At 36.3% G+C, this 144,179-nt stretch overlaps 1 protein-coding gene across 1 annotated transcript; it reads right to left on the bottom strand.

Annotated features, from left to right (window-relative positions):
- Positions 1–126,462: 126,462 nt before the first annotated feature.
- On the bottom strand, positions 126,463–128,913 carry IZUMO3 (IZUMO family member 3). The gene is given in 9 exon segments (XM_065879715.1): positions 126,463–126,509; positions 126,512–126,594; positions 126,945–127,035; positions 127,460–127,540; positions 127,997–128,014; positions 128,231–128,320; positions 128,469–128,543; positions 128,681–128,831; positions 128,833–128,913. Coding segments are annotated over 9 exon segments (717 nt in total).
- Positions 128,914–144,179: the final 15,266 nt, after the last annotated feature.

Here is a 144,179-nt window from a genome sequence, read left to right as displayed (position 1 = left end):
TCTTTATTTCCTGAAAAGAAAGGAAACAACAGGTGGCTGGCCTGCTATCTGTTGGGTGGGTTAAATTGACAATACTAGTGAGTTTCGGGCTTATGCCCACCACTCCCTTTTTTCCTTTGTCATGGAGTGCTTTCTAATCTCTGTACTCAGCCTCAGCTCTTGTCCTCAGATAGCAACCTTCTTTTCTAATTCACCAGTCCTAGGAAATGTGAGGAGGACTCTAAGGGGGCATTGGCTGCTCCAATCCTTGTTCTGGCTCTCTATACCAGGAAGACATTGTTGATATCCTTGATGTTATCCTATAGCCTGTAGTCGGAGATCTAGCCTTCCTGCCCTGTGTTATTACAGGGTGGGCAATGAGTGGGGAATAAGGATTTCAAGGTGATAGGTAGAGTGAGATTGCCATTTTTGTTTTTTAATTTTCATTTTTTTGGTCTTTTAAAAAAATTAATTTTTATTGGAGTATAGTTGATCTACAATGTGTTAGTTTCAGGTGTACAGTAAAGTGAAGAAGTTATACATATATATACATATACATATATATATATCCACTCTTTTTTAGATTATTTTCTCATATAGGTCATTACAGAGTATTGAGTAGAGTTCCCTGTGCTATACAATAGGTCCTTATTTTATATATAGTAGTGTCTTTGAAATTATGAAGCAGTATGAAATAATAAAAAACCCTGGGATTGAAGGAAAGAGGAATCTGTGTCGGTTTGCCCATATTTTTCATTCATCAAACATTCTTCATGCACCTATTTTTTATTTAATGAATATTATCAGGGACCTATGATGGGCCAAAAATTGTTAAATGAACTATAAATTCAGTAGTAAACAAAATAGAAAAAAATATTGCTCTAACAGTCTGGGAATGGAGGAGACAAACCTATGTTTGATTTGTTAGAAGATAAATGCTGTAAATGAAAACAACACTGTTCCTGGTTAGAGAATGTCAGAGGCTAGGAGGGCAAGATTTGAGCAGAGACCTGAATGAAGGGAGAATGCGAGTGGAATGCGTTCACTTAGTCTCTACCACTTATAAGCCATGTGATTGTGGGCAGGGTTTGTTGTGGAGATTGAGTGGGGCAGTGACCCATTACATGTCATTGAGTAGGGACTCAAGAATGGGAACTCCTACTACTAATAATGCACATTATTAATAAACCTCAATTAATAATTAAAATTCTGATTTAATGTATCTGACTTTACTGTTACTAGAATTGCCTTTAATTTGTTGAAAATTCCTGTGGGATTGGCAGCAAAGTCATATAGCAAATTTTAATCACTTTGTTTTTACATCTGAGAGTCATTAGTCATGGTCTTGACCACAATACAGTGAAGTTAAAAGATTCCATTGGCAGGAAGCAGTGGATTTTAAGGACCATTCAAGGAAGAGTATGAATTAGTGAGGGGATAGCTAACAAACATTTGCTAAATTCTTTCTGGTTCTTTAGAAGGAAATAGGAACATCCTTCCTTCTTCATCTCTCTCTCTCTCTTCATACACACAGGCGCATAAACGTTAAGCCAGCAGAAGATTTAGAATAATTTGCTCATGTAAACGTTATAACTAAACTCTCCCATCCAGGATTTTCATCTGCATAAATATATGAGCAATGCTGAATGACACCCTTTCCATCTTCCAGCACCTCTCTGGCCCTCATCCACATGGGAACTGAACATCTCATTGCTTTATAGTCACATTTGATCAAACATGATATTAATTATCCAGCTTAAACTCTTACCTTGAACATCAGAACTGGTCTGAATAAATTGCCTGCTTTGTAAGACTGTCAGCATTTAAGAGTTGAATATTTTCCATCAAAGAAGAAGCTAAAAGGTTTGGACCGTCTTGTCTAAAGGCACTTTCCAGAGAAGTGTCCAAAATGTTTTGAATGGCTGTAACACTGCAATAAATGTATAATTGTTCAATTTCACTACCTTAAAGGAAACAGAACTCATTTAGATAAGTGATCTCCAACTTTTAGTACCCCATTTTTTGTTCCAAAGATCATTTTATTTAGATTGTTACGTATAAAATATGAAAACCACATTTTTTTTCTTGTTGAAATTTGATGGAGGGGATGGTAATGGTGAGAAGCCCAGATGCCGTTTAACCTGACAGCCCCCCAAGGGTCCATGGAACACTGGAAACTGCTGATTTAGAAGTCTTAGTTGTCCAACTCTTATTTGCAGGTAAATAAGAAAAGATGGATGTGTACTGCCCTGACTCTTTCTCCATAACATGGACTTAAAACTTGCTATTTCCTATTATGTATTTTGATTTGGGGAGAAAAAAGACAATATTACTCGGCCATTATAATGAAATATTTCACTAACACGTCCAGGTTCCTTAGGCATTCAGAAATCTCTTATTGAGGAGTGGGTGGGAATTAAGAAACAATCATCCCATCTCTGCACTAGATGCTGACCCAAGCATAACAGTTTTGCAATGTTTAAGTATTTTAACTTTGCATAATCAGTTGCGTCTATCGTGTTATTTCTACCTTTATTCATTTATTCAACAAATAATTTTTAAAACCTATTTATACTCAAGGACTAGAGTGAGGGCTTGAAGACAAAAAAAAAAGAAAAGGCAGGGTCTAGGTTTTTGGCACTCACAGAAACTGTACAACTTATTTTACACTGAGATATTTACAGTTATAAAGGACAAGTACCTTTTGGCAGTGAACATCATTCTCATTTTCAAGTTTGCTAGAATTATCAGAAAAAAATGCTGTGTTACAATATGACTGATTTTAATAATCCTCATTGCTTTAATGATGTATATTTTTAAACATGTGGTAGTTCCTACTTAGAGATTTTCAGGGACTGATTGTTGGTAAGAAAATAATTTGTTCCCCCCCAAAACAAATACTCTATATTATTTATTGGTGTCCTTCATCTGTCTCACTTAATACTGGCTAGTGGTCTTAAATACAAAAAGAAAATTAGGTTAAATTCGGAGAAGCCTATGTGAGAGATGTTTTATGGGTACTTCTCAAGGAAATGCTGGACATTTTATTCACTAGTCACACTAAGTGAAATTCAGCCTACCCAGTTACATATTGGAAAACTTTTGATGATTAGGATGAGCTGTTTGTGGAAAGTAATCATGTCCTTTACTTTGCCAGTGACACCAGTACCATGGTAAATAATTGGTATTCAGTAGTTTATGCACTGGCTAATGTGTTGAAACCTGAAACTATTGGCCATGAAGATCCTACTAAGAGGGTATTATTCTAAGAAGCATAGCCTGAGGGTCATTAAGTTGTACAGCTTTCTCTGTTGCTTTAAAAACCAGATATTATGCAACTACATTTTGTACAATTTTATTTCCTGAACTTTTGCCAAAAAACTGATTTTTAAAAAATCAAACACTATCAGTTCCAGTAAATGACAGTTCACTGCTACTTTTTCAGCCCCACTTGCACCCAGGTTTTCAGGAGGGCACACAATTACCTTTAGACTTGCTTCTAAGTTTTGTTAGGCATGTTGTGATTTGTTAGCTGCGATGACTCAGATGAAACCCCCTTTTAAAGAGATGACTCAGTGGTATTGAAATAAATTCTGTTATGTAAACTGGAAAAAACCTTTCTAGGCAATAATATCCTTTCTTTGAACTGTTTTATGACATCCGTTGACAGTATTGCTATCTGTGACCCATTCTTATATCTGTTCTGGTGCTGTTGGTGCTTTAAGTGATGGTTGCAAATGCAGTAATGTTTCATTAGCTCAGACTTGCTGATTTGTGATTTGGGATAATTTCCAAAGGGAACTGGCTGAAGTTTAGTTACTCTTGTCACCCAGGAAATAGCTGACTAAGAAAAGTAAGTCTTAATAAGATTTCTGGAGTGATTTTGATTGAGAAAGAAAATATGTTATACAGGCTGTTTAAACATTTGTTAGACTGAACATCATTATTATCATATCATATCTGTCTCTTTTCAGTTATTGGCTGTGTGATCTTAATTTCCTTGTCTGTAAAACAGTGAGGATAATAGTATCTACTTTGTGGTGTTCCACCTCCTTCATCCATTAAGTGGTGGTACTGATGGGTCCTACATCATGGACTTGTGAATGATAATGGGTTAATACACAAAGTGATTAAGCAATACCTGGCATATGCAATTCTTCCAATGTTTTAGCTGTTTTTGAAAATTATTATTGGCAGGATGCCCACAACTGTTTGTTAGTAATACTGCATTAAACATTATTTCTGGGCCACATTTAACCATCAGATGAGAAAATTAGTCTAAATCTCTATTAATTATGATTATTTGAATCAATTTTATACATTTAACAGTAACATATGCTAAAACAGACATTTCATTAAGGTAGACTTTCCTGGAATAATGAAGCTTCTCACTGTTGTTCTAGTTCTTTTTTAACATCTTTATTGGAGTATAATTGCTTTACAATGGTGTGTTAGTTTCTACTTTATAACAAAGTGAATCAGCTATACATATACATATATCCCCATATCTTCTCCCTCTTGCGTCTCCCTCCCACCCTCCCTATCCTACCCCTCTAGGTGGTCACAAAGCACCGAGCTGATCTCCCTGTGCTATGCGGCTGCTTCCCACTAGCTATCTGTTTTACATTTGGTAGTGTATATATGTCCATGCCACTCTCTTACTTCGTCCCAGCTTACCCTTCCCCCTCCCCGTGTCCTCAAGTCCATTCTCTACATCTGCATCTTTATTCCTGTCCTGCCCCTAGGTTCTTCAGAACCATTTCTTTCTTTTCTTTTTTTTTTTTTAGATTCCATATATTTGTGTTAGGATACAGTATTTGTTTTTCTCTTTCTGACTTACTTTACTATGTATGACAGACTCTAGGTCCAACCACCTCACTACAAATAACTCAATTTTGTTTCTTTTTATGGCTGAGTAATATTCCGTTGTATATATGTGCCACATCTTCTTTATCCATTCATCTGTCGATGGATACTTAGGTTGCTTCCTTGTCCTGACTATTGAAAATAGGGGTGCAATGAACATTGTGGTACATGACTCTTTTTGAATTATGTTTTTTTCAGGGTATATGCTCAGTAGTGGGATTGCTGGGTCGTATGGTAGTTCCATTTGTTGTTCTAATTCTTATGCTAAGAATCTGAATTGCACTCACAATGTGTACAAAGCAGTATTACAATATACGGAAGCACCTGTTTTTGCTGAGAATCACATCAAAATGAAAATTGCCATAACTCTGTTTTATTCCTGATTTTCTATTTCTTAACTCCTTTCCCCTCAGTGTCCTTACCCTTAACTTTAGTAATAACTATCTTGAGTACTCTATGGAGGTGGTGTGAGATGAATTGTTATGCTTGATTTAGACAAATGTTCTTTTAACTGAAGCAGCATACATTCCTCCTTCTTCTGGTATGAGCACCTGTTTTCTTCATTTGGTCCTAACATCTTTATTGTGAGATACAGTTGTGATGCCAATTGTAAAAAGATGTGCCCCACACATTTTTAAAAGCAAATTTCAAGAAATGGATCCCTGGGATTATAAACTTGAACACAAGTGCAAAGACTAAATCTGATGGGGATCTTTCATCACCAGGCAAGCATCTGAAGAGATACTGTTATTAGGTTCTATTACCCAGTCACTGGCACTACTTTTGTTTCTTCCCTTTATTTACCTAGTCCTTTGGCTCTTCCTTTGTTGCTTTGTTTCTGCCAGCTATGCCATATTCTTCCAATAAACTCATTTGTTTAAGTTAGCCAAGGCTGGGTTTTGTTTTTTGCAGTTAAAAATCCCTAAATGATGTAGTGTCCCAAAATAAACTGTGAGAAAGGTGTGGTTCCAGGAATTTGTTGAATTAGCCTTGTAAAAGTCACTGAGCTGGTCACAGCTGAGTTTCTTCTGAAAATGGAAATGTTTGGCCTTCTTGGTTTTGGAATTTAATTTTACCTCTAATACCACAAAAACATTTCTGGGATAAAATAGAATATTAAAGATGGAAACCCTCTGAGCAAGCTACAGGTATTTACATATAGGGGACACCCTACCAGGTCCATGTCAATGATTAAAATACTCTCTTGTGCTATCTTGTTAGATCAAGACAACACAGAGGAAATATGTTTGAGGAAATGGCTTGAAACAAATGAAAGCATGGCCAAATTAGATTGAATGGAGAAGATGGGTAACTTTCCCTCTTGAGGGGGAAAATGCATCAGGAAATATTACTGGAAGAACAAATAAAACTTCACTGCTTCTGAGATTTTTTCCTCTTTCTCTAACCTCCAACTTAAGCAGTAAAAGAGTAATGAGGACTCCTACTCATGAGCTGTCAATTCAGAGCAAGTACAAAGATAGGAAACCACCCCTGAGCTGTACGTAACATTGGCCCCCAAATCTTATTATTCCATCAAATTGTTTTTTGTTTTCATATCTTTTAAAGTGCTAACCTATTTTATTTCATTTTTATTTTTAAACCATTTTTGAGGTATGATTAACAGATAAAAAGCTTTACATATTTAACGTATAAATGATGAGTTTGGGGATAAGTGTAAACCTGGGAAACTATCAACATCAAACCAAAGTTTCCTCCTGCCTCTTTTATTACTCTGTGTGTGTGTGTGTGAATAATATAAAATCACTTAATATAAGATCTACATTCTTAGCAAATTTTAAGTGTATGATACAGTATTGTTAGCTCTAGAGATGATGCTGTATTGTAGAACTTCCAGAAAGTCTTTATTTTACATAACTGAAACTTTGTATCCTTTAAGAATCAGCTCTTCATTTTCCTCTCCCCCCAACCCCTAGCAACTACCATTCTAATTTCTACTTCTGTGAGTGACTGCTTAGAGTCCACATATAAGTGAAATCACGCGTATTTGTCTTTCTGTGTATGGCTTATTTGAAGTTAGCATAATGACCATACCTGTTGCCACAAATGCAAGATTTTCTTCTTTTTAAAGGTTGACTAATATTCCATTGTAGGTATATACCACATATTTTTATCTACTTATCCAATGATGGACATTTAGGTTGTTGCCATATCTTGGCTATGGATAATGCTGAATACTGTAAATCATACTTCAGTGAACATGGGAATGCAGATATCCCCTTGAGGTACTGATTACAATTCCTTTGGGTGAGTATCCAGAAGTGGGATTGCTAGTTAATAATGTTTTATTTTTAATTTTTTTGGGAACCTCCGTACAATTTTCTGTAATGGCTATACCAATTTATATTCCTACCAACATGTATTGATATACCAGGGTTCTCTTTTCTCCTCCTCCTCACCAAGATTTGTTCTTTTTTTTCTTTTTAAATGATAGACGTCCTCATGTTAGTGAGAGAGGATATCTCATTGTGGGTTTTTTGGGGTTTTTTTTTGCGGTACGCAGGCCTCTCACTGTTGTGGCCTCTCCCGTTGCGGAGCACAGACTCCAGACGCGCAGGCTCAGTGGCCATGGCTCACAGGCCCAGCCGCTCCGTGGCATGTGGGATCTTCCCGGACCGGGGCACGAACCCGTGTCCCCTGCATCGGCAGGCGGACTCTCAACCACTGTGCCACCAGGCAAGGCCCTCATTGTGGTTTTGATTTGCATTTCTGTGATGATTAGTGATGTTGAGTACTTTTTCATGGCACTTGTTGGAAAAATGTCTGTTCAAGTCCCTTTGCCCATTTTTTAATCAGGTTATTTTTAATTTTTATTTTATTTTCACTATTGAGTTGTATGAGTTCCTTATGTATTTTGGATATTAACCTCTTATCAGCTATATGGTTTGCCATATGCATGTATCAATTGGCGTATAAATATATTTTCTACCATTGTGTAGCGTGCCTTTCTATTTTGTTCATGAATTTCTTTGCTGCATAAAAGATACTTAGTTTGATGTAATCCCACTTGTTTGTTTTTCCTTTTGTTGCCTAGGCTTTTGGTGTCATATCTAAAAAATTGTTGCCCAGATCAGTGTCAAGGAATTTTCCCATATCTTTTCTTCTAGGAGCTTTATAACTTCAGGTCCAAAATTTAAGCCTTTATTTTGAGTTGATTCTGTGTGTGGTGTAAGATAAGGGTCCAGTTTTATTCTTTCACATGTGGATATCCAGTTTTCCCAAGACCATTTATTTAAGAAAATATGCTTGTCTGAAGGAGGTTGCCAAAATCAGTGTTGCTACATGGTGGTAAGGGCTGGAACCTTTTATTCCAACATCTTGCTGATATCACTCCTCAAGTTGCTGATAAAAGCCTATTGTCAGTCTTGGATTTGATAGTTATTGATATCTATTATGAGAGAAGAAATTGTTCCTTTTTAGGGACTGATTTATTACTTAAAGTTTTTAAATGAGACTCATTTATAGATTACTACTCTCTTCTACCACTGTTTCAGAAATAATTGTTCCAAACATGGAGGTAGGGTGGGAAGGCATAAACATGTACCATATGTCCTTTTCCTAAGATTCACTTAAAAAGGTATTTTAAAGGATGTTAAAAGGAAAGTTTTAAAAGGATCTTAAGATTGGAGATTGTGTGTGTGTGTGTGTGTGTGTATACACACACACACACACACATATATATATATATTTTTTTACCATGGCTGTTATTGATGTACATCTAAAAATCAGTCATGTCTTAGGAAATGTCCAGCAAATATGGGACAGAAATATATACATATAAAGGTATAGCTATAAAATATATATAAATATATGTACCAGTATGCACAGAGCAAACTACTGAGTTAACACATGCTTTTAGAAATGGGAAATTAGAACTTTTATGAAGTAGAACATAACTTCTAAAAATATTCAGAGCTAATGGAAGTTCTATGTCAATGAATCCTATTGAGTTTATTTGAGGCAGTATCTTAAAAGTGAAGTCATAGTTTGTGGAACTCATGATATCTTGAATGATATCAAGGGCTCAGTAGGTGTTTAGTCATCTAAGTTGATGATGATCCAGCCACATCGGTACTCAGTCACATTACCTATAGTTTGGAAATGATGATACCATTATTTTTCATTTTCATTTTGCTGAGATATGCTAAATTGTTTCTAAAGCAGTATTCATCTTATACTGTAATTAATCTGAAACAGATGCATCTTATACCTTATTTATGTTTTGTAAGTAAAATAAGAAGAGGACTTAATTTTAAGTCTGTCTTTTCTATAGGTAAGTCCCATAGTGAAAGCATGGAGGGCAAAATTTTAATAAGGAATCAGTATTTAAAATAAGTGTATTCATGCTTATTTTAAATACTATTTATTGACTAAATTATATATTTTGAGAAATTTTTTTCCCCATGGTTCTAATATCATCCAGTTTGAAGAAGTGGCAGATCAATGATGAATGATTTGAGGATATGAAAGATTTAGTCAGTGTTCTGATGATCCAAGACCAGCATCAATAAAGGGCATCAGGAAGCCTCCCAAGGGTTTACTGAGGGGAGGAAAAGTGCTTTCCTCTTCTTCTGCACAGAAAAGTTTGCACAGTTTTTGGAGAGCATAGTTTTGGAATTCTTCACAGTTTATCAAGTCTTATATTCTGCCCTGCTCTATATACTATTTTATCCTGTCCTACCCAACCTGACTCTCCGTAACTATGAGTGGAGTTAGGGAAGAGAAGTTATTTCTGAATCTGCATCCCTTGAAGCTACCAGCCTAGGTATTTCCACAACTGGTTCACTAAGAAGCACAGGAAATGATGGGCATGTGTGCAAGAATAATTGTTCCACTTCTAGAAGAATGCTGAAATGTTCCCACAACTGGCTTCATTTTGAGGCAGGCAGAGCAGAAGGGCTATGTGCTTTTCTGTGCAAAAGAAGAGGAAAGCTCTTTTCCTCCCCTCAATAAACCCTTGGGAGGCTTCCTGATGCCCTTTATTGATGCTGGTCTTGGATCATCAGGTCAGAGAGAACAGTGACTAAATCTTTCATATCTTCAAATCATTCATCATTGATCTGTCACTTCCTCAAACTGGACGATATTAGAACCACGGAAAAATCAAAATAAAAGTACATAAAAAATCCCAATCAGAATTATTTTCTGTGCTTGACATCTTATTTAACACAAAGATGGACATCTAAAGAAAAGAGCTCATATCTTTCTTTTAGAAGCAAAATAACTACATGAACATAAAACTGATCAACTTAGCATTGTCCAAGAAATGATCTAGGGGCAATAATAAAAAATCCAGCTTAACTTTATAAACTCAAAATCTAGTCACAGAACCATTTTACGAAGGTGTCAAGATCTTCCAGATCAAAAATAATCCAGAATTCATTAAGTAGTATTCAGTCGAATCTTTTCAATAAGGCAAGGAAGGAAACAAATATATTTTAGGAAGATTTGGTAGTTAAAATTGAAACAGAAAAGATATTCTGATTAACTTTCAGTTAACCAAATTGCCTTAATCTATCTGCATTTAGTTTTTAGATTGAAATTTGAGAATTTACTTAAGTGTTAGTGTAAAGGGCAAATCTGAAGTAGGAAAAAAGTAGAAATTTCAGTTAGACAACTTAAAATCTCAGCTCTGTTTCCTAGTTATTGAGTGATCCTGGGTTTCATATCTCAGAGTTTCCATTTTCTTATCTGTGAAACAAGGGGTTTAGACTAGTAGTCACTTCCAAGTTTAAAAATTATATGATTTTAGAGTACCTCTGACATTCTTTTGCTTTCTGTGTTACAAAACCTCTCTGCTTTATAGACTGGATCCTTTTTAAGAACAGACATGAGGGAGTCTTCAGTATTTAGTGTAGAGAGCAATGCTAACGTACCAAAAATGTAGAGTAGTTCTTTTTGTCATTAATTTAAAGTAGCAAGACTATAGATAAGATTTTTGATTTTATACACTCTGGACATATTAAGCTTTTTACTTTCTTTTACCCAAAATTCAGAACTTTGTAAATAAAATGTTATTAAAACCACTGAAAATATTCATGGTCCATTTAGCCAACAGAAGAAATCAGTTTAGTATGTACAAGAATAGCTTTTCTCTTGCTCGTGCAATTAAGCCTTCTTACTTTCATATGTTATTTGTAAGCGTAATCAATCACAATCAATCTAAATATCCAAAAGACAAAATATTTTACACAGGGAAATTGCAATACTATTAATATAGAAACTCAACATGAGACAAAATACTACCTTTAGTCAGGTTTGTATAAAAGATAGTGAAGTCAGCTTAGAAAAGTCGAGTGGGAGAAATGAGAGTGAGAAGAGAAAATGCCAAGTGTGAACAATCTATCCAAGAGAAGAGAGTGACGTTGTTGGTTACCACTTATCTCCCTCTGTCCTTGTTGGCAGAGCTTGAGTTTAGAATGCACTTAGGGTATGGACATGTGACCTACCCTTGAATAATGAAACTTGAGGAAAAGTCTTTTGGAGGGCTTCTGGGAAATGTTTATCTCCCAAAAAGGGAGAAGGAGAAGTAGAAGAGAGAAATTTCCCGTAAGCTGTATTTTATCTACATGAGATCTCTGAAATTGTGGCAACTGTCTTTCAACATGAGTAGGGAAGTCAAAGGATGAAGGCAGTAATCCAGTGGGATGGCAGAGTAGGAAAATAGAAGTCCTGGGTGCCTTTGGATTTGTGTTGAGGGAGATAATTTTACTTATTGTTTAAAGTATTCTGGTTGACTCCTTTGGTGCTTGTGGCAGAAAGGGTTGTATCTCTTCTATCCCTAGCTACCCTCTCACCTTTGGCATTGTTTTATTTTTGTCCTAGAGACCCCTCCAAGATGCTTGCAATTGCTTATGTAAGGTTGTTTTGGGTTGAGGGACCTGGGTGGTGGGTATGGGCGGGTACCTTTTAGTTCCAAGTTTTATTTTCTGTTACAGATTGGAGCAGTAGTTCTGTCTACTCAGAATATGCATTAATGCAGATCACTTAATTGAATATGCTGTAAAAGAAACAGGAAACTGAAGAAGTACAATGACTGTAATCATAGCACTAGAGTTATTATCTCTAATGTTTTGTAGAGGAGAAAAGGAGAGTGGGATGACACTCACTGTGGTGGTTAGTAACCAGTGCTTTAAAGAAAGTGACTAAAAATGATTTACTGAGGACTCACCATTAATTCATAATATAGTATCATGAATGAGTAATTTATATTGTTGCTTTCACATGGCACTGTTTTGCCCTTGTCGATGCTAATTTTGTTTGTTGTCACGTTAGTCACTTGTTCAGTTATTTTTGGCTCTCTTGTATTTTCTAATAATCCTTAATAGAGTTTAGTGAGCTAAATACTTTTGTTGGATAATATATGCATGAATGCATCTAAGGGTTGGACAGAGGATTTTTATTTCTGCTAATTAGTGTGAAACTATACTTCAGTTTTTCCCAGATCAGTTAATATTTATTTTTGCATTTCAGTTGATTCTTTCCCCAGAATCCATCATCTCCATTTTGCAGATAGTATAATGGAAATATCAGATAATTTTAGCTTTTGCCTCAGGTACTCTATTCATTAATCCATCCATTCATTCACTCAAAAATGTATTTTGAGTGTCTAATTTGTGCCAGTCATAATGTTTATTACAAAGATGGAGAAGCTAAATTCATTTCATGCCCTCATAGAGCTTATATTTATAAAGTCACATCAGGATTTCAGCATGGCTTGGCATGTCTAACTGATGACAAATGTACATTTTTTGGAGAAATAATTACTTAGTGCCTAAGCCCATGATCACTCCTTTTAAGTTGGTTGTAGAATAGGCATTACTAAAAACCCAATTTTAATTGGTAGAAAGTAAGACCTCTACTAAGGAAGAGGAAGCATGCAAATAATCCACTTGAAGTTAAAAACAACAACAACAAATTTTTCTGACTAGAAAGGGCATAGGTATAGATTTCAAGGTATGAGAAGAGAGGGAGTGTTATGTGTTAGGCTAAGCAAACAGAGACTCCTCAGTGTCTTTTCATTTGACCTTCCAGCAGTACATGGCACAACTGAACACTCTGTCCTTGATAAACTTTCCTTGGCTTCCTCTCTACCACATTCTCGAATTTTCTTCCCTCTCTGGCTACTCCTTCTTAATTATTTTGAGGGTCCTCTTCCTTGGTTTGTTTTGTTTCTATCATACATCATTTACAAACTAAAACTGGGCAGTATTGTTAACTTCCATGACTTCCATTACTATCTATAGGTTAATGTTTCCCAAACCTATATCTGCAGCTTGTTCTCCCTCCTGAACTTCAGTCTAGATCCACACATCCCACTACTGATAACATACCTGATTTGGATGTCTGCCTGGTCACTGAAAAGTCAAAATATCCAAAATATTTTCTCTAACCTCTTCTTCCTCTTAAGTTTTTATCTAAAACCATCACCTTGCCCTGTTTTTACACTCAAATCCAAAACATCACCAAGTCCCTTCTGTGCTACCTCTTTAACCTCTTGCTCAGTTTCAACCACTTTATTACATTTTCCTATTCATTATCCAAGCCATACCCTTCATCATGTCACTTGAATTATTTGATTGGCTTCCTAACTGATCGGATTCCCTAGTGCTAGTCTTGATTCTCTCTAAACTTGATTCTTTCTCAACTGGAAGGCTGAGTGAACTTACTGAAAGACAAACCTGATTTAGAGTCTTCATGGTTAAAATCTTCTTGGTGCTTCTTATTAAGATATAATCCACATTCTTAACATGACTGCACAATTTAAAGTCTGGCCCTTCTAGTTTGCACATCTCTCCGTAAGGTACTTTGCTATGAACTATTTGGCAGTTGCCCGAATGTATCATATTACCTTACCTTCAAAACTGTGTATGCACTTTTCTGAGAGAATTTGTTGTTTATTTTCCAACTGGATAGCTCCTATATGTATTTCAGGCCTTACTTTGGCTGCTAAATTCCAGAAATTCTCTGCTGACTGCCACCCTCATGAAGCTGGCTTTGTGTGTCCTTGTAATGATCCTATTTTCTGCTTCTATCAGGTTATGATGTAATTTCCATGGTGGTCTTTATCCGTTACTGGAAAGTGTTATCCAAGAGAGCAAGGACTTGGCCTGCAATATTTTATCCCCAGCAAAATACCTGGCACATGGTTAATACTTATTCATTATTTGTTTAATGAAGGAATGAAAATGAAATCAAATATTAAATACAGAGTGATTAATATAATCATGCTAGCATTGAGATATCTCTTCCTCTTTTTGTAATGCTCAATATTCAGTATAGAGAGATGCTTATAGAGAGATGCTCAAAAATATTTGTTGAATTATTGAATTTTTTAAAAATCTAGAACTCATGGATGATGTTGCTGATTTTTTCCCCTTAATCAGTTAACCAGTCCCTCTCTCTCCCTCCACCTGCCTCACTTGTTTAATGCTTAATAAGTCCATGTTTTTCCAAGTGAAGTTAGTGGAAGGTACAGAATAATCTCTCTCTCTATTTTTTTCCCCAGTGAATTTCTATAGTCAGTGTTTTCACCTGAGGGCGATTTCTTAGTGTATCAGAAATAATGTTAACCTGTATGGCCATTCTGTTCCTTTAATTCTAGATGAAGTGGGGCTCTCAGATCTCCCACAGGAGAAGAGAAGACAAATAGAAGAGGCGCAGAAGGTGGACCAGAAGCAGTAGGGAGAGAGTTGAGTGAGAGAATTTAGATGATGATGTGCAAAGATATCCTTTCTTTCCCTGTGATTCCTGATCCTCTCTAACCCCAAAACCAGTCCCTCTTCTAGTAGTGACTCTTGGCTCTTGGCAAAATTTAGATGTTCCCTATGGCCTAGGCCAGTGGTTTGCAAAGTGGTTCACAGAGTGACTATAACAAGAGCCAGGTATCTGTAATTTTTTAAAGTTTCCTAAACAGCTCTGATTTGCAGCCACATTTGGGAACCATTGACTGTACAGTCTTCCCTGCATACTGCAGACTGAGTTCTTAGGCAGTGACAGAGATACTCCTGAGATTTTGCACTCAGATCATTTAGCCTACACAATTTATGAATTATTGTAAGTTTATGCCTCTATAAATTTATCGAAGAGAGAATTATATCTTTATCAATCCATATAGAAAATTCAATTAAATAAAACAAACATTATGTGGGAAGTCCTTTAGATTTGCAGTCTTTCTAGTTGCATAGTAGTGTGTATATCTTCTACCTGTCTCCGTTTTCTGTTACACAGTAAGTGGATTGATATTAGGGGTAATATCTCATTCCTTTTTATCCTCATATCTAGCGGAATGCATGGCACATAGTAGGTTTCCAACTAAAGTGATTTTTAAATGAATGGATTGATAGTTTTTCTCCTTATGATCTTTTCCTTCTTTTATACAAGGACTTTAACATGTGTTAGGCTATTTGGACCTTCAGGGAATTGGCAAGTATATAGGAAGGGCTTTTCTGAATTAATTGCTCACTCTTCCGAACTTCCACAATGTTCCCTTAACTGAAGTTATTTAAGAATATGGTCCTATCCTCCACTCTGTTTTAAATTTTCAAGGGCAGAAATACATCTTTGTACCCCCCAAAGCACAATGCCTCCTTAATAGGAGAGACTCTGTTGAATTGATTCATAATTATTAAAAAATAAGGCAAAAGTGTTTTTGGTGTCAGTCCATACAGTATAATTGTAATCGTTGGTCTCCTATAGACCTGCCATTAGAACAGTTCTTTGTACTCATTATATGCCCTTCCCCCATATTCATGATTATACAGCATTAGTCCTTGGATGGATCACTGAATGCTATAATCATAAATTGGCAATGCATTTTGCACTCAGTTCTTCATTATGCTTTGATATTGGAAAGAGAGTTTCTTTTAAGTCTGAATGAATTATAGCTGGTGTTTCTCTTTTGCCAAGTCCCACCAACACTCAATTACCCAGGAACTGATTCTATAGTTTTCAGGTTATACAGGCCATTACCTCTTCCCTTCTTACTTCTTGATGTCTATCTTTGCACCATTTCACTGCTCATTAGAATGTCTGGAAGAAAAAAAAAAGTACCTTGAGAAGGCAACGAAGGTGAAACTCAGGTTGGTCATTTTGTACTTGTTAGTAGTCCTGATAGAAAGTTTCATGGGAAATGTGATAAGTAAAAACTAATGGGGTAGAGTCTGGGCTATGCTCTCTATATGTGGGTTTTACTACTTGTTTCTTCTATCATATATCTTGCAACATTTAGAGTTTTCTCAGAGATAAAGTTGTTCAAGGAAACAAAATCTGTCTTCTATTTTTCTCTCATAAAAATAATTTAAAAACATAGATGTGCTTTCTTTAGTATCAGGCACAGCTGAGTTCATGCTCTTTGCTAAGTTACAAAGTACTGTATTTGTGGTAGGAACTACCTGGTTGGTGAGGAGGGGAAGGGCATGGTGAGATAAACAGAGCTGCCATTCTTGAAATTTTTATCCGAATATCTGTCTTTTGCTTCAAGAAATTTTATTCCACCTTTGGCTGTCCCTATTGTAACTTAGTCTTTATGTCCCGTTGAAATTACTGTACATAAAATATGTTCTGAAATTTGATTTTGTATACACATAAACAGTATGCTTAAATCGTATTTTAAAAAATCTATGTACCTTTGTTTTTGTGTTCTGATTCGGGGGAAGGACTTCCTGTATCTCTTTCTCATATTCTGATGTAAATGATCGGCGAGGTGGTAAATTTCTACATATAGTGAAAATGGGAATTGAACACTGATGGAAGGTATAATTTATGATTCATGGGATGATTTAAGAAGAAATAGTGTGGAAAGTAGTACCTACATTTTTTCTACATAAGATGTGGGAAACAAAAACATGGGGCAAATATTTTTCTTGGTGTTTAGATGCTGAATCACGAAATTGGCTGCTTATGCTATGAAGAAGATTTTCTTTGAATTGTCTTTGCTGTTTAAGTTCATTTTTTCATAATTATACATTATGGTATAAAATTCTTATCGAAAAAGGGAAGTGATCAGAGAATGTCCTAGAAGGCCATCCAACTCATTACTCTAGCAGGGCCAGTGGAATTTTACAAGGCCCATACTTCTTGTTAAAAGTCCATGTACATTTTTGTTGTCGCAGATATGCAGGATTGAAAACACAAAATTCTCAAATTATTTTTCAACAACATTTTGGTAATGTACTGCTTAAGTAAAAAGTGGTTTTGCTCTTCTTATCTTTTCCTTTCAAATATTTCAAAACAAGGTCCTCCCAAGACCAAGTTTCTTTTTTATTTTCCTGTTTCTAATTCTGTATTATAATTTGCTATTTGCAGTGCTTATCCTCTTTAAAGACGTGTATTGCATTGCTATTCCTGTTTAAAAAAAATGTATGCTTGTGTTCCAGTTAGTTTGGGATAATCTGGGTGTGGTCAAACTAGTTATAAGGTAATGAACATGAGGGCTAGAAATTATACAAATGGGTAAGTCATAAAACCAAGTGTCAAACTATTTAAGCCAGGAAACAAAACTCTTGACTTTCTTTTCCTGAGTACCAGGTACTTAGGTGGTACTTGGAGATCTCTTTTAACTCTCCTCCCCTTCCATCATTGGGTCAATGATTTTGCACATCTTAAGCTCCTCCATATCATCCAGTTCTACTCCCATTTGCCTTACCTTGTTTCTGTCCAACAAAATTTCCTTCACTACATAATTCACATGAGATTCCCCCACTTAATACCCACAGAGCAATTCAAGCTCTGTTTGATATATTCTCTTGACTACTTCAACCCCAGCTTCTTCAGACCTCCATTTTCTCCTTAAATGATTAGGGCAGTATTCCCAAAGCTGTCCTATAGAGCAGTTGTTCTATGATGCACTCTGATAACGAAAAGGTTCAAGGCTCAGTAAGTTTGTAAATTGCTACATACTTTATATGTCTGACATTTATAACAAATATTAGCATGTTATAAGTTCTGAGATACCCCACAACAATCCCATTAACGTTGTAAACCTTTGTATAATGTTTTTCGAACCATTTTCTCTCTTTTTTCAAAGCATCTGATGATGTCTTTTGTAGACTTTGGAATCAACTAGTTTTCACTTTTGTGAAGAAATTTGGTCAATCATCAAATTGAAGACTTCACATATATATTTTCAAAGATAACGTTTTCCCCTTCTATTAACATAAAAAACGATATCCTTACTACATAGTTAAAAACATAGCAGCTTCAGTTTTCTCCCACTGTTCCTGTTTGGAGAGATAGAAGAACTAGAGCACACGTAGGTTGGTACTTCTTGTTAAGGAGTGTGGTAATTATTTTGAGAGGAATAAAAAAAACAATATAATTTATCAGCAAGGGCATGATTCAATCATTTAAACAAAATTCCAAACAAATTTATTAGATGGAGTGAGGAGAATGGACTAGGGTGCAAGTGAAGGAATATGATAGTGATTAACAACAAGGCTATTTTAATAATCCAGGAGAAATATTTAGGTAGCATGGACTAGGTGATAAGTTGATGTAAATTGAAATAAGTGGACATTTACTAGAGATAAAAGGAACAGGGCAAGGCACGTAAAGGGGTGATTGAATAAGAGTAAGAGAGATAAAGGTAGGAGAACTACTATATTTCTGGCTTGAAAAATTAGTTATTATAATTAGAGAAGGACCAGAGTTGGAGGAGGTAAGGGATGCAGAAAACCATGGATTAAGTTTTGTCCAGGTTGAATCAGAGTTACCTTGGAGAATTTAGGAGTGGAGTTGTCAAACAGGCAATCGAGTATACTGACCAAAAGAGTGATCTTTGGTAGAGAAAACAGTGAAAACAAGTTGAATTCATGAGACTGTAGATAGGCAAATGAAATCAGGGCCAAGTGTGAGGTTATTTAATATTTAGAAGTAAACAAATCTGTTAGTTTTTTCATTTTGTATTTTCATTTCAACAACATAAATTATTGAGCTACACTAACAAACATTTCTCGCTATTAGTGAATAACCTGTGAAGATTTGTATTCAGCTAAGTAGTAATTATCTCCTAAAATATACCAAAATTTTTCTAACTCGGTGATTTTAATGTTCTATTTTAATATTTGTTATCAGTACACTCAGCAGAGATGATTGTCATTTCCTGGAAATAAGTTTTCATAAACCCAGACACCTTTGTTCTGTTCTAAATGTATAATGCCCTCTAGCCTACTCAAGGACATAGCTATAGATCTACTCCTCTCGGTTGCCTACATCATCAGTTTTTTCCCTCTCTACTGGATCAGCGTATGTGTAATTTTGCCCTGGGTCAGTTTGGCTAAGCTGTAGCTGAGTTTCCCAGAAAACTCAGCTCCAGGTTAGAGTTGGCCAAAAGAGAAATTTACTGGGGATTTGGAAGGTTCCCCAAACCTTTTTTCTCTGAAGCAGACCTTTTTCTCTGAAGGTCATTGGGAACAGATGCGGTGTACTACAGGTGCATAGGTACCAATAGGTTCTAGGTTTTCTTTGATCTCTCTTGTGGTGTGAAACAGACGAAGAGGTTCTAGCAGATTCCAGCTTTCTTCCCTCTCTTCTTGGCGTGTTTTCCTGGCTGTCATCCCTACAGACCAATAGTAACGTCAGGCCCAAAATTATTGCATAAGCTGCAAATTTCATGGTGTCCTCCATTAGCTTTATAATGGTCCCACTCTGATACCTGATCCTGCTTGGTTTTCCAGATGTCCTCTCAAGCTTCAAATATCTAACCACCTCAGTGTTTGAGGACATCTGGTTAGTAATTTAATTTCATTTATCTGACCTTCCAACTCTGCCTTGTGGTTTTTATAGTTACTTCCTGAGCTTCTTCCACAAACGTGTAAAGTTGTATCAGGTTTCTCCAGAGAAACAGAACCAATATAATAGGATATATATTATACATATATATAATATATATATAATGTATATTAAAATATTATCTATCCTATTAGTTACATTATATGTAAATATGATATTTATATATAATATATAATATGTACATGCGAGTATAATTATACATAGATAAATACGTATCCTATTAGTTTTGCTTCTCTGCCACACATACACGTATATATACACACACACACATATTATATATATAAATTACTGGAATTGGCTCACATGATTATGGAGGATGAGAAGTCCCATGATCTGCCTTCTGCAAGCTGGAGAACCAGGAAAGTCAGTGGTGTAGTTCAGCCTGAGTTCCAAGGCCTGGCAGCCAGGAGCACTGATGTCTGAGAGCAGGAGAATATGGATGTCTCAGCTGAAGCAAAGAGAGCAAATTCATTCTTCCTCCACCTTATTGTTCTACTCAGGCGTTCAGCAGATTGGATGATGCCCACCTGCATTGGTGAGGGCAATCTTCTTTACTTAGTCTATCAATCCAAATGCCAATCTCTTGTGGAAGTACTCTCATAGACACACCCAGAAATGTTTTACCAGCTCTCTAGGTATCCCTTAGCTCAGTCAAATTGACACATAAATGGTCGGTGGTCTTATTCTTAAAATCACTTATTCTATAATACTCTTAATGGTTTTGCTTCCCTGTTTGAATCTTGACCGATGCAACATATGATTATTTTGCTCTAGTATTAAGGTGGAAAAAACCTCATTCTATCAGTTACCACCACATATCAGTGCTTTCCTTTGGATCACAATTCCTTGAAAGACTTGTCTGTAATTGCTTTCTCCAAAATCTTGTTTCTTAACCCACTCCAAACTTTCATCTGTATCTCCACAGAATAACTGAGTAAAGGTACAAAATGGTATCCACATTTATATATCAAATGGTCAATTTGCAGCCCTAGTATTGCTTGAACTATCAGCAGCATTTGGTAAAGTTGATTACACCCTCCTCCTTGGGACCCTTTCTTCACTTTTTTGCTAAGATATCACACTTTATTTTTTTCTCTTACCTTACTGGTTGCTACCTATGTCTCCTTTGCTGGGTTCTTCTCTTCTCTATACCCTCTTAATATTTGGTATCTTAAGGCTCAATCTTTGGTCCTCTTCTCTGTGGACAGTCATTCCTTTAGTGATCTAATCTTGTCTCATTACTATCTACTTATTGATATGCCCAAATTTGTATATCCAACCAAGAATATCTTAAAATCCAGACTATTATATCTAAGTGCATATTTAACATATTCACTGAGATATTTAATAATATTTTCAAAATCAACATATCCTAAGCTCCTGTTTGTAACTTATTTGTAACCTTTCCCCAAATTCAGCTTTATCTACAGCCTTCCCCATTTCATGTGATGGCATCACCATCCTTCCTGTCATTCTGTCCAAAAACTTGTAGTCCTCCTCATTGATCTCTTTCTCTTACATTCCAAATTACTAGCAAATTGTGTTGACTAAACCATCAAAATATGTGTGGAATCTGAACACAAACTACATAGGTACTGTCTCTCTGAACCATTATCCATTCACACAAGATCACCAGTACTCCTTCACCTTCTTCAAATATTTACTCAAGTCCAATTTTTTCTCAATAAAACATATTTTGACAAACATATCTAATATTGTAACCTACCCCTGCCTCCACCCTGACACTCTAAACCTCCCCCGACAACTACTCTACTTTTTCTTTTTATGTAGCATTTATCACTGCTAATACAAAATATAATTTACCTAGTTATTATACTTATTAAGTTCCATTTAAGCAAACTTCATCTTTTTTGGTCATTGGTGTATGATGCCAAGTGCCTAGGATGGTGCCTGGCTTCTGGTAGGCATTCAACAAAAGTGTGCCATGAGATTTTGTTAAAGCCATTCTCAATTACAGCAGCCTATGGATACTAGCCCAAATATTATTTTCCTGGTATGTAAGAGATAGAATACAATCTTTTATCTAGGATCTTTTGCTTTATGAGTCATCATAAAGCAATCTTCTGTGTAATTTCTGAATGCTTTGATACTGCTTGTTTGCCACTATTATTTATCTTCACCCCAGAAAAATATAGGAGAGTTGAAAATCCCCTTTGAATATGAGAGAGAGCAATTTAGAATGTACAGAGTGTTGAGTTACAGTTTTTCAATGTCACTCATCTTTCATGCTAATGTCTGTTGCAGGTAACCATCATAATTTTTTCTTTAGTTTTTATTCCTTACATTTTTAAGCTAAAGTACTTTACCATTCCACTCTTCATTGTCAAATTGTGTCTCTCTGGCATTGTAAATACTTTCGATATATAATACACTTTCTTGCCATTCTCTTGCTTGACATTCCAGTAATGGGATGAACCCTCTAGGTTCTGGTTAGCCCATTAGGTTATGACCTCCTCTCAGTGTAAGCACTCTTAATTTTCTTAACCGTATGCCATATACCACATATTTGTGCTTTACCACTTCAGTCAACACATAACATGTCTCCCAATGTAGAGAAAATTGTGATCTGTGCTATATTAGATCTAGAAAATATATAGCTATATATTTGAGTTAAATATCTGTGACCTATTTTACCTAAAGCAAAACTAGCTAGGCCATTTTAATGTTTCTAGATTTTTGTATGGTAAGAGAAGGGCAATGTAAAAGAGGGAATTGTAGTCATTCAAACTGAAATGACAAACTGGGAATATTTAGAATGTTTCATAAACATGATTTACATGGCAAGTACTGCCTAAATGATAATTATAAAAATGGGGGTAGAAACTATTACAACAGACCAATCTTGGAGGGTAAGTGTAAAAAAAAAAAAAACTAATTGTACTAGATACAGGCCATAATAATTATATATTGGGCTTTTCTTATAGTTTCACGTTTTTAGTGGACCACTTTTTTTCTTTTTTGTCTTAACAGTGGCTGGGTTTTTCCACACATTGTATAATTCAGCCATGCCAAGTTACTCTTGGTTCATCCAGTATACCAGGCAGTTTCATGCCAGACATTGTTCTTACTCCCTGAAATATCCTCTCTGACTCTGACCACAGTTGCCCCCACTGTGATATTTTTAAGCACTTATTACTCTTTTTAAACTTAGCTCAAGTGTTGCCTCTCTTTCCTAAATCTTACCTGGATAAATTGACTGCTTTTTCTTTTGAAAATCCAGCGCAATGAATTATACCATAACAGCCACACAAGAGCATGCAACTTATTTATATACACGTTCTTTCCTCCTACTAGACTAAGTCTTTTTAAAAAAATGATACTTTCTTAGCCATCCTAATATGTCTAGAATATCACATACTGAGGATATGTGGTAGTTATGTAATTACTTTTTCAGGCTACTGTAATAATGGCTAAATGGGGAAACTGTGAAATAATAAGATAAGGAATTAATTGAACAATTCTGGGTGGCATAGAGCAGACTAGATGTGATCAATATAATTATCTCTGACTTTCATTAAATTATATAAATAAGCAAAAAACAGTAGCAGCAAATTAAACTAAATCAAATGATCTATTTAAAAAGAAGATAGGGGAACCATGTTGTTTCATCACTATGTTCTGAGGTCTGGAAAAACCCAAGGTGCAGAGGAACTATACCTGATAAACTAGGCAAACTTTTAATTCAATGGAAACTAACTTTGGTTAGAACCAAGATTTCTAGTCCATTATCATTATCATCGTCAGCTCATTTCTTGCTGTATCCATTCAGAGACTAACTTTCCAGAACAAAAAGTATAGAAAAGGGCATAGGTGAAAGCTTGTTGGGCATTTGGATGCTTAATCACATGTGGAAAAGCTTCAGAAACAGAGATGGGACAGAAGAGGCCTGGGATTACGTGTGCCCCGAAAGGTCTTCGTGCTTTCTACTGCTGAGAAATGAAGCAACTGCACATTACTCTTTAACTTAGTCAGAGAAACTGCCATTTTGAGCAAGAAAAGATCTTATTTTAGTCCTGTGGACCCAGAGGTGATGAATGTTTGTTAGGTTTCACAAACTGCAATAAATTCAGTGTAGAACACCCTGATGTCCCGATGAGAAATGAGATGGGGAAGCTGTTGGAATGTCTCCCACATGGAGAATAAAGTGGACAAATGACACTTCGTGCACGCTGTTGCTATCAGACCTTAGACTGATACAGATTTTGCCCATTCAGAAGGGTGGGGTCAGAGCCCAGGAAAGGAATAGGAAAAAAAAAAATGCAGTAACAAGGGAAAGAGAACATTTCCCTGAAGACATAGAGGAAAAAAAAAAGCAAATATCTGAAAATGACTTTTTATGAGAAGCAGATGGAGACTTTAGGAGACATCTGCCTGGTGACATCTAAAATATGGAGTAGACAGGAATCATGGATGAGAAGTGACTTGAGCATCAGTATATAAATCTTCACTCTCTTTTCCAGATCACAATCAAATGAACAGAAGAATATAAAAACAGAAGGAAAATTTAGCATTTTTGATGGAAAATATGGGAGGATGCCATCCATATGCCAGAAAAATCAAGGATAGAACATTAAATGAAGGCAGTGGGGAATTCCTTACAAACGTCTTCCAGAGAAAGTAGTATGGGTTTATAAGAACTAAACAAAGATGATCAAGAAAGAAACAAATACTTCCTTAGTCTGTTATATCAAGGCTATAATTGAAGACATATTTGGAGAGAAACATGTAAGAAATTATTTACTGATATAGATCAATTGAATTCAGAATCAGGTTGCTTAGGAAAATCAAGAGTAGCCATGTCTGTTTTAAACAGAATGATTGCAGGGTATTTTCATATTTGGAAGGAGTAGTAGTGGGAGACAGCAGTCCCAGAAAGATGGATGGTAACACCATGTGGAATATGGAAAATAGACCCCAGAAAAATAATTTTAAAAGTTAGTTTCTCTCACAGGAGATTCAATAGTGACAATATGACTATTATGGCTCTAAATTAGGCAGGCAGTTAGATTGCAAAAGAGATAATATAAACTTTCATGAAACCAGTTTTCAGCCTGAGATCTAAAAGAGTTTTAAATAGTTTCCAAGAAAACTCTAAGATGATAAAAGTAAAAGTAGTTTGTAACTACTGGTCTAGAATGTGCCTTCTTTTCAATTATGTGTAAATATAAAACAAACCCTGAAAAGAATCTTCCATATAAAAGAAGATAAATGTAACACCGAAGGTAGGGAAAGACAGTAATTTTAAGAAAAGAAATACTGGAGTGAAATATTTTTAAAAATTCATGTAAAACCCTTATAAAAGTCAAAGGAATATGGGCTCTGAAGAACTCAGACCCAGTAGTTCATTCTGCTATTGTGGGAAAAACACAGTAGCAGAATGAACTACTGAAATAGAAACAATAAAGAACAGAAATTCTGATGAGTTTCATGTGGAAAAGCTTAAGAAGCTTTGATAAGATGCTTATGGAAAGGAAGAATGGAATGAAATAAACAGAGGAGAGATTGGAAAAGGACAGTCAATAAAGACCCAAAATATGAATTATTATTTTGAAGAGCAGGCCAAAACAAAATTAACAGAAATAATATAGAAAGATGTACTAAAAGAAAACTTTTCAGAGATTAAAACAAACAAAGCATAAAACCCCTGGCCCTGAATTTGAAAGCAGTCATCATAGGGCAAGCAATATTAATTTTTAAAAAGATACTTAAATTTTGACCTATTTTGCTGAAAAGGGTAGTTTCCTGGCAATAAAAAAATCATATTCATCCAGGCAGGAAAAAAAAAAAAAATCAAGGAAGGAAAATCAGAGTTGCAGATTTGGTCTAATAACAATTTTGAGCTGTGAGTGGTAACAATAATATGTAAATAACTAAAGGAATAGGACTATCAACAGCAACAAAAATATATAATTAAATTGTTATTTACATGTTAAAACATAAGGACATTTATAAACCATCTAAGCCACTTTCTTTAAATGTTTATAGGTACATCATTACCTACTGAAAAACTAAATGAAGATAAAGAATTAGGTTGAATTGTTGCAATTATGGTTTATCTAACCTGTTGCCCATATTACAAATAATTATAATGGAAGAGGAAGATATTATAAAAATAAAATAATACTAATAGTAAATGGTTTAAAAATTCAGTTTATATTCTCTGTTTCTTCCAAAAAAGGAAGGCATAAAAGTAGAGAGTAGGGTGGGCAGAATTTAAATATGTGCCCTTCATCTTTTGGTTATATTCTGGTAAATCTGAAGTGGGTGCTTTATTGTTGATGGTGACAATTGGAAATGTACACAGTCAAGTATTTTAAAATATTGTTGGTAGATACTTTTAGAATTAAGGATAAGATGTATACATTTTATATTAGTAGAGTGAAATGTGGGGCACCCTCCGTAATCCTGTGTAGCAGATACTGTATGCCCCGTATTCCCCTGCCTTACTGCTGGGTTCACCATGTCTGCAGTGGGTAGTCCCCACACATGCTGACAGCTTTCCACCCCAATTACCCCTGTGGTGTCTCTTCAGTGGAACAATTCTGAGGTCCTTCTGTATGTTCCTCAGAGGATTTTCAGTGGCACTGAGCCTCATTTGCTCACACAGGTACTGCCTGAATTCATGTAACTCTTATTGCCTTAAAAAAAAAATTGTCCCCAGTCTCACTTTCTTACTTGTACTTCCTTTGATCACCTCTCAAATAAGCTCAACTCAGGGATACCTAGGAGGAATCTAAACTAAAACACGGGAAATAAAAGATATAAATCAAGAATGCACTAAAAGAAAAGAAAAGAAAATATGATGAAAGAAAAATACATGTACCTACCTTGACAAAGAATATGAATATGTTAAATTCTCCAACTGAAAATAAAACTTTCAGATTGGATCGAATTGTATACTGTCTGTGAGATACAGAACTAAAACCAATTGACCAAGTTACCTTAAGGATAAAAGAATGGGAAAATTATTGGTCAAATACAAGGCAAAATAAAAAATATGATAATATCAACAATAAGGTGTTCAGGTAAAACATAAAATGGATCATCTTATATAAAGGTTATCTTTTAAATGTAAAAGTTTTATATCAAACACTAATTCATCACTTTTAACAGTTTACTACTATCATGAGAAAAACAACTATTAATTATATTAATCAACACTGTGAAGGAGAGAATAATTAGTATAAGAGCAGGACAAAAAAATTAAAAAGGCAAACAATAGAAATTTAACCTAAGGGTGAGTTTTTGGGAAGAAAAGAAACTCTCCCTAATCATTTCAAGAATATAGATAAAACACATATATGTAATATTAGGGAAGAGGAAAAGAAAAGGAATTTTACTAGAGATACAGGGGTGATTTAAAAAAATATATAAGGTCATTAGCACACAATTCAAAAATCTTGCTATAATAGGCTATAATTTTATAGGAAATACAAGTAACCAAACTTCTCTCAAAAAGAAGGTGTGAAGCCTTAGCAGAATAATAAGGTCAATAAAAAATTAAGAAATTATCAGGAAAATATCTCCAAACAAGTTCTGGGTCAGATATTTTTTTTTTTTTGCTGATATTTTTTTTTTGCTGATATTTTTTATTTAACTGCCTGGATGAGTACCATATTCTTTTAAATCTAGATATTTTAAAAACATGAAGTTGTTTCAAATTTAACAGTAACTGGCAATGCCTCACTCTATCTGAACTGTTTGACAGGAAAGTAAAAAATCATGTAAAGCTTTAAAGTTAATTGAAAGAAATTACCATGATCATAATCCCAAAATTTGACAAGAGAAATTAAAAGTAAAAATTACCGACTCATCTGACACATTTTGTAACACGTTGATCAACAGCATTTTGACCTTTGAATGTTTTAAGAATATAATAATAGTCTTATATCCATCAATCTATTAAGCTTTAATAACATTAAAAGGCAAAAGGAGAAATATTTATCATTACTTAAGAGTCCAAAGGACATTTAGTAAAATTCAATATTTATCTCACTAAACATAAAATCTCTTAAAAAACTAGGGATACAAGGATATTTTCTCAATATGACACATCATCTCTTTGTCAGACCTTCAGCCAAGAGATATTTAATAATGAAACACTAAGAAAAGCCCACTAAATCAAGTTAATGACAAAGATTCCTGCTATTACAATTATTGTATAATATTGTTTAACTTAATAAAATAGGAAAAGCATGAGTAAATATTGGGAAAATGAAGGTAAAATTACCATTATTAGAAGATAATTTGATTATTATCTGGAAACTGAAAAAAATTGAACAGTTAGTACAAAAAAGGTTTTTAGAGTTTCCTGAGAATAAAATGAATATATAAGAATTCATAACTTTTCCACATAGCGTACTGGGATCCGACAAATAAGAATTTGAACTTCAGTTCTAGGATAATTTGTGAACAGTAACTTCATTCTTTAAACTTGTATTTTTTCCCTGCTAAAAATTATAGCAATGATGCTTAGCAAGGATTGTGAGATGAATAAATTAGTGTCTGTTATGCACGTAGCAAAATGTAAATGCTCAATTAATAGTACCTATATTTTATTTTAGATTGAGTAATATAATTTTAGGTATATATCCGATAAAGGATATGTGGGAGTAGGACAAAAGCATGATTTATCTCATCTAAATCACTGTAGATCACTAAAACAAAAAAGTACAGAATTTAATCATAGCAGAAAAAAAGCAGATAGACTAAAAATCAACAATAAAAATACAACCAAGATACTAACAAATGTGTTTAATTGTCCCAAGATAAGTCTGTGTACTTATGGCACTTACCTTCTAGTCCCCCTTCAAAAGACAGTATTACCTGAATTGTGAAACATTACAGTATTTGCCATTAACGTCAGAAACAAGTTAAACATTCTTACCCATATACCCTTTGTTAAATGTTACTCTGGAAATTCTAGCAATCCATATGGAAATACGACATAAACTTAGGATGGTACCACATGTTGCTTAATGTGTATGGTATAATTGCTTACTATAAAATAAAAGAAAATAAACAGGGACTATTAGAACAAAAGTAACTAGAAGGAATAAATTTATAAACACTCTAAAAATACAATAATAATAAACTCCTATTCATAATATAAAGATAGATTTATTTGTTACTTATGTGAGGAAAATTACAAACTAAAATCATAAATGAAGGACTGCAAACAAGACTTGAGTACGTAGAAAAAACGTCATCTTTTGAATAGAAAGACTGAGTTGAACAATGTGAGCACTTCCTAAATTAATTAAGAGGTTAACATATTCAAATAAAAATCCAAACGTAATTTATTTTGGAACCTGATAAAGGTTCCTATTGTTTATTTAGAAGTACAGAAAGTTGAAAACAGCTAAAAAGTTTGGGGAGAAGTAGCATAATAGATAAATTTTGCTAATAATTTAAAGTATAATAATTAAAGACAGGATAGTACAATTCTAAGAAAAAACTCAGACTGTTTAATATATGAATATAAATGCCATCAAAGTAATGAGAATATCTGAAAATATGTAGTTAGGTCATCACCTTAGAATATAAACAAGAGTATATTTCAGATAAAGAGAGAAAAACATGAAAAAAGAATACAAGGGCCCCAGATGGTGGTACTCTTTGGTACCAGGAAGGGTGGTACTATGAACCAGTGGTATGTGGTTGCCTGCAAACTTGTCTTCACCTTCCCAGAGCTCTTGGTAGCCAGTGGGGCCAAGGCCCAGAAGACCTAGAAGGGAGGGCATTAGGAAGAATTCACTTGGGTTTCACGTGCATTGGCTGTCCATCAGCGCAAAGTCAGGCATGTTGTATTGATAGTACCGAGTGGTAGACATCTCAATCTTTTAGGCAGGTGGGAAATGTGGAGTTCTTGTGTGTTGGAGCTTATTGCTTCTTCTCAACAGGGTGAGCCATGGACAGAGTGGGAATTCATTTTCCAGCATTGTGTACATAAAGATTTGGCTTAGAATAAAATGTAGTCAAACTAATGATAAAGATTGCATTAAATCCCAAATAAAAACATAAGCTAAAACAAAAATAGAAAACACTTCCCAGAACTGAAGGGCATCCATGCATTTCTAGGACTTTAAGGGCCAGCCAAATGCCTAGCACAGTGAAGATCCAAACAAGTTTCATCGTGAATTCTTAGAAAACCAGAAATAAAGAGAAGGTCCCAAAAGATTCTAGAGAAAAATCTATCTAGCAATCAGACAAACAAAATAGAGTTTCATATAAAGGATTAAAGTCACGGTGGCATTGGGCTTCTCAATGGTAAAATTGGAAACTGGAAGACGATGAACGAATGTCTTTAAAAACTGAAAATTTTAATGTGAATTCCCTGGAACTGGCCCAAGAAATAGGGGTCTAACAAAGGAGAAAGGAAGGGAATTTGTAATATCCTGAGGGCGACTCCCAGGATAATGGCTGGAAAGAAAGCAGTTCTGACTGGATGTGGGAAGACTCCAGGGTGGATGCTTCAAGAAGGGAAAAATACTCTCAAGGTATGTGACTAAATGTAAATAAATCTCAGTGTTCTGTTTGAGAGTTTGGGGATAAATTGGAGACAAGTACATAGAAGACTAAGGAAACAGAAAACAAGACAGGTATTTCCAAGAGAAATAGGAACTTTATAAGAAGATGAATATGCACCTAGTGTACCTTGTAGCTCACCAATAAATTTTATTCCTGTATTTATATTAGTGTGGATATCAAATACTGATTTAAAAAAAAACACATGAAAAAGCCATATAACTCTCCTGGGAAGGTGGGGATGGGAAGTGTGTATGTTAGGGGAGGTATAAGAGAGTTGGGAATATCTTTTTCAATCCGTCTCCCAGAGTAATGGAAAGAAAAACAAAAATTTAGAAATGGGAGCTTATTAAACTCAAAAGCTTTTGCACAGCAAAGGAAACCATAAATAAAATGAAAAGACAATCCATAGATTGGGAGAAAATATTTGCAAATGATGTGTCCGACAAGGGATTAGTCTCCAAAATTTACAAACAGCTCATGCGGCTTAATATCTTCAAAACAAACAACCCAGTGAAGAAATGGACAGGAGACCTAACTAGACATTTCTCCAAAGAAGACATACAGATGGCCAAGAGGCACATGAGAAGATGCTCAACATCACTAATTATTAGAGAAGTGCAAATCAAAACTACCATGAGATATCATCTCACACCAGTCAAAATAGCTATCATCAAAAAATACACAAACAATAAAATGCTGGAGAGGCTGTGGAGAGAAGGGAGTCCTTCTACACTCTTGGTGGGAATGTAAATTGGTATAGCCACTATGGAGAACAGTATGGAGCTTCCTTAAAAAACTAAAAATAGAGCTACCATATGACCCTGCAATCCCACTCCTGGGCATATATCTGGAGAAAATCATGGTCCGAAAGGATATATGTATCCCAATGTTCATTGCAGCACTGTTTACAATAGGCAAGACATGGAAGCAGCCTAAATGTCCATCGACAGAGGAATGGATAAAGAAGATGTGGTACATATATATACAATGGAATATTACTCAGCCATTAAAAAGAATGAAATAATGCCATTTGCAGCCACGTGGATGGACCTAGAGATTGTCATACTGAGTAAAGTATGAGTGAAGTAAGTCAGAGAAAGACAAATATCATATGATATCGCTTATGTTCAGAATCTAAAAAGGATTGATAAAAATGAACTTATTTACAAAATAGAAACGGACTCACAGACTTAGAGAATGAACTTATGGTTACCAGGCGGGAAGGGTGGGGGGAAGGGATAGTTAGGGAGTTTGGGATTGACATGTACACACTGCTATATTTAAAGTGGATAACCAACAGGGACCTACTGTGTAGCACAGGGAACTATGCTCGATGTTATGTGGCAGCCTGGATGGGAGCGGGGGTTTGGGGGAGAATGGATACATGTATATGTATGGTTTAGTCGCTTTGCTGTGCGCCTGAAACTGTTACAACTTTGTTAATTGGCTATACTCCAATGTAAAATAAAAAGTTAAAAAATAAAACAGCAAAAACAAAAAAAAATCCTAATGTGTGAGTTAGTACACAGTATTTAAAAAATATTCTCAAAAAGGGAATGGCTCCTTTCTCTTCTCTTCTTTTTTCCCTTCTTTTATCTCTCTCTCCTCTCTGCCTCTGTTTTTCTTACTCTCTCCCTAGGAAGCAACAGATGAAAGACCTCATCCTTTGAGATTGGGTGATACAGAGATAGGGTATAAAATGCAAAGCAATAGTGATAGATACAGGGTAATTTATGGAATGCAGCCTTTTGGAGAATAGTAGTGATAATCTTGTTTATTCAGGGAGAAGCAACAGCAACTCAGAAATGTCTGAGGCAAGAATAAGTTTTTCCAAATTTAAGGAGCAGCCGGAAGGCTAGAGGTACGCTAAGGACCCCGTTGCTGTAGGAGAATTAGCTGGGAGAGGTAGAATCAGACTTGATCACATAGGGCTTTATAGAACATAGTAATGTTTGGCTCCTGTATGTGTGGAGAAAAGACTGTGAGAGACAAAACAGAATCTGGAAAGCACACTGGCCCAAGAAGGAGATCCTGAAGGCTTGGGTAGGGCTGGCAACCATGGAGGTGGTCAAAATGTAGATCTATTGGCATGACATTAACAGTTTCTCAGCCAGCTGAGAGGAATCCAGTGTTCTTAGCTCTTGTGGGTATCCTAAGAATGGTTCTTTATCTAGAAATGCCATCCGCTACGTGCCTGAAGGTTCTGGAAGAATGGTCCTGGAGCTCTGAGGTTGGAGAGAAGATTAGAGAAGGAACCCTGGGGAGGCTGTGTCAGAGAATACAGTCTGAGCATCCTTGCACTCAGCCCCTTTCAAAGAAAAGCGTATTGAACTAAGGGATAACATCATCAACAACAAATTAGTATATTAGAATTACCTGAAACAACTTCTCAACATTTCAGTACATGGGTCAATATCGTGGATAATCACCAATTAGGAACACTGCTTCTAGAATGCCAATTCCTTCAAGGAATGTCTCGCATTCGTGCTATGCATTATGATGGGATGTTTTGTAGAAGTGCTATGTAAACAAGTTGTACCACTACTGAACAGGGAACTTCTTAACAAACATGTACTGCTTTAAGTGCATGCTAATGCCACTTTTTGTTTTCATTATACCAATGCAATATTTAATGCACCAGTATAGGCTGTTGAAACTGAAACAGTTTTCCTGTAGTGTCCCAGAAGTCTAATTACAAGCCAGCTAATTCTGTTTATCTATGTTCTGTTAGCTTCTTTATTAGAATAAAGAAGCTCTGTAATAGAGTGACTTTTGACTGTATGTTTCGGTGTTAATAAGATGTGGTTTAACTGCTTCTACAAGCTTGTCTCCTAACTCTAGTTGAAAGACAGGACAAACCAGTTTTGCTAAATCTCATATAACCTTTCAGTACTACCTGCCACCCAAGGGTAGTGAGCAATTATTATTGTTTTCCCTTTTTTTCTTTTTTTTTTAAACAACAAGTATTTGGTGAGCACCTACCATGTTCTAAGCAGTAAACAGAGTAGAACAAATTCCCTTCTCCTATGCTATGCTCTTATTCAAATGGAGAAATAGAGACTACAAAAAGCATTAAATAAGATATATAGTACATCAAATGGTGATAAGTATTATGGAGGAAAATAAAACAGGAAGAATAATTAGCTGGCTTGTAATTCAATGGAATATATGACAGGGAGGTGAAATATATTTAGAAGACTTGCTGACTACTTGATGATGTCTAAGTTCCCATCATTAATGATTTAATACTTATATGGTCTTTACTTGGGTCTTGAAATAAGTTTCCCTTCCAAGAACTTAGTAGAAAGCACACTGAGAAGTCTAGACTTCAGTTTTACTTCTGTTGCTCTTCACTTTTATGCTTTTCCCTCTCTCTGGACCAGGTTATTTACTTCCCTGGCTTTTAATCGTATCTGAGAGGTAATGACTCCCAGTGTACTTCTCCAGACCTGATTTGTATTCTAGCTTCCAGAGTATGTTGGATTTTCCCCCTTGAATGTCCCACAGGCATCTCAAAATCAGCATATCATAATATGAACTCACCACCCTACCATTTACTTCTCCACACACATGATCATTTTCCTGAACTCCCAATCTTATTTAAGGGCATCATAATTAAACTTACTTACATAATCCCAAAGTGCGATCATCCTTTGTACAACTTTCCCTTATCTTTCACATCCACATATTGTTCCCAAGGGTAACTCAATGTATTGCTTCATTTTGCTTTCAAAGCACTTGTTTTAAATCAGCGCAGCTAACACACACACACACACACACACACACATACATACATACATACATACATACATACATACATACATATCAGACACCATGTTAGGTTTTGGGAACATGGAGTGGAATGAAGGTAATTCTTGCTGAGCCTAAAACATAACCAGACTTCTTTGGCTGGACCAGAAAGGGACTAATGGTGTTAATTTGTATGGTGGCTTCTGTTACAGGGGCCTCAGGGAGGTAATCTAAAAAGGTTGAGGACCTAAGGGCAGTGGAAAAGATATGATGAAGGTTGGTCTCTGTACTCGTGAGGCAGTTTTGTAGTTTTTAATCCAGTATGGAAAGAATGGTTAGAGGGGATAGGTTTTCATGGAGAGCTCTGTAAGACATCAGGCTATGGAATAAGAGTAGAGTGATAGCATTGATTAAAGCCTCTGGTAATCAACTGTGGCACAGGTGGAGGAATGGGATTCCCTGCTTCATGGCTGTGCACAGTACTGCTCTGGCATCCCAAGGTTGGTAACCTTCTCTACAGAGTGTAAGTAAGAAGAAAGAGGATTGCACTAGGGCCGCTTTGAGCACAGAACAGTGACAAATAGAGCAGAAGAGATAGAACAGGAATCGATTTCTTACCATACTGATCAAAATTTGGAGTCCTGTATTCTAATGCAAACTTTAGTTTTAACGAATTTAGGATTGTCAATGGGAAAAGCAAGCATTCTCTTTGAAATCAGGCAGTTCTAGGTCCATATCGCCTATCTTCTAGTTACTGCTGTACAATTGAGGAAGCCGCACATCTTTTCTGAGTATTAGTTACTTGAAGTGTTTAATGGCAATAAGTTATTAAGGTTATTGTGAAGATACATTAGACAAGTGTATGAAGCAGACCTACAACAGTTCCCAGATTACTGTATATTCCCATCATATGGCCTTAATAATAATCACAAGAGCAAAAAACTGAGGTGCTTCTTTGACACCCAGTCCTGTAGGGGGAGTGAGGGATACCATTTTTGACATCATTCATGGAAACTATTTGGAAAAGGCATTTAAAAGAAAATATATTTATTTGCCTATTATCCTTTTCAGAGAAATTAAGATAACAAGAAAGGAAAGGAAGCAAGAGAAAAATGTTCACCATCCATAACACTGCCATTGCTCTTGGGTAGCTAGTGCATGAATATCAAATCCAGCGGGCTCTCGAGCCTACAAGGTAAATTCCATGTTCTGTCCACAGTGTGCCAGAGTTACTAACAGTCCTGTTTGTGTTCTCCGTGAAGCTGGCAGAGAATTCCAGAGTACATCATTGATAGCTAGTAAGAGTGAATCCACAGTGTCACCTACTTTTAATCCCAAGAAACAGTAGCATGTGTTTGTGTTTATTTTCCAGTGAAGTAAAAGTTAATGTGAAGAAGAGTCAGAATATCATGTTTACACATGAATTTACATGTTGAATATTTTTCAGCAGAAGGGGGAATTTGTGACAGGAAATAGTTCTTTGGCTTTAATTTCTGCTGAAATTGAAAAGTAATCCAAAGGACCAAAGTAAAGTAAAAAAGTGTGAATTCTGGAAGAAGTTTCCTGAGATTTTCCATTTTGTTTCTTAACAGATAGTCACAGTGATAGTATGGAGTTTTCATGGTTGGAGGACTTGGTTGCACAGAACTAAAGGCTCCATAGTTCTCTTGGCAGATGATGATCTGGCAATGGGTGAACTTGAAAATGAGAAGTACAGCCATAGTGTTTATGATATTTAATACCTGAGGAAATTTTGCTGGTGCTCCACACTCAAATTTCTTTATAGCTGCCTCCTTTGTAAATAATGCAGAGGTTTTAGTCCCCAGGAACAATAATACCATAAATGAGAATAATGGAGTAATGATGGTTCATATTTATTAAAGTTCCTAATATGTGCCAGTTCTTTACATGCATCATCTCATGTAATCTTTAAGCTGATACTGTTATTTAGGTACTGTTATTATCCACACTATAAGGAATATGAGACTTATTGTATGTTTAAAAAGTTGACCAGGATGGAATACAGATTTGCGGCAATGAGAGTGGAGAATTGAGCACATTTTCTGCACATTTACAAATGTTTAACCCTTGCCTTGAGAACGATTTAACATAATGGTTAAGAATATAGATGCTGGCATTTTCCATTTTGTTTGTTAACATATAGTCACAATGATGCTATGGAGTTCTCATGGTTGCAGGACTTGGGTGCACAGAACTAAAGGCTCCATAGTACATGGCAAACAAGATTTTAAAAATCACACCTGTCTTCTGTCACTTATATTCACAATTAGGTCCATGAATTCATGCTGGAACCTACCTACCTGGCATTAAATCTTACATCTTTCATGTCATTTGGCCAAGCTTTTTACCTATCTGTGCTTCATTTTCTTTCTTTTAAATGAGGATGATTTTAATAGTTCCTATTGCATAAATTAGTTGCAATGATTAGATGAATTAATTACATATAAAAGATTTAGGACTATGCTTGGCACATAGTAAATTCTTAAAAAGTGTTTGCTTTTGTATCTAGGCATTTATCATGAAATTTAAAAAAATTATAGGAAAAAAATTAAGGTGCTAATGACTGGGCAAATCAGATTAGGCATTGAAAATGGAACCCTCTTCACAAGTTAAATCCACAGACGAAGTTTAGAATGAGCTTGGTCTTAAGGGAACTTGCCTCAACCATCTGGTTAAAAACTCAAAGTCCATTGCTTCCAGAAAGATGCATGCTGGCCCATCTGAATTGACATCTGTGTGCACACTGAAGTCCCGGAGGGTAATTAACAGAGAAAACTCCAGCAGCAATACTGACATAAGCCTGGGGAACTAAGCCATAAAATTCTCTATATAAACAAGTAGCCTATATAACCACAGAATTATAAATTTTGGTTTTGCCCCAGGGGCACCTGAGATAGCCAGATGCTCAAATAAAAATAAATTTATTTCTGAAGTACATGGCAAATACGATTTAAAGAATTACACTTCTATCATTAGGCCCATGAATTCATGCTACATTGTTTCATGACAGCTTTGAATAACATCTCATGACCAAAGCATGAAATGTACTTCTCTGGTTTACCACAGAGTTTAAAAAAGTAAACTTTTATAAATTTATTTATTTTGTTTATTTTATTTTTGGCTGCATTGGGTCTTTGTTGCGGCAAGTGAGGGCTACTCTTTGTTGCGGTGCGCGGGCTTCTCACTGCGGTGGCTTCTCTTGTTGTGGAGCACGGGCTCCAGGTGCGTGGGCTCAGTAGTTATGGCTCACGGGCTTAGTTGTTCCACGGCATGTGGGATCTTCCTGGGCCAAGGCTCGAACCCGTGTCCCCTGCATTGGCAGGTGGGTTCTTAACCACTGCACCACCAGGGAAGCCCTAAAAAAGTAAACATTTAAAACTGAAGTATAACGTACATAAAAAGGTTGAAGCATCATTGTATAGCTCAAAGAATTTTTACGAGTAAATGTATTTATGTAACTAAAACCCTGATGAAGAAATAGAATATTGCTAGCTTCAGGAGGCACCCTTTTGGCCTTCCTAGTCACTAATCTCCGAACATAACCACCTTTGAGTCCTAACACTAGGCATTAATTTTGTCGATTTTTGAAATGGAATCATAAAACTTTTACTCTTTTTAGTTGTCTTTCACTCAACATTGTGAGATCCATCCACAACAGAGGCATACCTCGTTTTATTGTGCTTTGCTTTTAATGCATTTTTTACAAATTGAAGGTTTGTGGCAACCCTGTGTAGAACAAGTCTATTGGTCCCATTTTTCCAATAGCATTTTGTGTCCCTGCGTCATATTTTGGTGATTCTCACTATATTTCAAACTTTTTCTTTATTATATTTCTAATGGAGATCTATGATCAGTGATCTTTGATGTTATTGCTGTGATTTACTGAAGGCTCAGATAATGATTAGCATTCTTAGCAATAAAGTATTTTTAAATTAAGGTATCTACATTGTTTTTTAGACATAATGCTATTACACATTTAATATATTACAGTATAGTGTAAATATAACTTATATGCACCGGGAAAAAATTTGTGTGTCTCACTTTTTATGATATTTGCTTATTGTGGTGGTCTGGAACCAAACCTGCAATGTCTCTGAGGTATGCCTGTAGTTTATTTACTCTCGTTGATGCTTCGATTAGTGTTATATAAATAAACCACACTTTATTTATCCATTCTATTGTTGATGGACATACAGATTGTTTTTAGTTTGGAGTATTGTGAATAATGTTCTGAAAATTTCATACATGTGTTTGGTGAACATCTTGAGTCAATTCTGTGGGCAGTATACCTGGGAGTAGAATTGTCAGATCTACGTACACGAGGACATTCAGCTTCAATACAGAATACCAAATGATCTTTCAGAGCCCTTATAGCAATTCTCAGTTCATTGAGTAAGTGTATCAGAATCAGGCTAATAATTTTCTCATGAAATTAAAAAAAATTATTGTGAGGAAATGTATACAATTCAAAGAGTGTGATAAATATATATGTTTGTATTACCACTGTTCCAATCAAGATGTAACACTCTTCTATCACCTTAGAGAGTTTTAGTGTGCCCCCTTCTAGTTATACTCCACCACAGACAACCATTGTTCTGATTCCTGTCACCATAGGTTGGTTTTGACTATTCTTGAATCTTCATATAAACGGAATGCTACTCTTGTGTCTGCCTTCTTTTGTTGAATATAATGTTTTTGACATTCATCTGTGTTGTTGCTTTTATAAGTATAGCATTCTTTTTTTTTTCCATCGTAATATTGCAATTTCCTTTCCCATTCCACTATTGATAGATTTTTGTGTTGTTTCAAGTTTGGGACTACTATGAATCAAGTTGCTATGAAAATTCTTATACAAGTCTTTTTGAGGACATATCTTTTGGTTTCTCTTGGGTGAATATTTGGGGAAGTAGTTTCTTGGTCATAAGGTAGGTATATGTTTAACCTTATAAGAAAGTTCCAAAGTAGTTGAACCATTTTCAAACCTCATTAGCAATATCAAAAAGTTCTAGTTGCTACATGTCTTTGCCAATATTTGGTTATAATCAAAAAGGCAAGCAAGACTATTCTCATGGGTATAAAATACTATCATATTGAAGTTTTAATTGGGTTTCCCACTGGTGTAAATGACACTGAATGCCTTTTAATGAGTTTATTGCCCAGTCGTTTGGTAACATGTCTGTTCAAGCCTTAGTCAAGGTTCTTTTTTTTTTTAAATTGGATTGTGCATTTTGATTTGTATGAATTTATATATCTTGGATTCAAATCTTTTGTCAGATATATTTGTTACAGATATTTTCATCCAATCTGTGGCTTGCCTTTACATTTTATTAATGGTATCTTTTGATTACCAGAAAGTTTTAGTTTTAAGAGGTTCCAATTTGACAGTTTTATTTTTTATGCTTGTTGAGGTTTTTTTTGGATATCTGAAGAAATCCCTGCCTATCACAAAGTTGCAGTAATAATCTTCTGTGTTTTCTTTTAGAAAATTTATAGTTTTATCTTGTGTGTTTAGATCCATCTTGAGTTAATATTTATATATGATCTGAGGTAGGAGTCAAGGTTCATTTTTCTTCTTTGTATTTATCATGTTATTCTAGTACCATTAAAAAAGACTTTTTCCCCCCTTTCAATAGCCTGAGAGCATTTGTTGAAAATTAGTTCAATATTTTTGCCAGTTTTTTCCATGAACTCTCTATTTTATTAATCTCTATGTGTATTTTTATGTCAATAACACATTATCTTGATTACTGTAACTTTATAGAAAATTTTTACAGTTGGTTTTTGTGTATTGACCTTGTATCTTGTGGCAGTGCATAAACTGATATGATCAGTTTATGCACTGACACGATCGTAAGGTTTTTGTACTTTATTCTGTTGCTGTGGTGAATTATTCTGACTGAGTTTTTTGAATGTTAAACCAACCTTGCATTCTTGGGTAAATGCCACTTGGTGAAGTTGTGTTACACTTTGCTCAATTCAGTTTAATGTTTAGTAAGTATCATTAGGTCTATGTGCATGATGGGTATTGGTCTGTAATTTTCTTTTCCTGTAATATATTTGTCAGGTTTTTGTGTCAGATTTTCTCTGGTTTTATAAAATTATTCTGGGAATATTTTCTTCTCTTTAATTTCTGGATTTGTATAGAGTTTGTATTATTTCTTTTTTGAGTGTTTGACTTCATTAGTGAAACAATGTGTGTCTGGTGTTTTGGGATTTTTTTTGTAAAAGATTTTCAATGATGAATCTAATTCTTTAATGATCTATGTTTTTGAGTTATTGCATAAATTTATTGATAACATTGCCTGATTATCCTTTTAAATATCTGTAGGTTTTGTAATGTTATCTCCTCTAACATTCCTGATGTGGTCATTTGTGTCTCTTCTTGCCTGCTTTCCTATGAGTTATTTGATCTTGCTAATCTTTGCAAAGAACCAATGTGTGGCTTTCTTAATTTTCTGTCATTTTTTTGGTCAGTTTTATGGTCTTTCCACTTACTTTGGATTGTTTTATTTTTTGTGATTTCCATTTGCACATTGGATTTTACTTCTCCAATATAAGGAATGCAAAGAGGACACAGTAGAGAAAGAGAGAGGCTTCTTTGCCTACCTTATGAGTCTAATGGGATTTTTTTTGAAAAGGCCATACTGGTATATGTGCAAACTCAGTCATCCACTCTATACAATGTCTGATGTAAAGCCATTAATCATCAACACAGTTGTATCCCTACTTGTAGGGGAGTGTAGTGAAGTGTCCCAAGAGGACAATAGTATGCTGCTTCTAAGTAAAGGAAGGGTCCGTCCATGAGTGCTGAAGGAATGAATAAAAATAATAGCAATACTACTAAAAATACTACTCAAAAACCTTTTATCAGGTATTATGTCTGGCTTGTTTCTCTAAATATTTGTGAGATTCATCCATGTTTTTATAGTCATTTTCATTACTGGGTTATATCTCACTGTATATATGTATCAGGATTTATTTATTCAACTGTTGAAAGCCATTTGGTTAGTTTATAACTTGGGCTTATTGCAAATACTGTTGCAGTGAATATATTCTTATGTTTATATTGTAGTGCGTATGTCTATATTTTTTTGTTGGGTGTATACCTAGGAATAGAATTACTAGGTCATAATATGCTCGTACTTACGTTCAGGTTTAGTAAATAACATATTCCAAAATTATTAATCAAGGAGAAATTTCTTTTAAAAGGAAACTGAAATACTTTTATTAAAGGAAAACTAATATCACTGACCATAATTAGAAAATTAACCATAAGATTAAAACATAAATAAAAACTTTGTTTATGTTCGTGCCACTAGCATGAGTTTTACTGCCACAGCATGTGTGGGCACTACACTTTGGGTGATGCAGGTCTATGCCACTTATTAATAACTTTATGCTGTCTAGTCTTATTATATTGCATTGGGAGCTATTTACATTTTTGAAATAGGATGTAATTTTTATCTGTCTTAATCTTTTCTTGAAAATGACAGAAACATTATACTATAGTTTTGCATATCATTTGTGCCATTAAAAATGCCATTTAGTAAAAAGTCAAGCAATTTTTAAACTGGTTGTTTGCCACAAATTTTTTTTAACCTTTGAGCCAGTGATGGTGTTATATAGTAAGCACATGTATGCTTGTGAATTTTTGTGTATTTGGTGCTTATTGATTATTAAGAATTTGTATGTTGGAGTATACCTGAAACTTACATGTAATGTTTTATTTACCTCAAAAAAAAAAGTTGGTATGTTAGAGTGAAGAAAGCTTTGGTATTGGAGTCAACAGACTGGATTTGAATACTTTTATTTCCCCTTACTGTGTTAACTTTAATCAATTAATTTAATCATCCTGAGTCTTAGTTTTCTTTTTTGTTAAATAAGGATTTTAATGCATTATAGCATAAAGCTACACAAATATTAAATAAGATAATGACTGTTAAGATCCTGGTACATAATAGGTCTTCAATAGCTGATAATTTTCATCTGTAGACTTTCTCCTTGACCTTGATTGAGAATTAAGTGAATTAATAGATCTTTTTTTCAAAAAGTAAATTTGTTTCTATATATGATTTGCTTAAGTATATATTACTATATATTTCAATATGCATAATTCTGTATTTAAAAATATGTTTTAATTCTCAAAGTTTATACCACTTCTAAGAGTGTCTTTCTTACTCCTCCTTTGGAGTAATTTAAACAGAGAGAGAATCCGATTTAATGAGCCATGCAACAGCTTGATAATGGCCAATCTTGTATAATGGTCAGTATAACATGGGCTTTGAAATCAAAGTATGTGGAGTTAAATCTTGGCTCCACCACTTACTTGCTATTATGACAGGTATGTAACCTACTTGAATTTCAATTTCCAAGTCTACAAAATAGGGATAATATTGATACCTCAGTGTCTAAACACAACACAGTCACGCATTAAATAACGACTTTTTATTGAAACTCTCTTTCTACTTTTTTAGAGGATTGGGAATTAAGTCTGTTCTTTATCTTCTGTTTTATTAGCAAATTCATGTCTATGTGTCATGTATTTGTGTGTAAATGAAACAAACAAAAAAAGACACTGCTCATATACCTGATTACATGGTCTTTGTAGGCTGTCACACCTAGGATGTGATGAGTCCTCTGCTTAGTGAACTTGCCCTTGATCTAAAGATTTTGTTTCAGAAATAGATAGCACATTGATCTAATGTTTTTAATTGCTTGGAACAGCACAAGGTGACTATCTGATCTTTCTTTGATCTTTTAAAACATCAATTTGATCTTGCACATTTAATAAATGCAAAAAATAAAAAAATGAATGTAATCATTTTTAATGCAATCTAAGAAACTTGCTTATATCATTTTTTTCAGAGATCTATGATTCTGAGAAAATTAGGGACACTAGTTTTAGTTAGCTCACTAGTAAGTTCAAGTTAAGTAAGCATTCTAGATGCACAAATCTGGAATAAAATTGTAATAGATAGAAGTTATTTAGGAAGTCTGATTGAGTTGATTACATAGCATTGAGCATGGGACTGCAGAAGCAGTGAGAAAGGGTATATATTATAAGGGAAGGAAAACAGATAGTGCAAATATATTTGGATCTGGAAACCATCTGGTTGCTGACACCTCCAATGCCCTTCTCTGGTGGCTCAATGAACATTAGTTGCAATAGTGTTTTAAGTCAGGGACTGTCAAATTCCAGCTTCACTCTTTTTTTTTTTTTTTTTTGCGGTATGCGGGCCTCTCACTGTTGTGGCCTCTCCCGTTGCGGAGCACAGGCTCTGGACACGCAGGCTCAGCGGCCATGGCTCACGGGCCAAGCCGCTCCGCGGTGTGTGGGCTCTTCCCGGACCGGGGAACGAACCCGTGTCCCCTGCATCGGCAGGCGGACTCTCAACCACTGCGCCACCAGGGAAGACCCCAGCTTCACTCTTTAAAGCTTTTATCTGATTTAATTGGAGTGGCAAACACCAAAGCTGACTTCTTCATGTGCAAAGAGCAACAAATTATCCAGGTTACTTGTGAACTCTGCGTAACCCTTGGTAACCACCACTTGACTATCTGCCAGCATGTAATGCTTTTCTCTGTGGCTGACAGGAGGGAATTCCTGATTTTGGAAGCAATGGATAAAACAGTAGTTGTATATGCTCCCAGCAGAAATAATCACTCTTGAATGAACTGGTCAGGAACAAGCCCTACTATTTTCTGTAGTGCCTATAAATGATTATATTTATCACTTAATAAATGAATAATTCCAAATATAGATGTCCCCGAAGTGTCCAGTAAGACAAGCATGTCAGTTTGATTTCAGTGTTTGGGAGAACCCCATTCTATGTGAGAACTTCTGGTATTAGAAGAGGTAGTTTTGGTTTTTCTTTCTACCCTTATTCAGAGAACATTGCTTTATCTGATGGGTGAAGTGAGGGTCTAACAACGATTGTTCAAGTTTTGCATTTGAGCATGAGGCAACTAGCGGGGTGAGTGTGCTGCAGACCAGATGTTATTGGAGGGTAGAGTCCAAGGGACTGGAGAAGGGACAGGGAGCCTACAGGTTTAGGTTACCAGCAATAAAGCTGCTACTTTGATTGCCATTATCCCAATTCCTCTATCTTTTCCTGAATTGGGTCTGAACTTAGAGGGAGAGAATTGAATGATTTATTGGTTCCCCTATCTCTCAACCTGAATGTTATAAAGATATTACTCCAGTGGACATATTGAGAGATTATCAGAGAACTCTGCTGGCTGAGAAAGCTGAGCTGCTCCTAGGAATGGAACCAGTCATTTGCACACTGCAGGAATTGGGGGTGTAGTGATCAACACTGCTGGCTTTACTTGATTCAGAATCAGTGGGGAGAGCTCAGTAAATCTCTCCTCCTCACAGGAGAGTGCGAGCTACTGATCGCCAGGGCTCCATTAGCTCTGTATGACTTCACTGAAATTAAAATCTGCAGGGCTTGAACCTCCCCTCAGATAGCTATGTGTACACAAGGCCTAATCTAACCTTGTACAAAGTGGTGGGACTTTTTTTCTTCTTTCCCCTCACCCACCATCTAAGTATTTGGGATGAGCTGGCTCCATCCTTCAGAATTTCAATAGGCCCCTGTTCAAAGCAGTGTCTTTGATCTTTATGAAATTAAGGAGTAGGGAAAGCATTGCCAGTAAGACTTAACAGATCATTTCTGTCTGCTGGCCAATATCCATTTGTGCATGTCTGCTCTTTTCCTAAGGAAAAAGAGCCTTTCACAAAACCACCTAAATATGCAGTTGAAATGTTGAAATCAGGTAAATCAGCTGTTATTAATTTGATAGACTGAGGCAGAAAGATACTGGACTACTTTCATGTTAGAGGTTTTATCACTCTTGGAGTATACATTGTGGGCTTGTTATATTAATGGCCAGTCCTAAAATGTTTGTTTTGCTCTTCTCTTGATTCTTGAATTCATCAATAGATACAAACTAAAATTGTTTCCTTGATATTATCAGAGGGATAGTACTGTGCGTTTGCTATTGAAAATTCAAAAGCCTCTCACTCAACCAAAAAAAAAAAAAAAAAAAAGCAATGTCTGTTTTTCTAATGTAGCATTATGTTCCTGTTACCTGAAACCCAGAGATAGACAGATATTGAGACAGCCATTTCTTATGGGAAATAATACTTACTCATCTAATGGGACCACTTAAAAGCATGTACATGGTGTCTGAGATTTGGAATAAGGCTTTCTGCCAAAAGAACAACAGCATTGCTTGGGTTGTTTGATGGGAAATCACAAAGCCATATATTTGTGGAAACCGTTCAGTAAGATAATGTAATATATCACAACAACTGTTGGTTGAATTTTAAAAATATAAACCACAAATGCATGTTGTGAAATATATTGACCTATATACTGTCTAGACATATTAAAGAACTATTTCCTTTTACAGAGATTATTAAGGTGATTATAGGATATCTGTTGTGAGATTAAAATTTATACTAGGCCAGCGATAAGCTAAAGGTAATAAAATTCCTCTGTATACTGCCTTAATCAAGTCAGATAGGCTAGATGACCTCTGAATTTCCTTTAAACTCACAATTCCAAAGAATTTTTTTTTCAAACAAAGTAAACAGCTAGAAATTTGTATTTGCCAAAATGTATCAGGTCAGATAAAAATCACCATGTATGGTGACCTTAATTCTGAGTTTGAACCTATCTATTAGGCAATGACATTATTTAAGGACTATTGAAAGGGAAGCACTAAACTAAGTCCTCAGAATAACTTGAAATTGGAAATTTTTATTTATTTACATATTCATAATATGCCTTCTAAAAAAGGATATAATGTGAATTAGAAGTATAATTCCTGCCTTTTCTACTTGTATAATCTTATGGGAGAGTTAAAAGCAAAAGGACTCCTCTCCTCACCTCCTCCCTGCGAAGAATAGATAACATGTGCACACACACACGTGCAAGTATATTCATGGTAATTATCAAATGTGAGGGTGTTTGGGTTCTGAAGCAATTTGGTATAATTGGTATTATTCAGTTACAACTTAGTAAAGTAAGGGCTGAAAGGAGAATACTGTGCCTTGCAGAGAAGGCATGAGTGATAGGTTTGCAGGGACTGGAGACAAACTTTGCTTTTAGAAACAGGTCTGATCTAAACCTGCAGGTGACTCTGTGGCAGATTTGAAAGCATTACTGCTCTACTCAGGCTGAGATAAAAGGAGATATCTTGAAAAGGTGGAAAGGATAAGCTAAGATTTAATGATTTAATTCTCCCTTTGAGACAAGGCATTGAAAAAGTGAACTGAGTCCCTCCTCATATGTTCAAGAAGTGAGTCTTCTGTTTACAGTTTAATAGATGGAGTTTTACAGTCCAGTCCTCAGCTCTGTTTCTTGCCCAGCACTGAATGGTTGTTTCATGATGGGTAAGTCACTTAACCTTTGTATGTTGTATTCTTTTCATCTGCAAATAGAGATGATAACACTCACTGGTGATGTGTTGCTAAGATTAGGCAGTATATGATTGTGAAGAGCAATATATATGCTAAATAACAATGATAATGCTGTCTATCAGAGCGAATATTTGGATAAGAGAGCCTAGGCAGTTTTGTGAATAGCATCTCCTGCAGAGAGAGGCTTTAGCAAATGATTACCTGGTCTGTGGGACTCATGTTTTGTAATAGAGTAAGATTATCCCTCCCAACCCTCCCCCCTCATACGCCTCTTAAATTTTTGGAAATTAAATACCAAGTCATTTTATCCAAGGGGAGGAAATGAATGTCCTGTGAGGGTCCTTTCTGCAAGGTCCTCTAATTGTGTAAGTTAGAATTTTCTTTCAGGAATTCTGCATTTAGACATTGGGCCTATTGCAGATGTTCAGTGGGGAGGCCCAAGCCTGTACAGCCAGCCCATATCTGAAGGTTATCAATTTATTGAACCTATAATCTCAAGATCTCTTTTCTCTTTCCAGAGAATGTACTTCCTTTGCAACCTTTTCTGCTATCTCCGTTTCTGTCACCTAAACCCACCTCACTTGCTCAGATCTTTAACGGGGTTAAAAATGGTACAGCCAGAAGGAAGAACCTCTAATCACCACCTCTGTGACAGAGACAAGAATTTTGTTAAGGGCCAAAAGACTGCTACCACCTCTTACTTTCTTGAGATGTTCCAAATGGCATGTTGCTATGTTCTGAAGTGAGTATAATGGCATAAGGTCACAGCAAGAAAAATGCACCTTCCCCCCCAAAGCATAGATCTCACTAGAAAATAAAAAAAGAAAGGTCTTCAGTTGGGTTTTTAGAAAACCACACTTTACAGAAAGGTGAGGGTGAGAGCCAGAGGCATGACTGTTTAATTTCAAACTTGAATTTTCACTTCTTCCTTAAACGAGGCACTATGGTAATTGCATTTCATATGTACTTAGTGTTTAATCTATTTCAGTATCTACTCCCATGAATTCTCTCTGAGCATTACCACACGACCTTATAAAGTAATTAGGATGGGTATTTTTCTTTTTCTTTTTTTTTTTTTTTTTTTTTAATAAATTTATTTATTTATTTATTTTTGGCTGCGTTGGGTTTTTGTTGCTGCGCAGGGGCTTTTCTCTAGTTGCTGCGAGCGGGGGCTACTTTTCGTTGCGGTGCGCGGGCTTCTCATTATGGTGGCTTCTCTTGTTGTGGAGCACGGGCTTTAGGTACACAGGCTTCAGCAGGTGTGGTTCGCGGGCTCTAGAGCACAGGCTCAGTAGTTGTGGCTCATGGGCTTAGTTGCTCTGCCGCATGTGGGATCTTCCCAGACCAGGGCCTGAACCCAGGTCTACTGCATTGGCAGGTGGACTCTCAACCACTGCGCCACCAGGGAAGCCCTAGGATGGGTATTTTTCTTCCCATTTTATAAGTGAGTAAACTGGGACCCCAGAAAGAGACAACTGCATATTCAAACCCTTCCAGTTCTTTTGCAGCCCCCCAAACAATTTTTTTCATTATTTAATATAACTGTTTCAAGAAATTTGTGAATCTTATCCTGGAGAAAAATGGAGTCTCTGAGAGCCTTTTAAACTTCAATCTTAAAAGGAATAAATTCTGCAATAAAATTTAGAACTTATTCTGACCAGCTTAGACAGAATAATATTTCAGGAGTATCAGAAAAATTCCTTCTATTACTCATTAAATAATCCTGCCATATGTTCTTGGAGGAATTTTCCCTTCTTTCGTTTCACGTTAGAGAAAGGACTTAAAAACAATGACTTCTGATAGAGATGACACAACAGCTGAGATTTCTGCTAAGGCCTGATTTCAGATCTTTTTCTGTAAGCATGTTAATGGAAGAGGGAAACAGGTTGTGCTGGCTGAGAGGTTTTACTTCTTGAAAGGAAGGCTAAGAGTGAAGAATAGTGACTCGGGTGATACGGAAAATGTACTTCGCTTAGATTGAAGTTTAGCTCAGGGGTATCCTATGGACACGTTGTCTGTATGGATTGGAGCCCATGCTGTGTCAATGGAATGCCTTTCCTTGGATATACCAATCGCTGCATATGCTGGAACATTTGGCAACCCTTGGGGGCCCCCACACTGTTACACAGTCAGTGACAGCACAGGCAGCACAGATGGGCAAAACTTGAAAGCAAAGAATGCAAACAGTTCCCCCTTATCTGGAATCCTCATGCAAGGTTTTCAGGTGTCCACTGAAAATGGCTGACCTATTATTTCCCCAACTGGTCTTGTGTATTCCTTAAGGCAAGCTTAGGTGGCATTGGTATTCAGGAACTGTTTATACTGTATCAGGCTGCTTCCGCTTGTACATTAATTCTTAATTGTGGTATGCAGTCTGTGACCGCCATCTGCTTAAGCAGCCATGTTTCTCTCTCATTCAGACTTAGTGAAATTAAAATATTGATAAGACTAATTTCACAAGGTGAGGAAGTTAATAGAGGAATTGGAATTGGCGTGTTTTCTGAATTTGAGTGTCCAGTTTTGTCCACAAGCGTTTGCTGTATGCTATTGAGTATGGGTAATTTTTAAATAAATACTTCTGTCCCTCAGGAGGAAGAGCCTTTCATTATCCTGAGAGATGGTGCAGGATGTGGCTCTGCAGGTTTAGCGAAATTTTTACAGTTTCATATGAGTTTCCTAGGTTTTGGTGAGGGAGAGCATATGTAAATTCAGAAGAGTTCTACTTATGAGAAGAATTCATTTGGTTGACAAATATTTTTTGAGACCCTACCACAATTTCCTACTAAGGAACTCTTCAGAAAATTTAGTTATGAGTACATGTTACAATCACATCATTGCAGTCTTGCTGAAGGGATAAAGGCCTCTAGTGGGTCAGTTCAAAGATTCATCCTTAGTAGAAATGTTTTCTAAGAAAATAGAATGACTACATAGTAACATTTAAGCTAAATACAAACATAAGATTATGTTTGGTCAAAGATGGTTAGAGTTTTGGCTGACAGTCAGTTGATAGTTAACTGGTCAGGTGAGATAATTCATCTCCTAGAACAAGTCTTTATAAGACTTGTTTAATGGAATTACATTCCATTAAAGTTCATCATGAAATTGTTTCTCCCTTAAAAGAGGTTTGGGATAATTTTTCTTTTATATGTGTGACACATACCATGTATGTGCTAGGGCTACACATATGAGTGAATCAAGGTCTGAGTCCCTCGAAGAACTCAGAGTATGGTCTGAATTAACAGAAAAGCAGATATGTGAGAGCAGTAAGGAACAACCCAAAATGGTTTCTAAAGTGATTCCAGAGGAGGGAGTGTGAAATTGTACAGAGGGGTCTGGGCAGTTGGTCAGCTACATGAAAGGACTCTTCTTGGAGCTGAGTTTTGACAGAGAATTTTTGTAAGTTTTTTCAGGGAGATAGGAGGAAAATTGGGGGAATTGGGAGGAAGTAGAGAGATGACCTTACCTTACAGAGGGGGTAGAGAGCAGAAAAGTAAGTTTTCTGCATTGCAGAACTTTGGGGACTCTGGGTTCTATAAGCATTTGCAGGACTTCCCTGGCGGTCCAGTGGTTAAGACTTTGCCTTCCAATGCAGGGGGTGTGGGTTCGATCCCTTTTCGGGGAGCTAAGATCCCACATGCCTCGGGAGCCAAAAAATCAAAACATAAAGACAGAAGCGATATTGTAACAAATTCAATGAAGACTTGTAAAATGGTCCACATTAAAAAAAAAAAAAAAACCTTTATGAGCATTTGCACCCTGAAGTAGAGTGTGGTGTTAAGGCTGGGAAATGAGAAGACTGTATTGTTGCAAGAGATGAGGCTAGAAGGATTGTCAGACTGGCCTTCTTTGCCACGCTAAGGAATTTTTTGTTGTTGTTATTGGTTAAAGACTTTATTTTTTAGAGCAGTTTTAGATTCACAGCAAAATTAAGAGGAAGGTACAGAGATTTCTCATACACCCTCTCCCCACACATGTATCCTCTCCCTCATTATGAACATCACTCACCAGAATGGTGCATTTGTCACCACTGATGAACCTACATTGCCACATAGCAATCACCCAAAGTCCTTAGTTTACGTTAGGGTTTCCTCTTGGTGTTGTACGTTCTACGGGTTTGGACAAATGATGTACTCATCATTATAGTGTCGTACAGCCCTAAAATTTCACTGTCCTAAAATTGACTCCTTTCACTTAGTAATATGCATTTAGGGTTCCTCCATGTCTTTTCATGGCTTGGTAGATTTATTTTTTAGCACTGAATAATATTCCATTGAATGTGTATACCACATTTTATGTATCCATCCATCTACTGAAGGACATTCTTCTTTGCTTCAAAGTTTGACAATTAAAAATAAAGCTTCTATAAACATTCATATGCAGGTTTTTGTGGGGCATGCATTTTCAACTCCTTTGAGTAAATACCAAGGAGCACAATTGCAGGATTATATGATAAGAGTATGTTTAGGTTTATAAGAAAGCAACAAACTGTCTTCCAAAGAGGCTGTAGCATTTTGAATTCCCACCAGCAATGAATAAGAGTTCTTGTTGCTCCACATCCTTGCCAGCATGTTGTATTGTCAATATTCTGGATTTTGGCCATTCTAATAGGTGTAGTGGTATTTCATTGTTGTTTCAATTCACACTAAGGTACTTAAATACGTTATTGTGTAAGGAATTCAAGGTAGTGGGAGATTGTAAGTGGAAAACTGTTGATATATATGATTTTAGAACAGATTCATTCTGAAAGCAGTTTATTTTTCATTCTGTAAATATTTATTGTCTGTTTTCCTAAGCATTATACTAGTCACTGGACACACAGTGGTTAAGAAAATAAGTATGGCTCCTGCCATCATGGAGCTTAAAGTCTAGTAGGGAAAAAGGTATTAGACAATAAGTTATTGATGTATACACACACAAAAATGGAATGAATGTTACGCTGCCCTCTCTAACTAGGTAACATTCAAATCAAAACCTTAAGAATGGGTATTCAGGGTTAATTAGGTAAAAGGTTAGGGGAAGGATATTCCATTACAGAGAACAGTTAGTGTCTGTGAGTGACAGCCAGGATCAGGAAAAAACTAGCTATGTTTGAGAAATAAAAGAGGCCAGCATCTTTGTAGTAGAGTGAATGAGGGAGAAGCTCAACTAACCCAAGAAAGTTTAATTGAAATTATTTAGCAGCCAATCAGTGCATCATTCACATGTAACTTATTTACGTTTTCAGCAAGTTTAGGTAATTATCTAGATCAGGGTGGGCAAAATGTGGCCTGCAGGTTAAATCTGGCCCATTGCCTGGTTTTGTAAATAACTTTTTATCAGAAGACAGCCGTGCTCATTCATTTACTGTTTTCTATGCTTGATTTTGTGCTACAACATCAGAGTTAAGTCATGAAAGAGACTCCATAGCCCCAGAGCCTGATATATTTACTGTCTGGCTTTTTACAGAAAAACTTGGGCTCTGATCTAGATCCTTGTAGTTTAATATACAGTAAACTCGCACACACAGACCCATGTACACATGAATATGCACATACACACAAACACAAAAATCTTGCTTCAGTAATGTCTATATATGAATATAGACATGAATGTCGAAATCCTGATTGGTGTGAGTGCATCCTCCATTATCACTGAATTCCTCTTTGTTGAAAGAGTTCTGTAGGCTATGTGAGCACCAAGTAAAGGGAAGTTGTTATTCTTCCAGGATTATGGTCAAGGAAAACGTTCTTCCCATAAGGGAAGAATTCAGGATTGCTAGTTAAATATGCCTTAGGATATGTGTGATTCTAAAATAAGTTTTACAAAGAAATCCTCCTCATATTTAGCTTCAAAAACAAAAATATATTCTGCTTTTTTGTAATTAGAAGAGTATATGGTGCATTACTATGTGTAATAAACAAAATTTTAGAGTTGGAAATGTAAAATTACATGTATTAGGGCATACTTCATCATTAATAATGCAGTATAGCTCAAGGTGCAATAACATTTCAAGCAGTATGTATTTTAAATGCTTTATAAAATAGTGCTATAGAAATGCTAATTTTATATAGCTAAATGCTATACAAAATTTTATAAATTCCACTTGAATTTAAGTGGAAATGCATAATGGCAATATATTTGAGAAGTAATATAAAATGTGTCTGTTTTTAGATGCTGCATAATGATTTGCAGTCCCCAAATAGGAAGGAATAAAAGAGACATGGGCAACTCAAAACAAGTATTATGGTTTTTAAATATTATTTTAGAATAATATATGTGTATAAATTATATATAATGTATACATTTTAATGTTTAATAATAAACATCTATATACCTCTTACCCAGCTTAAGATATAAAACAATATGAAAAAATTTGATATTCCTGTGAACTTCCTGATTATATTTTCCCTCTTCCCTAGTAGAAACAATAACTTCCTTTACTTTATAATAATGATTTGGTTATTTTTCTTTGTAAATTAACCATATATACATGTATCCTTAAGCAATATGTTGTTTAGGTTTCTGTTTTTAAAATTTGACATAAAAAATATCATAGTACTTGTATTTTCCTGCAATTTGCTTCTTTTATTCAATGTAATATGTTTGAGACTTATCCATATGGATTCCTGTTGCTGCAGCAATTCATTTTCATTGCCTCTATAGTATTCCTCTATTATATATATATATATATATATATATATATACACACACACACACACACACACACACACACACACACACACACACATATACCAAGCTGTATGTGGTAGAATATTTAGGTTGTTTCTAGATTTTCCTATTATGGCCAATGCTGCTCTGAATGTTTTTGCACATATTTCTGAATGCACATGTATAAACATTTCTCTAAGAATATATATAGGGGTAAAATTGCTGAGTCTGGCTTATTCCCAACATTACTAGATAATGCAAAACTATGATTGAACCATTTGGCACCTTCATCAGCAATGTTGAGGATTCCTTTTGCTCTACAATCTCTCCAAAAGAGTATATAAACTTTTTTTTTTTTTTGGACTGCTAAAGTAAAATAGTGGTGAGTTACATTTTATTTCTTTTGGAATATCCTTGGTTCCTAAATGGGTTGAGTATTTCTCCATATGCTTATAGATCTTTTGTATTTTCTCTTCTGTGAAATACTTTTGTGCCCACTTTTCTATTGGACTGTCCGTGTCTTACTGAATTGAAGAAGTTCTTTACATAATGAGGATAATAGACCTATATTCATTAGATAAATTGTAAACTTTTTTGCCTCTGTGGCTTGTCTTAAATGGAGTGTTTTGAAGAACAGAAGTTCTTAATTTAAATGTCTTTGAATATTTAAAATCTTTTCTTTTATGTTTAGTGAATTTTATATTTTCTTTAATGTGTACATCTCTACCCTTTGGTAAATGATAGCCTCTTATATTGTGTTTTTAATATTTTAAAGTTTTGCCTATTACATTTAAGTCTTGTATTTATCTGAAACTGATTTTGTATATGGTGTGAGATAGGGATCAAATTTCACTTTTCCCCATATGAATTACAAATAACTCTGGCACAGTTGTTTACATCCTCTATTCCATATATGGGTGGGTCTGTTTCTGAGGTGTCATTTCTGTCCCATTTTTCTAATTTTCTATCTCTGTGCTAGTACCACACTCTTTAATTATTGGGCTTACTTGTAAGTTTTGATATCTGGTAGAGCAAATTGTCCCACCTATTTCTGCTTTGGTAGAATCTTGAAATTGTTTAATTTTTGCTTATCTTTAGAAATTGTTAATTAGACCTTAGTATTGGAAAACAATGTCACTGGATATAAAAATTTCTCCAGTATTTTGAAGATACTATTTCATTGTCATTCCATTATTTCTGTTGAGAAGCCAGTATCAGTCAAGCTGTCATTCCTTTGTAGTAGGCAGTCTTCTTTTTTTTCTCCTTCTGGCTACTTTATCTGTCTATCTATCTATCTATCTATCAGGTAGACAGACAGACAGATAGATCTATCTATCTGTGTTTAACTGTGATATATACAGATTTTGCTTTTTCAATTGTGTCCTGATTGAAATTTGCTGGTCTTCCTGAATCAAAGGATTGGTTTCTTTCAACAATTTTGGAAACTTCTCATTCATATTACATATTTACATATTCTTTTTCTTTTCAAACTCCAGTTAGATGTTATTGGACCTCATCACGCTTGTCTTTCGTGTATTCTAACCTTTCAGATTTTCTGTCTTTTTGCCCCTATGCCCTACATTCTCCCTTCTGAGTAACTTCTTCAGATCTAACTTTCAGGTCACTAATTCTCTTTTCAATTGTGTCTAATCTCCATTTTAACTCATAGATTAAGATTTTATTTTTAGTTACTACATTTTTCACTGCTATTTATTTTTCCCAATCTGCCTGATCAATTTTTATAGCCATTTATTCCTCCATAATAACTTATTTTAATAAGTTTAACAATATTTATTTTATATCTGATATTTTCAGTATTTATTATCTTCATAGGTCTAATTTTGCAATTAGTTTCCATTAATTCTTGCTTATAGAGGAGTTGTTTAGTGATTTTAAAAACAAAAAGTGAAATTTCATTGTTTGGAAATAATCTGTGGGAGATTTTCAGGCCTCTATTTAAGAGTGTTTTCACTGTGCAAGGAAATGTGTTTACTTCTGATGGGTACCTGGGTGCATTATCAACCTAAGAGTAATTTAAACTAAAATCTCACCCTAGAGCTTTTTACTTAAAAAAGAAGTAGGATTTCTGATTCAAATACCATCATTCGTATGCACCTGTGGTCAGGAATTCTCATGTAAGACTAGTTTAGCTTTTTGCCAAAGCCATGAGAGGAATTTTTCTCTCTACTTTACATGATTTATGTATGTGTGTTTCTCCTATTTTACACACTACCAGTAAAGACTCATACTTTGTCTCTTAACTGTATGCCTGTGGCCAGTTAAAGTCAAGTTGTAGATCACAAGAAGTTTCTACATGCCGTTAGGGCAAATACTATCTCCAGTGATTGCTTATTCATATAAAGTCAAACTTTTTCATAATTTGGGGCCATATGCTTTTCCTTTGTTTATCCTTAGTGTATCCATACTTTAGAAAAATGGTTTCCATGTTTAACCAGAATTATTTGCTGTGTGCTGGGGGAGATGTTTTCTTTCCATAACTGGTCTACAATATTGCCAGAAACATTACTGGATTTTATTCTTCACCACACCCTGTAATTGTATTTATCTAAGGAAAAAGTTTATCTTCGACTATAGTTATGTAGACATATTTATGCACATATTTCTGAAATGCCTTTATCAGTTAGAAAGTAAATAGTTACTCGTTACCTGTCATATAAAAATGCTCTGAGGATTGACAGATTACCTCTGTCTTAATTTTTTTTTTGATAAAGTAAACTAATAAAGAGGTTTGATTGTAAACTTGACTGAGAATTATTTGTAAGTCTTTTCAGATGAAATAAAATAGATATTCTGAACCTCTGTAGATATACAGTTTATCTTGGTAAGATGGATTAATATGCATTGGAAGCAAGTATTATATTTACAAGCCATTTTCTTTCATATCCTAGATTATGTAATTAGAAATACTAGTGGACAAATTGAAGTTTTCCTAATCTTTATTAAAGACTGCCTTTCAGGAATATATTCATAAACAATTATAAGCCTTTATCAAATTTGTAGAGTGTTAAGTAATTTAGATAATGGATTAAGCTAGAATTTTTAATAATTAACATTGATTTAATTCATATCTTTCTTAGAGATGGCAATAGTTTTCTTTGTATTGGGCATGATAAAACTGTGCTTTTAGTATGAAAAAATCAATTTCATTATATGTCTACTCTTTGAAAGGCTGATCATCTCACAGATAAAATGAAAGTTAGACTGCATGTAGACAATAGATTTGAGTTTTTCACAGTTATGAGTAGATGCACATTAATTTTCTGAGCCTTGCCAAATGATGTATGATTTCAACTTTTAATTTTGAAATGTGGTAAGATAAATATTGAAATAAAGTTGCTAGTAACTAAAGTTTTATGTCTTGTGTTTTTCATCTTACTCAAGATATATGGAAACTTTTTAAATTAGTTAAAACTGTCTATTGTGATGGTTACTTATTTGAACTATCTTCTGGAGTTCTATTTGTTTAAGTATTATGAGGAAGAATCTGAGCAATAAACAAGGTGTTTTCTATTTCATCTATTCACATGTACCTAGATGGCAAGTCATCTGGGTGATGTTGACAGCTAGGACGTAAGCTTGGAGGGAATTCCTTGATAATACTTTCAGGACCAAATGCTACTGAAAAGAAAAGAATGTTTTTGAAAACAGATGTTCTAGCTATATCAGGAAAGAAAAATAAGGCAAATATATTTTGAGCATGTCTGTGCCTGCATTTGTAACTAGAAGTCAATAGGCAATTTTTGGGGGAATTGGAAATGAGTCTTTCACCTCTCAGGGACCTGTGTTGCATGACACTAGATATTGCCTAACAGAGAATGTAACCATAGAGCCTCAGTAGGCACATTACCAAATTGGAGCACACTGATTGCTTATGAAAAATTTCTACGCCAGCTAGACTGTTGGAGTTGAATGGAAACCTGCTGTTTGCCAGCTCTGGTTCCTATTACCAATAGTGGAGGGGAATTGGTCCAAATAAACTATGCCTTTGAGTGAGTGGGCCTGCTAGGGCCCACTTCTGTGACTATTGGATAGTACATGAGCAGCCCTTCATGTAGGGGACACACACAGACACCTCTGAGTATCCTCTTTTTTTCTAACAGATCAAGAGGGTAAAAGAAAAAATCTATAGAAGAAAAAGCAAGGAGTACCAGCTATCACCCACAGTAAACATGACCCGTTCAAAAACTAAGTTTTCTAAATTGAATAGAACCTAACTAAATGATTTTGAATTTTTGGCATAGTTGTGGCATAGACTAGATGTGGCGTTTGCTTAGCTTTCTCATAGTGAAAAGCTTGGATGAAAACCTTGTGGGGAAGATTGAATTGGCCCATCCAATTCTGCAGCTGCTGGAGAATCAACACTTCTTGCCCCAATGCCTCTATTATATCATTTGTTTCTGGATCTAAAAATTCAAATCTGTGATATTAAATGGACAGGCAGACTTTAAGCTGCAATATCACTGTATTATCTGGTTATTTTCCAGAGGCAGGTCATTCTTGCAGAGAGTTCTGAGTTCATAGCACGGGGTAAATGATCTGTGCCAGATTTTTAGGCAGAAAGAATAGTAAGGGCAGAGTTGGCATATACTTGCTTTGGCTGCAATGTGGTTGGGTTCAAGATATTCCAGATTGCTTTAAATCTGAGTAAAATTTAAGGAACAATGTTGTGAAAATGAGCCTAATTTAGCCACACCCCTTAAAGGTTTTTACTCACCTAGTCAGCCAGGTCTAGGAACCAGAATCTTGACCACAAATACAATTTTGCATTTTATATACCTATAACCCCCCTCACATGACTCTCACTGCTTTGGCATTTTGAACAGTATATGCTTTAAACATTTGTAAATCTACAAACCTGTAAATATCACTGTGGAATGTAACTCCTAAAACATTACTAAAATATAACTAACTAAAAGCTCTTGCATAAATGATAGCAGTATGTTAGATTCATAATTGTGTCTAGAAGAAATGACACATTTCTAGGAACCTTGGACCTTTGCATCTACCTGTTAACACACAGTAATATGTAACTTAGTTTCAAAATAGTTTTAAATATTTCAACTTCAACCAAATGGGACTAAGAATTTGCAAAGGTATTTGCTTATATAAGAGGAAAACCCTTTCATCATCCTTATAGATTTCCTGCAAATAAATCAGAGACCCATGAGTCACAGTTCTCCCCAACAGACTTGCAGTGACTTAGTGTTTGAAAATCTTGACAGTGGACCTGAGATATTTCCTTTCTAAACTAGTCTCTTGGATGTATCTTTATACTTGCATATGTGCATACTAAACGGATTAAAATTCATATGTAAATATGTTAACAGTGTGATACTCATTATTTTCGTGTCCTAGGAGTTGGTAAAATTCTTAATCTAGAAGTAACAGAAATGTGTCTGGCTAGAGTTAGTTCAGTATTTTTATCATAATTCTCTGTTTTTAGCAGTCTAGTTTTGGGGTTTGCCTATTGATTCCCTTCTGTGTGTCAAACTTTTCAATGTTTTTTGGTAATCCATGTTGAAACAGTTTCTTGAATCAGAGCCAGGAGAACTTTCAAGTAATCTCCTTGTAGTATTTCAAATTTAAGAGATTTTTGTCTACTCTATTTTTAGAGCTTTAGTTATTTCTTTTCAGATTGCTTAGAGCCTAGATTTATGCAGTGCTGGAAGTTAAATAGATGATTCTAAAGAGGTGAATTCTTTGACATTTTTCTGTAGAATATTTGGCAAATATCTAGGGAAAGGACTCTTTCTGCCTGTACTGTTGGAATCAGTAAAGTTTTGTCAATAACTTGAAATTGGCAAGGATACTTCAACCTCAGCTTTTGACTTCAGCTTTGAATGTTCAAAGTTATTTTCCATTACCAAACATATCAAAACAAAAACATAAACATGGAAAGCCATGACTCACTTCTGAGAAGCATTCTGTAGCATCTATTCCTGGCTGCTGTGGCCTGGAACTGGATTGTGTAATTTAACTATCTCATGACAACTTCTGGGAAGAATATCCTGTACTTAAAAAGAAAAAAAATTGTGTATTAGCTTTTAGATTAGATAATGGGAATGATTCTCTTAAAACCATTTTTATTTTTGAAATGTATGTAAAAGTTATTAGGGAGTTTGCAAAGCAAAGCAGTGGTCTCAGTTCCATTATCTTAAACTTTTTTTTTTTTAACCTATCCTGTCAACATCTGTGGATGTTTCTAAACTATGATTAAGAATATTGTTGCTATGTAGTATTTATTCTTCTTCACTGTATATCATTACACATTTTGATTTATGTAGGAAAAACCTCTCCCTAAAAATTCTCCCATTTCTTCCCAGTCCATTCTTCATTATATCATCATATGTAAGACTGTTCTTTTTTCAGGCATATCACATCACAGCTTCTGGCTTTTGAGTATTAGCTCAAATAGGTTTTTCTGGTAATAATTCCTCCTGAATTTTTTTAATGATGTTTTCATTCTATAAATATTGTCACCTCCACTGTATTCTAAAATATAGACGAAGTGAGCGAGTGGCATGGACATATATACACTACCAAATGTAAAATAGCTAGCTAGTGGGAAGCAGCCGCATAGCACGGGGAGATCAGCTCGGTGCTTTGTGACCACCTAGAGGGGTGGGATAGGGAGGGTGGGAGGGAGATGCAAGAGGGAGGGGATATAGGGATATATGTATACATATAGCTGATTCACTTTGTTATAAAGCAGAAACTAACACACCATTGTAAAGCAATTATACTCCAATAAAGATGTTAAAAATAAATAAATAAATAAAAGTATATTGTGAATCTCATTGTAAAAGGTGGTAGATAACAAGTACTATCCATGGGAACAATTTTGCATTTTCTAAATAAATTGCTTCAATTTATTTTTCATCATTTTTCCAAGTGCCTCAGGCATCAATGAAAATAGGCTCATTAATTGCTAAGTAAGTAATTTTTCCACAAGTATAGTCTCGTTCCAAACACTCATTTGTGCATTTACCATGCGTGACCAAAGAATCACCAAACGCAAACCTAGTTATTAAGTGAAATATACATTTCCTTGAAAAACGGGCATCAGGGTCAAATTAAAATCCCACACAAACAATTGCATCACTCATGATCGTTGCTTGAAAAGTAAAATGCCAACTTACTTACTTGGATGGGAAAGCTTAGAGTCATCCACATTGTTAGGGAAAGAGTGTAGTGTGGATATAAAAGCTTCTCTCTATTTCTTGACCCAGGTTGAATGTTTTCTGCTCCAAACAATCTTTCTTCATTTCCTCCGTTAAATTAAATATGATCTCTCTGATTTGTCATCACATCTTAACTGTGATTTTTCTCCATATTGTATTCCTTGTCTTAGATTTATTTAAGCACATGCCTTATCTACCCATTAAAATGCAAGTTTTTTTTGATTGCATGGAGTTCATTTGATCCATCCTTACAGTACTTCACTCAGTACCTTGGACAGAGTAGATGCTTCACTAAGTGCTTGGTGAAAGCATGAATAATGTGATAATTATATAAAAGTATTTATTATAGAGAGATGGGTAGGAATAAAACTGAATTAAAAGAAACTTTATGTTGGTTTATTTCTTCCCAATTCTGCTTTTATGCAAAGCACGAGTCTCTCCATTGGTTATTTGGATCTTCATTTATTGAACAGGAGTGATGCATCAGACACAGAAGGACGTGTTCTGCCAGTTTTGAGCTGCTTGTAATTCGTGTGTGCAGAATTATGAAACAGACTCAAAAATGTTGGCTTATCTTAGGCAAAACACAATTTCCAAGTTTTTAGGAAAATAAATTTGGAAAACTATGAGAGATTTGTAAAAGACCCGGCAGTCTGTTGGTTCCTGAGTGTTGTTACTTTGATTGCTATTGTTACTACCATACTTCTCGTCGGCATTTATAGAGAATTTTTATTTGTCTTGTGTTTCAAAGTAATATGTGTAGTATAGTGGGTGTATTTTGTGGCTTGGGGCTTTGTGGTATGAACAAATGAATGCAATTCAATTAACAATTGTTGATTGCTTTTTATATGAAAGATTCTTTAAAGTCTCTGTGTTGGATGGGGGAAAGAGATGAAAAAGAAAGAGTTAAGATCCAGTAGAGAAAAAGGGTATATTTATAGATAACATTGTGAGAGAAATCAAAAACTGTTTACCTTAAGTGATATAGATATTTGTCTACTCAAAGACAAGGAAATGGGCCTGGGAACTTGAGGTCTGTTTAGATTCTATATGGCTCTGACTTTATAAATCATGAGTAGAGGAAGACAAAAGGATTTTGAATTCCAATTTTTAAAAAAAACCACAGCATAGGGTGGCAAAAGGCAACATTATGGTAGCTTGTTGGTTTCAGCCAATGTCATAATGTTTTTAGGTAGCAATATCAGAATGCTTTTGGAATGATTTTTGTGTTCCTGGTACTATACCAAGCTTGACTATTTTAATTAATAATAACCCTTTTATGCTATATTAATATTATTCAGGTGAGAAAACTGAGGTTTAGAAAGGCAAAGAAATGTGTTGACCATCACAAAGATAGAAAAAAGCAGGGACTGGTCAAACAGCATTAGACCCTCAAATGTGTACTTCTAAGCACTAGGATTTATTTCTTTATCATAGTGATTGCCTGTATAAATGAATACACTAATTTGCTAATCCTAAATTTATCTTTTTATTCATACTCATTAAAAATAGCATATGATTTAAACTCCACTAAAGAGACTAACAACGTGAAGTAAGAATATAAAACAACTTCATGAACTTTTGTGGGAGTGTAAATTGGTACACCAATTTTGGAAGACTGGCATCATCTACCAAAGTTGGAAAAAACAGTTATCCCATTGCCTAACAGTTTTGCTTACTTGTGTATATGTATGTATATATATATATATATATATATATATACCTTAAGTGAGTGTTTTTGTGTACCAAAGACATGTACAATAACATTTATATCAACATTTTTGATAATATCCCCAAACTTGGAACCACTCAAATTTTCAATCAGCATTAGAATGTGTAAGGAGATTTTGGTATATTCATGGAAGTGAAATAACATATGGCAATAAAAATGCAACACCACATTGTTATCCCACCATATTAAGCCAAAGGAGACAGACATAGCAAATAAATATGTCTTATATGACCCCATTTATATAAAATTTATATAAAATTTTAAAAATAAGCAAATATATGAGTTAGTAGCTTTGGAGGTGGCTCTGGAGTGTTAGTGGTGTACTATTTCTTGACTTCTTGCGGTAGTTACATGGCCATATTCCTTTTGTGGTTATTCATTTAGCTGTGACCTATGAATTGTACACTTTTCTAGGTGTATTTTTACTTCATTAAAAAGTTAAACATAATAGCCATTATTTGTGGGAAAGGAGATGTTTTGGTTAAAGAGGGAGTTAATAACTGCCACAAGAAAAAATTTCTGCATAGCTCTTGTAATTGGCTTGATAACCTTTTCCAAGAGAGGTTGTTTTGCCTTTAAGTACAAAATACACAAATAATATAGCATTACTTTAAATATTTGAAAGTTTTATTTGATAAGGATTATAGAAGTAGAAGATAAAGAAGGTATGGAGCATTGAGGCAAACATGTATCTCTAATATTCATTGGATTCCTTACCATTGTTTTCTTTTAGAGTAGGAGGGATTATCAAATCACTCTGGTAATTTGGTTTGATTTTGTTTTGAGATTTTACACAAGTGTCAAGTGAGAAATTAGAATATTGTTGAAGTTCCAAGTGCTTCATAATCTGTGCTAAGACCAGACATTTTGGGGACCACTCACCAAATCCCTGAATATAATCTCATCTTTGGCACTTGCTCTAGTTGCTGGAACAATAAGCATTCTAATTTTTTTTTGAAGTAAGTAGTTGGTCATTGAAAACAGATATATACCCTCACTGTAAATATTGTTGGCCTCCTTTGGAGCAGGGGGTGCCCTCAGTGAACTTTGTCTGACTGACATGAAGCTGGCTTTAGTCACTTTGGTGCTTGGGTCCAGTCAGCTCAAAGTGCAGTCTCTTCTCATGATTCAGGTGAGTTTTTGTCTTGATAAGAGCATAGAGAGGGTAATTTAAGAACACAGGCTCTAGAATCAAACAAATCTAGGTTCAAATACCATCTTTACCTTTGCCTATATGCTGACCTTGGAAAATTAAGCTTTCTACGTGAGGTAATAATATACTATTGATGTGCAGATTTCTTGAGATAATGCATGTAAAATTCCTAGCACAGTATCTGCCGCAAAATAAGCTTTCAAGGAACGTTAGCTGTCATTTGTTAATAGCTATTATTATGACTTGAATACATGATGCTTTCATGTGTAACAAAGTACCACATTAACTCAACTGACCCAAGCACACAAATGAAGGGAAATAAAGCAGATCCAACAAATTGCTTTAAGTAATATATTACTAATTATTCATGTAAATAAAACCAATACACTTTTGTGTAATAAGAAACTTTACTCATCTAGAAAATATAATTTTTGTAAGAGCTACATACAATGAATATTTGCCTCAGCATATATTTCTAGATACTCAGATCTAATACAAGTAAAACCAGTTTGAAAATCGATGACTTCTAGTTAGTTCTTTATACCATAAATGCGTGTTTAAAGTGCTTTTAGTTGGAAAAAAAAAAGGTCACCTATGTACTTGAAAGATTGAAGCCAAAGATTGAAGGAGATATTTTACCATTCTTCATTTTATGTTTAAGCTTTGCTGAGATCAATGAATTCCAAATCATTATGCATCAGTTAGTAGGTGCAGAGGGAATGCTTTAATGTCTGGAAATTTCATCAACCTCATTCCTCTGGCAATAAAGGAATTGCTTAGGTGAGTGTTCTCAAGACCAACACACTATACACATCAGACAGCTAAATATATGTAAACACGAAAAAGTTTGCATTTTCAGCAACACAGTCTGGTTTTCAGAGACTTAGTTTTGAACTATAGCTGCTGGTTTCTCAAAATATATTTCACCATCATCAGCCAGTGCATGACAGAGGAGGTACCACGGGATAACAAGGTGCTCTTGTTATAGGATGGTAAACACAGTACATGCTTCCTGCTGCTTTATCGGTAGGCACTTTCTTTCCCAAATAGTTTAGCAAACGTTTGCCTCCCATACCCAAACTGTAAGAATGCCAGCTCTCTCAGGAGACAACTGAAATCCACAGCTACACAATTTCCCTTTTTCTTAAGGGGAAAAGTTTAAAAATAACCAACTTTTCTCAGCCGTGTTAAGCGTATCTTTTCCCTGGGAATCACTTTGTTTTTATATTTTCTGCCTCTCTGTTAAAATTGAAAACGTGAATGCTTCATTGCCTAAGAAACTGAGTACACTTGCTTTCTGAAATGTACCTTTTAATGTCTTTTATGATTTTGTTTTTCTTCCCTTATTTGCACTTTCAGCTGTGGATGAATTTCCATGCAATGCATCATTTCTTTAAGAGTTTACACACCAGAAGAAATCAAAATGGAAAATGGTATCTATTAAGCGAGAACAGCTTTCTCAAGTCCCCAGCAGATGCTGTTAGTGAGCAGCCCTCTGTTTGCTCAGCACAGCAGATCAGTTTAACCCTCCGTAGGGCTGCCCGGAAGAAAGTGACATATTTCTGGTTGTTGAACAAATGAAGCCATTCTTTACTTGACTTTACCCTCTTGTTGTTTCAGAATACAGTGTAGACCTGGGGGTTTGTAAATTTGTGTCACACATCCCTCCACCTTGTCTAAGATGATTTCTGTTATTATAACCCACTGACTTCCATATGGCTGGTTCCCTGTGGTCAATTCTGTTTTTGTGCTTCCTCCCTCACCATTCCACACATCGTATCACCTAGCACCTGCACACAAACGTTCCTTTTGTTTTTGTTTTTTTATAAATTTATTCTAGTTGACTGAAAGCTGTGGTCTCCATCCCCCATTTCTCTTCATAGCTTGGGACAGCATCAATGAATCTTTCTCTGTTGGAGGCAGCCAGTTGGTTTGTGCATGAAGTCTTTGCCCTGCCTTCATTTGGGGAGCAGCATGGTAGCTGAGCATCTCTTTGAGTAGACCTGTACTGTGAAGGATGAGTAGTGCTAAGTCTTGGACTAAACAGAGCATGACTCATATAAACAGTATCAGAAGGGATAAAGCCTGAGGAGGGATAGTAGGACAGAATATCTGCTTTGCAATCCATATTCTTCACACTGGCAGGGGAGGTGTGTGATGAAGTGGATATGTTGAGTGGCAGCATAGTGCTCCATATTTCTGACAACTTTCCTGCTATTCATGGCTTGTCCCGTCCCTGTCAACTGTGTGTGTAACTTGAAGACTTGCGTGCTTATGTGTAGGCTAAGTTCCCTACACTGGGTGCCTCTCAGTGCTGTAAACTCCTCTGTAAACCAAGAACCAGGGTTTCCCACTTCAAGTGGCTCTGGGGATGAAAGTTATATCGTACACAAGAGGAGTAAGGGAGTTTCAAAATCATCTATTTGGACCTTGAAATAGAAAAGTTGTTCACAATTAAGGAATTGAAAAGGAGTTGCAGCAGAAGACATTCAAATTTTCCTTCCTAGTTATTTACTGTGAAACCTAACTCCATTCCTGGAGCAAAATTGATGGCATTTTAGGACTTTAGTGTTTTTCAGGTATCAATAAATTTCTGCTAGTGTCTCTTAGCCTCTCTAATAGCCAGGAGGACCAGTAATAAAACATAGCAAAAGGTTTTAGTAGAAGAAACTAATATTTCCCTATATGATTTAGATACTTTTTAGGCATTCTTTTGACATTCGACTTGAATAATCCATATTTTTCTGCAATTAATTTTTAGCCATTTTATTGTCAAATATAGCAAAATTAAACAAATGTTTAACTTGTTTGTCACAAAGTCACAAAGTCATCTCCCTTTATACAAGCAATGTTAAGTAATTGAGCACTGCCAAGGTAGCAGAAGGCCCCCTCACAACTCTTCCCAATCATTAGCGTGTCTCCTCCTAATATTAATCATTTCTTTACTTTTTTTTTTTTTTTTTTTTTTTTTTGCGGGACGCGGGCCTCTCACTGTTGTGGCCTCTCCCGTTGTGGAGCACAGGCTCCGGACGCGCAGGCTCAGTGGCCATGGCTCACGGGCCCAGCCGCTCTGCGGCATGTGGGATCTTCCCAGGCCGGGGCACGAACCCGTGTCCCTTGCATCGGCAGGCGGACTCTCAACCACTGTGCCACCAGGGAAGCCCTAGTTTTACCTATTTTTTAAACTTATTTAAATGGAATTATGCAGTATGTATTCTTTTATGTCTGGCTTATTTTCCGGTATGTTACCTTTGTGAGGTTGACCTTGATGTCACATATGACTGTTTATTATCATTGATGTATGCTATTCCTTCGTGTGATTATACATATTTTAAAAATCGTTTATACTGTTGGTTAACGTTTGGCATGTTTCTTGTTTTAGACTCTTACAAACAGTGTGGCAATGAACATTCTTATTTGCGTCCTGTGGTATACAATTGCACAAATTTCTGTTGGGTATATAATCAGGTGTGTAATTGCTAGGTAATAGAGTCTGCATATCTTCAACTTTATTAGGTGAGACCAAACCATTTTCCAAAGTGGTTGTACCAATTTTCATTCTCATCAGCAGAGGATAGCAGTATTTTCATGGGTTTGTTTCTGGGCTCTCTACTCTGTTTTTCTATATCTCTTCCCAAATACCATACTTTTAAAATTGCTGTAGCTTTAAAATAAGTTGCAACATTCGGTACAATAAGTCTATCAAATTTCTTAAAGATTATATTGGTTGTTCTGGACATTGGTATTTCCAAATACATTATGGAATCTACATGTCAATATATAAATACCCACACACAACCTGTTGAGATTTTGATTGGGATAGAATCTATAAATTAGCAGGAGAATTTATATCTTTACAGTATTGAATCTTCTATCAGTAAACATAGTTCATCATTCTGTTTATTAGGTCTTATTTCTCAATGTTTCATAATTCTCTGTGTAGAGGTATCATATATCTTTTTTTTTTTTTTTTTTTTTTTTTTTTTTTGCGGTACGCGGGCTTCTCACTGTTGTGGCCTCTCTTGCTGCGGAGCACAGGCTCCGGACGCACAGGCTCAGCGGCCACGGCTCACGGGCGCAGCCGCTCCACGGCATGTGGGATCCTCCCGGACCGGGGCACGAACCCGTGTCCCCTGCATCGGCAGGCGGACTCTCAACCACTGCGCCACCAGGGAAGCCCTATCATATATCTTTTGATGAATTAATTCCTAGTTATTTGAATTTTTGTGACGTTATCAATGACATCTTTTTATGTTTTATTTCTTAATACTTGATGTTGCTACATAGAAATGCAATCAGTGTTTACATATTTGCATTATATCATGCAACTTTTGTAAACTCATTAATTTATGCTAATAATTTAGTTGTAGAATTTGCATATTTTTCTGTAAACACAGTTAAGTCATATGAACAATGTTTTATTTTTCCTATTTCAACTCAAACAATAGGTTTGATTTATTTTACTTTGTGAATCTTTCAACATTTCACTGTTAAATATAATGTTTTTGTAGGTTTTTTTGTATACCCTTTATCAATAAGGTGAATTCTTTGCAGTTTGCTAAGCATTTTTTTTCATTCATTTAAAAATTAAAAAAAACATTGTGGTGAAATACAACTTAAAATTTACTATCATAACTTTTTAAAGTATACAGTTAAGTACATTCACATTGTTGTAGAACTATCACCACTATCCGTCTCCAGAGCTCTTTTCATCTTTAAAACTAAAACTCTGTACCAGTTAAACAGTAACTCCCCATACTCTCATTCCCCCAAACCTGTGGCAGCCATTTTCTACTTTCTGTCTCTCTGAATCTGACTACTCTAGGTTCCTCATAGAAGTGGAATGACAGAAAACTTGTCCTTTTATGTCTGGTTCATCTCACTTAGCATCATGTCCTCAAGGTTCATCCGTGTTGTAGCATGAGTCAGAATTTCCTTCCTTTTTAAGGCTGAATAATATTCCATCATAGGTATATACCACATTTTGTTTATCCATTCATGTATGGACAGTTGGATTGCTTCCACCTTTTGGCTATTGTGAATAATGCTGCTATGAATGTGGATGTATAAATATCTGTGTTCCTGCTTTAAATTCTTCTGTGTATATATATCCAGAGGTGGGGCTACTGAGAAAACCTTGTGTCTGTGCCATGGGTGTAATTTGAAGACCCTAAAGCAGAGCACTCAGGCCAGCCAGGGACACTTAGAACAAGCATCAAAGTGGATTTAGGTACAAATTCTGATTTCCAAAGTTGGTCAAAGGGTACACACTTTCAGCTATAAGGTGAATAAGTTCTCAGGATCTAATATACAGCGTGGTGACTATAGTTAATAATACTGTACTGTATACTTGCAATTTGCTAGTAGAGTAGATCTTAAGTTCTTACCATACACATAAAAAGGTAATAATAACCATGTGAGGTAATGGATGTATTAATTAGCTTGATTTTGGTAGTCATTTCACACATACATAAATCATCACATTGTACACATTAAATATATACAATTTTATTTGTCAGTTATACCTCAATAAATCTGAGGGAAGAAAACCCCAAAAGCTGTTTTGTTTTGTCACTTGACCTGGTAGATCCAGTTTTTCTCTGGGTTCACTCCAGGTCCTTTGTCTCTATCTCATGTCCAAATATCACTCACAGAAATGTCCATATTTGGAGGTTGGGGAAGGGTTTAGTTCTTCAAATAGACTGTGGGCTAGTGGTAGTGGGGAAAAGGAAGGTTGGATCAAATGGCAGGTGAGTATCTTACTTAGCATTGGAAAATGATAAATATAAGCCAGATATAGCTCTGATAATGTCTGTGTTTCTTTTACTCAATTGCCATGGTTGAATCTTATAAGGATATTCTCCTTCCCAGTGAAAAATTGTACTGCCTGGATGAAGGGAAGTAAGCAGTGCCTGGGCTAGGGAGGAGATGAGTGGCATCCTTGGATTGCGTTTGGAGTCCACAGGTATTGCCAAGGGACAGTCAGACAGAGCTTATCAACTACATTAAAAAAAAAATGAATCTAACCTTTCATTCATCAAACAGAAGCCTATATAAATGTCACTGAGCATCAACATTCAATTAACATTGTGGCTTATTCATCAGTTAGGGATATATAGTGTAAGGACTCCTGTGGCTCCTGAAAAATAATTGTAAACACCTTCCTTCAGCTGTCTTTAGGTGAGGATGCCTCACCTGCTATATGTCAAGCACCTTTCATTCAATCTTTACTTTAGACATTTATCACATAGTCCCTGGGTAACACGCTGGTAGGGTCTCACACTGGGTCATTGTGCATCAATATTCCAACAAAGAGTCAACCCCTGGGAACCTAGCACTGACCACCCATACCCTCATGCCCCGCAAAAAAAACAAGGATAAATAGAGTTGTTCTGTGCTTCTTAGTCTGTATAGTATATTGTTTACAAATAAACGTTTGTTAGAGGGGAAAAAGTAGTTATAGTTTTCTGATGTGTCTGCATTCAGCCCTTCCTCAGGGTGTACTTTTAATTCTGCAGCCAGGGTATTAGCAATATTAAACTGAAAATGTCACAGAATGTCAAATCTGAAAATGTCACTGGGAAAGGGGAAAAAAAAGATGGTGACCCTGTACCATCCACAGATGAAATAAATATGCCTCCCTGGTATTGTACAGTAGTTTTTTTTAGTGGGTATAATTTTATACGTTTTGCATCCTATTAATTTTCATGGCATCAATGGAGAAATATTAGAACAGCGAGATTGCTGAAGACAAATTAACTCATCAATTACATGTATGGGACAGTGGAGACTGAGTTTATTTCACCATTTCGAATTGCAATAAAACTGTAATTACTAACTCATGGAATCTTCATGGAAATCTGCATTCATTACCACTTTATGTGAAGTCAGTGACTGCTGTATACTTAACTTTCCTCTATTATCTACTACGAAGTAGAAATAGTAGAAGGCAGTTTAGAATTAAAGCAGCTGTCTTACTCATTCCCCACAGAAACATTTTTGTAATCATCCAAACTAAATTTTGCCCATGAAACCAGTGCGATTAGTTTGTATTTAAATAGTGCAGAAAATGGAAAATGAATATATTGTTTGTTCAAGGACACAATTCTCCATTTCTAACTCTCTGCTACTCTTCCCTCTTCCATCTTTTCTGTACATACTCAAGTACAGCACGAAGAGAGTTGTTTCTTTCAGGAAGAATGGCAAAGGGGAAAAATGAAGCCAGAAGATTTAGGTTCAAATTCTGTCCATGCCATTTTCTGGCTTTATGGTTTTGAGCAAGTTATTTTACTTCTTTGAAATTCACTCTCTTCATTTGTAAAATGAGGATTATAATGCCAGCCTTCTAAGGTTTATGTGAGCATTAAGTGAACTAATATATGCAAATGCCCCTAGTGTAGCACCCAGCATTTTAATGTTAGTTTCCCTTCTTTTAAAGAAAACTAGAAATTATAGGCATTACATACTGTGTCATGATTTATGGAGCAAATTGAATTTCCTTGATGGTTTTGTATCTAGAAGGATCAAAGCTGCATTTATTATGCATAGACCATTTATTTTTGTTTTTGTATCTATAAAATGGTTGAAAAGTGAAGTTCTATATAAAATGAAACTGATCTTTTAACCATATATTTTTTATTTGCCACTATGAATTAATTAAGTCTGAAAGCCATCATTTAAATGTTATTTTTATTTCTTCAGTCAGTAACTGACACCTGGGAAATGATAGATTACAGATGTAAGGAAGGGGTCATATAGGGGCCGAAATCACCTGCATTTTATTTTGGGATCAGTGATGCTCCTCAAAAGTCTGTTTCTGTCAACTGAAGTTTTTTGATGTATGTGCATAAAGAAGCAAAGGAAACAAGCGTCAGTGGTGTAGGCGCTATCTGATTGAGGAACAGAGGATATAAAGCTTGCTCTCTGATCTTAGCGAAAAAAGGAACACAAAGACTTGGGATAGGGACTAGTTAAAAACATAAAATGTAAGCAGAATAAATCTTTTAAACAATTTAAAAGTAGTGAGGGAGCTTAGTTGGTAGTTCTAAAATTCCAGCCACAAGCAGCATTAAGTATGTTTAATCTCAGCTCTGCCTGTCAGACTAACTTTACATTGTGCTGATTTCTGAAGCTATCAGTACTCAGTTAAACAGTTAAGTAAGCACAGGTAGGAATAAAACTAAATTCTGTGCATTTGCTACCATTTACTTGGTTGTTTCTGGGCATCTTTCCATACCCCTTAAAGGTGTAGATGTTGCCCCTGAATCATGTCAGCCTGGGAAAATGAACTGATTACTTCTTAAGCTGATCTGGCCAATTACACATGTGCTCCATGGGCTTGAATTGATCAACGTATATGCAGCTCAACATTTGTGTTGTTGGCCAGAACCCATTGAGCAAAAGCCATGCCTCCGATGTCAGCTGCTTAGGCTGAGTCTACTGACCAGTGCCAATATATGGCAATATAGCATGGAAAAGAAACATCGAAACATTTGGGGGACTTGATGATCTTTAAGACACCTTCCAGGTAATAATTACACTCTGCAAAACTGATACGATTTAAATGAGTGAATACATGTAGGGCTCTTCTAAGAGCTCCTGCCACATAATAAGTCCTTAATCAACATAAGCTATTATTATTATTACTCTTTTTACTGTTTGTATAGTAAAACTAGGATAGTTGCCAATTAGAGAGTGATGTTATATCTGCATGCAGAAAACAAAGGAAAGGTGAATGCAGCTGTTGATGATATCCAATTGAAAATCTCAAGCGAGAAAACCCATGCTCTCACCTTACTTAGTATTGATTAGTCACAGCTTACCTGTTGATATGTACAATCCGTTATGATGCTAAGAATAAAAGTGTTTAGTGAAAATAATGGTTACATCATTTATAAATTGATATCAGTTAGCTCTCTTGATTAAAATACACATTTTCAATATAAACTCAAAATAGATACAGCAAAGATCATTTTTATTCTAATTCTTTTTAATTCCAAGAACCTGTTGCATATTGTAAACCTGTTGGTGCAAGACATTGGAATGAATTCATAGAAGTTTATTCAGCAATGTTTATAGTTTATACCTAAGCTGATCTAAGATGTTCTGTTCCTGCCATTATCTGTCATACCATCTCTGGCCCTTGCTCAACTTTCCTTCTCTGAATATTCTGAATTGTATTGATAAGATTCAAGGAAAATAGGAGGATAGTTAATGGTAAGGGTTTGTTTAAAAAAAAAAAAAGTCAGTGCATTGTGAGCAACTGAAAGAGAATTTGATTTTTTCAGAAATGTAAAGCCATGCTGTCTGGCTCCTGCTTTGGTCAACCTTGGCGATACAGTGTTAGAATATTGACTGCTGTGTCAGCATATAGGAAAACCTTGTTGACAGCACTTATTTTTCAGTGTTTTAAACGTAAATAAGAACCTTAGCATCTCAAATTATCTGCTATATTTATTTTCCCCTTTCTTCTTGAATTTACTCTGTTGGCGTGTGCATTCCTGAACTATTTCTACTTTCCTGCTTTCTCTATCATCTCCTTCTAAATGCAGGCCTTTCCCAAGGTTCTTTCTTTAAGCTTCCTTTGCTTCCCCCTCCCAAACTCATAGATCTGGCTCAGTAGGTATTCTCTTTTTTACACGGATAATTTCCAGCTCACTTTGACATATGTCCCTTGACCTAGCATCAAATTGCCTCCAAGATATCTTTCCTTAGATAAAATATCAGCCAATTATACTCAACATGTAAAACATGAGTGTTTTTATCCAGTACCACCATTTTCTTTGGGTAATCCAGTCCTTGGCAATGGTACTCCTTTTCTTCCAGGTGCTAAAAAAGAATGTTGACTCCCTGCATCCAGTAATTTTGACTTAACCCTACATCTGATCAGATTCTTTGACCTATGGGATTTCTCCTTTATTCTCACTTTTACGTTTTCACTACCATCACTCTAATTCAGGCCACAATACTTATAGCCGAAGTGGCTACAGTGACATTCAAGCTGCACCCCATTTCTAGTTTCTGTCCATCTTAACTGCTGCAAAATTAGACTGAGACTTTGGTCACACTCCTTTAAAAGCTGTGTGGTCCATGCAGCCACAGATATTTACTTTCTGGCCTTCTACAGATAAAGCTTTCTGACCCCTTCTCTAGACCAGTGCTTTTAAAAGTTTAATAATTTAGTATGTCTTAGGTTAGGCCTATGATTCTGAATTTCTAACAAGCTCCCATGATGCAAATGCTCTTAGACTACAGATCATACTTTGAGAAGCAAAGCTCTAGAGCAAATTTACCTCATAAAATATTCACAGAGAGAAAGTATCTATGGTTTCATGACCAAATCAGATTGTAAGTTCACCTCGGAGCTTCATGGTACATGTACATATTAATATACTAAGTTTAAGAATCTCTGACATAAAAACAAACAGAAAAATAAAGCAAAATGAAACAAAACACAAAACATGAACAGTTGGTCACCTTATGAGTTCTGTCCCTTCTAAAACTGGCAAAATCTGTCCTTCCTTTGGTTCGTTTCTAATGTTCCCTCTTTAACAAGGGTAATAACAGTTCAACCTTCCTCATATTTTTAGGTATTCTTCCTCTTTTACACTACAACTGGCCATATTAAATGGTCAATAAATTTATATATATTTAGAATTAAATTGAGTCTGTAAAAAATAGACTCAAAACAGATATGATACTTAATAGTTGGTAGTAAGGTATATGTACCCAAAAAGATTTTAAAGTAATTTACTTGAGGGAACAGTCTTAGGTATGACTTGATAAATTTAACTTAAAAATATTTTGTGTGTAGTTCCGACATTTATCTGGTATCATGCTTCTCTCTTGGTCGTTGTATTCTGAGTCTACATGGCAACTTCAAAATATTGTGAAGAGAGAGAGATTTGGAGACAGAGGTGATTTATTTTTAGGGTGTGTATTTTATTATTTATTTTATTATTAAGTAATCAAAACCATTATTTCTCACTTGAAGTCAGAGATCTGGCTCCTCCTAGTCTTCAGGTTACTCCCCTCCCCTCTGGGGCTGTGCTCCAGCTCTCCTGAGCTAACTGCTTGCTCTTTCTCACTCCCAGGTCTCTGCACATGCTGCTCTCTCTGCCTGGAATACTCTTCTCTCTGCTTCAGTTGTCTTGTCTGCTTAACTCTTCAACCTTTTGCTTCCAGCCTAGGTGTTTTTACACAAGAAAAACCTTTCCTGATCCTCATATCTGGGTTTAGAACTCTGCCTCTGTGCATTCCAAACAGTATGTGATCACCTATGTCATGGGTCCTGTCATATGGTATTGAGGATTCTTCACTGTGTCTCCATTTCCTTCACAAGACTAGAACTAAGCTATGGACAACAATTGTCTGGTTCACCATTGTATTTTAAGTGAAACACAGGTTTAACAAGCGTTTGTTAAACGGATTCTGATTGTTTGCATTTGAAGTGAGTTGGGCTGGGAGGCTTTTTTCTTCTCTGGATTCAGGTATGTTGTAGAAACCTGAAGCCTGCTAATATTTTCCTGTGTCCTGTGCTGGAATCTAGATTTAGGGATCCTTAATTTAACAGGTAAAGTTCTGAATTAGTAGTGATTTGTGAGGCATGTCTCTCAGGGCCTCTCACTAGAATCTAGAGTTCCAGAAAGGATGCTGTAATTTCCGGGGTCTTTGTGACTGTAGGAGAACATTGGAATTCATACTGTAGGCTGAATGGCCCTTGTTTTCTAGACTACTGTTCATCTTGGGCATTTAAAAAAATGCAAGTAATGGTTATGAACCCACCTTTGGATAAGCACTTGAGGTCATGGAGAGTATCTGTAATGCAGAGAGAATAGTGGCAACCGAATATCTATAATGAGCTTCAGTATTCTGATGTTTTTATCAGTGGCATTCCATAATCATTTAAGGATGGTGCCGTATAAAAAGTATGTATCTCCATCTATTGACACTGTGAACAGTGGAAGCCTATAACCGTGCATCTGTATCTGCCACAGGTATGCTGATATTTATATCCTATTTTTTATTTTTATTTATTTATTATTATTATTTTTTTGTGGTACACGGGCCTCTCACTGTTTTGGCCTCTCCCATTGCGGAGCACAGGCTCCGGACGCACAGGCTCAGCGGCCGTGGCTCATGGGCCCAGCCGCTCTGCGGCATGTGGGACCTTCCCGGACCAGGGCACAAACCCGTGCATCGGCAGGCGGACTCTCAACCACTGTGCCACCAGGGAAGCCCCCACCCATTTTTATTGGATTACTAATCACATTGCTAAATATTATTCTCATATATCTCCCACAAACCGCCTTACCCTTTTAGTGTGTTCTACTAATTCTATAGAAGAGACTAGGCACTCAGCCATTTTCCTTTTATTGCACAGATTTGGATCTCACATATCATTGTGATGGATATAACCGTTTGTCTTTTCAATAAATTCCCCACAAATATTTTATGGTCTGAATTCAATATTGTTAAGAGCTTTCAGTTTCTGAAGTCCTGCCCTGCTCTTTCTTTCTTTCTTTTTTTTTTTGCGGTTCGCGGGCCTCTCACTGCTGTGGCCTCTCCCGTTGCAGAGCACAGGCTCTGGACGCGCAGGCTCAGCGGCCGTGGCTCACGGGCCTAGCCGCTCCGCGGCATGTGGGATCTTCCCGGACTGGGGCACGAACCTGTGTCCCCTGCATCGACAAGCAGACTCTCAACCACTGCACCACCAGGGAAGCCCCCTGCTCTTTCTTAAACACAGTAATCAATAGGCCTTGTGTCACTGAGTCATCTTCTTTCTTAATTTATAGAACTGAGTTGGTAACTGTTGCCAAAGTCTTCTGTTAAGACCTAAATTCTGTGATAAGTCCATTTGTACCAATAATAGTCACATTCTTTGAGTGCCGTCTTTCTTTAGTCACTCTATGCTTGTATTGCCACTTATTTATACCACACCTTTCAAAAACTGTTTGATCTAAAGTTTTAATTTATGTTTCTACTTGTCACAATTTGCAATATTTTGATAATCATTTGTTTAATCCCTTGCTAGGATTAGACTCCCATGAAGGTAGAGAGGTGTTTCTTCATTGTATTCCCAGTTAACAACAGGAAATTTCAGGTACTCAGTGTTTCAGGGAAAAAAAAATCGGTGAATGGATGAAGCCTGATTTAATGTTTGCAGGTATGAGGTGAGCAATGAGGTAGCATTCTATGGGCATGAGGTAGTTCAGGTTATTTTGATAAACTGGTACATTTAAAAAAAATTGGTCTGCTCTTGGTGGAATTTCAGAAGTGATACTTAAAGGATCCTTGACACTGTTTGGTTACTTCAGCATTGTTTGTATCTCTTATCAAGACAATGCTAAATCTTCATCCCCCAGTCCAATCATTTTTTCTGACTTTAATGTTAATTTTTCTCTTTAACACATTGATTTCAGAAAGTCCCTTTTCCTTCACATTCCATATCTGTTGCTTTTTTTATAAAAGGAAGTTGATAGGTTGGCTTCATTTTTCTCTTTCTCACAAATTAATTGCCATATGATTTATATAAGATAAGAAACCTTATTACTACTACTAGTAGTACATAGGTGATGAATTATTTTTAGTTAACTGGTATTAGCACTCTGCTAAATATTTTACACACATACTCATTTAATTCACCCTATACCTAATTTACAGAGAAGAAAAATAAGGTTACATTGCTCAGAACTCAAGGCAAAACTGGAACTCAAGTCCACTGAAACAAAATGGTATCAAATACTATGCTCAAATAGATAAGAATGACATCATGATGATATACGGAAGAACGATGCTAAAATAAATTCCTGTTGTATGGTTAAGATTGAATACTGCTCTGGTTCCACAACCAGGAATTTGATCCTATTGTCTACTACTTCCTTTATCAGTTGTACCTCCATGCTAGTATAAACAAAACTTGGAACTAAATTCATTTTTAAAACCATTTTATTTGTATTTTGGCTGAGCCAGCATTTCTGTATCATAATTTGGGAGGAGTCTGTAAGTTTAAAAAAAGGGTCTCAGGTATAGATTGCCCCTGCTATAAGGCACTGTTCTTCAAACTTATTCCCCATTCTTCCTTCTTTGTAAAGAGCAAATTCCTAGACCCCATCACAGTCAAGCTGAATCAAAATTTCTAGTCCACCGGATGGTGACTGTCTGCAGGTCTACCCATTTAGATGGCCCCTCTTAGCATTAACTGAAAGAATATTTTTAACTTGGGCATTTTTAAAGATGACAAGAAAATTTATTTAAAAAAAGGGAACTCAAACCATAGAACAAGTAAATTATTTATATAGTTAAGCCTAAGTATGTGGCAGCAACTGTAAATAATGTGGGTTTAATGTTACGGTAACAATTTAGAGAAAACTGGCTTTGGTAGTTCCTGTAATTTTTTATGTTTTTGGATTTGCATGATTCCTTGATGTGCTTCTTTATTTCACAGTGATCCACACAGATTTCTATTGCATTGGTATTTAATTCATTAATTCACCCAACAAATATTTGATCCAGGCATTCAGTGGGCTAGGTCATGGTCACTTTTTTTTTTTTTTTTTTTTTTTTTCCATGGTCACTTTTTTGTATCAGAAATAAAGTACTAATTATACAGAGTCATCCTGTCTGTTTGCAGTTGTCAGATATTCCATTTTTGAAGCCCAGAACTTTTTGGTCTGACATACGCTGTTTCATCTCGAGTTTGTTTTTCTCTGGCTGTTTCTCTACCAGTTTGCTATTGTATAAACCTGTGTCTTTGCAGGAGCTGCTAAATTCACGGCTCTTTTCAAATGCAGAAGTGCCTAGTATATGCATTTTGAAAATGTTTTCAAAGGATTCCTGCAAGATACCTCTTTAAAAGGTGTCTATACAGTTGTACTATAGGGAGTTTTATAGCAATACCTGATTGTTAGGTACAAGAAATGTTATATTCCAAGTTGTATGTTTTCTTGAAAATAACTTTTCATTTCATAGAATACCTTGCTCTTGTGGGTTTTTTTCCTACTATCAAAATTATGGTGAGTTCTTTTGAAACTTTTCTGTTAATGTTTTAATCCCTATGTGCCTAGCACATAGTAGGCACTCAGAAATATTAGTTTTGTGATAGAATGAATGAATTAGTAAATAAAACAATCCCAAATCTATGACAGTAGCTATCTTTTGTAAGAAAATTCTGCTTTTCCAAAGCTTTGTTGATTATTACCTATGTTCCCAGAGAAAGGGACTACATAAAATATTTTATGCTTCCATCTAGAGTTTTCAAAATTGAGAATGTTTTGTAATGCAAAATAAGGGAAAATACAATGAAAATAAGCATATGGAACTCTTGCAAATGCAGACCCTTGGAGTGTTGTTAAATCTCCTTCTCACTAGCTGTTTAGATTCTAGAATAAAAAAAATATTCTTTGACTTTCTCTTGAAAATTGAATGGCCACCTCTGTAACCTTTGGGTTTTAACATAGTTAGAATTGATTGTTCCTGATCTTTATTGATGCCTCCTTTAGTTTTGTTTGTTTTCATTTTCCAGAGTCCCAGTGTCCTGCCACAACTATTTCTGTATACCATCTCTGCTCCTGCCCTGTTCATTGCTATTATTTTCTTTAGTCAGATCATACATTTCCTGTGCTCTTGAATCTTCCTTTGTCCTTGAACCTGGGCTGGAGAGAACACTGTAAATGCTAATGCATTCAAAGTTGTCGTCTTGGCTTTCCTTGAATCTTTCCCCTTGCTTTCTCATTGCTGGCACTGTCTCTGTGAGAGTAGCTTACATTCCTGGAGGTCAAAGTTCTTTGACTTTGGCTGCTCCTTTCTCAGAGGTAGGAAAACAGTGATCATTTCTATAGATTTTCCCTTTCTGTCCACAACTAAAATCACTACTCAAGCTCTCACTACATACAAGGTTGTCTTACCTCTGAGATTTATATTTTGGCATCTGAAAGTCTGTAGACATTATCTTTCTTCATCATTTCACAGTTGAACAAACAGAGTTAAAGTCTGGTTAAATTTGGTGCATTGAAAGCATGCACTACCTTCTGAAACCCAACTAAGATAACAGAAAAGAATAAGAGGGGTAAAAATCTACAGGAGTGAAAACAACAGTCGCTGATATATGACATCAACATTCAGGTGGAAAGCAGATGGATGAGAAATGAATGATTTGGCAGAGCAGACATGGAACCCTAGGTATCTATAGAGAAGGATACCAGAGAGGAGAAGGTCACTTTGTCCCCACTGGATCTTGGAAAGTCCCACAGATTCTAAGGGATTAGAGGCACCGGGTTCTGTGAAAGGTGAAATTTGGGGGAGACAAAATCAAGCACATCATTTTTTTTTTGTAAAAGAAGCATTTGGAAACATCAGATGACCTCTCATTTCTAACAGTCAGGCAGGTACTTCTTTCCCAGCTGTGAAGGACCAATTATGTCTTATTTTCCAGAGAAACTGACTTGGAAGGGATTTGTGAATCAGGGATCCTAGGCAAAGTAGAGGTGGGATGAACTTCCTTCCTGAAAACAGGGGACTTAAATAAATATCTGTATGTCTAACGATGAGAATGTCCATCTCTTTCCTTGGAGACTCCTATAGTAGAAGCATTGTGATTGCCAGAATCAAACATTTGAGAATCTCTTTATAATAATTTGGCTTGAAACTCTACTAACTTATAGGGTAGCCCATGAATTCATGAGCCCAGCCCATATGCAGAGTTTTAGATTAGTTTTTAAATTTCTCACTCTATCGTGAACAGTTGAGGACCACTAGAAATTTGGGTAAAAATGTCAACGTGAGAGAAGGAGACACAAACAAATAAAAATCAGTGAAAACAGAGTCCTTGCAGAGAATGGAAGAATGCATCATAAAACTGTAATATTCTCAGTGAGATAAGAGAAAGTGGTGTAATCATCAAACAGAAACAGTATTATATAAATCAAAGAAACAATCAGGGAATGAGTAAGAGTTCTTTAAAATTAAAAATATAATAGTTAAAAATTGAAGCATTAAAAGAAAACGATGTAATTTTGACAGTAGAAAACAAAAGAGATAAAGTTCAATATTCAGTTAATAGGAGGTTCATAAAAAAGAAAAAAGAGCAAGGAATCAGATGATGATAAATATCAAAGAAATAAGAGAGGACTTTTTTAGGAAGGGAAGGATATGAGTTCCTAGAATGAAAGGGCCCATGAAGCACTCAGCGAAGTGGTTGAGAAAACACTCCAAGGCAATACCACATGTCCAAATGTCAGAAATAAAGAGAAGGATCTAGATCTCTTAGAAAAATGGCTTGTGCGTGATGGCTCATAATTAGACTGTCATAGGAGTTCTCAATAGCAAGACTGGAAGCTGGAAGATGATTCTTTAAAACTTTGGAATAAAGCATTTTCCATGCATAGTTCTGTATGCAGCCAAGCTTTCAATCAATCTGAGGATAGAAGAAAGACATTTCCAGACATACATGATTATCAAAATTTACTTTCCATGTATCTTTTATTAGAAAACTTCTGAAGATAAGATCTCCCACAGGTGGTGAGCGAGCAATAACAACAGATCAGATTGAGAAAAAAGGAATTTTTGATGCATATATGAATGAGGAAATCCCAGGAAGAGAGGTATGCAGCTCACACAGAGAGGAATCAGTCCAGTATACCAGATAGAGTGTATTGGGAAGGAGAACTCCTAGGAAACAAAAGAATTGAAAGGATTTATGTTGGTGGAATATAATATTGTGGAGAGCTTTTACAGTTCTGTTAAAGGAATTGGGAATGATTATTGATAGATACATGGAAAAATGAAGGACTTAAATAAACCAGCCACCTTTAATGTCACCCTCTCTTGCTCTCTCCATTCATTCCTACAGTGAAAATTGGTATCAGCCTATATGACTCAGTTCAGTGTCCAGCAGGGGATCTTGATTCATGCATCTGGTTATAATCGCTTTTTTTCCTTCTGAAGACTTCGTCTCTGTTTGGTATTTAGCCCATATTTTTGCATCTACCAAATTGTTACACTGTTTTTATTGCATAAAGCATTCATTCATTTTATTAAGTAGTCATTTGCTTAGACTATCACAAAGCAGTAGTGCTGTAACATCATTTCCTCTACCCCACATCCCTCACATTTGAAGGATACGTGCTTACTGAAAACAGGGAGTTGGTCTTTAGAGTATCTGTTTTTAAAAATGCAGGATACCTCATGTTTAAAAAATATTAGGTGCTTATAGTTCTGAGTTACTTGTCAGTTTTGCTAAAGCAAATTAATTAGTCAGCAAGACCCTGAGAATTCATCCTCTTACCTTCTGGCAGGATTGTACTTAGACATTCTAGACGAATTAAAATCTGCTTTTGCAAGAAAATTTATTCTTTCCTACCTGACCCATCCTAACACTTAACAATTCTCTACTGCTAAGAATTTCTTCTTTTATGTCTCAGTTAAATCTCTTGAATTGCTATTTAAGTCCTTTTTTTTTGGTGCTTTGTTACACCAGCTGGCCAGTGGGATTGGGCTCGCTCTCTCTCTCTCTCTTTCTGGTCTAGGTTGGTTCAAATTGAGGGTGAAAACAAACTTGTCTTAACATAGCATGGTATCTTGAAAACAAAGTAAGGGACTATAGTTTGAAAGCTAACTTCAGGTAACTTACAAATTTAGTCAGTTATTGTCTTCTGATGTGGAAATTCTGCAGCATAATAGCCCATTGAATCTTGTAAACATGAAGAGAATTTGATTATTTACTGACCTTGAAAGTCTTACTAATTTAGCCTTCTACCTTTTGGAATAGACTGCTTTCCTAGAAATTTCTGTTTTGGCTCATTGCCATGGCTGTGGGACTATATTATTAACCATCCAAACTATAAGTTTAATGCTACCTGATTTTTTTTTTTGCAGTACGCGGGCCTCTCACTGTTGTGGCCTCTCGCGTTGCGGAGCACAGGCTACAGACGCGCAGGCTCAGTGGCCATGGCTCACGGGCCCAGCCGCTCTGTGGCATGTGGGGTCTTCCCGGACTGGGGCACGAACCCATGTCCCCTGCATTGGCAGGCGGACTCTCAACCACTGCGCCACCAGGGAAGCCCCTACATGATTTTTTAAATAACTGATGTTTACTGTTGATTTCTTTCCTATCTTATGTAATGATAAACAATAACATATTTAGGGACCCTTATAAAATCTTACTTATTAGAAACAAATGGTTAGATCTTAAACCTAGGTTCTTGTAGAAAATATATCGTAAAATACTTCTATTACACAAATATTAAATACCTCTGTGTACAAGAAATTTATGAAATGTAGATAATACATATTTACCCTATATATTAAATAATAGTACACTTTTGTTAATATGTTAGTATCCAGGCATAAGTTCGCTGCTCCTAGCAGCTGATACTAGTAGAAGGCTGCTGAGAAGAAATCGTCCAAGAGAGATATATACGCCAGGTGTCTCATAATCAAGCCAATGCATAAGATTTAAATATGCTGTGTGTTGTATTATTAATGTTGTCTGCTTTTCTGTAGACCATTTATGTGACTACCCTTAAAGTCCTTCACAGTGTGTGGGTGGTCAAAGAATTTCTGAGCTACTCCCTATTGCTTTCAGATTATTGAGCCAATTTGGCTCTAGTTAATAACTCTATTAACTGGGTAATGGTTACTGTCCTTTTATCAGCTCAGTAACACTACATCCCCATTATAAACAACTGGTCAGTGACAGAAATCTCTTTATATAGTAATACACAAAATACTTTGTCTCTTAAGGGCAGTCTCACACAAACAGTAACCAGTACTGCATTTTTCACTGGGAAAAGCTGCCTCAGGCTCTGTGGGGCTGCAACTAGGTAGCATCTTCTAAATCTCTTCTCTGGAGTTGAGCAGATGGCAGCTTTCAGATTGGAAACTTGATTCACTGCTGCATTTAGTGTGGTTAAAACAAATGATGAGCCTGGAGCTGGGTCTTATATAGCCCCACAAAACAGTTGGCAAAATGGATAACGAAGGTAACCAGTTTATTTGTCTACACAACACCAAAGAAATGGCTTGATGAATTTTCCCCTATAGACTGACTGATTTTTTTTTTCCCTCATCAAATGAATTGAATTGACCAACTGTATTGGTGTCCTGTAGACACAGTCTGAAAAGTCTCCTGCTCTAACAGGCTTCAAACCAGTGGGGGTCTGTAGTGACACAGCAGGTGCTGAGATCTAAGCCCTTAAATGCAATGTATACACAGAGCTCTGCAGACAGCCCCGTGGAGCTACCACATAAGATGGTTTTTCATGTGTAAATGAGAAGGTCTTTCATTTTTCAAGCTATTGCATTATATCCCCTTCTGTTGAAAGACAAACACAGGAAATCAACCAACACTGAGTTAATTACAGAAGGGTGGCCAGTCCCAGAGTCAGGATTGCAGGCTTCATGGTACTCAGAGTTCAAGCCACATTGGGGATTCATGGCTTTCGTGAGATTGCTCCCTGGGAAATGAGTTCTGGGCGTATATTGATTTTGAATGAAATGCTTACCAGGATGGGGGTCGAGAAGGGAAAAAGTTTTAGGACAAAGAGTTATGAAGAGCTAAATGGCTGATTTACAAAGTGAGAAATTACCTGGCAGGGTGATTTAGTAGAGACTCCCCCCACCCAAAAGTTGCTGCTAGAAAGCAAATTTGAAGTCACCTAGGATTAATAGAAATAAATGTGGATAAAAATTATATTCAGTGATACCACGTGATCTTCTTAGTCATGGAATGAAAAACTTTATTTCAAATTACCATAAAAGATGTTTAATTTTTAAAAATTTTCAATATTTAGTTTTTGAAAGAATCAGTTTGAGGTTTTTATATATTTATGACTTCATATTTTATTTAATAATTTTGGTCCTATAAATATAATGGGACCTTAAAATATTTTAAAAACGAGTTTTTCATGCTACGTGCTTATGTATGTACTTCTATTACATGTGCACAGACACACATATCTTTGTGTTTCATAGATGTAGGTATTTATGCACAAACACATCATTTGTTTATGTACTATTCTCTCTAAAACACTTAAATTTTATTTATAATGCCTTTAGTGATAAGCAAGTAATGAATGCTAAAATTTCTCATGGTATGGAGTGTCGTCTCTGACAGACATTGAAACTTGAAGTTTTGATATTGCCGTCATCTCTGTTTAATTAGTGAGAAAGCTGATTCAGAGAGGTTAGGTAATTTTCCGAAGTTACAAAGCTTGTAAATGACAGAGCCAAGAATTTTAACCTAGGTCATAAGTCTTTGAGTACTGCCATTCATCTCCTCTTGTGGAATATATATTTCAAGGTAAATGCTTGAAGTATATTTCAGTATGTTCTACAAAATGAATATTATGTATACATATGCTCAGAATGTCTATGCTGAACATTTCTTTAATGAATTAATATTGTACAGCAGATTTCTAATATAGGCCATGCTAACATCTGGTTTTCTTGGCCAAAGTAGAGATCAGACATATCCTTGTTTTCTTTAGTAGTATTCATCTCTTGGAGTTGGTCTCTTTTATATGGTTTATATTCATGTTTTATTTTAAGTTTAGCCTCAAAAGATTGATATTAGAAACATAATTTTAAGGCCACATTTTGGTTTCTTTGCTATTGTTAGTAACTAGTGGAGAAAAGGATTTGGGTCTTTTCCATATAGCATCTCCATATGACATTGCTCTCCTGAGTGGCAGGTGGCATTCTTTGTTTGTTTCTTTAAAGAAAGGAACTGAGGTAAAATCTGCAGTGGAAATACTTAATATTTATAAAACCAAAGAGGACATCAAAGACAAGTCTGGGTCTTAGAGACTCCTTTGAAAAAGTCTATTATTAAGCTCCATGTAGCCTAATACTTATGTGATTTGGAAATATATTGTTTATAAAAGTACTAACAGAGCTCTCCCAAATGCTCTAGAAGAAGTATCTTGGGAGAGGTCAGATGGGCTTAGATCCCACTGTTCTATGTTTGTTGCAGTGAGGCTGTATTGTAACCATTGACTTTCTGAGCACAAAAGGGAAAAATGAAAGGATACCAGTCATGCCGTAGAGGACAACTTTGGCGCAATCCTCTCAGCCGTTCAATGAGTATCTTCTATTGGGTCTGCTCTGTTATTGACAGCCAGGGGATTGATGTGTGCGGGACGAGCTGTAATGCTAATGGTGCTGTATGTGTTCAGTCCTGCCGCAATGACAAAGGACAGATTCAAGTGTTGAGTGTGAGACTTCTGTGAAAAGCAAGTTGGGATTGATTTTGCTAAAATTACTGTTCTTTTTGCCAATCCAGGGCCTTTCACAAGACAAATTGGCCTTTTTTTCCCCTGGATGTTTGTTGGGCAAGGAACAATGCAGAAAAAATGTAGGTGCTATTCTTGGTGGTGACTTACAAAATTAATTTAGAAAAAGGTATTTTTCAAATTACAAAAAATACTGTTGTCCTAGTTGTTGTCTCTGCATGATCTCATTTATTCAGGTAAAAAGATTTAATAAACTCTCCAGAAGTTTCTAAATATCTGGGTATTTCAGTTCTTATAAGAAAGCAAACAAGATGATTAGAGCTTTTCAATCTTTTCTTTAAAATTTTAAATTAATTCCATTTACAAGTGATTTGAGTGATAATACTGGTAGGGAGCCCTGCACCGTAGTTTAGCATTTTTGATTATTTAAAAACTTTTCCTAAGTGTTTTCATTACTTTTGGCTTTATTCTACCGTATACTAAAATGGTTCTTTGGCAGAACTAGCAGCATAAGAATTGTTTCCTTATGGAGACAAAGATTGAAGTAATTTCCTCCTGCTTCCTGAAATTATTAATCCATGGTTATATGTCTACTGAATGCCTGCTCTGTACCAGGTATACTTCTAGGGGCTGGAAGGGGGACAGGGAACAAAACAGATAAAGTCATGCTCTTATGAAGACTATCTTTTAGTGTGAGTAGGTAGAAAATAACCACAACCAAATTATTACATAATATGTCTGGTAGTAGTAAGTGCCATGAAGGTGGTGGAGGTTGGGGCTTCTGTTTTTTACGTGGTGATGAGAACTCAGGTGGCATTAGGGGTAAAGGGCTTGAGGCTAAATGTTTACAATCTGCCTTTGTGGAGGATTAGACCTTGAGGAATATGGAAATAGGTGACGTCTGTTCCTTTTTAAAGAATAGAATGACATTTCACAAAGTGACATGATGTGACTGACCTCTTTCTCTCATCTATCCAATACGGGATGACTTTGAGAGATGGAGCCTTGAACATGGAATCCTGTCGCCAGTTCGTTTTCACATCGGACAAAGGAAGTATTTGGGAAGACTGAGCTTCAGAATAATTCACATGATTGAAGAAAGGCAGGAAGGATTTTGCTACCACCCCACTGAGCTCAGGAACAGTGTTGCCTTTGAGATGTTTGAGAGGTTTTAACATCTCCTCCTTTGCCCATTCCCTATGCTTTCTACTCCCTTCTTCCCTAGGTGGATGCCGCCATCATTCTTTTTTTTTTTTTTTTTTTTTGCGGTACGCGGGCCTCTCATTGTTGTGGCCTCTCTCGTTGCGGAGCACAGGCTCCGGACGCGCAGGCCCAGCCGCTCCGCGGCATGTGGGATCCTCCCGGACTGGGGCACGAACCCGTGTACCCTGCATTGGCAGGCAGACTCTCAACCACTGTGCCACCAGGGAAGCCCTGCCATCATTCTTTATAGGATTCAGTATGGCATGTCCTTCCTCAGAGGCGTCTCCCCTGACCAGTCCTGTCATTCCCTGATCACTCTCTGGCTTTGCTCACCTGCTTTCTTCAAACTTGAGAGTGAGAGGGAAGGAAAAAGAAAATGATATCCTTTAGATGCAGGCATTTCAAGAAAGGCATTAACAAATAAACTTCACACCACTGATATACCTTTAACATGCGGTCACATTATTCCATTTTTAAATTATAGGTTTGCTGATCAAGATTATCAGAAAACTGCCAGCAATCAGAGTTGGGCAGTTAATGCATACATTTATCACTGCATTTTTCTTATTGTTTACTCAGCCTGTAGAAAAAATAAATTATTACCTTTCATACATTTAAAATTTGATGACAACAATATCTAATGTTTATTGAGCACACACAGTTGCCAATCATTATGCTAAGAGGTTCACATGCATTACCTCATTTTACGCTAATGGCAATTCTATGAAGGAGATATTGTTATCATTCTTATTTTAGAGGTGAGAGAACTAAGGCTTGGAAATATTAAGTAAGTTGCCTACAGTTACAGGTCTAGTAAGTGTCAGATATGGAATGAAGACTGAGGCAGTCTAAATCCAAAGTCTACATATAGTCACAGCATTCAGATACTGTTTCCAGAGATTAGGGAAGAGAAAATGCAATCCCAATTCCAAAGCCTATAGTTAACCACTGCTAGTTCCAGAGCTTACTGACTTTAAGTTTTAGAAAGCTTAAGTATCTTTTTACAAAGCATTTAAAAATGACACTAATGAAAAGCTTACTTGGTATTAAACCAGTATAATGTGGAACTTCCGAGTGTCCTGTCTATAGGCAACATTCAGAAGTAGATCAGTTGTGGAGCTCCTGCCATGAGTTTGAGGTTTGCCCAGAGAAAAGGGGCTGCAGCCAGGATTAAGACTTGATGAAATCTAGGAGCAAATGCATGTTTCTCTTGGAAAGAGCATCCCAGAGATCAGCATTGTATAAAGTGCCAGAATTTGGGTTTTCTTTTTCAATTAGCAGCCAGACACAGAGAGCTGTGAGTGAGCACAAATCTAGCCTCATTGCTCTTTCCTCAGCTCTCTCAGACTCACCCACAGTATCATGATTCATTGCTAGTTCAGCATTCACTGAGGAGCTTCCACTTGTCAGGAATTGTTGTAGGTGTTAGGAAACCAATAGTGAACAAAGCATGAAATCCAGGCCTTCAGTAGAGCTCACATTTTAGTAGGAGTAGACAGATAATAACCTAAAAAATAAAATTGATAATTATATGGTTGAAAATATATCAGGAAGGGAAGAGAAGTGTAATTTTAGATAGGATGTCAAAGAGGGCCTCATTGAGAAGGTAACTTCTGATTAAAGATGATATTCCTGTTAGGAAGGACTATACCTGAGGAAATTTCTCAGGTATAGAAACTTCTCAGAAACAGAAGTTTCTCTTTCATTCTGACTCACAGTGTCTCACTCCCTCTGTCTTCTGATTGGCCCACCGACTATTTCAGCAAGGTCAGGCATGTCATGGCATTGATTGTTTTGAATTCAGTGCCAAGTTGTGGAGTTACCAGACTAGTATTCTCCCCCCTTTTTTTTTCCAAGAGTTTTTGTCTCGTTTCCCTGCAATTAAAACATAAGATCATTTTCTTTATCCATGTATATAAGAAATACATAATCTCCTGCACAAATCATTACAAGTTTTGTAGGAATTTGTTCTTTGGTCAGGAATGTGCGAGAGCATGTTTCACCAGTTGCTTTTATTTGATGAGCAGGCAGGCATGGAGCCAGAGCCTTCAGAATAGTTTGGAATGTGGAGTCTAGGGGCATGTGCTATAAGACATGTACCTGACATAAAACCCTCAATGTAGGTAATATTATTCTTATCTTACTAATGAAGTGATTGAGGCTGAGTTGACCAGCCTTCCTCCAAAAGCAGCATTCTGAAGGATTGTCTGATTTATTCAGTTTCAGACATCAGGCACCTAATTTTATTTTTCTGGGCTTTCATTTTGTGTATGTGTGTGTGTGTGTGTGTGTGTGTGTGTGTGTGTGTGTGTGTGTATGTATCTGTATGTCCATATGGCATAGTTACATCACAGGTGACACAGGCTTTTAGGGGCTACAATGATAGCGCCTTTCTTAATATACTACAATATATCTCAACTTTTATTTTTAAAGTTCTCATTGACATGCTTGAATTTGCTATTCAAATATTCTGGTATCGATGGAATGCTGAATAACTTATCACAGAAAATAAGCTGTATGCAACATAAAATAAAATTTTATTTCATGCTATCTATTAATCTTTATTCTGTAGTAAATTTATTACATGTTCACATGATCCTATTTTAAAATCTCATGCTTGCTAACTGAGGTCACCAGAAAGATAGACCATAATCATAATTGGACAGCTAATGAATGCACTTATCATTGCATTTTTCTAATCTCTGACTCAGGGTTTACAAAATAATTATTGCTGTCCATACATTTAAAATATGTTAGTAAAAATCTAATAATTACTGGGCACAAGCTATGATAAAATTTTATGATAAGAGCTTTGAGTACATCACCTCACTTCATCCTCATGACATTCCAGTGAGGAAGGTACTATTACTCTGCCTATTTAAAGATGGTAAAGACATGCCTTGATCAGGTAAGAAAACTTGCTTAAAGTTACGTACATGAGGGTGGGTTTAAGATTTAGGCAGGCCAACTCCAGGACTTAAATTACACTTAACTCTTGCACCATCTATATACTTTCAGAGATTAGTAGAAAAAACATGAAATTCAGAATTGTAAGTTCATCATTTTAATGGCTGTGTGGTTTTATATTTTGTTAAAATATAAAAAATACTGTTTGACTCATAACACAGGGATATTCTGTGGAGAAAATTGTACAATATATGTGAAAATGCTTTGAAAATTTTGATACTACCCAAATAAATATAACTTATTCTTTCCTTAAACACAATCTTTTAATTGCTAGTTGCTAGTAAGGCAAAACTTGGAGACAGTACAAAGATCAGTGGTCATCAGAGGTTAGGGTACGTGTGAACCAGGAGATACATACGATAAATAGGCAAGTAGAGAGGATTCATAGGGCAGCAGAACTCCTCTTTATGATGCTATAAAGATAGATACCTGTCATCATACATTCTGTGGAATGTAGAACGTCAAGAGTGAACCTTAACGTACACTGAGGACTGTGGATAATGTTGTCAAGGTAGGTTCATCAGTTGTTAACAAATGTACCGCTCTGGTGGGGGGTGTTGATAATGGAGAGGTTGTGCCTGTGTTGGGGGAGGGGGCAGATGGGAAATCTCTGTACCTTCCACTCAGTTTGCTGTGTCCTAAGACTCTAAACTATAGTCTATTAAAACAAAGTCTAACCAAACGTTTTGTTTTGACAGTGTGATTTAATCTAAAACGTAAATGAAAAATTACTTAAAATTTCTTTAAAAAAATACATAGCTCCTAAAAACAGCATTGCAAATTTCACAGCTTTTATGCAACGGAGATGTTTATGTTATAAATCCATTTAACAGAGAGGTTTGTAAGGAGAACCAATACATTTGGTCTTAAAAATAGTACACAGTGGCATAGATACTTATCATTTGGGGCAAATTATTTTCTTCTGATGGCTTATCTATAGGAATATAACTATGGTAAAATATATGGCAAAGGGTTTTTGGTCAAAGTTTGGCAATACAGCAATGACAGACATACCTCTTTCCATATTTCAATGAAAATACCGATCAAACTATATTAGAAGGTAAAAATTCCAAATAGATTGCCCTGAAAACCAACAGAGTCAACTGAAAAGCTATGTGAATTTATGTAAATTTCCAGGAAAATTGCAAAGTTAAAAATAAACACACACGTCAGTGATACATGTAATACATAAATCAGATAAAAATATCTTTAGAAAAATATTATAATCAATTAGCAAAATATATGAAAGAGCACCTAGAAGTAAACTGAATACGCCAGATCTTTTACAAGATATGAATCTTGACAGTCTGGATCAATGGAGAGACAGACCAAGTGCCTGATGTGAAATATTATAAATACAATGATCATAAAGCAGTATGAGAAGACTTTAGTGAAAGCACAATAGTATTTTGATACCTTTTGGTGGGTCCCCACTCTTGTTTAAATATTTTATAAACAGCCTTATTGAGGTGTAAATTAACATATAGTAAGCTAAACACATTAAAAGTGTACACTTTTATGTTTCCCAGTATGTATACACAAATAAAACCATTGCCACAGTCAAGGTTGTAAACACGTTCGTCACACACAAAAGTTTCCCAGGCCGTTTTTTTTTTTTTTAACAGCTTTATTGGAGTATAATTGCTTTACAATGGTGTGTTAGTTTCTGCTTTATAACAAAATGAGTTAGCTATACATACATATATCCCCATATCTCCTCCCTCTTGCGTCTCCCTCCCACCCTCCCTATCCCACCCCTCTAGGTGGACACAAAGCCCCAAGCTGATCTCCCTGTGCTATGTGGTTGCTTCCCACTAGCTATCTAGTTTACATTTGGTAGTATATATATGTCCATGCCACTCTCTCACTTCATCCCAGCTTACCCTTCCCCCTCCCCGTGTCCTCAATTCCATTCTCTACGTCTGCATCTTTATTCCTGTCCTGCCCGTAGGTTCTTTAGAACAATTTTTTTTTTTTTAGATTCCATATATATGTGTTACCATAAAGTATTTGTTTTACTCTTTCTGACTTACTTCACTCTGTATGACAGACTCTAGGTCCATCCACCTCACTACAAATAACTCAATTTCGTTTCTTTTTATGGCTGAGTAATATTCAATTGGATATATGTGCCACATCTTCTTTATCTATTCATCTGTTGATGGACACTTAGGTTGCCTCCATGTCCTGGCTATTGTAAATAGGGCTGCAAAGAACATTGTGGTGCATGCCTCTTTTTGAATTATGGTTTTCACAGGGTATATGCCCAGTAGTGGGATTGCTGGGTCATATGGTAGTTCTATTTTTAGTTTTTTAAGGAACCTCCATACTGTTCTCCATAGTAGCTGTATCAATTTGCATTCCCACCAGCACTGCAAGAGGATTTCCTTTATTCCACACCCTCTCCAGCATTTATTGCTTGTAGATTTTTTGATGATGGCCATTCTGATCAGTGTGAGATGATGCCTCATTGTCGGTTTGATTTGCGTTTCTCTAATGATTAGTCATGTTGAGCATCCTTTCATGTGTTTGTTGGAAATCTGTATATCTTCCTTGGAGAAACGTCTATTTAGGTCTTCTGCCCATTTTTGGACTGGGTTGTTTGTTTTTTTGATATTGAGCTGCATGAGCTGCCTATGTATTTTGGAGATTAATCCTTTGTCAGTTGCTTCATTTGCAAGTATTTTCTCCCATTCTGAGGGTTGTCTTTTCGTTTTGTTTATGGTTCCCTTTGCTTTGCAAAAGTTTTAAGTTTCATTAGGTCCCGTTCGTTTATTCTTGTTTTTACTTCCATTTCTCTAGGAGGTGGGTCAAAAAGGATCTTGCTGTGATGTATGTCTTAGAATGTTCTGCCTATGTTTTCCTCTAAGAGATTTATAGTGTCTGGCCTTATGTTTAGGTCTTTAATCCATTTTGAGTTTATTTTTGTTTATGGTGTTAGGGAGTGTTCTAATTTCATTCTTTTACATGTAACTGTCCAGTTTTCCCAGCACCAGTTATTGAAGAGGCTGTCTTTTCTCTATTGTATATTCTTGCCTCCTTTATCAAAGGTATGGTGACCATATGTGTGTGGGTTTATCTCTGGGCTTTCTATCCTCTTCCATTGATCTGTATTTCTGTTTTTGTGCCAGTACCATGCTATCTTGATTACTGTAGCCTTGTAGTATAGTCTGAAGTCCGGGAGCCTGATTCCTCCAGCTCCATTTTTCGTTCTCAAGATTGCTTTGGCTATTCGGGGTCTTTTGTGTTCCCATACAAATTGTGAAATTTTTTACTCTAGTTCTGTGAAAAATGCCAGTGGTAGTTTGATAGGGATTGCATTGAATCTGTAGATTGCTTTGGGTAGTATAGTCATTTTCACAGTGTTGATTCTTCCAATCCAAGAACATGGTATATCTCTCCATCTGTTTGTATCATCATTAATTTCTTTCGTCAGTGTCATAGTTTTCTGCATACAGGTCTTTTGTCTCTCTAAGTAAGTTTATTCCTAGGTATTTTATTCTTTTTGTTGCAGTGGTAAATGGGAGTGTTTCTTTAATTTCACTTTCAGATTTTTCATCATTAGTGTATAGGAATGCTAGAGATTTCTGTGCATTAATTTTATTTCCTGCTACTTTACCAAATTCATTGATTAGCTCCAGTAGTTTTCTGGTAGCAACTTTGGGATTCTCTATGTATAGTATCACGCCCTCTGCAAACAGTAACAGTTTTACTTCTTTTTTTCCGATTTGGATTCCTTTTATTTCATTTTCTTCTCTGATTGCTGTGGCGACAACTTCCAAAACCATGTTGAATAATAGTGGTGAGAGTGGGCAGCCTTGTCTTATTCCTGATCTTTGTGGAAATGGTTTCAGTTTTTCATCATTGAGAATGATGTTTTCTGTGGGTTTCTCATATATGGCCTTTATTATGTTGAGGTAAGTTCCTTCTGTGCCTACTTTCTGGAGGGTTTTTATCATAGATGGGTGTTGAACTTTGTCAAAAGCTTTTTCTGCATCTATTGAGATGATCATATGGTTTTTCTCCTTCAGTTTGTTAACATGGTTTATCACATTGATTGATTTGCGTACATTGAAGAATCCTTGCATTCCTGGGATAAACCCCACTTGATCATGCTGTATGATCCTTTTAATGTGCTGTTGGATTCTGTTTGCTAGTATTTTGTTGAGGATTTTTGCATCTATGTTCATCAGTGATATTGGCCTGTAGTTTTCTTTCTTTGTGACATCTTTGTCTGGTTTTGGTATCAGGGTGATGGTGGCCTCTTAGAATGAGTTTGGGAGTGTTCCTCTCTCTGCTATATTTTGGAAGAGTTTGAGAAGGATAGGTGTTAGCTCTTCTCTAAATGTTTGATAGAATTCGCCTGTGAAGCCATCTGGTCCTGGGCTTTTGTCTGTTGGAAGATTTTTAATCACAGTTTCAATGTCAGTGCTTGTGATTGTTCTGTTTATATTTTCTATTTCTTCCTAGTTCAGTCTTGGGAGGTTGTGCTTTTCTAAGAATTTGTCCATTTCTTCCAGGTTGTCCATTTTATTGGCATATAGTTGCTTGTAGTAATCTCTCATGATTCTTTGTACTTCTGCAGTGTCAGTTGTTACTTCTCCTTTTTCATTTCTAATTCTATTGATTTGAGTCTTCTTCCTTTTTTTCTTGATGAGTCTGGCTAGTGGTTTATCAATTTTGTTTATCTTGTCAAAGAACCAGCTTTTAGTTTTATTGATCTTAGCTATTCTTTCCTTCATTTCTTTTTCATTTATTTCTGATTGCAGGACTTTTGTAATACTTATCACCCTTCCTTCTCTGCCATCGCCCACCTCCTCAAGCATCAGCTGATCTGTTTTCTGAATACTTTTCATTTTCTAGAATATTATATAAATGTGTTGATACACTATGGACTCTTTTTTGAATATGTGTTCTGTTGCTCATCATAATTATTTTAAGATTCATCTATGTTGTTGTTTGTATCTGTAGTTCATTCTGTTATTGCTGAGTAGTATCATATTTTAGGAATATGCCACAATTTGTTCATCCAGTTACCTGTTAATTAACATCTGGATTGTTTCCAGTTCTTGGCTGTGATAAATAAAGCTACTATAAACATTTGAAAATAAGTGAACAGTTAAGAATTGTTGAGTAGAATACACTTCTTCCTTGATGATAAATGTTATTTTGATGGTGGTGATAGTAATAATGGCAGCTACCATTAAGTAAGCATATGTTATGTATCAGATATTGTGTCATATTCTATATGTCAGATATGTTTTACATTTGTAACTGTAACAAGATAAGATTAAAGTTCAGCTCAGGCATGAAAACAACAAAATTGTCAGATCCTCTGGTAAGTGTGAAACCACCTTAGAGAAATTGTGAAATTAGATATACAAGGATTGTTTCCATGGCCCTGAGGTGAATATTTCTTCCTACAGTGAAGGGTTGAGAGCACATCATCTCTGTACCTTGAAAGGTATAGAGCTTCATCTGGACTTCTTAGAGGGCTTGATATTCATTCTGTGCAGCCGAAGGACCCTGGGTGATGGTGATTGACCACACCAGGGAGAGATAAAGCCTAATTTGGCTGAGCAAAGTGTGAAAGTAGGAGGCTGTTGTCAGAAAGTAGCCATGCTTTTACTGAGTACAATAGAGAGTGATGTCAGCTGAAGTTTAGTCTTGTCCAGGGGGCTGTCCTGGGAGGGTCAGAGTGCTCCAACAGCAAGTGTAGGTTGTGGACAACCAGAGAACCAGAGCTGAGCATGGAGGAGTGGCCAGAGAGAGGGAGCAGGAGACACTGAGGAGCCCCCTGACGGCATGTGTGTGCTCTGCCATCTGCCTGGCCCCGAGAACAAGCAAGAAAGGATTTTCCTATCATAAATGGGTGTTGAATTTTGTCGAAAGCTTTCTCTGCATCTATTGTGATGATCATGTGGTTTTTCTCCTTCAATTTGTTAATATGGTGTATCACATTGATTGATTTGCGTATATTGAAGAATCCTTGCATTCCTGGAATAAACCCCACTTGATCATGGTGTATGATCCTTTTAATGTGCTGTTGGATTCTGTTTGCTAGTATTTTGTTGAGGATTTTTGTATCTATGTTCATCAGTGATATTGGCCTGTAGTTTTCTTTCTTTGTGACATCCTTGTGTCCATCATCGGATGAATGGATAAAGAAGATGTGGCACATATATAGAATGGAATATTACTCAGCCATAAAAAGAAATGAAATTGAGCTATTTGTAATGAGGTGGGTGGACTTAGAGTCTGTCATACAGAGTGAATCAAGTCAGAAAGAGAAAGACAAATACCGTATGCTAACACATATATATGGAATTTAAGGGAAAAAAATGTCATGAAGAACCTAGGGGTAAGACAGGAATAAAGACGCAGACCTACTAGAGAATGGACTTGAGGATATGGGGAGGGGGAAGGGTAAGCTGGGACAATGTGAGAGAGTGGCATGGACATATATACACTACCAAACGTAAAATTGGTAGCTAGTGGGAAGCAGCCACATAGCACAGGGAGATCAGCTTGGTGCTTTGTGTCCACCTAGAGGGGTGGGATAGGGAGGGTGGGAGGGAGGGAGACGCAAGAGGGAAGAGATACGGGAACATATGTATATGTATAAATGATTCACTTTGTTGTAAAGCAGAAACTAACACACCATTGTAAAGCAATTATACCCCAATAAAGATGTAAAAAAAAAATTAAGGATTTTCCTGCCCTGACTTCCCTTGGCCTGCACTCTTTGACCTTAGTGAGCTTTAAAAAGCAGCAGTGTATTTGAGGAAGAGATGGAAAGCAGAGCAGAGAAAGAGAGCAGGGGCAGTCAACTATACCCTCACCCTGAAGGCAAGCAGGCTACCAACTATAGGCCTTAGCTCCAGAGAAAGAAAATAAATAAAAAATGATTAAAGTGTTGATAACTTGAATTGGACATATTTAATTACTGAAGCAAGACATGGCTTTGTAAGTTAAAGTTTTTGTAGAATTATCTGTTTTTAAGATGTATAGGGAGCTGCTTTCTCCACTGGATAGATTTTAAACGGACAGGGGGAGGCAAAAATAAAGTTACAATTTGACTACATCCTATGTGTCATTCCTTTTCAATGTCTTGGTTACATGTGAATTATTAGCTTATATAATGCATGGCTCTGAAATTATACTTGCTGAATATAAAAATCTTAAGCACAAATATTCATGTGAGAGGCAAGAAATTTAGCTATTAGGTCAGAAATTCAGAAGAAAAAATTCTTGCACCCCAAATTGCCATGAAAGCAGTATTGCAAACAGCTTAGTGCTGACTCGCCTTGGGAGATAAAAACTAGTTCGTATCTGAAAGAGCGAGATTTTAGAAATCTCTTTGCAGATAAAAATTTAAGTTATGAATCCTTTGAGAATTGTTCATTTCATTTCTGAAAATGCCACTGTCCTAGTTTAAGTTCATATCAGTTAACTGCATGTCTTTTTCTGGAGCTTGCTGTTTGTTTTTAAGCAGGAGACATGAAAAATGAGGGTTCTGTATTGAGATGTAACTTGGTCACAGTAGAATGATCTCCATCTAGTTATATCACAGAGCTAGCAGAGCCGTAAGAAACTAGAGACAGAGCTTTGAAATGACAATTGTAAGTATAATGAAATAGTCACTCTACCCAAAGCTTATGAGTAAAGACTTTTTTCCTGGCAGTTTTATCTTTTCTTTATATTAACCACCAGCCAAACACACACCCTACGTATGCACCCATACCCACACTGTCTGTCTGTCTGTCTGTCTGTCTCTCTCTCCTAGTCACAATTCTGAGGCATATATATGATATATGTGTGTGGTACATTTAGCAGTTGGGGAGGATGTATCTTTAAATAGAAGTTAATCTTGGCTAGGTTTACCGTAAACTTTGTAATAGGATTTTGTATTGTCTTTTCTGAAAATGAAAATGAAAGAGTAATTCTAGACATGCTAGAATTACTTTCATTTTCATGAATGGCAATCCAAATCAAATTCCAGAAAATTGACTTATTTACATTTAAAATGTGTTCAGTATTTTTTTATCCTGTATGTATTCTGACTAAGAAAATTCCCAGGAAACATTATCCACTCCAGCTCCCAGTATCAGATTATCACAAAGCAAATTTTAAGAAATCTTCTGTATAAAGTAGTTATGATTATAATTATTTAGGAAAAAAATTGTGTGAGCATGCACTCATGTTTCCTAAGACACTTGGATAGGAAATACTTCAACATATTTATCTTGAATATTTTTCTGGAAAAAATCTTATACTGCCCCTGTTTCTAGTTTTAGTTGATTTCTTTAAGTTTTTAATGAGTTTTCATTAATTTTAAAATAAAAGTAACTATATGATTGCTTGCAGAAATAAATATTTTCAGGAAACGTCACAACCAGTCAACACGTTTGATTGTGATAACTACAACATTTAACTAGCCAAGAGCTAACAAATTTATGTTTTTAATCTGAGAAGTATTTGAAATTTGGGGAAAATAATTACAAGATAAATTGGATACTCCAAACTCATCATTTTCCAAATGGGTGAATTGAGGTCCAGAGCAATAGAATAGTAGAGCCTACAATTCTTTTGTGTAAAGGTATTGGTCATTCCCCTAAGCCAGGTTAATTATACTATTTATTGTTTTATTATTGAAGCACAGCTTTCAAATCAATATGGAGGAGCTTATATGGTAGATTTTGATAAGCATTTGTTCATATGCATAATCCTTTGATATTCGTGATGTTCTATAGGGTGAGAGCACAATTCCAAAGTAGAGTTACTTATCTTTTAGCAGGAAACATTTTCTTAAATTTTCCCCATACTTCAGCACTTAGCACTATCTTGTGTAAAATTGATTCTCAATGTAGATTTGAGTCAAATTAATTTGAACCTAGGAAATGTTTGTTATGAATGGTATGGGATGGACATCAGTGCTGTGAGTGATACAGGTTGAAGACATGGGACCAAACTAAACCCAATTTTTTTAAGATGTATAGGGAGCTGCTTTAGCAGGTGATAGTTAATGACGAAATAGCTGACAGGTGCAGTAACTATTTTAAACCCACTGATATGACTTAGCTTTAATGATTTAGGATTATATTAAATCAAGTCATTTGGAGTTTGTGGACCTAAGGTTATTTTTGTGTGGTGTTTACAGAGGATATGTACGCAAGGGAAATAGAAGGGCATGTGCACACACACATGCATATATAATAATACTTACATATTCAGTAAGTATTATATACTTATTTATATATACTTATTGAATACTTTCTGTGCATTATCTCATTTGAACCAAAAATAATGCTATGAGGTAGGGAATATTATCAACATGTTACCATTAAGGAAACTGAAGCTCAGTGAGATTAAACAACCTGCATGATTTCACACAATTAGTAAGATTCAGGATTTTAACTGATGTCTACGTATTTCCGAAGTTCTGTGCTCCTTTTCATTGACTTTCTGCTTAAGAAATCAAGCAACTCAGGAGAATTCTAGCACATTAATAATCAACTGGCAAATGTCACCAGTTTCAAGATATATATGAGCTTAATTTATTTATTAGAAAATCGTGATCAGTCTTAGTCCATGGTAGAATCTGAGCTTTAATCATTAAGAACCAGCTTGTCTGTACCTGATTGTCAGGAAAAAGGTATCATAAAAGGTCAACCTGCTTGAAGGAATTATCAGAGTATGGTGGCGAATTTTGATAAGGATTTTTACCCTTACTAATTGTAATATTTAAATCCGTAGCTCATGCCCTGTAGGTATGAAGCACACAAAAATTACTGTACTCTGAGTATTATTGTGGTGAGCAAATAGCAGACAGATTTCCTTGAGACAGAATTTTTTCCTGTGTACAAACAGTATCCTCCTTTATTTGAATGAGAACAGGTAGATGAAGCCTCAATATAAATACTTATTGCCCATGGTAATGGATGATTTTATGAGACATTAAAATTTGGCTTAAACAAGGGTATGAGTTAGTAGATCTGCTTAGCTTGATATTTTTATTCTGACAATAAGAATTTCTATAAGAAAGGGTGAAGCTGAAAGGGCAACTGAGACCCCTTTGAGTGAATTAGTATTCCTATTGAATTACCCGTGTGGATAATATTCTTTACCTCTGATGTGACCCTTACAAATTTAATTAAGTATGATGGCTGGCCAGCATGTAGATTATTTCTGCTACAGACAAAACTTGAATGTTTTCTGGCTATGGACAAAATATTTATGGAAGTTCCTGTTAATTTATGTCACCTAACTTTTCTAACTTTAGGTGCTGGAGTTGAGGAACAAATTATCTTTGTGGCCTTGCTGTTATGTGATTCATGTCTATTAGGGTTTAATCAGAAAGATGTAATAGTAATGTATGGTCAAGTTACTGGAGATATTTTATAAAATTTCCTTTAAAAAATGTTTGATTTCAAACAAACTTGATATATAAAACTTAGATGGAAGTTTTATTTTTTTAGTGGAATTTATTTCTCTCTCTCTCTGTGTATATATGTGTACGAAATTAGGAATCATATTCCCTAAGGTAAACTTAAAAAAAAGAACCATATCCAATCCATTTAATGAGCTACATTTTTACTAAGGCATCACACTTTACTATTTTATATTGAAAACCTAGCTCTAGTAAATAGTTGATTTTCTCTTCTGAGCAAATCCTATTCTTAGCATCTTGATACATAATATTTCGCATGTTACATTTAAGTGCATTTCATGATTTTGAGATATTACCTCTTTCTGAATCAAGCCTTCCTACTGTCACAGAAGACTCTAAATGGAGCTTTTATTCTAGGAGCATACTGAGAAGTAGAATGGTGGGATAGAGGTACAATGGGATTGGCATTTCAAAATTAAGCATATTGCTTTATGAAGTTACGGCTCTGGAGAAACCAGCCAAGGCTTCAGTGTCTCCATTCCCTCACCTGTGAATTGTGATTGACAACATCTTTGCGGTGATGACTGACAAGCAGTGTATTTGGAGAAGCCTTGTAATCTTCAAATTTTACATCATTGTTGTTGGAGCAATGACAAAGCCTACTAATTAATGGTAGGGTTAAAGAAAAGAGGAGTACTAGAAAAGAGTTCCAGTGCCACAGTAAAAATTACACTGATTCACTGAAGAGCAAGATGCAGTGTGATAAGAGCCAAGGACGATAGGGCGCTTAAAGTATCTGCTCTCTGCTCCGACTACTCTTTTTGTTTTTAATTTTTATTATTTTTTGGCCCTGCCATGTGGCATGCAGGATCTTAGTTCCCCAGCCAGGGATCAAACCCATGCCCCTGCATTGGGAGCACGGAGTCTTAACCAGTGGACCACCGGGGAAGTCCCACTGCTCAGGCAATTCTGGTCTCATCTTTATACCTCACCCTGCTCTAGACCCATTGGCTGCCTTGCTGTCTCTAGAACACACCACTCATCCTTGGGATGACCTTCCAGATACCTACATGCCTCACTCTCTTACTTCCTTCAGATCTCTGCTCAAATAGGATTTCATCAAAGTGGCTTATTCCCAAGATCCAACATAAAATGAACCATCATTGTCAATTCCATCAATTTTCATCCCTTTAGTCTGCTTTATTTTGCTTTACTATCACATGACATATTGATTGTTTATTTTCTTCTCATTGAAACACAAGCTCCTTGAGAGTTAGAATTTTGTCCATTTTATTTATTGCTACATTCCCCAGAATCTATAAAATATGGATATAAATAAATGAATAAATTAGGCTAGGTGCAGAATGCCTGGGTTCCAGTCCTTACTCATTGTATTAACGTGGAAAATCTCTCAGTTATTTTTGCATTTCATTTTTCTCATTTGTAAGTAAGGGCTGATATCAATTTTACTTTTCACTCAAGCGTTATGATGTTTAGTGGAAGAAACCTTACTTATGAAACCTACCATTGGGCATACATTACTACAAGTAATTTGCATAAATTATCTAAACCCCATATCAACTTGATAGCTATTAATATTATTATTTTACAGATTAAGAAACCAAGGCTGAAAGAGTTTGTGACTCTTGTAGAATCCAATGCAGTGAAAGTGTGTGAAATAGATGTTAAAGATATAAAAGGCTTTTTAATACAAGATATTTATACTCATCAAACTAGCAAAGAAATGAATGAATAGCTGTCTATTTTTTGGCCATGCCACGCAGCTTGTGGGATGTTCCCTGACCAGGGATTGAACCCGGGCCACAGCAGGGAAAGCCTGGAATCCTAACCACTAGGCTACCAAGGGAACTCCCATGAATACCTGTTTTTAATGAAATCATCATATAATTTCTTGATGGAAATAATTTATGGTCAGGTTAGTTTCTCCCTTTTTATGTTTCTCCTTTTTATAATAACTTTAAGCACAGACAAGGAATAAGTAGAACAAATGATTCTTTTGGATATATTACCATTGGCACTTTTTGCTGAAAGGTTATGGTTTCTACTTTTTATAGAGATCTGTTACAGCTTGAGAGCAGTTATTTCCTAAACATTTCAGACTTTTTGTAATAGAAATTTTTTCAGACCCACTTAATTTTTTTCAGCAAAGGAGAAATTAGGACCAAATACCACTGTTAATTTGATAGCGCTTTGAAATTAGTTTCCATTTCGTACACTACTGCATAATTTAAAAATTTTAGAATGTATATGTGTAGGACATATACTATATTCAGGGTGCAGACAAACTTTGATAAACATATTGATGTAAAGGCCTCTTGTAATAACTTAAAGGCCTTCTAATATCTATAGCACAAGGTTTGGCAAATGTTCAAGAAACTAGATGGAGAAAGCTTTTTTGGCCAATTCAGGTACATAAATAAGAGGTCTCAATCCTTTTACCCAAGAAGAGGTCACAGAAAGCTCTTTGGAAGAAAAATTTCAAATGTAAAGTGGGAGAGAAAACACGAAAAAAGATTTCTGCATACAAAGCCATTTAAATAACAAGCTATCTGAATTAGTCTCTCCCAAAGGCTTATTGGGTAGAAAAGGGAAAGGAAAAGGAAAAAAGGAATTATTTATCATCCTAAGTGCTTTATACTTCACATCTCCTTATTAAAATTTGGAAGAAATAATCTTAACTGGGCTTAGAGCCATTTAGGAAAACTGAATAATTAATTCCTGATATTGTTTGCTTTTCTATACCAGGCCAAAATATTTTACTCTATTCACCTACATGGCTTTAGGCCAAGTAAGCAATATGCTAAATGAAAAGTTTGTCATGTGGAAAGATCTTTAAAAATTAAGTAATTTTCTCATCTTAATAATTTTAAGACACCCAGGGAAGATCTTGTTTTAGGTAGATTGGTAAAATTGAATTACCTTTTAGTTTTCATTCTCTACTCTTAAAATGTATGGAAAGGTTCATTAGAAATGCACATATGATTTCCATTGATTAAATTGAGGAAGGTATTCAGATGCTTTTTAGTTTCTGTTACTGGTCCGAGGTCTGTGGCCTTAGACATGCTGTTTCAGATCCTCTGGGGGGCAGTTTAAATGACTGGCCAAGTGAAAATGACAAGAAGAAATGTTTCTTACTCTCCTCCAGAGCTAAAAAAAAAAAAAAAAAAAAAAAAAAGTGATGGAGACATGAGATGAATGAGGGAAATGAGTATCAAGCATCAGGCAAAGGATGGGTACAAGTACATTGTGTGCTTTTTCTGATGGAACAGATCAGTCATAAAAGGAACTTTTGACATCAGTCTATTATTTTACTTAGTTATTCACTTGACAAGGACAGTGTGAAATAATATTTAATAAAGATGAAAAAATCCTATAGTTTGTGAAGTGAAGAGGAAAGTCGAGATTTGCCAAATTGTTTTGTATTTATTGAAATACTTGTTCTCATGTTTATTAGAAATACATAGCTACATGTACTGAATGTTAATAAGTGGCATGAAGCATAGAATGAGGGCAACGTAGGATAGGAGTGTGTGTGTGTGTGTGTGTGTGTGTGTGTGTGTGTGTAGGTGTAGGGGAAAGTGATTTAAACTGTAGTTGTAGAGGATAAAAAAGGGAACTATATCCAGGTACATATGTACCTGTTTTCTATACAGTGATAATGTATCAAAAGCTTAAACATATGAAAAATATATTCTGGAGAGAACATTTTATGTAGACCCACCAGCTTCATCTGATCTGTGGACTAATCAATGTTACAATTATGATTTGAAAGAAAAATATGCTTGGTCTGCAAGGATGCTTTAGAAAACAAAACTAAAGAAAAATTAAAGGAAAGTTCAGATTTTTTTCCTATCATACATTGCTTTTTGCATGAGTAGCAGTATCCTAGCAGTTTTTATCTGAACCATTAGCCTGGCCCAGTAGGTGTCAGATTAGATATACATTACTCCATTATCTTGGTATACTACTCCACATCAAAGGATCTATGGACTTGGAAACTGAAAGGGAAAGAGAATAAATAAAGGATATCTCTTTTCAGTTTTAGAGTAGCACTTTTAACATTAAGAAAAATCAATAACTGGATTGACTGCATTCAGTAGGGAGCATTATTGTTTCCCATAATGTATCTAATGCATATCATTACCAGAGTAATCACATTATTATCTGCCTCTGCCTTGCTGCTTGCTTGGCTAGATATGAAGCCAGAGCTATTTGTAAAGTAAGGATTTTTTTCTCTTTTGCCAAAACGCTGCAAATTGTATTCTTCCCATTTTCTTTATTCATTGTTTGAACTAGTCAGAACCTCTGAATTCAGATTAAGTGGCTTGGTTTGTTGTGATGGTGGTTAATTTTTCCCCTTCAGGATTTCTTTTTGTTTCACCTTCAAATTGATCTCACCTTTAGAAAATGGGACAAATCATGTGTGGGTCATTGTATTCTCTGGCATGGAAGATGGGGTAGAATAAACTATTTGGGAGTGGGTTTTTTGTTTCTGAGATATCTTTTAAAGTCAGCAGTTGCAGAGTGATTCTGGAACGTGTTTCAAAGAGTGTTACATCCCAACACTCCAGTGCAAGGGGCTCAGTCTAAAACAACAAAGTGCATCTAAAATCTAGAATAGTCCATTCCTTTTCTGTTTGTGATTATACAGGGGGGTAAAAGATGTGTCTGTTAACATTTAAAGGCACATTTAACTTAAGTTTAAGTCTTTCACTCATGAGCTTCATGATATTTAACTAGCTAAACAGTGTGAGCCTTTCTTTGTTCTCACTTGTATAAGTAGAGTCATACTAAATTCCTTGGTACAGATTTGCAGTGGAGATTCAAGACAGTGCGTGTAAGATAGCTAGCCAAGAACACTGTAGTGGTGCTCTTCCAAGTGACAGTATAATAAAAGAGGGTCAGTGGAGCAGAAAAACTGCCCAGAAGATAACTGAAATGAATATATGTGGAACCTGTTTCTCCCAAGAACTCTTTATACTTCAATGCTGAAGTTGCTGATGATGTCCAATTAAAGGGACAAACAGTGGGAAAGAAAAATAAATAGAAGTTTTTAAAATATGAAACTCTGAATGTACAGGAAACAATTAGAGCTTCTCAAGTGCTGAGCAATGCAGTCAAACTAAGATCATTTTGCATTAGATAAGGAATAAGGGGGATGTGCAGCTGGACTAATTCATGGGCCTGGCTGAAAGGCTTCAGAGGATAAGATGGCATTTTTGGTAAAATAATTGTTCTCAGGAACAATTTTTGCTTTTGCTTTTCCCGTGGACCTTTAATCCTCAATCTGTCATTTCACTTGCATACTAAAGATGTCATTACTGAAAGGGAGATTTCAGAGTTTTCTAATCAAAAATAAAAATCACACATATTTTTCCTTTCTTCTTTTTTGTAGGCCTGTTCAATCAAGAGAGTGGGTAATAATCTAAGAGCCCCATTTGACAGAAAATTTGAACTTTGGCAAGTAATCTACTTTATGCTCACTTGGAAATACTTGGTTACAACCACTTGTCCATTCAGTTTGTGGAAGCAGATTAAGCCACAAAGCTGCCAATATGTTTCCATATTCAACTCTTTGTCTACAGGATGGAAAGGAAATTAGAGTACTTGGGAATTAAAAACCTCTTTGATTCCAGACTTCAAGTGTATTGCTCAATTTGGAACTGGCAAGGGACACAGAGGGACAACAAAGTGAATGTGGAAAACAGATGTTCTAATTTCCCTTCTAGTCCAGATGTAGGCATTTAAAAGAGTCATGCTTCTAGGATCTCTAGAATAGCCAGGGCAATATGATGACCAGGCATTAGCGGGAAATGTAGGGAATGCTTCTGCTCTGACCCTTAAGTTTTTTTTTTATTGGAGTAGGGTTGCTTTACAATGTTATATTAATTTCAGTTGTACAACATAGTGATTTGAAATTTTTATAGATTATATTCCATTTAAAGTTATTATGAAATATTGGCTAGATTCCTTGTACTGTAGAATGTATCCTTGTAGCTTATTTATTTTATACATAGTAGTTTTTATCTTTTAATCCCCTACCCTTGTCTTCCCTCTACTACCCCTATCCTGCTTCTCCTCCCTTCCATTTCCCCAGTGGTAACCACTGGTTTGTTCTCTATATCTGTGAGCCTGTTTCTGTTTTGTTATATTCACTCATTTGTTTTATATTTTAGATTTTACATATAAGTGATCACATACCGTATTTGTCATTCTCTGACTTATTTAACTCAGCATGATACCCTCCAGGTCCATCTGTGTTGTCACAAATGACCAAATTTCACTCTATTTTATGGCTGAGTAATATTCCATTGTATGTGTATGTATATCCCATATATATACACACACCACTTCTTTATCCATTAGTCTGTTGATGGACACGTAGGTTGCTTCCATATTTTGTAAATAATGTTTATTTACACTGTAAGTAATGCTGCTGTGAATGTGGGGGTGCATGTATCTTTTCCAATTAGTATTTCAATATTCTTTGGATATATACCCAGAAGTGGAATTACTGGATCATGTGGCATGTGGTAGTTCTATTTTTAGTTTTTGAGGAAACTCCATACTGTTTTCCATAGTGACTTCACCAATTTACATTCCCACAGTCTACAAGGGTTCCCGTTTCTCCACAGCCTTGCCAATATTTATTATTTGTGGTCTTTTCAGTTAGCCATTCTGACAGGTGTGAGGTGAAATCTCATTGTGGTCTTGATTTGTATTTTCCTCATGATTAGCAATGTTGAGCATCTTTTCATGTGCCTGTTGGCCATCTGTGTTTCTCTTTGGAAAAATATCTATTCAGGTCTTCTGCCCATTTTTTAATTGGGGTGTTTGTTTTTCAATGCTGAGTTGTATGAGGTATTTATATATTTTGGATATTAACCCATTGTTGGTCACATCATTTGCAAATATTTCTCCCATTCAGCAGGTTGTCTTTTCATTTTGTTGATGATTTTCTTTGCTGTGAAAAAGCTTTTAAGTTTAGTTAGGTTCCATTTGTTTATTTTTGCTTTTATTTCCTTTGCTTTAGGAGGCAGATCCCCAAAAATGTTGCTACAATTTATATCAAAGTGTGTTCTGCCTATGTTTTCCTCTAGGAGTTTTGTAGTATCCGGTCTTACATTTAGGTTCTTAATCCATTTTAAATTTATTTTTGTATATGGTGTGAGAAAGTGTTCTGATTTCATTCTTTTACATGTAGCTGTCCAGTTTTCCTAGCACCGCTTATTGAAGAGACTGTCTTTTCTCCATTGTATATTCTCATCTCCTTTGTCATAGATTAATTGACCATAAGTGCGTGGGTTTATTTCTGAGCTCTCTTTTCTGTTCCATTGATCTATGCGTCTGTTTTTGTGCCACTACTATACTGTTCTGATTACTGTAGCTTTGTAGTGTAGTCTTAAGTCAGGGAGCATGATTCTTTCACCTCTGTTCTTCTTTCTTAAGATTGTTTTGGCTATTTGGGGTCTTTTGTGTTTCCATACAAATTTTAGAATTATTTGTTCTAGCTCTGTGAAAAATGCTATAGATATTGTGTAGGGATTGCATTGAATCTGCAGATTGCTTTGGGTAATGTGGTCATCTTAACAGTGTTAATACTTTCAGTCCATGAACATGGTATATTTTTCCATCTGTTTGTGTCATCTTCAATACAGGGCTTTTACCTCTTTAGTTAGATTCATTCCTAGGTATTTTATTCTTTTTGAAGCAATGGTAAATGGGATTGGTTCTAGTGTATAGAAATTCAACAGATTCCTGTATATTACTTTTGTGTTCTGAAAATTTACTAATTCATTGATGAGCTCTAGTAGTTTTTTGGTGGTGTTTTGAGGATTTTCTGTGTATGAGCTGTTTATATATCATGTCATCAGCAAACAGTGCCAGTTTTACTTCTTTCTTTCCAATTTCAGTTCCTTTGATTTCTTTTCCTTGTCTGATTGCTGGGGCTAGGATTTCCAATACTATGTAAAATAGAAGTGGTGAGAGTGGGCATTCTTGTCTTCTTCCTGATCTTGGGGGAAGTGCCTTCAGCTTTTCTCCATTGAGTATGATGTTAACTGTGGGTATGTTATACATGGCATTTATTATATTGAGGTAGGTTCCCTCTATACCCACTTTACTTAGAGTTTTTAATCATAAATCGATGTTGAATTTTGTCAGAAGCCTTTTCTGTATCTATTGAGATAACCATATGGTTTTTATTCTTTAATTTGTTAATGTGGTGTATCACATTGATTGATGTGCAGATATTGAACCATCCTTACATCCCTGGGATAAATTTCACTTGATCACAGTGTATGATCCTTCTAATGTATTGTTGAATTCGGTTTGCTAACAATTTGATGCTAATTTTTTACATCTTTGATCATTAGTGATATTGGCCTGTAATTTCTTGTTTTGTGATATCTTTATCTGGTTTTGGTGTCAGGGTGATGCTAGCCTTGTAGAATGAGTTCAGAAGGGTGCCTTCTGCTGCAACTTTTGTGAATAATTTGAGAAGAATAGATACTAATTCTTCTCTAAATGTTTGGTAGAATTCATCTGTGAAGCCATCTGGCTCTGGACTTTTGTTTGTTGGGATTTTTTTTTTATTACTATTTCAAACTCATTACAGGTAATTAGTCTATTCATATTTTCTAGTCCTTTCTGGTTCAGTCTTGGGAGATTGTCCATTTCTATGAATTTGTCCATTTTTTTTTCAGGTTCATTTTGAGTACAAAGTTCATAGTAATCTCTTATGATCCTTTGTATTTCTGTGGTGTTGGTTGTTCCTTTTCCTTTTTCATTCCTGATTTTATTGATTTTGGCCCTCTCTCTTCTCTTTCTTTCTTAATGAGTCTGGCTAAAGGATTATCAATTTTAATTACCTTTTCAAAGAACCAGATCTTAGTTTCTTTGATCTTTTCTGTTGTTTATTTTATTCTCTACTTCATTAATTTCTTCTCTGATTTTTGTGATTTCATTCTTTTAACTAACTTTGGGTTTTATTTGTTCTTTGTCTAGTTGCTTCAGGTATAAAGTGAGTTTTTTTGTTGTTGAGATTTTCTTGTTTCCTTAGGTAAGGTAAGCTTGTAGCACTCTAAACTTTTTTCTTAGAACTGATTTTGCTCCAATCCCATAGATTTTGGATAATTGTGTTTTCATTTTTAGTTGTCTCCATGTATTTTTTGACTTCTCTGATTTCTTCATTGGTCCATTGGTTGTTTAGTGGCATATTGTTTAGCTTCCATGTGTTTGTGTTTTATGTAGTTTTTTTTCTTATAGTTTGTTTCTAATCTCATAGTGTTGTGGTCAGAAAAGATGTTTGATATAATTTCAATTTTCGGGAGGGTGGGAGGGAGGGAGACACAAGAGGGAAGAGATATGGGGATATATGTGTATGTATAACTGATTCACTTTTTTATGAAGCAGAAATGAACACACCATTGTAAAGCAATTATACTCCAATAAAGATGTTAAAAAATAAAAAATAGGGCTTCCCTGGTGACGCAGTAGTTGAGAGTCCGCCTGCCAATGCAGGGGACACGGGTTCGTGCCCCGGTCTGGGAAGATCCCACATGCCGCGGAGCGGCTGGGCCCGTGAGCCATGGCCGCTGAGCCTGCGCATCCAGAGCCTGTGCTCCACAACGGGAGAGGCCACAACAGTGAGAGGCCTACGTACCACAAAAAAAATAATAATAATTAAAAAAAATAATTTCAATTTTCTTAAATTTACTGAGACTTTTTTTGTGGCTAGCATGTGATATATCCTGGATAATGTTATGTGTGCAATTGAAAAGACCGTGTATTCTGCTGCTTTTTTCCTGTCTGGATAATCTGTCCATTGATATAAGTGGGGTATTAAAGTACCCTACTAGTATTGTGTTACTGTCAATTTCTCCCTTTATGTCTATTAATATTTGCTTTACGTGTTTAGGTGCTCCTATGTTGGGTGCACACGTACTTTCAATAGTTATGTCTTCCTTTTGGATTGATCCCTTTATCACTATGTAATATCCTTTGTTTTAAAGTCTATTACATCCTTTGTTTTAAAGTCTATTTTGTCTGATATAAGTATTGCTACCCTAGCTTTCTTTTCATCTCCATTTGCATGGAATACCTGTTTCCGTCCCCTCTCTTTCCTTCTGTGTGTGTCTTTAGATCTGAAGTGAGTCTCTTATAGGCAGTATGTAGATGGGTCATGTTTTTTGTATCCATTCAGCTACTGTACTTCTTTTGATTGGAGCATTTGGTCCATTTACATTTAAGGTAATTATTGATAATATGTAATTATTGTCATTTTGTTAATTGTCTTTGGCTTATTTTTGTAGTTCTTTGTTTCTTCTCTTGTGATTTGATGACTATCTTTAGTGTTCTGTTTGTATTCCTTTCTCTTTTGTATTTGTGTATCTATTATAAATTTCTAGTTTGTGGTTGCTATGAGGTTTATATAGCAATCTCACTCTCTGTGTATATACATATAAATATATATATATATATATATATATATATATATATATATGCTATGAGGTTTATATAGCAATCTCTCTCTCTCTCTCTGGATCTAGTATTGGCCTCCTCTTAGTGGGTAGGGCCATTTTCTGACACAGCGGGCTTTGGGTTTTGGGGTGTGCTAAAGCTGGTACTGGCCCACTGGTGAGTGGGATTGGATCCCAGTGTGGCTGAGGGGTCCAAGGGGTCTTGGATCTGATGTTGGCATCTGGTAGTGGGAATAGATCCTGAGGTTGATGGCTTTGAAGCCCAAGTTGTCCCAGAACTGGTGTCTGCCTGTTGGAGGGCAGAATTGGGGCCCAGGGGATCCCAGGGCTGGGCCTACCCACTGGTGGGCAGAGCCAGGTCCTGGGGTCTATGACTGCAGGGCCCAGGATGCTCAGAGCTGGTGTCAGACTGATCATGGGTAGGGCTGGATCCAGGGCATATTGGGGCTGGTGCCAGCCTGCTGGTGGGTGCACTATGTTCTTCTATGACAGGTTGCGGGGCTACAGTGATCTTGGGGCTGGTGTCTACCTGTGGTCAGTAGGGCCATGGCCTAAGGGGTCCTGGGGTTGGTGTCTGCCCACTGGTGTGTGAAGTTAGTCCCAGAGCTGGTGCTGGCCCTCTGGTCAGCGGAGCCGGGTCCCAGAGTTGGTATGTCTGCATGCTGGTGGGTGGGGCTAGAGTGCAGCGGGTCTTGGGGCAGGTGCCTGCTCACCAGTGGGCAGAGATGAGTCTCAGAGTGTCTGGCTGCAGGGCCATGTGTGTCTCGGGGCGAGTGTGGTGTACTGGTATGTGGGGCCTGGTCCTGGGCCCTCTGGTGGACAGGGGTGTGTCCTGGGGTGGCTGTTGGCTCAGAGGGTCTTAAGGCAACCTGCCTGCTGGTGGGTGGGGCTTTGTCCCCACCTGGCTAGTTGGTTGGCCTGAGGCATGCTGTTCCTTGTGCCGACAAGCTGGTAGGTGGAAGTGGGTCCCAGTGGTGAGGAACTAGATGGAGCACTCCAAAATGGCTCTTGCCAGCAACAGTGTCCACGGTAGAACAAGCTCCTTCAAATGGCTGCAATTAGTGTCTGTGTCCCAAGGGTGATCTCCTGTAGTCTCCTGCCTCTTCAGGAAGCTCTCAAAGATCAGCAAGTAGATCTGATCCAGGGTCTTTCAAATTACTGCATCTGCCATGGCTGCTGGAGCATGTGAGATTTTGTGTGTGCCCTGTAAGAGTGGAGTTTCTGTTTCCCACAGCCCTCTGGCTCTCTGGAAAGTAAGCCCCACTGGCCTTCAAAGCCAGATGTTCTGGGGGCCCTTCTTCCCAATGTAGGACGCCTGGGCTGGGGAGCCCGATGTGAAGCTTGGACCCATTGCTCCCTGTGGAGAACCTCAGTTGTAATTATCTTCCTGTTTGTGGATCACCCACCCAGAGGTATGGGGTCTTGACTCTGCCCCTCCTACCCATCTCATTATTGTTTTTTCTTTATATCTTTAGTTGTAGATCTTTTCTGCTAGTCTTCCAGTCTTTCTCATCAATAGTTGCTCTGTAAATAGCTGTAATTTTGGTGTGCCCTTGGGAGGAGGTAAGCTCAGGGTCTTTCTACTCTGCCATCTTGGCTCAGTCTCCTTTCTTACCTTTTAATCTATGTTCTTATGTAGTTTTGTGGTATGGGTATATTGTTTATATTATTATTACCTAGTAAATATATAAAAGTATATTTAGTGTATGCACACACACTTATATATATATAAACTAAAAATGCAACTGTAGCAAAAGGAGGCCATTCTGCACTTTCTCAAGGAAACAAGTTTGAGAAACATGTTAAAATGAAGGTATAGGAGAATTACTCTGTGTGTGTGTTTGTGTATTCTTACTTGTTTTTTTTTTTTAAATTTGCTTGTTTCCCTCAGGAACATGTTTTAACAGATGTTGTAGCAGGTTGATAGTAAATGATCTTTCAACCCAGAACAAAAATGAAACAGGTACCTCTAATCAAATAAACTCTTAATAGCCTCTGGTCAGTGAGAAAATTCAATTATCTAATTAAGTTTAAAAATCAATAGTGGCTACTCCAAATTTGACTATAGTTATAAACCAACAAACTTGAACGCATTCTCAAGATCAGAAATTCTTTCAATCTAACATAACTATGTCAGAATCTGGGGAAAAAAATGAATCAAAACCTCAAAGAGAATTAGGATGTTTTATGGTAGGTACATAAAGCTTACTCAGAAAAAATAATGACAAAGTTACCAAATACCAGTAACAAAAGATTACAGCTATTCAGGAATTTGGATTCAATATTCTTATACTTATGAATGATATATTTGTTTTGTATTTGCCTGTTGTATCTAATGCATGTCGTTCAGTGGAATCATCCCCAGTATTAGCAACTCCATTGTTTAAAGGCCTTGCCATCTAAGATTCTCAAAGCCAGATGCCTCAAGAGGCCGTGCAGTTGTTCAGTGATTAAAAACTCCAATTTTGCCATCAGACACATGTATGTCCAAACTCTGACTCAGCACCCTTTTCTTTCAGAACCTCAGTTTTATTGTTTTTGCAATGGGGCTAGTATACTTCATATTAGTATTTAATTATCCTTGTATGATAATTATCCTTATAGGATACTTAAAAGATTATAGGATAACTAAAACATTGCAGCTAATGTATGTAATGCCAAAACAGAGCAACCGTTGAATATTCCTATTATAGTATAATATATAATAGCTAAATAATATAGCTACTGTGATTCCACGGACTGCATGGTTTGGACTGCTTAAGTCATTTGTTAGACTAACACTGAGGTCATAGCTTTATAATGATTCATATATAAAGTCCACAAATTTTTTTGATGCATCTATAATATGTAAGTTACTCTGCTGGCTTTTAAAAAATAGGAAAATAAATATAATATCACTTTTCTTAAGTTGCTTATAGTCAAGCAGGGAATACAGTGGCTGCTCACAGGTAACTGTAAATTTGTGATGGACAAAATTATGTAAGAAAACAATTCTCTGGTAGTAAGAAGAAAAGGGAGATACCTCAAGTGATCAATAAACTATAGTTATTATATTTAAAATAGTTATTGCTAACTCTAAATACAAAGCACTCTTGCAGAGCCAAATAAATAGGTCTTTAAAAATATAGAGGTATCACAAAATAAATTATTAAGTCTATTAGCAGCATTCACATGAAATTTTTGTTAAAATAGAAAGGAAAGTAGGAGGAAAACTATTATACAAAGTTAAGACTGAATGACTATAATGTGTGTAAGGCAAGTAGACCTCATTGAGAAGAAATCTATGGCTGATTAAAATATGAGCTATCCCATTAATCACACAATACATTAGATAATAAATTTTGGTTGTTAACTTGATATGCACCATTGAACATGGAGAAAAATATCACATAGGCAGACAAGTGCACTAATGTATGACAGTGTAATAGCTTATGGATATTTCTTTTTGTAAATATGTCTACAGTCTTTCTAGTGTCTTACTGAACTGTGCTGTAAAATAAGGTTATTCTTTAAGTCACAGAGATTAATGCTGCAGATTTTTCAACACTGGAAAAAAATTATACATTTGAATAGAAGAAAGGGTGAGATAGAAATTAACATTTTTCACTCAGAATGTGTCATTCCAATATTTCATTCAATTTTTTAAGGGAGCTCTGAAGATGTTTGATTAAAAAAAATATTTTGAAAAAAGAAAAACCAGTGACATATTCTACTGACAGGTAATTATGTGAACTAATTTCAAGACCAGTTTAAACCATGATCAAGGTTATTTAACTGTCTGTGCTGTAGGGATCTAGTGAGCCTACCCTGAAATTTTGCTAATAGCACAAATAGGAAAGAATAGAAAACGTGCTACGTTCTATAGGCCAAGTAATAGTTTTTACAGAAAATCACAACAGATTTCTTTTAACTTTGCTTTAGTAATAGGAAGATTTAACACTTAACTGACTGTTAAACATAATTTTGAATAGGTCTCTTATTTCCATCTTGCTTGATAAAGTAGCATATATTCAGCAACTTATACCAAAGTTTCACTACGATTATTATATTTGCCTCTGCTGTTCAGTAATGTCAGCCACTAGCCACGTGTGGCTATTAAGTACTTGAAACGCAGCTAGTCTGAATTGATAGAGACTATAAGTATCAAATACATACCAGATTTCAATGCTTTAAATAAAAAATAAAAGATGGTACAATATCTCATTGGGATATTTAAGGTTTAATAAAAGTGTATCAATTATACTTGTTTTTTACTCTTTTAATATGGAGGCAAGACAATTTAAAATTACATATGTGATTTGCATTTATGGATTGCATTGTATGTCTGTTGGTTAGTGCTGTTCTATGGGACCCATGAAGCAAACCACTGATAAAGGAAATAAAATTTGAACAAAGAATCTTGACTTCTTCGGAACTATATTAAAATGGCTCACATTCTGATCATAAAACTTGTTTTAAGTTGTATGTAAATGGTTGTATATAAACCATGTAATTCAAAATACATTATGCATTAGAAAAAGGCACAAGAAAAGTAGACTACAATTATATATGTGTGGAAAGATAACATTGCAAAATATAAAACACAAAACACCCATTTTATTATACATTTCTTATCTGGAGAGTAGATCCTGCCTGTGGTCTCTGTAACCATACTCGTATAGATATTGTAATTACAGAGGAAACTCTTCCCCTTGATAGTCTGAAAGTTTCTGGAAAGTTTATTTTCTCACTGAAGATTTTTAATTGGCATCAGTCCAAATCAATTATACAAGAATCTTTGCCCAAGCCCTTCTATTCACCCCTGCAAAAACAAGACAAAACAAAACAGTCCTCCCTCTCCCACAAAAAGGCCATATAAACCATCTGCTTGATTTCTTTTTTTAAGGTATGTATTTGTCAACAACAGGATCAGTAAGAGGGGGAAAAAGCCCCAAATGCACTTATAAGCAAGAGCAACATAATAGGTGACTCTCAGGATTTATTGCTTTGGGGTATGACAGTAGTCTGCCTTTGAGCTGATAAGTTAATAAATCAATCTTTATTGCCTGAAAGAATTTATGTGTATTCCAGAGTAAGCCATTTATGTTTTCATTTGCATTTTCTAAGATTAGTCCTTCATTTATATTTTTAAAATACTGTGCCACTTCCAGGAATTATCTCCAAGTAAACTCAGAATGCAGTACTTATTCCCCAAGGCAGGGAGCCATCATATACCAGGGGTCACCATCAGATGGGGATATATTCCAAAGTGTTTCTTCTGTATGTGTGTGTACGTTGGGAGTGCTTGTTACTTGAAAATGTCTGTGAAAGGTGTCTGTAAGGGCCACCATTGGACTTTTGTGTGTGGGTCAGATCTGAGGTTTGATCCTTAAAGACCTGGAAAATATATCCAACTTTCGAAAGTCTTAAGCAGAAACAGTTGTGGATTCTAAACCTGTGCTCTCCAACATGGTTGCCACTTGCCACGTGTGGATTGTAACTAACGTGACTTGGAATATAACTAATGTGACTGAGAAACCGAACTTTTAATTTTATTAACTTTACGGTAAATTTAAAATCTGACACTAGATTGAGTGATTGGAAAACTTTTAAGCATGCTTGGAACAACTTTGGGTTTACTTTTTCAGCTGTAAACTTTATGATATATAAATGCAAATCAGGCATTTCCAATTAAAAAATTTCAAATTGAGATGTGCTGAAGGTATAAAATACCAGCCAGATTTTGAAGGCTTAGTTTCTAAATGAATAATTAAAAAAGCTCAGGAATAATTTTATACAGGTTACACATTGAAGTGATATCAGTTTGGATATTTGGGTTGGAATGTATTATTAAAGTTAATTTCACCTGTTTTTAAACTTTTTCTTAATGTGGCTACTAGAAAATTTTAAATTATGTATGTGCTTTGCATTATATTTCTATTAGACAGTGCTTTCAAAAAAAAAAGAGTAAAACACATGGGAATACACTTGAGATACTGAGATCATAAACGGGATAGGGCAACAAAAGTGAAAAACTAATGACAAGATAGTAAGGGCAGTGGCAAATAAAAGAGAAGCGTGTCCTTAGCTGACCTTAGTGTTAGCAGATGAGTAGTGTGTAATGCCTGACCTGGCTCGTGGCTTAGGATTGAAAACATGACTCTTCAGATTTTTGTACCTTATAATCAATGATAAGTAGGGTGTTTCTTTAATAATAATAATTATAATACCAGTTTTATTTTTTTAAAATTTCACTGCATTCCAACTCCTTTTAGTCTCCCTTATGGTACTGAGTACATTACATAGAGTCATTGAAAGGATTTTGCCCCAGTAAGCCTTTGAAACAAAATATACCAGGATTACAGGACAAGAAAAAAGAATGTTAAACCAAATTTCATTTCCAAGGGAAGAAATTTAAGGAAATACTCACTCGGGCTACTTTGTTATGTAAAATCTATCTCATAAACTAAATACTGGATTAAATTAATTCATTGGACAGTTTGGAACAAATTGTAATATACCGTGTTTACTTTGGAAGTCCTACTGCCCTCAAATTTAAGTCAAGTAGCCCTTCTCCCTACATAAGTAAGATGCAAGGTCACTGTAGAATAATGAGAAACACCAACAAGCAAAAATGAGAAAATAATAATCACTGGTAACCTACACCACCCAGAGATAATGACTGTAAATTTCCCTTGCCTTTTCTTTCAAGGAAATGCTGTCGGTTTTTATACAAGGTTCTGTATGTCTTAATAAGCATTGCACCACAAACTCTGTGTTTAATATTTTTCAACCTTTTCTTTGAACTCTCTTTGGACTGTTTTCATAGCCCAGACTGAGGTTATCAGTTATAGAAACAACAACTTAATAAATGATGTCTTATTGGCTTGAAAGTATTATTCACATAGATTTCCAAAGTGCCAAAGATAAAACCAGGATGTGTTTTATTCACTAGAAAATCTTGTTGAACATTTTCTGACACTGTTAGTAAGATAAAGAGAATGTGGATGAAAGAGAAAACGTGAATTCTGAACCTGAAGAGCCTGTGCTTATTAGTACTTTCAGCAGAAATTGTGAAGGGCCACCTCATCAGGCAGATTGATGAAGCCTCGTTAGGCAGGGGCTTGAGAGGAATGCCTCACGGAAAGCCCTGTAATGGTCCAGTGGATGCTTGACAAACATGCATACCTGCCAGTGCTGCCCTTTAATTGGAAGGTGTTTGTATTTGTTTCCTATTTTAGAGGAAGATGTGCAAGCACATGTAATATTACATGGCAGTTTTAGTAGTGCTAGATCTGGGAATGCAAACCGGAGAACCTGAAGTTAGGCAAGTTCTTTGAGATGAGGTGGAGTGCAAAGTGTCCTTCTTCCATTCCTCAGATATTTACTTCCATTCTCCAACTTTACTCTCACTACTGTCCTTTTACTTAATCTTGCTATTCAATCTATTTTTAGGTGAGTTGAAAAATAAAAACATGCATCTTGAAGTTAGGAAAATGCTCAGGGTAATGTTCCAGAACCTTCTGTGTTTATTAATATTAATACCATTAGGTACTTAAATACTGACATCTCTACTGCGCCTTACCCATCTCCCACCTTATCCCTGTTATCAGGGTGACTCGGGAATATGCGGCAGTTTCCTGATCTTTGAGATAATTTCTCAATTTAGATCAATGCCAAAAGTCATGAGAACTATTAGAAGGTTTGAGGTTTCTTCAGATCTGGTCCAGTTGGCAGTTAAGACAGGCTGGTGGGGCAAAGCCAACCCAGCTCCCCTGAGGTGTAAGTGGAGCTGCTGAGAACTTCCCATAGATGCCCTTGAGCTAGGTTTCACACTAGGAACCTGTGCACTTGATTTGGGAACTTGGTACTTACTCTAACTCTGACTTACGCTGCATGGAATGTGTTAGCTCCAAACAATGTTAAGGTAGCCCTTATTCCATGGCAGTGTCGGTCATCCAGCTGCAAGGGATTTTAAAGATGAACTGAGGCTACAGTGGACAATATGACAAAGTATATGTGGGAGTGTTAAGAATACCTAGGGTATACTTGATTCCAAATAACAGCGTTCATCAATGCTCTCATTTACATATTTATATTTTCATTTAACTACTATTTATTTTTTAGTACCAGGTATTGCAGTGATCTCTGCGGACAAACAGACATGATTTCTGACCTCTTGGAATCAGGCATTAATTCATAGTTATATAAAATCCCTTGATTAAGTGACATTTAAGCTGATGCAGTTTTGTGGTACATTGCTAGATGTTGGGAATATGAAGATAAGCATAGCATAGTCGCTGTCCCTGAGGATTTCATGTCTAGGAAAGAGACATGCAAACCTATAATAACAGTCCTCAGTGAAAAGTGCTTTATAGAAGCAAATGAATTGTAATGGATCCTGAAGGTTGTGGGTGATTAATGCTGTCTGACCATCTCAGGAAAGGCTTTATGAGATGACTTTAGATGTGGGTTTTGAAGGCTGAGGAAGACTACCAGGCAATCAAGAAAACATAGCAAGTAATGACTAGGAGGAAGAAAAGGCCAAGTATGTTTGGCAAACCCTAAGTAAAGAAGGAGGCCTAGGAAGGCATTTGGCCAAAGGTGAGATTACATAGTGTGGAATGGTAAAAGTTAAGCAATGTAAAATGTATTGTATGAAAGAGTTTACACTTCACTTTTAGGAGTGGAGGAGCCATTGGAGTGCTTTACTTAGGAGGTAGAAATCAATTTGTGTTTTTAGACTGATCATTCTGAGTGCAAAAGGAGGGATGGCTTTGGCTTCTGGAGAGGCTGGGCTCAGGGAGGCTGATAAGAAGGCCACTGCAATCAGCCCTGAGACAGGAGAGAAGGACCTTCAACTGCTGCAGTAGCCATGGAGATTTAAGAGATATTTAGGAGTGAAAATCAATGCTAATTGAAGAGACTGGCTAGGATAGATGAAGGAGAGAGAGGATTCCAGAATACATTGAGACTTCTACCTTCTGGGTAATTTATGGTATCCGTGGAGCCAGTGCTAGCTAGTGGGCTTTGAATCCTGGCTCCACCACTTACCAAGTAACCACTTGGAAGAAGTTACTTAAACTTGCTGAGCTTCATCTATACAAAAATGATTTAAAATAATTTTGTGGAATCTATGGGAAGATAAATATGAAAATGCTCAGTAAAGTGCCTTATCTGTAATCTACATTCAACATATATTTTCTTCATATATGAGGACTGAAAGACACTCTGGATAAGGATGAATTGTATAAAATCAGAAATGGTTCAAGATAATGAGTTCAGTTTTAGGCATGCCGAGTTTAAAATTGGTATTTTATGTCTAGATGGATATATCCAGTATGTATTCAGAAACAGAGGTGGAGGACTTGGGGTGTGCAAATAAAAGTCTAAGAATTTGGAAATACAATTAATAGGTGATAGTTAAAATCTCCTGAGTGGATGAGATTCCACCAGCTATGGAGTAACTAGCAGAAAAAATTTGAAGTCTGTTCTCTGGTGTTCAATTTCTAAGCAAGTAGGCAGAGGAGGAAGAGCCCCCCCAAAAGCAGCTAAAACATGGTATAAAAATTCGAACAAAACCTTGAAAATAACAAAACCTGCCAAGTACAAGAGGGGTACTTTAAGAAGTACACTCTGATAAGTCTTAGAACTGACAAGTAACTTGAGGAATAAAGAGAACTCTTTGAATGTAACAACTAAGAGATCATTGACAACCTTAGAGCAATTTCCAATTGGTGGTGAGGAGCAGAATGCAGATTGTGGTGAATTGAGGGGAGAACAGGAATGAAGAAATAGTCATGAGATATAGAGTGCTTTTTAAAGAAGTTTGGCAGGGAGGTCTGGGGTGGTAGTTCGAAGTGGGTAAAGGATGAACAAGGGCTTCCCTGGTGGCGCAGTGGTTAAGAATCTGCCTGCCAATGCAGGGGACATGGGTTCGAGCCCTGGTCTGGGAGGATCCCACATGCCGTGGAGCAACTGGGCCCATGAGCCACAATCACTGAGCCTGCACGTCTGGAACCTGTGCTCTGCAACAAGAGAGGCCGCAATAGTGAGAGGACCGTGCACCGCGATGAAGAGTGGCCCCCGCTTGCCACAGCTAGAGAAAACCCTCGCACAGAAACGAAGACCCAACACAGCCATAAATAAATAAATTAATTAAATTAAAAGGATGAAGAAAAGAGGCTTTAATTTATAGTAATGGACACTAAGAGTAAAGACCTAGTATTGAGGAAGAGAAAGGAGACAAATGATGGGAGATAAATAATGAAGGAATGTTCTAGAGGAGGCTACAGGTCAGGAAGTATAAATCATAAAGCATTTGCCTTAGGTGCAAGAAGGTACAACCTCCGTTTGAGTCAGGATGTAGGGGAATGAAGTTAGAAAGACTATTAATAATTGGAAATTAAGAAGCTTCCAGTATTAAACCAGCTGTTGTTTTATCTTGTTAGTTAGCTTTTATTTTTTATGTTTTGAGCACCTTAATTAGATTGACTAGCACCTTCTAATGTTACCTCTAGATAAAGTAAATTATTAAATTTTTATTCAGTAAAAGCTAAGTGGAACCTCACCTCTGACCTCTTTTTCCTGAAAAAAAAAAAAACCTTAGAAAATACTGATTCTTAATAAAGTAACCCCAAGAATGATGGGGGGGGTCAGAAATTGCACCAACTATGCCAGGTTCACAGACTCAGAGAAATATGTTCCCCTAATGTTTGATTTGTATATCCTAGGGAAATGCTAGAAATAAACTCATGCAGGGTTGACATCGGGACATTGGAGTATATGTTAGTTCTTAAAATATAATTGTTCCAGTAATAAAATTATTTGTATTGTTTCACTAAGCTATAAATGAGGTTTGGGTTGAGGATTTGCTTGTTGGAAAGGTGTTTTTACATATCTTTTTAAAAAAAATATTAACTGTTAGCTCAAGCTTAAATTAGGATTGTAAGCAATTAATTTTGTATTTGACATTTGAAAATATAAGTACCACATGACCTTTCCTAGTAGATGAACATATAGTTTAATTAGGTAATCTTCATGTTATTGTACTGTAAACACATAGAAACACAAAACAACCAGCTGCTCCTTGTGTTGGTGATTCTAGAAATGATAACGATCAAACTCTGGATTTATATTATAAAGCAATTTCAGTAAATTGTGCAGATGGAAGGGTCACAAATTTGAAACACATAGTCAAAGCTGATGGGAGTTCAGCCCAAAGGCAGCATCTCAAATAAAGGTTTTCCAAGGAGTAAGACTATACAAAACAGGTTGGATTTTTAGGTGTCTTAATATTGTAAGTATCTTAATATTATAGGTATCTTAATAACATAATATTGCTGGCTGTTCCTCTCAGCCCACTTAGAATTATATTTTAATTTTACTATCATATGGGGATCTTTAGTATCCTATCGTTGGTCTTCATCACTTCTTTACCTTTTCACCTGGATGATCTTCTTAGTCATATTTTCAGGTTCACTATTCTGTTCAAGTGTTGTTTTAAAATATGTTTCATTAGCTTTGATCTTCTTGCTATATATTCATATATATAAATTCAAACACTGAATGGATGTCTGTTTTTGACACCCAACAAAATTGATACTTAGTATTTTCAAAACTGAAATTGGGCTCTTTCCATCACAACCGCTTGTTCTCCTGTATTCCTTGCTTTAGTGAAGGAAACAAGCAAGCACCATGCGCTTAAGGTGGGAAGAAATCAGAGTTTCACCATTCAGGTAAAAATCAAAGTCAGCATGTTGTGTCTCATTTCAGGTTTTTCCTTAAGCATGGCATTTTTTCTCAGTAGTGCTCATACCATTTTTAAATTTCTTTAAAGAACATTGGCAATGTGGGTTATTTTTTCTTCCTATGTCAGTATTGGTAATTTGTACTTTTAATAAAAATATCCTTTCATCCAAGTTTTAAATGTTATAGTTGTTTAAAAGAGTCTCTTAAGATAAAAATAAATTCTATCTATAGTTTTGATCCTTTTATTTCTACCTTTTTAATGTATCTTTAAAATTTTTTGTTCTGTGTGGATGAAGACTTTTATTAGCATCTGGTGTTATCTCTTTATTTTCTGCTTTGCATTTCATTAAGATACAATCTAATTTTCCTTCTTTGTGCGTGTTTTGAGTTTACTTTGTTCTTTTCCTAGCTACTTTGAATGCCCTATTCATTATTATTATACTTTTTCATCTTTATGATATTTGATGAATAGAAGGTTATAGTCTCAAATGCGTATAATTAGCTACTCTTCACAACACTTGATAGGTGATGTTTTGTAATTGTTATTTTTATGTGTTCAACTTGACTGGGCTAAGGGAAGCCCAGAGAGCTGGCAAAATATTGTTTCTGGGTTTGCCTGTAAGGGTAATTTTGGAAGAGATTAACATTTGAATTAGTAGACTGAGTAAAAAATATCTGCCCTCACCAGTGTGCGTGGGCATCATCCAATCCATTGAGGGCCCCGATAGAACAAAAAGGTGGAGGAAAAGCACATATTCTCTCCCTCCGTCTTTCTGCTTCCCTCCCTCCCTCTCTCTCTCTCTCTCTCTCTCTCTCTCTCTCTCTCATGGTCAACAGACCGTGACCTCTGTTTTCTCCTACCCTCAGCCATGGGATCTCCTGGTTCTTGGGCTTTCCGACTCTAGGGCTCATACCAGGTAGATCACCCTGATTCTCAGGCCTTCAGACTCTAAGTGAATTATATCACTGGCTTTCCTGGTTCTCCAACTTGCAGGCTGCATATGATGTAATATTTTAGTCTCCATAATGGTGTGAGCCAGTTCCTGTAATAAATCTCCTCTTACATATCTATCTATATCTATCTTATTAGTTCTGTTCCTCTGAAGAACCCAGACTAATACAGATTTTGGAGTTGAGAGTAGTTCTAGAGGAATATAATTTTAAGGATGAGTTTTCAGAATTGCTTTTGGGCTTTTTGAATTAGCTCTCTAGTCCTATTACATTTAAAGTTGCTGATGACTTACTGCCAGTAGTAAAGAGAGCACTGACAGTCCTCAGCATGAACTGTTTATAGAGTTATGTAAAACATCTCCACTTGATACTCCTAATCAACGACTTATAAGAAGCAAGTTAGGTGATTCTGTATATGATACTTTCCATCATTTTTCAAAAATTAAGTAATGTGATGATGTTGATTGGTTGCTCCTCTTTTTCTGGACAAAATGCTAAAAGGATGAGCTCTGGGATTCAAATTCTCAGCTCAAACCCTATATATGTGACCTATGAGCTCCTAGGTGTGCTCTGAGGAAGAGCCTTATCTCCTATAGCTCCTATAGTTGAAATTGCTGAAAATAAAACACAGGACCTTATCCTGCTATTGGCTGAATTACAATTCAAGTAGAATCCCAGCCTTGTAAGGTGTCTATTGGTAAAGTGAGGGGATTGATTAGGAAAGAATGGGATCCTGTAAGTTGGGATGGGGGTATGTGGGCAGACTCTGATGAAGCACATATAATAATTCTCACTTCAGATATTCCAGTTCTGAACACTATCTCTTACACATGGGAGAATCAATAAGTAGATATTTATTGCACAGATGGTTATTGCAGCATTATTTATACTGACTAAAAAAAGCTAATGAAGAGAATACCCAAAATAGAGGAATGTTAGAATAATTATGGTATGATGCTATTGTGTGCAACTGCCAAAAAGAGTGAATAGATGTTGATACCAGTTAGCTGAATTTCCACAAAGTATTTAAGCGTGAAATCAACATGCATTAGTGTGCATAATTTTTAATAGCAAAGCAATTACATGTGTAAATGTATTTGTATGTATGTATGTGTATCTGTTTACTTATAACCATTTAGGTTTGGATAAAATAATGAAAGACATATCCTTGTCAACCTAGGTTTTCTAGAAGAGAGTGATGAGAATGAAATACAAGAGGAGTGGGGAGGGGACAATAAGCCAATATGACAAGAAATTTAAAAGGCTGCACTAAAGCAAAGAGACACAAAAACACAAAATCTAGCAAGTATGTTATCGTATTTGTATAATTATCTATAATGAAAGATAAGTATAAAAACCATAATTTATAAAGACCATGAAAGGAGTTAGTCTCAAGAATTATTTGGTAAGGTGAGCCTTAAATCGTTGGAAAATGATAGGTGCCAACAACACGATTATTTTTAACATGAAGTTCAAATCTAGCAACTGAGAGATATTAATGTTCAGGTCCTCCTCAAGTATATTCTGATTCATTCAATATTTCATTAATATAGCAGCAACAACAAGTAAGTACTCAAAGATCTACAGTGGGTGAAAGATTTGCAAACACTTCTACCCACCACTAAAGCAGGACCTATTCTCCTACTGCTAAACTGTGGTGTTTTTCTTTTGAAATAAGCTTCCAGAATAAAAGGACACAAAATAGAGTGGAAAGTTCATGTATTTTAGGGTTAGCCAGGCCTCAGTTTTATTCCAGGTTTTGCCACCACTGTCTGTAATCAAGTTGATGTTGACAGTAAACCCACACTTATTATCTTTCCATTAATCTGTCTTTCATAACTGCATGTCTATAGCTGTGAGTTCCAGTCAGATGGTGTGAGTAAGCACAGGTTAGCCACAAGGGGAGTTTATCATAGCCTAGATTAGTCGCTGTGGGACCTCGAGTTAGATATTTTCCTGTTTCCTCATCCATAATGCGGAGGTAAATAGCAATATTACTCAAAAGATTATTGTAAGGGCTTCTCTGGTGGCGCAGTGGTTGGGAGTCCGCCTGCCGATGCAGGGGACACGGGTTCGTGCCCCGGTCCAGGAGGATCCCACATGCCGCAGAGCGGCTGGGCCCGTGAACCATGGCCGCTGAGCCTGTGCTCCACAACGGGAGAGGCCACAACAGTGAGAGGCCCGCGTACCACAAAAAAAAGAAAGAAAGAAAGAAAAAGATCATTGCAAGAGTTCAATTAGATAGTAGATGTAAAGCACTGATTAGGGTAGTATACACATTAAAAAGTGTTCAATAAGAACAACTAGACTAAGACAGTAATATCTAATTCAGTCATAGACCATAGATTTAGGGAAAAATGACTGGGACAAATCTCAACTCAGGACTAATATTTTGGACTTTGTGTGTGTGCATGTGTGTGTGTATGTGTGTGTCATATCATGATGAAGATTGAGTGTTATGAATTGCCAAGGAATTTTCCACATTGAACCTAATAAATATGGAAACATAGATAAATATAGAAAGGTGGAAATAAAAGCAAACTTAGAAATTTAAAAATTTTCCTGATTAAAGACATTAATGAGTTTCCAACCATGAATTCTTTTTTTTAGGGTGATTACAAGGAACTTTATTCTTATTTATAATAAGTTGAACATTGATTTACATCATAGAAAAAGACAGGTTTAGGAAAAAGATAATGTTCTGTTCTGCAAGTATAAATTTTCCATCTATGTCATCATTATCCTAAATGTAGTCTACACTATTAAGAAATTGATTCCACTTCTCTTATTTTGCCTTTTTTTTTAAACAGAAGAACCAAAACCATACTTTAAATCTTGTTGGTAATAGTTATACACATTAAGATGTGGAAATATTGTATTTAGTATACACTTCAAAATGCCATTTTATTGATAACTACTTTTGAAAAAATATGTTTGATTTCTTAATAAGTTGACCAATCAATGGAATGATTTTAGAGTAAACTTCTTGAATAAAAATAAAACTTTTTTCCAAGCTGATAGGATGCTTAGACTGATAGGATGAGAAAAAAAGCTGAGTCTTTGTTACGTTTTCTGTAGAATCTTAGACAACCATGCATTCTTTACTGTCATGCAGCGTATCATCTTTTATGTGCATTGTAGCATACCAGCATTACTTTCTGTACAACTTCCAGTAAATCATTTGCTTCCATTGCTTCAGGTTATCAGAAAGGGTCTTTACTAGAGAAACTCTTAAGTTCAGTTTTAGAATACTCTGACTTTATGACTGCAAAAGAGCTTAATTCCCAATTTTCTACTCTGAGTCAACACGTAAGAGAATTATGAAAGACCTTCTGGCTGTGTCTCTGTATTTATTTTCTGCCTCCAAAATCTTTCTCCTTCTCATCCATTATCCCTATTCTTCAAGTTTCTTCTCCAAGTATTTCTTTAATGACCTTCGTATTGCCTTCATTTTCCTCCGATGAGAGATGCAAAAATGGAATCTAGACTAGAGAAATAAGATAATCCCAACTTCAGTACTAGTAGCCCAACTCTTTAAAAAATTGTAACAGTTGTTTTTTCTTCCTTTTTTGAATTCCTCTACAAAAGTTTTTCTCATACTTCATTGTACCTCCTCCATTTCCTATGTTCTCATGCTTCATTGTACCTCCTCCATTTCCTATGTTCCAACTTTTATCCCATCAAACTTTATCTCATTCCTGTTAGTATGAGATCCCAGATTTTGAAATGACTTCTTTCCCATTATTTCCATTGGAAGGAAGGGGAAGATTGGGCAGTCTCTTTGCCAAAGAAATGCTTGACCCAGTGTTTGTTTGGAGGAAGGAAAACTCACAGTAACAAAGCACCTCCCAATATTACACCTTCTGCTAGTAATATCAGAAATAGTGTGAACTCTTGATTCTCAGCCTTCTTTGGATCATCTTCTGAAAGAAGAAAGGGCAAAAAAGAAAGTGAATTTTGGAGAAGGAAATTAGTAACTTGAGAACTTTATCCATGAGAAGACTCTTTTTAACCTTAAAAATTGCCCTGTTCACCACTTACATCACTGTTCCCTGGTTATTCTGATCTTTATTAATTACTTAGACTCCTAGGCTCTACAAAACTTTTTCTCTTACTGCCCCTAGCCTAATTTCTCCACCTTTAGTACAGCTTTTTCATTTCTAAGCTCTTCAGTTATCCAGTGCCTGGTAATTCATACTGGTACAAATTTTGTCCAGCATCTTAGCTCTTATTTGTGGCATTAGTATGACCTACAGAGAAGGTGATCAACAAATATTTGTGGAGTAAATCAGTGAAGAACTCCTTGATCCTTGGCCTTTCAAAATGCCACACTGCAATCTTTGTTACCTGCACAATATTCTCCTTTGAAGCACCGAGTGGTGATGCGAAGACAGGTCCAACAATCCAGGATAGGGCCTTCAGTCACGACTGATAGAGAGAAGAAAGATAGTTGGAAGGGAGCCATGGCATGGAGTTTCCTTAGCTCAGACACCAAGTATGGGTTAGATCTCAGGCATTTCCATTGGTTACATTGCTGTGACTTTCTTCTTCCCCTAGCAATCAATTTTTTTGATGGGTCAAAACCCTAAATAATTTAAGTCAGATCTCTGGGAAGAAGTAGGAAAATGATGGCTCAGCTTATATTGGTGCTTTGGGTTATAAACTATACTATAGAAGGCCTCTTAGCACCTCTAAAATCTCTGGGGTGTCTGAGATTTTATAAACTATATTTTGTTGTCAGAGATCGTTGATATTCCCCCTTGTAGCCAATAGCTCTAGGAATTGTGTTCTCAACGTGACAAGTAGAAGAGATAGGGTCATATAGAGCACAGGAGATGGGAAAATATGGCTGAAACCTCAAGACATCACATATACTGTACGTACCATAATCTTCAGAACAAGCTAAAAGAGAATCAGAAAGATCTAATGAGCTTAGAATCAACTTAGTGTTTGCCATATTTATACCCAAGTCATCATTATTTAGTTACCCATTAAGTTCCAGCCACCCCTCCACCCATTCTAAATTATTCTAATGTGAAATCACATTCCTCCTCTCACCCCTCCTTTCCTCTTCTTCTCACATAATTTCAGTGTTGTTAGATAGACATCTTATATTACCAACTTCAGAGAAGTTCTTTAATAGTTCTTTCAGTTTGGATTCCAGGTTTTGGCGGACATCGAGAAGCTTGACTTGAAGGATAAGGGCACCTAAAGAGGGGTGGAAGGGACATCAGAAAATAGGGGTGGCCTATCCCTTCATAATTTAATCCTAATTGTTTTGCCTTGTTTTCCCCAGTGAATTTTTCTCATACTTTCTTGGGTAGTCCAGTCTCTTAACATTGAAACAGTACCTCACCTTTCCATGTTTCATTGCTCAGTTTATAAAGTTCATTCTTCAGCCACGTTCTCAAATTGACAACCTTTTGAACAGCTAGAGAGGAGGGGTGAAGGAACATGTGGGAGAATAATTACATTTATGGAGGAAATTATGTGGGCCCAGGTGCTCTCTTCCCTACCTCCCTTCTCCCTTCCACCCCCCAAACTCTCAGGGACTTGAGCTTCCCTCACCCAGCACCCGAAGCATCTTGTCACTGTGGGAGACCTTGAAGCTTAAACGGATCATCTTCTTAATCTGCCGTTCAAGCAGATGAGTTCGGCCAGGGACTTCTGAGGGTACCAGCTTTACCAGCAAGGACTTAGTATCCTCGATGAATTTGGGGGTCACATTCCAAACAGCATTTGACCCCGTGGAAGGCTGCCAGGGACAGGGGCAGGAGCAAGAGCAGCCGCAGGTCCCCCATTTCCTTGCCCCGACCACCCTTGCCTCAAGATCAGGTTGTCCTGGCAACTAGTTCCCCAAGTTCCCTTTCCTTCAAAACTCCAGGAATGAGAGCCTCGTCCTGGATAGTCTGACTCCACCTTCCCCTCTGTTTCCATCCCACTTCTAGGCAATCTCATTTCTCTAAGGATCTTCAGTTTTCTGACTTTTATCCTTCATTCCAGAGAGGGAACTTCCAGCGGGGGAGCAGATACCTGAGTTCTGAGTGTGGAACAGAGAGAGAGAGAGAAGTCTTGTGCTCACACAAGCAGAGTTCCGTGCATGGAGATATCTCAGAAAAAGTCTTTAACTCTTTGCCTTACTGTGTTCTTAGTAAATTCGCACACTCCTGCTGATCACTGAAGTAGTATCTCAATAGCAGTGGGTGTTGGAAGAGATCTCTTAGGACTTCAGATTGCTTAACCCAAGCTCTGCTTTTATAGAAGAGGTAAGAAAAACTTGGAATATTGAGCTTCTTGGGGTCCCAGTCCCTGACGTTAGCAGTATTGTTGAAAATTAGCAATGGGGGTCTGCATATAATTCATAATCATTGATAATAATGATTTTGATACAATTGATAATTCCTCAGAAATTTAGGCTACCTTTGTTTGTAGGAATATTTCTCCAGCTATGCTCTATAACCTTTTTATATATCATTCTTCTTTTAGAGAATCTGGAGCCAGGAGACTAGAAACAACAGTTGAGGAATACATAGTGATGAGTGAAACTCCAGTAGTGTTCAGGGTTCTTTAACAGGCACCTCTTGAAAGTGCTGATGACACACTTTGTGTAACATATAAGAAAATAACTACAGTTATCATGGGCTGTGTTCTCAGGACACTTCCATGGAATGTGGACAAATAAACATGTTTTTCCTTCAGTTTAAGGCTCTTTGAATAAGAATTTTCTTTGTTATATGAAGAAATTAAGGCTGCTTTGCAGACTTTCCAGAGTACTAGTTACCTCTTTTATAATATATTGCATGTATGGCTGTGACCCCTGGAAACTAGGAAACCCTGGGATCTTCAAAGGTTGGTGGTAGATTTTAGACGTAAGGTATGGGAGAGTCCTGGGGTAGAAGGTTGTGAGGGAAGTTAAAAGAACTACCACTAATTATATGCCTTCCATGTGCCTGATTTTGTCTTAAAAACACTGTAGATGGAATGTCCCAAGTCCTCATGGATGGCACAACAATACTTGGAGAGATTATTTCCATTTTATAGATAAGAAACTGAGGCTTAAAATAATTCAGCGGTTAGGGATCTGGATTCAAACTCATGTCTGTTTAACTCTAAACTCTATATACTTTATCTACTGCCTCAATATTTTCTGGGATAAAACAGAAAACAATCTCTTGGAATTTGATAAATTAGAAGATGGTGGCGGGGAGGGAGTATAATTCAAATCCTTTGATGTTCCAGAACTGGCACTTCTCCACTCTGGTTTTATGTTCCCTTGGCTAGATGATCTCATCTTTAGATGACCCCCAAAGGATTTTCACAGGCTGAGGTCTGAAGGTATGTGTGGCAATGGTATTAAAGTAACTCCGGAAACCAAAGTTGGAGACTAAGAGGGTTAAGAAACTTGGCAGGCAGGTGGCCAAGTATGAGGAAAGACTATTCTTCAAGAGAAAACACATGTTATAGATGAGATATTTTCCAGTTAACAATACGTGCCTTTACTTTTGGATTAGACAGCTTAAAGGGAACACTTTATCATACTACGGAATAATTCTACCTCATTCCATGGCACATTTTCTTGACCTTGACCTAGTGACCCATCTACCATTTTTGTTCTTGCTTTACCCTCCCAGCTTAATTTGCAACCCAAGATTTTTAGGATGAGAGAAAAAATAATTTGAGTTTTGTATAGTCTTGGGAAGACTGGAAATAACAAACCATTTCCTAAACAGACAGGTAGAGCTTGAAATTGAAAGGTGCATGTAAAAGGGGAAACAGTGGAGGAACTATCATTTTCATGGAGTAAACAGTAGACAGAAAACAACAATGTGTGCTAAGGTAAAGAAAGAGATACACACAGAGGTCTGGGGAAGACAGAACAGCACTAAGTCTGGAGGAATTCTTTATAGAGAGGCCAGGTCCAGGAGACTAGAAACAATTAATGAATATATGGTTATGAGTGGGACCCAGTAATGTTCAGGAGCCTTTAGGGGAAGCATCGTGAAATTACTGATGATGGTGTATATAACATGTAAGAAAATAACCACAGTTAACATGGGATAGTTCTTTGGATTTCGTATATGAAAAGTATTTTAGCTTTGGAAAAGAAGAGCTGTCTGGAAATTGATTAATAATATAATGATCACATTACCTAATTAAAATAATAGTACTTGTGTCAGGGAGGCAAAAGGCTAACACCCAAATCCTAGAGTGGTAATGCTAGTGTTTGGTTTGGATCAGCATCAAGGGGGTATGATTTATGGTCAGTGTGAATCTGTAGAATAGCTACCTGAGCTCCGTATTTGCCTCAAATAGTAGAAAAGATACATAACAGCACATGCATTCGTAATATTGTACCAAATATATATTTGCTTGTTTGTTGTTCTTACAGAGATAAGGTATTCATGGGCAGCGTTGTGGGGTTTTTTTTGTTTTTTTTTTTTGTCATACAGCACTATCAATTAGAGAGTCCCTCTTTTAAGGGCTAGAACCAGATGTGTTGTAACATTTGGCCTTTTTTACAAGTCATATAATGCACTGAGGTTTAAAATCTGAAGAACAAGTTTCATAAAGAAGAGCGAGAAGCTTCTCACGGTAATTTGCCCACGTTCCATGGTGGATCCCAGATCCATATAAAAAATAAAAATAATGAATCTCTGTCCCTAAAGCTTCTTACATCATCTTTTCTCCTGGGTTATCTGTCCCAGCTGAGCCCTGCTGCATTGCTTTTCTTATCGCTTCACTTGATTATCTACAAGTTTGTCAAATGATCTGGATATTTCTTATAGTCAGGTGATGTTAACTTCTTTCCTGATTGTAAACTGAGACTAGGAAGCCATTATTTGATATTTGGCTATGTTATAAATTATCTTTCTAGGCAGTATAATAATCATAGGTTTAAATATTTAAATAATTACTATGTGCCAGATATTTCACATGTAAAATAATTTCAATATTTTCTGTATTCCTGTTCATTTACATTCCATTGTCATTAAGCCAATCTCTCCATATTCTACTCATCTTTTAGGAAAAGTCATAAGGTTTGAGCCTGGAAAACTTTGAAGAAATCTCTACCTGATAGGAAATCAAACTAAAAGTTGATCCAATCAGTAGGGATTGTGGGAAGAATGAGGGGGAGAGAAGTAAAGGAAGCAGAAGATGTGTGTCACAACCTCTTCTCTCTGGGAAAGTCCCAGGAGGGAAGATATATTAGGTTAAAGGAAATAGTGAGGGGAGAGAAGCTTTTGCCTTGCATCCTTTAGCAGCTCTGAAAACTACACCATTACCCACACGCAGATAATAGTACCTAAGGAAAAGCCTGTAGGACTGGATAATAGAAGACACTCCTGAGGCAGTGCCAGTTCCCACATGGCATGGAAAAACAAATATGTTCCCACTGGCTGCTAGGCAAGTGAACTCAGGATCTGACTGGGGAACTTGCCAGTGTGTATCATTAAAGCTTTAGGTAAAGGGTCCTTTGTCTGAGATCTGGATAGCAAACCACCAGGCCAAGAAAGGAAAAGGAGTCTGCAGCAATCCCCAGGGCCTCGATGGGACCAAATTGTTAGGAAAGGCCACTAGACCCCAAGGAAAGAGAGAACAGATTCGAAGTGTTCCACTTGCAGAGCTTCTCAGCAAACACTGCAAGAATAGTGAGAGGTAGGGTGGTACCAACTTTACCTTAAAGATACCAACACATTGTCAAAGAATGAAGCAGATATCCTCAAAGTTAAAAAAAAAAATGCTGTCATGCCAGGGAACACACATCAGTGAAGAAATTCACTGCAAAGTTCACTGAGGAAGAAAACGCAGGGGTTTTAAATACTAGAAAGAGAGTTCATTTTTAACATACTTGGTAAGATGGATTGAGTCCATAGTTAGGTAAAACAAGCTTGATTTTTCAGTGATTAGGAAGATATTTTAATTAGGCCCAAGAAAGGTCTAGCATCCCAGAGTTTCTCAGTGTTCATGGTTTCTTATCAGTTTCAGGAGGTTGAGCTAGCTAGGGTGGAAAATATAACAGTTTTATATGTCCTAAGTAGGTGCTGTTATAAATGGACAACTTTCCTCAACATGCTATGCACCCATGGGCCCCCTTCAACCATGGGGGTGGTTCATGAATTAACATAGGACCCCCACTTCCCCATTCTTAGTTTCCATTTTACATAGAAGCAGGGAAAGGGGGAAATATGAAAAAATGATTCCTCCAAAGGAAATTTAGTTACCTTAAGAAAATGTTCAAATTTTGGGGTGGGATCAAATTTATCATATTGTTCTAATATTTCTTTTTTTTCCTCTCCCCAGTGAGGTAAGAAGTAAGGTTTCCAGAGAAAGTTCAGACCAACTATAGACTATGAAGAGGCTATGTATCCTTTGTATATCGGAGAATAGTGTAAATAGGTGAGCTTGCAGCATAAACGCCACAGTATTTAGTACTCACCACAAGTGTGCATTACTGTTTCCTCTACATAAAATATGAGCCTGATGTTCAGAGACGCTAAGGGGAGTGTTGAAGGTCACACACCTAGTAAGGGAAAAATTTGGGGTTGTAACAGACATTTGTCTGCCTTCTAAGTCCATGTGTTTCCAAAATACCAAAATGTCCCTTGAAGAGTTAATTCAAGGTAAAAATCATCACTGCCTCTAATTAGCAAGAAGAGAGACCCTCAGGAAATTATTTTTGTGAGAAAAGAAAAATTATTTTAAACAATAAATGGAGTCTGTAACCCCAATAATCTTTTAATATTTCTTCTCACATCCAATTCTTTTTCTTCCTTTTAAGTTACTTGTACAGAGAATATGAAGAACATTTATGTTCAACTGTAGCTTCTTTGCTTGTCAATTGCAGTACTCAATTTTCTTTAATACTGTATATAAAAGGCATAGGTTTTAATCTAGTTTACCTTAAGTAAATACTAGGCAAATGTAGTACTACTCCTTTTCTCCCTTCAAATGAAATTAAAATACAATAATATAAACAGCTATAAGAACACAATATCCAATAACAAGAAGTAACATCGTTGAACACATAATCTGTGTCAAATAGTGTATATTCTTTACACGCATGATTTTATAAAATCCTCATGCTAAGAGATTAGTACTATCAGCCCCACTTAGAGATGGGAGAACTGAGAGGGAGTAAAGTACTTTACACTAGAGCACAGAGCTCTGAGGTGGTATAGCTTGCATTCTTTTCTTTTATCTGTTTCACTTAAGTTTATACACCTATTATTGCATGTGTGACAGTAAAGAGCCACTTTTCCTTTCTACAAAAGAACAGTTACATAGAAAGCCATTTATACCTAAGGTCCTGATTTTATAGGCTAAGGATATACAGTAGTTCATATTCTTCTTGGTTCTGTTTCCAAACCATAGTCTGAAATTGTCCACTTCTTTCCTTCTCAGATTCCACCATCACAGTGCAAACCACTATCGCCTCTTACCTGGAGAGTATTACAATATCCTCTCCTAACTGGCCTCCCAGTCTCACTTCTTGCCCCACATGTCCATTCTTCCCACAGCAACCAGAGTGGGCTTATAAAAATGTAAATCAGGTCATTCCCATCTTCTGTTTCTGTAACTTTCCACTGCACTGAGAACAAACAAGCTGGCCTGCAGGGCCTTCTATGATATGATGTGGCACATGTTCAGATAGCTGTGTCCATCCTGGGCCACTCTCCCTCACACCTCTTAGGCTCCAGGCTGGCCTCCTCTCACGGCTGAGCACTCGCTATTCCATGAGCCGGGAGCTCTGTTATCTCACATCCCCATGGCTGGCTTCTGCTCATCCTTTAGACTCCAGCTAAGTATCACATCCTCAGAATGTCCTCTCTGACTACCCTTTCTACAAATACCTCTGCCTTCCCTCATTCCAATTCTGCTATTTTCTTTTTTGAAGTATAGTTGATGTACAATATTATATAAATTACGGGTCTGCAATATAGTGATTCATAATTTTGAAAGGTTATACTCCATTTATAGTTATTATAAAATATTGTCTATATACCCTGTGTTGTATAGTGTATCCTTGTAGCTCACTTTATACAAAATAGTTTGTACTTCTTAATCCCCTACCCCTGTATTGCCCCTCCCCCATTCCCTCTCCCCACTGGTAATGACCAGCTTATTCTCTGTATCTATGAGTTTGCTTCTTTTTTGTGTTATTCCATAGTTTGTTGTGTCTTTTGGATTCCACATGTAAGTGATATCATACAGTATTTGTCTTTGTCTAAATTATTTCACTTAGCATAACATCCTCGAAGTCCATGTTGTCTCTAATTTCATTTTTTATGGCTCAGTAATATTCCATTGTATATATATGTACCACATCTTTATCCATTCATCTGTTGATGGGCACTTAGGTTGCTTCCATATCTTGGCTATTGTAAATAATGCTACTATGAACGTTGGTATGCGTGTATCTTTTCGAATTAGTGTTTTTGATTTTTTCAGGTATATACCCAGGAGTAGAATTGCAAGGTCATATGGTAGTTCTATTTTTAGTTTTATTGAGAAACCTCCATACTGTTTTTCACAGTGGCTTCACCAATTTACATTCCCACCAACAGAGTACAAGGGTTCCCTTTCCTACACATCCTCTCTAATATTTATTTGTGGTCATTTTGATGATAGCCAGGTGTGAGGTGATATCTCATTGTGGTTTTGATTTTCATTTCCCTGATGATTAGCAGTGTTGAGCGTCTTTTCATATGCCTGTTGGCCATATGCATGTCCTCTTTAGGAAAATGTCCTTTCAGATCTTCTGCCTATATTTCAATCAGGTTGTTTGTTTCTTTGATGTTGAGTTGTATGACCTGTTTATATATATATTGGATATTAACCCATTATAGATCATATCATTTGCAAACATTTTCTCCCATTCAATAGGTTTTTTCATTTTGTCAGTGCTTTCCATTGCTGTGCAAAAGCTTTTAAGTTAAATTAGGTCCTATTTGTTTATTTTTGCTTTTATTTCCTTTGCTTTAGGAGACAAATACAAAAAAAATTGCTACGATTTATGTCAAAAAGTGTTCTGCCTATGTTTTCTCCTACGAATTTTATGGTTTATGGTCTTAGATCTTTAATCCATTTTGAGTTTATTTTTGTGTATGGTGTGAGAAAATGTTCTAATTTTATTCTTTGACATGCAGCTGTCCAGTTTTCTCAGTACCACTTATTGAAGGGGCTATCTTTTCTCCATTGTATAGTCTTGCCTCCATTATTGTAGATTAATTGAAAATAAGTGTGTGCATTGTTCCATGTGCACTTGAAAAGAATGTGTATTCTGTGGCTTTCAGGCAGAATGCTCTCTATATATAAATTAAGTCCCTCTGGTCTAATGTGTCATTTAAGGCCAGTGTTTCCATATTGATTTTCTGTCTGGATGATCTGTCCATTGATGTAAGGGGGTGTTAAGGTCCCCCATTATTATTGTGTTACTGCCAATTTCTCCTTTTATGTCTGTCAATATTTACATTATATACAGTAAGTCCCCTACATATAAACCTTCAAGTTGTGAACTTTCGAAGATGTGAACATGCGTTCCATCAACATCAGGAGTGAGTGAAATTGCAGCTTGCCCTTCATCTCCTAGTGCTGAAGATCCTTCAGCTCTACCATGTCCCACCTCCTCTCCCTCCTCCAGTCAGTAACCCTTCTTGCCTGTTCACTTGATGACAGCCCTTGTATGCCTCCTCTTTTGCTGTACTACTGTACTACTGCACTTTTCAAGGTACTGTACTGTAAGTTTAAAAATTGTTTTCTTCTTGTGTGTGTTTTTTTTATGTATTATTTGTGTGAAGAGTATTATAAACCTATTACAGTACAGTGCTATATAGCCAATTGTCTTAGTTGGATACCGAGGCTAACTTTGTTGGACTTATGAACAAATTGGACATATGAACACGCTCTTGGAATGGAACTCATTCGTATGTAGGGACTTACTGTATTTAGTTGCTCTTGTGTTGGGTGCATATATATTAACAATTGTTATACCTTCTTCTTGGATTGATCCCTTGATCATTATGTATTGTCCTTCTTTGACTCTTTTAAGTCTTTATTTTAGTATTTATTTTATTTGATGTAAGTATTGCTACTCCAACTTTCTTTTGATTTCCATTTGCATGGAATACATTTTTCCATCCCCTCACTTTCAGTCTGTTTATGTCTTTAGATCTGAAGTGAGTCTCTTGTAGGCAGTGTATATATGGGTCTTGTTCTTGTATCCATTTAGCCACTCTTTTCCCTTTCTTCTCTTGTTCTCTTCCCTTGTGATTTGATGACTATCCTTAGTGTTATGTTTTCCTTTTTTGTGAGTATATCTATTATAGATTTTGGTTTGTGGTTACCATGAGGTTTTTATATAGCAATCTTGCTATATATATGATTGTTTTAAGTTGCTGATCTCCTAATTTCAAATGCATTTTAAAAACCCTCCATTTGTACTATCCTTCTCTCATGATTGCTGTTTTTTCTATCATATCTTATGCCTAATTGTTTTGTGTATCCCTTAACTGCTTATCGTAGATATAGATGATTTTACTACTTTTGTCTTTAAACTTTCTATTAGTTTTGTGTGTAGATGATTTCCTACCTTAACTGTATGTTTGCCTTTACCTATGAGTGTGTTCATTTCATAATTTTCTTGTTCTTGTTGTGACCTTTTCTTTTTCATCTCGAGAAGTTCCTTTAACATTTGTTGTAAAGCTGGTTTGGTAGTGATGAACTGTTTTAGCTTTTGCTTTTCTGTAAAGCGTTTCATCTGTCCATCAGAATGAATGAGAACCTTGCTGAGTAGGGTATTCTTGGTTGTAGGTTTTTCCCTTTCATCATTTTAAATATATAGTGCCAGTCCCTTCTGGCCTGCAGGATTTCTGCTGAAAAATCAGCTGATAGCCTTATGGGAGTTTCCTTGTATTTGTTGCTTTTCCATTGCCGCTTTGAATAGTTTATCTTTAATTTTCATTTTAATTACAATGTGTCTTGGTGTGTTCCTCTTTGGGTTAATCCTGTATGGGACTCTCTGTTGCTTCCTGGACTTGGGGTGACTGTTTCCCTTCCCAGGCTAGGGACGTTTTTAGCTTTTATGTCTTCAAATATGTTCTCAGGCCCTTTCTCTCTCTCTTCTGGCTTCTGGGACCCCTGTAAAGTGAATATTAGTGTGCTTGATGTTGTCCCAGAGGTCTCTTAAACTGTCTTCATTTCTTTTCATTTTTTTTTTTATTCTGTTCAGCTTCAGTGATTTTCACTACTCTGCCTTTTACCTCATTGATCATTTGTATCATTTACCCTACTCTTTATTTTTTATAGTGTATTTTTCCTTCCATTTAGTGTATTCTTTATCTCTGCTTGGTTCTTTATATTTTCTGATTCTTGATTAAAAACTTCTAACTTCTTGCTCTGTACATATATTCTTCTCCCAAGTTCTTTGATTATCTTAACAATCATTACCCTGAACTTTTTCTCAGATAGATTGTCTATCTACACTTCACTTAGTTGTTCTTTGGGGTTTTATCTTGTTCCTTCATCTGGAACATGTTTCTCTGCTGCCTCATTTTGTCTAAGTTGTTTTGTATTTTTCTGTATTTGGTAGGTTAGTTGCATTTCCCAACCTTGGAAAGGTGGTTTTCTCTAGGAGTCATCCTATGCATCCCTGAAGTGGACTCCCATCTGGTCACCAGAGCTATATGCTCTAGGGGGTCTACTAATGAGGGATGTATGGGTCCTTTAGTTGTAGCGAATTGGCTATGTGGACAGCCTGGTAGGCTTGATTGGCTCCTAGTCTGGTTGGTTGCCAGACCCTGCCATGTGTGGAGGCTGTTGGCTGTTGTTTGGTAGGGCCTGGTTATGAGGTGGCTGAAGCGGAACCGCATGGAGTCTTGGGGCTAGTGCTGGCTCACTGGTGGGCAGAGTCAGGGTCCAGTGTGCCTGCTCACTGGTGGATGAAGCCAGGTCTTGGGATTAATGCCAGACTACTGGCAGGCAGAGCTGAGTCCTGCAGTCTGGCTTCCAGGCCCAGGAATCCCAAAGCTGGTGTCAGATGATCGCTGGTGTGGAGGGGGCGTTTCCTGATGCAGTTGGGTACAGGGTCCTGGGTGTCCCAAAGCTTGTGTTGGCCATGCTTGGTCCCAGTTCATCCCAGGGCAGGGTCTGACCTGCTGTGGGCCGGCGGGTTCTGCAGGCTGGGATATTTTAGTTTTTGTGGATCTGGTGTCTGCCCCCTGGTGGGTGAATCTGCTCCAGAGGCTAGAGGAGGCTTCCCGGAGGATAGGACCAGTGCCTGTCTGCTGGTGTGTGGCACCAGGTCCTGTCCTGTGGTGAGCAGGACTGTGTCTAGAGGCATGTCTAGAGGTGGCTCTGGGCTCAGGAAGTTTTTAGGTGGCCTGTCTGGTGATGGTTGGGGCTGTGTCCCTGTCTAGGTAATTGCTTGGCCTGAGGCCTACTACCACTGGTTCCTACAGGCTGTTGGGTAGGGCCAGGTCTTGGTGCTAAAAAGCTAGAGGGAGAATTCCACAATGGCGCCTGCCTGCATCAGTGTCCATGCTGTAGAAGAATCTCCCGTGAATGGCTGCCACCAGTGTCTGTCTCCAGGATAAGCCATAGCTGCCCCCCACCTCTCTGGGGGACACTCCAAGACCAGCAGGCAGGCCTGGACCAGGCTCCTATCAAATTACGGCTTTTGTGCTGGGTCTTGGAAGCTGTGAGAGACTTTGTGTGCTCCCTTTAAGAGTGAAGTCTTTATTTCCCCCAGTCCTTTGGAACTCCTAAAATAAACCCCCACTGGCCTTCGAAGCCAAGTGCTTTGGAGGCTTGTCTTCCCGGTGTAGGACCCCTGGGCTGGGGAACTGGACATGGGGCTCAGAACTCTCACTCCTGTGGGAGAACCTCTACAACATAATTATCCTTTAGTTTGTGAGTCACCCATCCGGGAGTATGGGACTTGATTATATTGTGAGTCCGCCCCTCCCACCCATCTCGTGTGGTTTCTTCTTTATGTCTTAAGTTGTATAAGGTCTTTTCTGTTAGGTTTCAGACTTTTTTGTTGATGGTTGTTCTGCAAATAGTTGTGATTTTTGGTGTGCTCATGAGAGGAGGTGAGCTCAGGGCATTTCTACTCTGCCATCTTGACCCTGGCTCTAGAGCTTGCATTCTTAACCCCATTTGAATGATTCTCTATTTATATTCTTTTAGTCACTAAACTCCCTCTTACCCTTTATTAGTCAATTTTTTTTTAAAGTCCCCTACTCCTGTGCCTAATGAATTATCATATTTCTGAAAAACTGACACTTAGTGGGTGAGGCATTGTGGCCTAACATATGGCGTTGCACTCAGTTCTAATTCTGGTCCTTGTAGAAACAGATTTCTCTTCAAAGTATAGAGTTAAGGGGGAACCTCTTAGTTGAATTTACCTATGTTGTCACTACCCTTTAACAATTAATCTTATTGTTGATGATTCCTTTGCATTAAACTTCCTTTCATTAATATAAAAATTACATTTGGACCTTTCTCTGTATGCAGAATTTTATTTGTTATCTTGTCTTGAAATGATTGAGTTTCCTCTTAATTTTTTCTAATATGCTAAGTAAATATTTTCCGCTTAAATATACCCTCATTTCAGTACTACAGCTGTATTGGGTTATCGATCCATTCACCAGGAATTTAATAAATTGTTATATCTTGCAGGGTCTTCTGAAAAATGGTCTGACGAAAATTTACTATATACCTATTTACTACCTAATGACCTAAGAGGAAGCTGAATGGGTCAACCCTGAGGCAGGAAGGTTTCAATTCAATGAAAGAAAGAGCACTTGGTGAAAGCGTTACTGACTTTAACTATTGGAATGAGCTACTAAAGAAGGTGTGGAATCTCCTTTCCTAGAGGAGATTAGTGTTCACCTCTGTCAGTGTTGGCACTCTTGCCTAGGGATTTGGGCTTAACTGAATGGGTTCCTCCTAGCTGACACAGCTGCTGTCATATACAGAGAATGAAAACTTGAAAAGTATATTTCATATTAATTTTTCCTTAAATTTAGTACAAGTTTAACAGCAGATATGTGTTCAATTTCTTTTTCAAAGAATGGTAATTATGGTATTATGTACAGTGAATGGGAAAACAGTTTGTCAATTTCCATATTCTGTAAATTATTATTTTTTGGCATAAATATATTCACCAAGAGGGATTCTAGAAACCAACCCAAATTGGTTTTTAACTGGTAAGGGAAATAATTGAGAGAAATATAAAATGTTTTTCAATTGCAGCTATTTGAGAATTTTACCATTTCATTTTCTTTCTCTGGTGCAGTAAGAGAAGACCTTGACAAAATGTGCATTGAGCACTTTTCATTTATGCCAGGTTTAGCTCTATGTCTGAAGGGCATATGTGACAAATTGGTCATACATTATCTCATTTACAGTCTGAGTTTTATGAGCTCCTGTAAAAACAATTACCATATATACATTTTACAATAAATGGGCAAAGTGGCTGCAAACAATATGGAAAAGTCAATAATTAATTTCAGATTTCCAAATGTAGCAGAGACGCTGGAGCTTTCTCTTCTTTTCAAAAGAGATGGTTTCTTTGTTAGGAATATGCAAGCATGTTAATTCATTACTCTGTGGTTTCTCTTTTTCCAAAGCTTGTCGAATGCCTAATTTATGTGCAAGGCCGAAAGCTGTTTAAACGGATAATATGCCTCCTTCATGAGAAATACCACCGCTTTATGCTCCATTAAATGCAGACGTTGACTCTAAGATACATACCAATTATTTCTTTCCAGAAACAGCAGCATAGTTTTTTTTCAACACAGGACAACAGATTATTGCAGGCTGCTATTAATCTCTACATAGTCCACAGAATACAGAGGACACTATGGAGAAAACAATTGAGTAGCTATTTTAACATTTGCAAAAGTACTATATGGAGAGAAAATAAAAGGAAGATGCTTCTCTGTTTGCTGCCCATAAAATATTTCAATTCTCCTCAGAAAGATAAAAAAAGACACTTAAATTAATCAATAATGACCTGCTGTTGTTGAAGCAGTGCCTGTGGATGAGCACAGATGAGTCTTTATCTGGCAGATCTTTATTTTCCCCAACATCATGTATGGCTGACCACTCTACAGTCCTTCTACATGCTCTATTAGTTGGGTGGTGCAGTTAGTGAAATGCCTATTAACATCCTTAAATGGGTTCTTTTATGATAGCAGCATTGTTTGGTGTATGATAATGGACCAATTTTCATAGTTAAAGCCAGAAAAATACACTAGTACCTCAGCATAACCCGTCGTAGGCTAGAATTTAATATAATGACTGTGGATCATTTTGGAGAGTATGAATCACTATAATTTACAGGACTGTTTACAAAACTAGTGACACTGATACTGGTCCATGTATCAAAGTTCAAGTATTTTAATAGTGAAAAGCCAGTAACCAAGTTATTTGTGTAAAAATTTTAACTTTTCTCATTCATCTAGTCAAAAATATTTTGGTGCCTCCTGTTTAAATTTTATTCAACAAGTATTTATTGGACACTTACCAGTAGTATCAACAAAAATAAAGTGGAGACAGAAATGCCTCTGCCTTTACAGAGCTTGGACTCAAGTATAGTGCTAATATTTTAATCTAAATGGATTTTCTTTTTTGTGCTCTAGTGGCATATTTTTGGTTTCCTTCCTCCTTCCTTCCCTCCCCCTTCCCTCCTTCTCTCCCTCCCTTCCTTCCATCTATCTTCCCATCTATTTTTTTTTTTAATTAGCGATCCCCTTGTTTCTGAATAGGGATTTCACTCTGCTCTGTCCAAATGGAGAAACATTTGGGCAGCATGGTTCACAGATCAGTGAGCCCCAGATTAGCTTAAGCTAATTAGTTTATTTCATTCCCCCAGAAATTTCACAGATAAGTAAACCATTCAGAGTTCATGAGATACTGGCAAACTAGTGGAAGGCTTTGGGGAAAAGACATTTCCTACTTCTTCCTCAGGAACTACCAGAAGAAACTTTGTCCTCCAACACTTAGTGATACAAAAATATGAACACTGAGCTGCAACTAACAGAGGTAATTTTGGAACTGGCCCTTAACTGCTTCATGAGAGCTGATTTGTATAACCCATCCTGGATTCAGTTATATACATTGATAGCTTCAAATGGCCGTGGCTGTGTTGGGAGTATTTACACCACAGAAATCACAGATGCTACAAATGAAGGCTTTTTTTCTTTTCCTTTAACTTTTTCCTTTCCCCCTCCCCTCCCCTCCCCTCCCCTCCCCTCCCCTCCCCTCCCCTCTCCTCCCCTCTCCTCTCCTTCCCTCCCTCCCTTTCTTTTTATCTCTTTTTTCTTTTTAGAGGTAGCTACAGAGAGTCCATAGTGTGGAGACAAGGAGACAGCATGAGGCCAGTGGAGAGCTTGAGAGAAAATGGGTCTTGTTAATATAATTTGAACTATTAGAACAAGCTTTACTGGAAACCTGCCGTACTTTTGGAGTTTTTAGTGATGTAAGCATATAACGTGCCCACAAAATAACAAAAGTTTCATGGTCAGTGTACATTATTTTTTGAAGGTAGAACATTCTAAATTAACATTATTCAAAGTGTGTTCTTAGATGCTAATTGAGATTCCATAAAAAAATGGAATATGCATACTGGGACTCATCAGAGAGGGGTTGAAAAATTTGAATATGTAACTGCTTCTCAAGATACATCTAGTAAACTCAGGAGGTTGATAATTTGGAAGAGACAGTTTAATTGTTGAAGACTTGTTGCCTGCAGAGGTAAAGGTTAAGTAATTAAGCAAAATGTATTATTGACCTAATAAGCACTTATTTCAATGATCAGATCTACTCCACTACAAGTTGTAAATTATATTTGCTAGGTATTACTCCAGTGAAAATTTCAAAGCCACATCTGTAATTCTGTACTAGGTACTATCCATCTAGGCAGTGAGTTGAAGAGCTGAGACTAAAGGAAAAGAAAAATCTAAAATAGCAGTGTGGTCAAATTGAAATTTCTGTTTTAATATGACCAGGAAGCAGTGGAGTCACTTGATTCTACTCAGGCTAAAATAAAATACTTAGTGAG

Source organism: Phocoena phocoena, chromosome 6 (genome assembly GCF_963924675.1).
Source record: "Phocoena phocoena chromosome 6, mPhoPho1.1, whole genome shotgun sequence".
NCBI classification, from domain to species: Eukaryota; Metazoa; Chordata; class Mammalia; order Artiodactyla; family Phocoenidae; genus Phocoena; species Phocoena phocoena.
Note: the sequence above shows the minus strand (reverse complement) of the source record. Positions and strands in the feature narration are given on the sequence as shown.